This window comes from Mercenaria mercenaria, chromosome 19, assembly GCF_021730395.1.
Source record: "Mercenaria mercenaria strain notata chromosome 19, MADL_Memer_1, whole genome shotgun sequence".
Lineage (NCBI taxonomy): Eukaryota > Metazoa > Mollusca > Bivalvia > Venerida > Veneridae > Mercenaria > Mercenaria mercenaria.
In genome coordinates this window covers 20,664,959-20,778,920 of record NC_069379.1, presented here as the reverse complement: position 1 = coordinate 20,778,920, position 113,962 = coordinate 20,664,959, and the positions used below count along the sequence as shown (strand labels likewise).

General features: G+C 34.8%; 4 protein-coding genes across 5 annotated transcripts in view; 1 reads left to right on the top strand and 3 right to left on the bottom strand.

Moving 5' to 3' along the window:
- Positions 1-21,000: 21,000 nt before the first annotated feature.
- Positions 21,001-44,755, bottom strand: LOC128550988 (uncharacterized). The gene is made up of 16 exons (XM_053531214.1): positions 44,683-44,755; positions 43,908-44,012; positions 43,327-43,401; positions 42,976-43,086; positions 42,101-42,202; positions 40,176-40,271; positions 39,300-39,404; positions 36,057-36,282; positions 34,306-34,394; positions 32,536-32,640; positions 32,224-32,298; positions 31,868-31,978; positions 29,271-29,369; positions 26,941-27,172; positions 24,939-25,716; positions 21,001-24,498 (listed from the first exon to the last, which is right to left on the bottom strand). The coding sequence occupies exons 1-16, from the start codon at positions 44,753-44,755 to the stop codon at positions 23,875-23,877; spliced, it is 3,006 nt and encodes a 1,001-aa protein (XP_053387189.1). The 3' UTR covers positions 21,001-23,874.
- Positions 44,756-46,344: 1,589 nt separating this feature from the next.
- LOC128551176 (carotenoid isomerooxygenase-like) lies at positions 46,345-61,408 on the bottom strand. Its single transcript, XM_053531704.1, is given in 9 exon segments — positions 46,345-46,571; positions 46,990-47,132; positions 47,497-47,702; positions 47,853-48,045; positions 51,045-51,056; positions 51,059-51,167; positions 51,565-51,658; positions 60,492-60,639; positions 61,101-61,408. Coding segments are annotated over 9 exon segments (1,248 nt in total). The 5' UTR covers positions 61,300-61,408; the 3' UTR covers positions 46,345-46,427.
- A 5,426-nt stretch (positions 61,409-66,834) lies between these two features.
- On the bottom strand, positions 66,835-76,316 carry LOC123542875 (uncharacterized). Of its 2 annotated transcripts, XM_053531088.1 has the most exons (3): positions 76,028-76,316; positions 73,657-74,160; positions 66,835-70,681 (listed from the first exon to the last, which is right to left on the bottom strand). In XM_053531088.1, the coding sequence occupies exons 1-3, from the start codon at positions 76,268-76,270 to the stop codon at positions 70,640-70,642; spliced, it is 789 nt and encodes a 262-aa protein (XP_053387063.1). In that variant the 5' UTR covers positions 76,271-76,316; the 3' UTR covers positions 66,835-70,639. The 2 variants fall into 2 exon arrangements, with proteins under 2 accessions (XP_053387063.1, XP_053387062.1); XM_053531087.1 differs by having other exon boundaries at positions 66,835-74,160.
- A 28,013-nt stretch (positions 76,317-104,329) lies between these two features.
- The window catches only part of LOC128550937 (SPRY domain-containing protein 3-like), a 22,499-nt gene continuing 12,866 nt past the window's right edge, over positions 104,330-113,962 (top strand). Inside the window, exons 1-2 of the mRNA XM_053531044.1 lie at positions 104,330-104,515; positions 109,985-110,089. Coding sequence (XP_053387019.1) covers positions 104,376-104,515; positions 109,985-110,089 — 245 coding nt within the window. The 5' untranslated portion in view covers positions 104,330-104,375. The remainder of the gene's footprint in view (positions 104,516-109,984; positions 110,090-113,962) is intronic.

Here is a 113,962-nt window from a genome sequence, read left to right as displayed (position 1 = left end):
GAAACTTGCTTGATTCATGACTTGCGACAGACGCAGTTGCCGCAATCCTCATGACACTCAATCGACGTACTTCGACTGTCAAGAGGCAGCAGACCTGATTGAAAAATTCATAAGATGTACATACCAGGATCAGTCTGCTTTCACTGCTTTTAACATGGCCGCATAATGGCAAACACTTATTTTAACAAGGGAACTAATTAGCACTAATTATAAAAAATAATACCCAGTATGCAAAATAATTTTGCTTTTGCCAAGATTATCAAAAATTAACAAGTACATGTCACAATCAGCATGATCTCGATGCCGCGACTATACTCGTCAATCGCCGTCCTGGGGAGTTCTGCTAACGCGCGTATATTCGGATATCGACGCTACGGGGGTAGAAAATATAACGCCTATAGTCGCATTTCTGCCCCAGGGAGTTAATCTAGTATGGGAGATAGGAAAAACAAAAAAAGGAAAAATAGAAATAGTAGTGGCAATGACAACGGTGATATCAACAATAGAAAGGTATTCAAACAGAGAGGCCCGTCAGGTGATCTGGATCTGGATTCAAACACTTCTAACATTTCAGTAAGTGATGTTTTGAACCAAACTAACGCTGTTTTATATAGTGATTCAAATGAAAGCTGTGTTTTCGACTTGAAAGTGGACTCAGACATTGTGCAATCTGCTGATGATTCTGTTGCTGCTGAGACAATGGCCTCAAATAATGATAAAGAACCTTCAAATAAGGATCTTATGAACTGCTTACAAAGTATAAGTGCAAGACTAGGTGCAGTGGAGAAAAAGCTCATTGCTTTAGAGCAACTTGAAAAGCAAATGTCCGGATTTGAAAAAGAACTGAAAAGCATTTGGTTCGCGATTGATGACAGAGCCAAAAAAAAATTGAAGAACGAGTGTCCAAGCTGGAGGATAAAGTTGAAGGTGCTGACATAAGCTCAGCCTTGATAGCCGGTAAGGTGGACAAGCTGGAGAAGGCCCGGGATAATTTACGCGAGGAAGTGTCCTACCTTAAATCGCAATCTATGCGTAATAATTTAATATTTACTAACATTCCAGAGGACAACTCTAGTGGCAATGAACCCCCGGAAGTCACGGAATTAAAATTACGTCAGCATCTACAGGAAACCCTGAAAATAGCGAAGGAGACCGCGGACAGTATTCGTTTTGAGCGAGTACACAGGTCACCAGGTCAGCCTGTATCCGGTAAAGTGCGCACAATTGTGGCAAAGTTTACATACTTTAAGGATCGCGAAGTAGTGCGTAGGCAGTGGAAAAACTTAAGTGGTACGCATTTTAATATGTATGAACAATTTCCACAGGAAGTGATCGCTAAACGTAAGAAGCTAGTACCCAAGATGAAGGCAGCTAGGAGTGAAGGAAAAAGGGCATGGATAGCGTATGACACGCTATACATAGATGGCAAGCCTGTCAAGGAGTAGGGATGCGCCGGAGATGAGCTATCCATTTTATCTTGGAACGTGCATGGACTTACTTCAGATAAGAAAAGCAGTAACGAGTTTGTAAATATTATAGCTAGTCACGATATTTGTTTTTTATATGAATCATGGACCAATAGTTCAAGTAATGTTTCTCTTAATGGTTTCGTAGCGCATAATTTCTATAGAAAATTCCAAAATAAAAATGCACGCAGATGTAGTGGCGGTATCGTTTTATACTATAAAGAGCATTTAAAGGAAGGCATTTAGATAATAAAAAATCACCACGATACAATAATTTGGTTAAAATTAGATCATACATTTTTTAACATTGACGAAGATATCTGTTTATGTGGTGCATATATTTGGGGTGAAGATTCACCTACGTATAATATACTGAACATCGATTTGTTTGATACTTTAGAAAACGATGTTTTTACATATGATAACTTGGGTGTTGTTTATCTTTTAGGGGATTTTAATAGCAGAGTAGGGAATAAAAATGATTTTATTACCCATGATAAATTTAATACTGCCATTGATGACTCAGATTATGAACCAGATATTACCCCTGTCAGGGCCACTTTTGACTGTTAACATAATAGCCACGGTATTAAATTGTTAGACCTTTGTAAGTCATCATGTTTACGTATTGTTAACGGCCGTATATAGGGGATACTAATCAATATATAGAGACCGTACCATAGCTCTTCGCATACTTCGATTTTTCAAACTAAAGTGATTTTTACAAATGCACCGGTTACGATAAAAAAATGTAAACAAAAGACTCCATCCATAATCTTTGAAATGTATGAATGACACTCGATATTAGTTATAATACTGATTGACAGTGAATGCTAATGACTCCATGTGTTGCAGAAAGGTATTTAGTTTGTAACTGTAATTTCCCATTAATTGAAATTCTCTCAAAACTGGTAAAATAATTACTTATGTTTGGACAAAGCTCACGGTCTTTTCCGTTCTACAGCTGCTAAAAGGGCAGATATAAAAGATTCAGTGTAAGTTATATTTCACTGGTACTACCAGTCAATAAGTTCATACTCTGAACAAAACGTCAGAGAAATTCGGGGAGATTTGGCCGATTATGACGTTTGCAGCATTAGATTTCATTTTTTTTTTACACGAAAATTGCCGTTAGGTAACACAGCGAATACGCCAATAATCCGGAGTCACCGATTATTGTTCAGTTCACGCAATGTAATCCAGGCAATTATAGATATACGTTGTGCATTCGGGCTAAAATGTACTTTTAACATTGAATTAATCCAAGTAAAGGGGTGCTATAGTTTACTGAATACATATTTTATATATAAAAGGCACCAACCAATCGGACGAACTAAACTTGTCACGTTGGCGCAATAGGTTAGAGTGAACATCGCATGTAATTTATTAGGTGTAGGTGTGGGTTCGAATCCCGGAAAAGTAAGATTTTTTTTTATATCTATGTCCAACTTTATTCACGAAAGAGGTTTTTAACGTTGATGATTCAACGAACGATTCAGAAACAGACACTGCCAGCGAATCTGAGGATTAACCTTGTTTATTTGTGAATTTAATCTTTTCTTTTTGATATGAAATAAATTTTTAGAGAAAAAAGTTACGCCGTTTTAACAGTATTTAACAGTGGGCAGTTCACCTAGCCAGTGTTCCCGGATTCTGTACCAGTAAAAACCTGTTCTCTGCAAATAACTTCCAACTCCCCCACATGAATTATCAGAGGTGGAGGACAAATGATTTTAGACACAATGTCTTTTATTAAATCGTCACGGAGAACATACGCCCCGCCCGAGGATGGAGCTTGCGACCCCACGATCCTTAGACCAACGCTCTCCCTACTGAGCCAAGAGGGTGGGCAAAAATGGAGAAAATGAAGAAAAATAATTCAAAACAGTAAATATTGAAGTCCAGGCAATAAAATATGATAGTACTTTTTGAATTATGAATCATAATACAATAAAAAGAAATTATGTTGGGGTTTGAACCCACAGATTGCGTGCACTCCATGCATCAGGGGCAATCGCACTTACCAATACGCTGTGCAGTCTTTGATCGCAACTCGGTTAATTTCTTACATTACATACCCATTTCTTACGTAAATCATCAGTCGAGATTATCCGAAACCAGATCCACCTTAGTTATTGAACTCGCCCAAAGGTCATTTTTGAAGGTCAAAGTATATCTATAAACTGCTTAGTTATTAGCTGCTGTTGTGATAGGGAAGTGGTAGAGTGTCTGCCTTAAGTGTGAGAGGTCCTTGGTTCGAGTCCCAGTTAGAGCTTCACTATTTGCATTCTGCTAAAGCATAGTTTTGTTGTTAATAGACTGTTCCAGATGTTCTAATTTTTTAGCACACAGTATCATGGATTAGTATTGAGCAATCGAGATCAAAGTTGAATGTTAAATCAAATGTACCCGTTTAGTAAATATTCACTATATTATGTCCCTTTGATGTTTATGCTCTCCATGTTCGAGAAGAGTTACATTTCCTTGATCACAAAATTTTCTTTAACAATAAAATATTAAATGCTCATAATTCCACACTTCTGGTTAAAATAGTGTCTATATTTCTGTTTTTGAGAAATATATGGACATTTGTCTTCATTTCAAAGCTTTATAACTTCAAACCTATGATTTGAAAAACTTAGGTACTATCTCTACAATATACGTATATTTCACATAACGGTACGTCCGTCATTGACTATTTATTATGTAGTGAACGCAATTTTTCATCGATCAATGATTTTAGTATCAGATCATTCAATGAATGGAGCGATCATGCCCCGTTACACCTGTCGTTTTTGTGCAATAATAAACAAGATAAAAATGTTAGCTATTATGAGGTTAAGTACAAGTGGAATGATGCCTTTATGCAACAATTTCGTTCAGGGATTATTGCTAATCTGCCTTTATTGAATAATATTGTTAATACATTAGATTGTAGAAGTAGACAGTCTGTCAATAATGGACTCAATAGTTTTGCAGATGTGTTACGCAGTGTCGCTGATCCCTTATTTTCGAAAAAAAGTGTAAATTTAAGAATGTTCATTAGTTTGAAGCAGAAACATCGATAAATCATGCCGATTGGTTTGATAAGGATTGTGTTGAAGCAAGAAATGTATATTTAGAGTCACTGAGATTGTTTAGTTGCAATAGAACTGATGAAAATAGAATACAATTGTGTGATCATAAATCTTATTATAAAAATGTCTTACGTAAAAAGAAAAATATTCATTACAGAAAGAAAATGTCTGAAATAGAAAATTTAAAGAAAAGTAAACCAAGAGATTTTTGGAAATTGTTTAAAAAGGGTTCGGTCAAGCTCGGAAATAAAATACCATTAGAACAATTCAGAGAATATTTTTCTAACATAAGCAATGAACTGTTTGATTGTTACAATGATGAGGCTGAAGATTTTTGTGAGAATAATGATTTTAGTAATCCAAATGTATCATTCCCTGAATTAGACTAGCCAATTACTGTTGGCGAGATTTTATCAGCTGTGAAGTTATTGAAGCGTAGTAAAGCTTATGGTAGTGACTGTCTTTTAAATGAATATTTCATTGAAAGTGTAGATATTTTATCCTCTCATTTAAGTGATTTATTTAATTGTATTTCGAATTCGGGATATTTTCCCGATAAGTGGACTGAAAGCATTATAATTCCTCTGCATAAGAAAGGTAGTTAGTCAGATGTTAATAATTATAGAGGCATGGAGGTATAACACTTGTTAGCTGTTTGTCAAAATTGTTTACTACTATTATCAATACACGGATTGAGAAATTTTGCAATGAACATAACACAATTTCGGATGCCCAGTTCGGATTTCGTAAAGGAAGGTCTACTGTAGACGCTATATTTATACTTACATCACTTGTTCAAAAATATTTAAATGAAAATAAAAGACTATATGTTATATTTGTTGATATGATGAAATGTTTTGATACTATCTATAGAAATGGATTATGGTTGAAAATGTATAAATGTGGAATACAAGGTAGATTACTTAGAATAATACGTGATATGTACGAAAAAGTTAAGTCTTGTGTTAAATCATGTTCTAACTATTCTGATTATTTTCAATATGCTGTCGGCTTCCGTCAAGAGGAGGTAATGTTTCCTCTATTATTTTCTCTTTTTGTAGAGGATCTTGAGTTATATCTACAAAATAATGCTGAGTCCGGTCTGCTTTTAGATGATATAGTCCTAATACTTCTTTTGTTTGCAGATGATATGGCCATTATTGGTAAAACACCAGAAGAAACACAAGAACTTTTAGATCTTCTTTATTTATACTGTAATAACTGGGGTCTTAAAGTAAACACGTCGAAAACGAAAATTATGGTACTTCGTAAAAGAGGTGGACTATAGCCACTGAGCATTGGACCTATAATGGCCAAGTAATCGAAGTAGTTAATGATTTTAATTATCTTGGTACTATATTTAATTACACGGGTAAATTTATATTAAATCAAGAACATTTGATCGGTAAAGCTTTAAAGGCCATGAATGTGCTTTTGTATAAATGTAAGGAATTTGATCTCAGTCCCAAAACATTATGTCAGCTATTTGATGCTTTTGTATCATCTATATTGAATTATTCATGTGAAATTTGGGGCTATTCTAGTCCAAAGAAATTGAAAGAATACATCTAAAATTTTGCAAAAAGTTACTGAAAGTGAGACCAAATACATGTAATGCCAGTGTCTATGGTAAACTGGGAAGATATCCTTTATATGTACATAGATATGTAAGAATGAATGATAAAGTATTGGTTGAAAATTGTTGATACTGATAATATAATATTAAAAACAGTGTATAATTTAACATTGGATGATAGCAATAATGGTCTTAAAAACTGGGTTTCAAACGTGAAAAAGCTTTTGAACGATTATGGATTTTCATATATGTTTGGTAATTCTAGCGGTATAAATAAGAATATGTTTTTGCGCGAATTTAAATGTCGCATTATTGACTCTGTTAAACAAGAATGGTATGCTAATTTGGAAAACAGCTCTGTTTTGTATATGTATAAAAATGTTAAATGTTCTTTTGAATATGAACGTTATTTAGATATTCTGCCAAGATGTTTTAGATTTTATTTCTGTAGACTTAGGATGAGTGGTCTGCCCCTCAGAATACAGACTGGCAGATATAATAGAAATCGAATTCCTCGTGAGGAAAGACACTGCTTATGTTGTAATACTTTGGATATTAAGGATGAATACCACTTTGTTTGTATATGTAGATGTTACGCTGATATTAGAAAGAAATATTTAAACGCTTTTTATTATAGACATCCATCAGTATATATATATTTATACAACTTTTAAATACAACTAATAAAGCAGAACTTATTCACCTACCCAGATATGTTAAGTTAAAGAAGCTCTTACTATTAGAAATGCACTTTTAAATGTTGAAGTCTAAATTTTCATGTTCATTCTCCATCAGATTATCATTATATTTGTTTAATTATATTTATTTTGTATCTTTTGTTTGTAACTGGTCCTTTATTTCATGTTTATTTACACGTTGACAGTATATATGTGAACTATGTGAATTAGACGATGTACTACGTACAAGTCTGAATAAAATATCTGTTCTGTTCTGTTCATAAAAATCAATAAAACCAATAATCCTATATCAGCGCTACCGGACGCATTCGTCAATTTCCGTACTAATTGTTGTTGTTGTAGTAACACGGGGGAAAATCGATAATTAGCAGCTTTGGTCATAATCTGATGCATCAACTGGCGGGCGGTTTGCTAAACGATATATACTTGAATAAAGATTTAATAATTATTATATTAAAGTGAAAAGCGGAACAAGTCGATAATTTATATAATACTTTATGAATTGTCAAATAAAAGTAATATTTAAAAATATGAATATGTTATTTAATATATTTAGAAATCGTTACATTTTATACATCTAACACATACATTTACTTTCTTATTAATACATGAAACGTCATACTAAACTAATAAACATATACTTATGTTCTGCCTTTGCGATCAGTGTAGATCATGATCAGCCTGCACATCCGTGCAGACTCATCATGATCTGCACTGTTCGCCATTCAGTCAGTATCTTTTTGGTATGCACCCCTTTTCATAATTAATAGTACTGTCCATATTGAAAGATAGACAAGTTCATTATAAAAATTTAGCATGGTTTGGATTAAGTTTCTTATATCGTGCTGAAATTTCATTTTTGCGTGACTTGAATAAGCACTGCTCACAAATACTACTACCATAGTTTACTTTAACTATAAATACATTGTTACAGGAAAAGTCACGATTAAATTTTTACGGTTTTTTTTTTAAATTTTGTTTCCCTTTTTCAGAAAATATATGAAAGAGCATGTTATTTATCAAGATTGTGGACCCTTAATGGCACTCGACAATTTCCTTGTGATTACAAACTTTCATTTATACTATTTAGCAAAATGTCAATGCGCGTTGCTTTCCGTAAAACCCAAAGAATGCAGAAATGACATACGGAGTAAACGAGGATTGACCATTTTCATTACTTGTACACGACCTTAACTCGAAATTTTGACTTACATTTTCGAAATATCAACTCAATAACTCTAAATTTGGACTTGATGTATTGCTCCCTTATCCGCAAAAAAATAATGTCTTACCGGCTGTTATAGGTCAAAAAGGTTTATAAATAAGTTTGTAGCTACATGCTACACGGATCACGATCCGGGCAGACAGCCTGGTGAAAATATAGTTCTAAGCTCGAACAATGCCAGCGTATCTTCTATGAGCATTTATAGCTAACCAAGGTTTACCCAAGATACCTGATCTTGACCAATTTGAGTTAGTAAGTTTACAGTTCGAGTTCGAGTTAAATAAGTAAAGTAATTTGAGTAAGTCTAAATTTCGATTTAATATGTCGGCTTACGTTAGTCGAAATTTTGAATTACGAAAGTCGAAATTAAATTTGGGATTAATAAATAACACCACCTCAAACTAATGCTCCGCTGTTTTAAGAAGTAAATGAATGTAAAATTAAATGTACCTTCACTTATTTTCTAACATAAAGATGCTGAAGAAATGAATGTAATTATTTTCAGTTTTTGATTTATGAAAGAGAAATTCTGTCTGCTCAATGCAATACTGTAATATAGATTAAAAATGCAGTACATGCCTGATAGTTGTCCAAAACATGAATAGTTATTACTAGCAACACGGACCTATTTGGGGGATTTCCTTTTCTACGTATTATATCAATGAGCAAGTTTGACAAGGAATAAAAAGATATTGATTATGTCAAGATACATCTACAGATACTTACCCAAACACCGTACAAACACTTACACTTTTAAAAGTGGTCTTGTAAATCAAGACCTTCGCGGGTTATAACTTCAAAAGGAGAATTTGTCGATTTAAACAGATACATTAGACACTATTTATGTGATTCAGTTGTTTTCTATGTCAAACAGGTTATTTCTTGAGAGAGAAAAAATAAAATATTGGTAAAAATTACAACACACGGAATAGGTCTGCATAGTATTTACTGACCTGGGTAGAATTTAAATGTACCCAAATTAAAGATGTCCCAAGAGCATCTTTCACTATATTTTATTATTAGATATTTTCTTTAAAGGCGTACGCTAGAGTCTCTGTATATGAGAAGGCGAAATTTTCCCTGTAATAGAATTTCTTTAAACTTTGCATATTGACGGACAATCATCTAAGAAACAAACATATGCAATAAAAGTCATAGGTCACCACTACTGAAAGAGTTATCTGCTTTTGAAAACGGCATTTTCCCCCAAAACGCGATCACATTTCCACATCTTTTATAATTTCGCCTGAACAATACAAAGTGCAGGGGCAGGGGGAAGCAAGTGTGCAAAATCCACAAATTTGCGTTGATATCAGTGCGGAAAAAAATCGTACAATTTTGAGAAATGTTAAAAACGTGTAGAGTGCATGTACTTAGCACTTCATCATGGGATATTTTCATCTTGCTGATTCCTTATACTTTTTTTATACTGGCCTAAAACATATGTATAGTTTTAAAGCTTGTGAACAGACGAAAATAATGGTGGTAAGAAAACATTGTCTCATGGCCGTTTATGTTTTCCGCAAATTTGATCTGAATCTAGATGGATGGATGACAGTTTCCTTTTCCTCTGACTTATGTAGCCTTAGGTAAGATTTTTGACCCGACCGTCTACAAGGTGGCAGAAAAATCTATTCAAGCATTCATCATTTATTTAACGCAACAATTACTCGTCCGCAGGAATCCTGGGTTCTATAAACATAGTAAATAACCGCCTCTCAAATACATTTACCTACTTAAACGTACCCAGGTCCCCTGGTCACATACGAAACTACCTGATATGATATTTAAAAACTTGCGGCGTTTCCTGAGTCTATATCAAAAGCCTTTAAAATGATTATTTCTTGAACTAACGTGCACATCGCATTTTGGCATATAATCACTGTGAAGAATCACATGATCAAAATAATCTCTAAACCAAAATAAATATATGAATACTATGGGATAATTTTGAAACAGCTTCTGCTGTAAATCTAAAATACAGTCTATCATATGGCAACACATACGTATCATAAAACTACATATATTTCAAACACACTCACCTTCTGATTATTTGGAACCCTTCAAGAAACTGATACTTCTTATTTTCCTTAGTGTTTGTAATTACAGGATATCTGTCATTATTGTCAACTACATGATAATTTAACAATTTTCATTAGTCATATGATAGGCTATGTTTAAATTTCATATCTTATCATAATAGGAAATTTATTCATGTTCTTCAAAATATAACTTTGGTTTAGAGATTATTTTGATCATGTGATTCCCCACAGTGATAATAAAGAAAGAATTTTTCATAATGATCAAACTTTTTTTTAAGGCGTACTCTATACGACATTGCTTCTATGATATTTAAATCAACTTAAGTGAAGTATTGAAATATTAGAGTGAAATATATCGTCCCCTTAATGCAAAAAGGTACAATGAGCATATGAATAAAGAAGGCACTTGGTACCTTTCTGCATTAAGGGGGCGATATATGACATTTTCTGACAGAAAAAAAAATTACTTCACACGGAACTACACTTCGCACTTTCACACACGACTTATGCAACCCGTAAATACATAGCATTCAGTAATCACTCGATTAAAGGTATTTCGATCTTACACCGAAACAAATAAATATCCTCTATTCATTTAGTTTTCAATAATTACAATATACGGTTCATTTTGTAACTGACTTCTGCTGTGTTGAGTTGCCGTGTTGGCGGGGAGAACGACAAGACGGCATAAAGAGAACGATAAATACAGAAAGTCTTTCGCGATGTTATCGTGTCTACGGGGCTAACCTACAACAATATGATAGACCGACAAATAAGGGTGGCAAAACAGTATAATCATACCCAACGACAAGAGATCTTGAAAAAATATATCTGTGAAATTACCAACATTAATCGTTTATTTTTCGTTTTTTATCGTGCAAAAATTTGTTGAGCTGCCGTATTATCGTGCACTCGTCCCACCAACACTGCAGTACAAGAACACGACAAATAAGGAATAATTCGTTCTGTCGAGTTGGCAGGACGATAACATGGTAATGCGACAACTGGACAAAATACGAATCCAAAACGGAACTATTTTACCCATCCTCAAAATGAGGAATAGACAGAAATTATCTATCAAGCTTACTACCTTCAATTGTTGCTATTTCATACATTTATATTTTTTTTTTGTCGAACTGTCTTTTTGTCTTGTTCACCCTCCCGCTCTTGCTACAACACGACTGATTTCGTGTTTTGTCAAGTTGCACTTTGTCATGAATTTTAAGAATATTTGCCATGGCAATACTTTGCCTTGGACTTGCCATGGCAGATTTTTGCCATGGATTTGCCATGGCAGTTCTTTACCATGGCAAAATTTAAAAAGATGAGGTAATCATTCCTTACAGATTAACAAAACACGAGTGCTGAAATGAAATAAATTCGTACTTTTAAGCAGGTTAGTAAATACAACAGTTTAAATCAGTTTTCATTCTTTTTGTTAAGCGTGTATAAATATAGGCTGAATTTGCCAAATACCGGCGAGGCAAAAAGAAACCGGTGAGTATTTATTGTTGATTATATATTTTAAAGGCTAGAATTATTTGCAAGGGGAACTATATAGAATCCTTTTTACTTGAATTATGTTTTAGAAAATAGTAATTATCAAATAAAAATTTTAGTGTTATATTTCGTTTTAAATGTCGTTCAGGTATATCGAGAATCACACTATAATTTTCATAATGTTCATATTCAAAATTGTTAGTGCGATATCTACCCAATACTCATGTAAATTACTTGAACAAAAGTTGGGAACGGACACCGGATATAGCGGACGCCAGATATAGCTCAGAAAGTGATAAATCAACAAACGTTTGATTTTGACACACGGTACGTTTTTTACCAATATTTGTATTTTATGGTGATATATTTATCAAAATCGAACAGTTTCCAGTAGCTTGATCATATGCAGTATACAACGTTGATGGAAATATGTCTCCTCTCTTGTATAATGGCATCGCTGAAAGTTGCATGCTCGCTCATAAATGTCTAGTCAGGTGGTAGGATTTCAAACATAAAACAACAAATAGAAAATAGGAATAAAAACGGAATTGGGCGATTTTATTACATTTACATCGTCAAGTATTATGTAACTTAAGACCTCAATACGATCTGTTTTGTTGTTACAGAGAGATTCATACTTTTTAAATATCTGAATGTGTAATGGAAATAGACGAGGCAAATAAATAACTGCACATGGGATAGCTATTAAGTGGACCAAGGATAGGAGAGATCGCCGTGACGTCACGCATTGACACCTGTTTATCTGTATGGGATCGGAATTTTTAACTTTTAATAAATTTTTCGTTTATTGAAAATTCAAAAAGTTTAAAAATGCTTACAATTTTCATATTTTCCTATGCAATTATCTTTTTAAAATGAATTACCATTTTAAATGATATATGATTTTAATAGCGGCGTAGCGATGTTCAAACTTAATAGAACAACACTGTAAGTTAAGCGTTCATAATTAATCCATTTTACTTCGAAATAATAATTAAATGTTATTAATAAATTGCGTGTTTTATAACCTTTCCATTGATCAAAAAATTATTGATATAATTTGTGTTTTAAAGAAGTTTAAGCCGTTAGAAAAACATCACTGTTTACCAAAAATCATGTACGTTCGGCGTCTGCCCACCCGATCTCTGTCTTTTCAGTACTAAAAATAGAAAATGCAACGGATTTGTATACAAACATAATCTCTCCTATAGTATTTTGAATAATGACACAGTAATAATGATTACGGCTTTTACCTCTACGCAAAGTCGTGGAGATATGGTTTCATTTTTATGTTGTCCATACCGAGGGATGAGGGCAAAAGTGTTTTTTTTTATCTGTATGTACTTGAAACAGTTTCACTCTGACCTCTCGGTATGCTCGTCTGTCTTTTTTATTTGATCCACTTGTCTGACTGTCTGACTTCTAACTTCCGCACTTCTGACTTCCAACTTCCTGACTTCTTACTTCGGACTTCCAACTTCCACACTTCTTACTTCCGACTTCCAAAGAGGGAAAGTTGGAAGTCAGAAGTGCGGAAGTTGGAAGTCAGGAAGTTAGAAGTCAGAAGTGCGGAAGTTAGAAGAGAGAAGTAAGAAGTCAAGAAGTCAGAAGTAAGAAGTGTGGAAATTGAAAATCAGAAGTCGAAAGTCAGGAAGTTAGAAGTCAGAAGTGCGGAAGTTAGAAGAGGGAAGTAAAAAGTCAAAAAGTCGGAAGTAAGAAGTATGGAAGTTGGAAATCAGAAGTCGAAAGTCAAGAAGTTGGAAGTTAGAAGTGCGGAAGTTAGAAGTCAGAAGTGCGGAAGTTAGAAGTAAGAAGTCAAGAAGTCGGAAGTAAGAAGTGTGGAAGTTGGAAATCAGAAGTCGAAATTCAGGAAATTGGAAGTCAGAAGTGTGGAAGTTAGAAGTCAGAAAGGCGGAAGTTAGAAGTAGGATGTGTAGGAAGTCAAGAAGTTGGAAATGAGAAGTGTGGAAGTTAGAAGTCAGAAGTGCGGAAGTTAGAAGAGGGAAGTAAGAAGTCAAGAAGTCGAAAGTAAGAAGTGTGGAAGTTGGAAATCAGAAGTCGAAAGTCAGGAAGTTAGAAGTCAGACGTGCGGAAGTTAGAAGAGGGAAGTAAGAAGTCAAGAAGTCGGAAGTAAGAAGTGTGGAAGTTGGAAATCAGAAGTCGAAAGTCAGGAAGTTGGAAGTTAGATGTGCGGAAGTTAGAAGTCAGAAGTGCGGAAGTTAGAAGAAGGAAGTAAGAAGTCAAGAAGTCGGAAGTAAGAAGTGTGGAAGTTGGAAATCAGAAGTCGAAATTCAGGAAGTTGGAAGTCAGAAGTGTGGAAGTTAGAAGTCAGAAGTGCGGAAGTTAGAACTAGGAAGTAGGAAGTCAAGAAGTTGGAAGTGAGAAGTGCAAAAGTTAGAAGTCAGAAGTGGGAAGTACGGAAATCAATTGTCCCTCCAGGGCTTCCATACCTTTTCCGTATCGATTTATTTATACGCTTGAGATAATGTATAATTTCAAATAACAGCGAGAACGTTATTGGTGAAGTTTAAGGATATCTACGCATAAAAGTAACGTTTCCGTTTTTGTTGTAGATATCGAATTTCTTTTTTTTCCAAACTTGTGATTTTGCCTGATATTTACACAATGAAAAAAACATTTTTGCCATTTAAATTAACATAATTAAAGTTACAGTATATCTGTAAGATATGAAAGATCATACTACTACCCTCAGAGATATTTAAGATAACGTGTAGTTGATATCTGGATCCGAAATTTATGGATAAAACATGGTACATATAACACATATCAAACTTTTGTTACAGTACTCGGCAATATCCTGGATCGTGTTATAGATTTATGTTTTATTTGTCATTTCACTGTAGTAAGACGTATCGAATATGACATTAAAGGTTGTTGTTCTGGCCCTATCTGCCTTTGATAAAATGTTAATTGTCTTGCTACAACTTGCACACCATTTGAATACTAGTATTAGACGTACATAAGGTAAATATTTCTAAAGACTGGAGTAAACGAAAAAGTTCGAATTAAACATATATTGAACATTAACAGTGTTTCTATCAATTAGAGTACAGGGGTTTTGTCCTATTTTACATGCTATCCTCAATACACATTTGTCAATGGCTATCACAAATACAGTATTGTAAATATTTCTAATGGCATATCTTTAACAGTCAAAAAGTTACATTGCCAGTTCTTACAAAATAAAATAGTTATGCTCGTAAAATCGAACGGTTCAGAATTTCCATTTATTCGACATATTTCTTAAAAATAACAATATTTGTCGAAATTCTGTGTATTTTGAGGGGATCATCTCAGGTTTGAAGTAACTATATCCAAGCTCTGCTTAATCTTAAGCATTATACAATACACCATAGTCCAAAGTCAGCTATTAGTTCAAACACTGGTTTCATTTGTGGATACGGTAGATAAGAGTTAATACAGCAAGATCTTACCTCTGGTAAAGAAAAACAACTGCACATTTGTTTGTTTACTTATCACTTCCTGAGCTATATCCGATGTCCGTTTCCCCACAGTATATAACATATGTTTTTTCTATGTATTTCAATACTGGGACATATAATTGTATATCTTATATTCCATAATTTGCAATAACTATTAAGGTAATGTTTCTTGTTACCGAAAGTCCCCGCCTGGAATGGATGGAACATCTTTTTTCCAACCGAAGCCACGGCAGATGTCATATTTATGTCTCCAAACTAGGCTGATACTGCTCAGCTGGTATTAATACCAAATTAATACAATCTGAGAAATAGACCCCTCGGAAGCACCGAGAACAAAGCAAACAGTGAAAATTGCAGACTCGGCTTGATTGAATCTGTTCATAAGCAGTAATGGAAAATGCAACACTGCCCACGCCCCCTAGTACCGGCTTAAGCAGTATTCAATCTTCAAAACGAAATGTGTTGAAATCAATGTTTCCGAAGGACCAGAAAGTATAACAACACTGAGATGAAGTCGGGACGACTTTTTACGGCCGCCACACAACACTTAACACCCGTTGTTGTGATGTAAATAAAATCTGAGAAGTAGATCCTTTGGAAGCACCGAGAACAAAGCAAACAGTGAAAATTGCAGACTCGATCAATCAATTAAGTCAATCAATATGGTATATTTTAGGTCTCTTAATGGCAGTCTTTTTGACGCGTCTTGAATTTTTAAGACATTTTTCTGCGCCTTTGACTGTACATTTTTCTTTCTGTGCTATTTGTATGCACCACAAGTACCGTAAGTACCACAATTCTACATTCATGCCATTCCAGGGAATGCATAGGTTACAACAATAGAGATCATAATCAAAGTGAATGTTTAAAGGGAAGGAATGTTACGCTCGTATTCTCATGTTAGATCCGTCGGCTAGGATTTCTTAAATAATTGAAAGAAGTAAAGGAATTTTCAAAAAGGTATAAGAATGAGAAAGGTAAAAGCAAATGCTGGCCATTTTGTTTCTATGACAAAAAAATGGCTCTTAATACATACTTGGACTGTATTTACTTATTTCTGCACATCATTATTTTTTACCTATTTTTTTCCGGCTACAATGAAAGAAATTACCATGTTTTTCATCATGCACTCAGGAAACCTATGAAATCAATCTATTTAAAATGTTATTTGCTCAAGAACTCAGCAGTGTGTAAATGGCGTCATAAATACACTAAAATGACTGCCTCCATGATCAGCCAATTTCAAACTGCCATATTTTTTTTTCAATAATAGTCCAATTTTGAAATAATTAATTCATATAAAATAATCTTATTGTCAGGTATTCCTTGCTTCGATTCTATTTTCCATTTGTTGCTTTAAACTTACCCAGTGACAACGGTTACATAGGTTACAGTAATGTAGATCATAATCAAACTGAATTTTAAATCCTATTTTCCATGTGTTGCTTTAAATCCAGAAAGGACACTCAGACCCTACAACAGTATACCAAATGGTCACATGAATTAAAGTTACATTTTGCCCACTTTACAAATATTAGAGTGAATATTTTTCCTTAACGTTTACTGCAGTAAATCAAAAAGAAAATTTTACCCGAGGTTCCAGTAAAATGAAAAGTGAACCAAGATACCAATAATTATTAATGGCTGTAGGGTTTTGAAATGGCCTGTATATATATATATATATATATATATATATATATATATATATATATATATATAATATATATAGGGTAGCATTCTACGGTCTACAACTTTTGAAGTATTTTAAGCAGAAAAAAGACACAATTTAAGATGGAATTGAAAAGGAACTTAAGGAATGTATAGCTTACACCATTATGCACATGAAAGAACAAACATTTTCCCCTTTTGGGCGCATTTTCACCAACTAAAGCAGTTTGACAGATGCCAGAATTTCTGTGCGTATATTCACTCGAAACGATGAGGTCATACAAACTTGCGGTCTCACGCAGGGGGAGAAATAAAAAACGATCACGAAAATCGGACACGCACGAAAACTGAACAGTCAGCGAAACCTGGTTACAGTGGTTACGTAGGTTACAGCAATATAGTTCGTAACTAAACCTGTTCAATGTTTAATCCTATTTTCCATGGGTTGCTTTAAAGTTATATGATTACAGTGGTTACATAAAATTTGCAATAAAATGTTTTTCTAAGAGCTAAAATGTAATTGCTTTCTTTTCCACCGTTTTCATTTAAATTTCGAACTACTTAATTATGCAATTAACGTTTGGTAAATTGTGGGAGGGGGCATTTTGTTTATCAAAATTATGTAAGGTGAAAGTGCCTTGTAATAAGAACTGGATAATATAAAAAGAAATTAGGAATTACACCTGTCTTGCGTAGTGCATCATTTTGCAATTATAAAGCCCAAAAACGTAAGTATCGGTACATACGTAACCGTGGAAGCATGCTGAAATAAAAAAGGCATCCCATTTCCATAACAATGCTTAAGACATCTTTGTTTTATGTATTTACGAAATATGCCGATAAAGAGAATATACAATTGTAAAAGTTCATTTGTAGTATTGTACATTAGATCTACAAATAAACTGATAGTAACTTAATTGTCAAGGAGCTGAGGTAGAATATTTGATGTGTGCTTAAATATGTATATGATACAGTAATCATTAATCTTTGTTTTTTATTGAATGTGACCTGCTAAGATGTTCTCTATATAACGGAACAATCCCTTTATCAAGAAGGTTACAGAGACCTTTTGACAAAGGTTTTATCATTTGATGCAAGTTACGTAAGTACTATTTAGACGACTAAATAGGAAGTACTGTAATGCCACAATCAAATGCTTTAAGTAGTATGTCAGTTTCCATGATAGTCTCTCTCTACCTTTATCTAAATGGAATAAATATTAAACGTGTAAACATTTAACAACCATCTGTTTCCCATTAGCAACATTTAGTGTTTAACGTTATGACTCAGACAACTAAATTCTATAAAGGGAGATAATTTGAAAAACGAGCACGATAGACGCGTGAAACATTTATGTGCTGCAGTTCCTTTTAATGGCCTTTATCATTGTGTAAAATTTCTACAAAATTGATTGATTTCATAAAGGAAGATAATTTAAAGAAAGAAGGCTGAATAGATTTATTGTCCTTGTACAAAGCAATTTTACTTAATGTCCTCAATCTGTGTATGAAGTTTGAATAAATTCCATTCATAACTTTAAGGTTACGTATCAATAATATCTATTGAGTGACATTGTCTCAACGTGAATAGATAACGTGCATGATCTTTGACCTTAATTTCAAACATTCTTCGGAACAAAAAAGAAAAGAAAAAAAATTCTGAAGAAAAAACATTGTCGGTCATTTGTGTTCTTTTCATTCGGCTACACAACGCTTAGGCTTATTGAACGGAACTTGTTCATTCACAAAATCAGTTTATGTATACCTTAGTTTATTTGAAATTCAGTGATTGTATGTTTCAACAATGTTTACGTATTACATATATTTTGTAACTACCCGCACTAATTTATTTTTGCCTTCACCAAATAGCGGTTACTTAGAGAACAAAGTTGACTTTAATTAAATGGCATAAATATATTGAATATGGTGTCATTTCTTTTTAGTTTGATGAAAGTTTTAATGTCTCGAGTTTATCAACTTCGGACGACATAAGTTCTAATTAATGTAAAAAAAAAACAAAAGACTGCATTTCTCCCGAAACTTCTTACCGTTGAGGGAAAGAAATAAATTGCACTGCTCCAACTTCACTTCAACAGTTTAACAATAAAGTAAGTACAAAGTTTTAACTAGATGGAGACAGATGCTTGTTTGTCTGCTATTTGTCGAAGGAAAATGGCAGCGATATAGTGGTACAAACGTATGTCAATAATTGATATCTTACTGGATGAGAGATCAGTTTGATTTGACAGACAGCGTCTGGTCAATGTTCTATAACTATGGAAAAAATCTTTCAACCATAAATTTTACAGCTTATATCCTTTCAGCTGCGTCATGTGTATGTTTGACATTACAGACAAGCATTTTTAAAAGTGTTAGTTAGCATGTTAACTTTCTCTATTCAAATTCTTTTCAACAACGAAATTGTATTTGTTTCTAATGTTGTATGTCTATCATTTTCAGGTATCAAATCGCGACGTATAAATTTATTTTAATTTAAACACGCTTAATTATACAATAATACGGAATATCAATGCAGTCGCGTATCAAAAGAGTGAACATTTATTGATATTAAAGTAAACAATATCACTTTTAATGAAAAGGCAGATAAAAGGATTTCCTAAGTTCCGGATCTTTCGACTTTGTCGTCGTTTGTACACCTTTTTCCCTCTTTGGTCATGCCCCGAATCCGCAAAGACAACGGTTTTATGCAAGAATGTTGATCTGTTTATTAAATATTGTGTTAACAAAGTCATCATCATGGCGTGCTAGCACCCTTAAGCTGAACCGCCAAAACTTCTGAGACACCAATACGAACGGTTCTTCATGCCATCCAGCTGGCTTACGGAAGGTCGGTGGTTTTACCCAGGTACCCGCTCGTGATGGAATAATGCACGAAGGGGCACCTTGGGTCTTCCTTCACCATCAAAGTTGGAAAGTCGTCATATGACCTAAATTGTGTCAATGATACCTACGTACATATAAATCTGTTACAAAAACTGCCAGATCGAAAAAGGGGAATAACTTTTTAAAACCGCGTACTAGAATGATGGAATATTTGCGTTATATGCCAGACAAGTGAACAAATGTGTTTCGTTTCAATATAAAAGTATTTTCATATCGGGATCCTGAAGCCGACAAATGGATGTGTGCAGTAGCCCTGCGTATTCTCACACTCCTTTTCGAATGGGAAAACTAATTTGTTCAGGGTGTGTGCTATTAAGTCGGTGGTGGAAACGGCACCAAGCGTTTTTAATGGGGGGGGGGGGGGGGGGGGGGGGGGGCTAGTTAAAGGTAAAGGTAAAGTTTAATATTTAACGTGGGTAGTCGACAAAAGTCACCACCTAGAATGGATGGAACAACGTATTTCCATCCGAGCCCAGCATCCAGTCTAAGCAGATACTGCTGGAAACAGTACCAATTTAAGCATATCACCCAGCACTGAACACTAGTCGGGATATCAGTCACGACCGGGAATCGAACCCGTACCGCTGGCGTTGTAGTCCAACCTGCTAACCACTGCGCCACTGACTCCCTACAGTTTCTGTTCATTTACTGATTACTGTCCCTAGAAAGACAAATGAAGCGAACAAAAGAACTTCAAAAGAATTTTAGATCAAAAATCTGAACAAGTTAATCACTCAAACTTATTACATCCCATGTTTGAAAAGTCTTTTTGACCTTTTTATCAGGATAATAATTTCTTCATTTTATAAATGCCGCCCGAAAACTATCGGTAAGTACACGCCACACATTCTCACTTGTCAGTAACAATAATAATGTGCTACAATTTTAATTCTTGAATTGTTTAAACACAGTATGCCCTTTTACCTTAGATACAAATGTATTTAGTTTACGATCTTTAGTGTACTTCTTTCCCTAGATGTTGTTATTGGTGATATATGACCTTTTGTGTGGATTCGCCTTAATATCAAATTAGCCAGATTTTATGCAATCCATATGCAAAGCCACTCTGATATCCTAGAAAAAGGTGAATGAGATAATTGTGGTTGTATCTAGTTTTATCAACCTCGATAGTTAAGCAGTATATATGCTGTGTATGTGCAAGTATTTTCTACATCACAATGGGCACATCCGAAAATAATGAAAGGCATTTCACAATACATAACCATATATTTTGAAGACAGCTGATGTATATAAATTGTGTTTATCATTCAAACATTTTAAAGCCTATCATTGCTGCATTTCATACAAACGAAGCAGTTATCAAGCGCATTGTCATAATAAACATGAAAGATTATGAAAAAACACTTATGTTTGTGTTCTGTTTAGCATTGTAGGTAGTAACGTTATACGGACAATATAACTGTTACTGTTTCCGAACTCTCTATCGGTATTAACTTGCTCAACATTTGTTACTGACGACATCTCAACAAGTAACAGAAGCGGGTACGTCCATTTGCCCAATGTTCAAATCTGACTGGTTGAATCTTTCTGTACATCTGAGTTTGTTTAGATGCAGTAGTTTCAAAAGATTAATTATATCAAAAACAAGTATTTTGCGAATATGTTGCAACTTCGAAGCTGCATATTATTCCTGCTAGGTTCAGACGGTCAAGCGGACGAGCGAGCGAGGGCAACGCTAATGGTCCCATCCAAACATAACATGCATGTGGGGAGGGTGTTACATAAAAAGTACATTATTTCATATTCATTTATAACATTCCCTATGCAAAAGAAATCATTTACCGCCAGTTGCACCTTAGATTATACTTAATAACACATCTTCTTGAAATATGTTCTAACATTTTATTCGAAAAAAATACGGCTTTCTGTTTACCGCGGAATACAAATGAAAATTCAGATTATTTTCGACTGATGTTTGTTTATGTTCATATATATGCAACGGCTTGTTTGTACTTTGTCACGCAATTATACAATCTTCTATGTAGGTAACTTGAAAATTACTACATACATTTACGTGATAAAGACAACTATGAAATGTAATGTTTTGTAAATACAAGAATGAAATTATGTTTCAGAAAGTATTAGATTTTTAAAACGGAATGGCTAAATGTCTATTTGCAAACAGCATACGCCGTTTTAGTAAATAGAGGATATTACATGAGTGTCTTTTCATACAGAATTTATTTAACGAGTTGAATAAGTTGAATTAGGTGGGCCGGTGGTCTAGTGGTAACACGCTTGACTGTCAATCCAGAGGTCCGGGGTTCGAATCCCGGTCCAGGCACTGGAAATTTCTGAGATGCTCTTGAGTGTCTCCCACCTAACTAAGAGGCCTGTACTGGTTCTTCCCAGGAAAGACGGCTTCGCGTGTATCGGTGCTATACACCAGGCACGGTAAAGAACCAGACTGTCTACCCGCAAAGAGCTAGGCTAAGTGAGGTGGACAGGCCTGTGTCTAAAATGATTGCTCTCTATCTGTTCTGGAGGCTTTATCTCACTCTGTCCCTCTGGTCAGATCGCTCTGTGTCTGTACTAGTAGAGCTGCGTTTGCTATATGTAAAACGCCTTAGAACGTGTTTATCTTGAAAAGTGTAGTTCAGAGGTTAAGCGTAGGAATAATATTCAACAGATCTTACTTTTCTGGCGAGTTTGAACCTCAGAGACGGCAATTAATTTTCCTTTTATTTTTGCATCAAAGATATTTATTCCTTTATACATTGTATGTTCATTATCTTCTCTATGACACAACGGCAGAGAAATTTCCGAAGCCGAATTGGCAGAGAAATGTTTAGTGTAATATGAAAGATGATATTAGTTAAATGCATATGCATGTACAAAAGCATATAAATAGGAATATTATAGTGAAAATATGTTATAAAACATACGTATAAATACAGATCACCAAAGAAAGAAACGAAAAACATGTTAATAAAAAGTAAAAACGGATAATAAAAACAAACAAAACTGACCTGAAAATAAATCATGAGGATCCGAACCCTTCGTGCAAAACGATCTGTTATATGCATCTTACCCCACTGAATTATGTTGCTATTTACTTAACGCGTAGCTAATATGAAAGGAATACTGATATTTACTTTTCCATAATACATGTATATAATTTGATATTTTGATTATCATGAAACGGGCGCGTCCTCGCGAGAATCAAGTTATCATTTGGTATTAGTACTGTTACTAATATTGCTGTAGATACTGATATTGGAAATAAGTATTTTGTATGGTATATACTCTTAATATGCCACCTTGTTAAAATGAAATTATTATCATTAGATTATTATTATTATTAAAAAGTTTAATCATACTTAATTTCTTGCAAGGCCTCTCTCTCTCTCTCTCTGGACGACTTAAAAATAATTGTTAACTTAAGTCATGAGAAAAGTGTCTATGTTCTATACTGACGACAAAAATACACACACACAATTTGCATGTGCATATGTACCACCGGAAGCGGAAAGCGACAATTTACGATAACTTTTACGACAAACTAAATGTGTTTGCATTTTCATTCGTCTTGACAATCATATAACCCTCTCTTTGATTTGATGTTAAATGGCTAATTAATGCCGAAATTATAAATAGCTAACCGCAGAAACGCAACAAAACATTGTTCCGTACCGTAAAATTGACGACATAAACGAAACGAAGTTAGTGTCAGTAACTACGCGAAACGAATAGCTCTCATCACGAAAATACGTAAAGAAGCTATATTTTGCGAAAATATTTTTCAAGAGTCATCCGTTTTGATTTATGATCAGTACTGTGCGGCTTTTATGTATTGTATTGTAAAGTTTAGTTCCTAAATTTTGACAAAAATGTGTATATGCACTAAGTATGAGATGTTTGTTGACATAAAGGAGAAGTTTCTAACAAATAAAGTTTTTAGATCATTCAAAGTTCACTCTATACGTATACACCACTAAAAGTATACAGCCAATGTGCTCAGTATTTAATTTGTGGAATAGACGGTACCAAAATATCCTCTACTTGTAAAATTGTTACGACATTTGCATGATGTCTGCTTCAATGTTGTTGTATCAAGTTGACCGACAAATTAACGATATACTGACGTTGTTTCTAATTTGTACTGGTTTGACCTCTATGAAACCTAGCCTCAAATACGAGTATATTTCTAAAACAAATCATTGGCGAATTTTATAGAATGCACTTCAACTATTTGAAATTTGGGATGAAGTGTCACACTACTGCTATTCATATTCTATTGTTCCACCGAGTCTTGATCAACAAATGAACTGAGTATATCGGGTATTGTATCTGGTTTGTCTATTGTAAAGGACTCTTCACCTGTCTGAAAAAATGAATCACAGATCTCTTTCAATTCATCGTCCACTTCAATTTTAAGCGCAAGAGGGTCTCTGTCGTCAAGTACTGTCTCACATTTCTTGTTCATATCCGTGCTCTTCAGGATTTTCATTTCATTTCCAATCTCCACATTCTTGCTAACGAATTCTTTTGTCTGACCTGTAACTTCAGAAGTGACTCCCTTAATTCTAGTTAGACTGTGAGTATAATCCTTGTTAGTAGTTCCATGTTCTTTACGCTGGAAATCATTTACGTGTTTTTCATTTATGTGGGTAGCAGCTTCTGCTGACTGGTTGCTGTGTACGGGGCCATCGGCAGGCTGTTCAATACTTTGCGGCCAATCAGAACTTGTACATGTTGCTTGTTTTTTGTGTTTACGAGTGTACTGGATTTCTGTTATTTCTTTATTTTCATTTTTATCAAAACCATTTGTTTCTTTACTACTTGCTGTAGAAACCAGTTCTTGTAGAGAATGCAACTGCGTGATTGTTGGTTTCTCTGCTATCTTTTCACGTTTTCTCTAAAATTTTATTCATGAAACAAATAAGTTATTATACTTCATTTTATCTTTTGACATTGCAACATTTAATACTATTCCGAGTATAGTGATTTTACGACAATATCAACAAACATACAAGTTCTTTTCAGTAACTAAAACAAATAAGAGTAAATAAAGTAGTGGTGATAAGTCTATCCTAAATGTTTTAAAGGTGAATGTGTACTCATTAGTTTTCGCACGTATATTCAGGGGATAGAGTAAGAGTCTGTCTGATAACATATTTGTCTGACATTTACCAAATTTATAATACTGATCGGTTGATATTTATTTATTATAGAAATAAGGTATACAATGTTAAAATTGTATGCCCATGATCTTGTGTTCTATATTATGCTTTTATGCTTCAACAAAACCTTAAATTGACAGAAGCGTATATAAATACCATAAAATACCATACATACGTGAACATCCAGCTGTCCGAAAGCTGCATTGCCGTTAAACGATAAAAATAAAAATGTATTTGCATCTGACGTATCATATTCAATTTTCTGCGCGTCAAGGTATGCAAGGAGTTTTGGTCGCACAATATTCCCGTAGATATCAAAATCATTGTAAACTTCTTTTTTCAGAATAAGTTTTGGGCTGCCACAATATACGATGTACAGCTTTTCATTTCGTTTTGTTGTAACTTCTTCAACTTCGCAAAAAGTCTTATATGTGATTGACAAAACAATTTTTCTGTTCACATTACATTCTTTCATAACAAGATCCACTACATGTTCCATGTAAATATCATAGTCACACTGGCGGATTGGTATGAGATTGGAAAGTAAATTTTGTTTTGCATTATCTCTTGCATAACTTTCAAGCTTACTTAATTTCATTTTATCTTGAAATTGTGATGTTTTTCGCTTTTTGCCTTTACCTTGTTCCTTGTGAAGCGTTTGAGACTCGTCATTACAATTTGGTTCAAAGTTCATTTCGGTGTACTGAAATGAGGCTTGCATGGCCTGACCATTAGGGAGGGATTGTAATGTTGCAGAGCATGGCAAAAACCTTGAACAGGTACCGTAACGAGATGACTGAATACTTTGTACTTGTCTTGAGCTGTAGTGAATGCTACACGATGCACTTGGTGTCTCAATATCGTGCAATGCATAGCATGGTTGAACATATGAAACTGGATGTTTTGGAGTTTGCTCAATTTCTCTTGCAACACATGGCAATTTTGGAGGGTCCCTGCGATAAAAGTAAGAAAAACTAGATTGATGTTTTTATTCAAAATGAATGATCTCGCCTGTACTATGTCTCCTGTTCCAGTCAATTATAAAAAATAAACGAATTGATCAGTTTGGCATCCTTTTCTCCCTTATTTTCTCATTTACTTAGCATATAACCGAACATAAAAAATATTATCGAGAAACATAAGTCATAATTATGATATTATATATTGATACTAACATGTTTGATATAACGCTAAATAATCTGATGAATTTACTTTTTACTCGGATCCAACGATATTCACAAGTCGACATATAAGAAATTAAATATCCTAAGTGAAAAAGAGTACTTCTGACTGAAAAGACTGTGTATTGTGTTTTACAGATTTCTCACGGAATCGTTCCTTATTGAAGCCCCGGAGCTTAAGTGTTTAGATACTGATAGTACCGAATCTTACATATTTATTAAGGAGGGTTTATTAAACAACTTGTATATCCTCTGTTCTGAAATGTTGTTTCTGTTACTTTCGGTCAATATACAAGATATCTTTTTCACATAATATGCAGTCTGAAAGGTTGTAATTGGCAGAAACGACAGTTTTCTTCAGTAGATATTTCGAAAACTGACCAAATTCGGCTTTATGTAACGGATACGACCTTTTATTATTAAATCTATATTTTGCATTGGTCTAGATGTAGTCACACGATCTATGATAAAAAATCATATTGACTCATAGGCGGAGCAAAAATACGTATTGGCCTACAGCTGTGATGTCATCACGGTTTGACGTCAAAACAATGCGTCGTCGTACAATATGTACTACGAAAAATGTCCAAAGGCTGAAGATATTTTATAGTTATTTTATAATTGTAAGTATGCTGGATTTGATAATAAAACAATTGTTGCCTTTTAGGTTTGGTCGATATTGCTTTTATCAGGTGGATAAATCCACATATCGATCTCACCAAAAGGCAATAATTGTATAATATTATTAACGAAACGGGCAATCTTTTGTTCTTCAACAAGTGTACAGAATTATGTTACATGTATTATATTAAGATTATGGCGCTTATCAATGCAGTTATTGAAAATGCGTAGGTAGCAGCAACGACAAATGTCGAAGGATATATATGTTTCAGAATTTCATATGATGCATAACTCAAAGTAGATGACAGCCATCAATATGATAAAAGCGCATTTTGATACATTTTACTTTGTTACATGTCGTTTATCAAAACAAACCTTATTATCAATAGGACACTATCCTTCACTTCCTTTGATTCTATACACTCATAGACGGCTTGTTTTATTTGCTCGAGGTTTTCCGCCGTGTCACCCACGATTTCAAGCCACTTCTTGAACACCTTTATGTACGCGTGACAAATCCACCCAGTGGTATGCTCATTACGAGCCTCAAGTTTAATTTCTTCAATTGTATCATGTACATTGATGTGTCTGACCCGTGGACAATTGCCTGCAAAAAAAACAACGTTTATATTCATTTATATATAAAACAAGTTTATCAATGTTCATTTACTGTAATGATCTGAAATCCTAGAAATGCTCATAGATGCAATTGGGAAATCGTAAATTTCAAGTCTTCTACGACAATGGCTGCCATAGCAGCAATGTTATAAGAGGATGCCGACGTTCTAGGGCGTCCTTAGGTACCCTTTACAATCTATAAATAGTCGCTTTGGATGGCGAAGAATTACGGTAAACACGTTTAAATTCTTGCAGTATCTGCTTTTGCTAGTATATTTAGATACAACGCATCTTTATGTAGGACCTTATTTGCTTCCTACCTTACGATATTACAATGCAAAAATGCGATTTTGACACCACACGGTCGTACTTCTTTCGTAATATCACCCTCATGTCCAGCATATAGAAGAAGCATATTCTTTTGCATTCATTATTGTAGCAACGAAATGAAAATTATAAATTAAAAGTTTTATTTACGTAACACATTTTTATTATGTCTATGCACAAGTATATGCATTTAACTTAGATATAATGGCAAGCAAACGTTTTTCTTGTTTAGCACTGGATACAATTGTTACTTATTTCATTTGTTTATGTATACAACATAAAATAGTTTATACCTTCTTGAAAGAGGAGTTTAATATTATGTTATTGTATCTATATCTCAAATAGGAAAAGATGAACATTTATAGAATAAAATGCTACAAAGTATTACAGCTCTTTCGGCTATCGAATCAATACCAACTAAATACTCATATGTATCTATACGCATAGATACACGTTTATTTATCTATGCGTGTTTGTCATGGGCTGTGCCCCAAAGTAATGTTTTTTCTTGCTTGTCTGTTTGTTTATCTGCGTATGTTAATTGTATGTGTGTTTGTCTGTCGTTTGCGTGCGTGCGTGCGTGTGTGTCTTTTGTATGTGTGTGTCTGTGATTTTGTAGGAATACTACGTTTAAGGAACCGTGGCTTTCCCTGTTTAATATTCATCCTTGCTCCATCTTCCCCTAACCACCCACCACCAATTTTCTGTAATTTGCATATATCAATAATGTACATGTTGTTGGATTTTTTGAAGCAACCCGTCTACAGTATTTTTCCGTTACAGGTTCTTTTGTTGGGGTCATCTTTGCGATACATGGCTCTATGGCTGTGTTTTTGGTGATCTTTGCTTCCGGGAAATACATCCTTATCTTTTATCTTCCAGATCACGGATATTAAAGTGTGTTAAAAGTTATCATTTTACCATATAAGCTGTATTAAATTATACTAATTTGTAAACATTACCTAAATAATGTTGCATTATCAATCTAAATCTTATCCCCAAGGATGCAATTAATAATATTTTAAGACATATGCGTTTATAACTTGAACACGAGATGTTTTTTATAAAGATTTGACTTAAAGTACATGTAAGCGCGCAGTTATATTTCGATTTATTAGGAATATTTTTTTATTCCGGTGTTCATGCATATTTAATCTCTTTCTGATTATCTTCCGTAAAATATCTATGGAAAACAATTTAATAACAATAAGGCATGTAACTCTCGTGAAAAGCAGTGTAGATCTGGCAGTCTTGTGTGCAAAATATACGTTTTAGACTTAAGAAAAAAAATCAAATGCTGCTTCATTAGTAAATGAACATACATGTTACGTCTTCATTTTAAGATATCCAGATCGTTAACTGCTTTGAAAATCTTCCGTTCAACACTGGTTTTCAAACGATGACCGATGGTATATGCCTGCCAAACATCCAGTGATGTCACATTTATAATTCAACGTTATTAGAGTAAGGGATACATTTCACGTTAATATTATACCGATTTAAGAAAGGAAGCTTGGAAAAAGGTATATGACAAGTAATGTTTTAGCGTATACGATATAGAAAAAGACATAAAATTGGGCCAGATGACGTCACATTACTTTGCCATAGAGACTAGCATTTACATATTAATTTTCCGAAGAAAATATTATTTTAACATATCAATTTAGTATTCCCTAATCTACATTAAGTAACGGTTCTGTTTTTTTGATGATACATGAAGAAAGGAAAGAATATTTAGATATATCTTTAAACAAACTTACTAAGTAAATGTAGCGCAAACATCTCCCATTGTGTTGGCGGGAAGGACCTAGCCAGCTGTAAGAAAACCTGTATCCAATTTATTTTCTGTGAATGTGTACCTAAAATATTTCAAGTAAAAGAATGATATGTTTATTCCGCCTATATCATTGATAAAGACATTTTAATAAAAAGTTAAAGTTCTAAAGTCTTTAAACGATTTCTAGGTATAGAGTAAAACCGACACGATTATAGACCGTTTGGTCACTTTTCAGTTTTTCATGGTGACCATGTTTTAACGAGTATTTAAATTATGTATATGTAACAGAATTGTGCTAACAGAACATGCCCAGTGTGCATGGTCATATCGCATTGCTGTCCGGTCAAAAGCCTGATGCCTACACGATCACCTAAATTTCTTTGTCAAACTAAATAACTATACTATATTATACATAATATCTGTTACTACAAGCTGTATATGTGCGTGTTTTCTTTATAAACAGAAGCTGTCTAGTATTGACCAGACGTCCTTCACATCTCGAGGGCTGAGCGCGAAATTGTTGTATCTGTATATGAATAAAGCACAAGATACAATAGTTTCACGCCTAACCCTCGATCTATCCGACTTAAAATCGATTATCAAAAGCATCTACTTGATAAACAAATTTATCTTGCCTCCTACAAGTTTCTTGCATTTTTATTGGTCAATAGACGTCACGTGGAGACAGGATATATTCCATATCCTGCTAGTACATTTCAGATATGAATTTTGATTTAAAAAAAAATGGCTGCCGCTGTGTTAATTTACAAAATATTAGATAATAGCGTGTAAGTAAAGGGTAGTCGGCAAGATAAAATCGTTACACAGCTTGTTGGTGACAGGATACGGGATATTCGCTGTCTCGAAAATCCATATCAGGCTCGAGCTTTGCTCTCGCCTGATATGGATTTCCTCGACAGCGTATATCCCGTATCCTGTCGCCAACAAGCAGTGTAACTAATAATATCGGCCGAATACTGCCTGGATATGGGTTTGCTTGTTAGATACAATAATAACAATCGTCCGTACAATTTTGGTCCAAACAGACCTCATAGATATAATTCAATCACACATTTCTTTTTTTCCTGCACAATTGTAAAGCGCGTTTTAGATATGGTTAGCCGATCTATAATGATTATTATAATATTTGTTTAATATAGTTAAGTTTTAAAGCTGCAAAAATAGTTTTTGTAGGGAGTTTATACCCCCGTTTTTTTGTTTGTGTGTGCGGTGAGGGAGGTGGAGGGAGTAAAGACCATTAAAGAAGCAACCCCAATGGCGGCAAAACCCACGTTTGCAATATAATAGTATAGAATTTCCATTTTAGATGGAATTATTAGTCATTAACTAACTTTACATTATTTACATGCATAGATACAGATAATGCTTATATGTTTAAAAACAGAATATGTTTACTTTTACAAACTTTAGACACAAAAAGTTCGGACATTTCGTTTAACGTTTGAACGAAGCTAAAACTTGTCAACAGACAAAACGTTACTGCTATAAATGGCAAAAGTAGGGCAAAAAGCCTTTTAACTGAATAACAGCTAATTTTGCAACACGGAGTTATCGCCAAACTTTGCGCCAAAACAAAGTCAGAGTTGTTTATCAATTTTTGAATAAAATTAAATTTATGTTAATTAATAGGTTTTTCATTATGGGATCAAACTGAAGACTACTATTCTAACCGAAATATAAAGTGAAAACTCTTAAATCATTTTCAGAATGCAATTGTTTGAATAAATAAACATAAAAATGATAAAATATTGAACATTGATACTAATTACTAACATTATTGCCATTTTTTTGCAAAGAAGGATTCAATAAACACCTAGTTATGAATGAAGCTGTATGGGAAACAGTACTAAATCAAAGTTCTGAAAGTACTGATAGTACAGTAGTAAATGCATGCTGTAATTTGTAGCAAATTACTGTGCCATTGGTATATATTCATAGTATGTTGAGCTATTTTTGTACTGGGCATGAGTTCTTTAAGTTTGTGGTCAAGTCCTCGGCTGCCTCAAAGGTGGTGATAGAGTGGGCCAAATTTTCCGTTCTGTAACGATAATGAAGTCAGACGTGGTAAATTATTCCGTATTGAATTATATTGTACAGCGGATAGTTACGAAAATGTTGTAAGACAGTCTATTCCTGACTAAATTCTGCGCGGTAACACAGAGACGGTGATTTCACCTTCCAAAATCAAAGCATATCATGTTTACATTATCAAAAGTTCTCTGCCCTCGGTGGCGATGGTAGAGTGATGTCATCTAACACTTATGGGTTAAAGTCCAAACAAGTTCGTAAGATCAGCGCTTGCCTAAAAATAATCCACGAGTTTACCACTGTATGTACTACCTAACTGCATAATTATTGTAGTTGTAAATCGCAAAATAACAGAATATGTACATGTATGTCTTTAAAACAAACAAAAAGACAATATTATGTATCCTAAATAACATTGCTGACATTTCTGACAATTGTCGTGAAGGATATCGATCAAAGTAATAATGATTTCAAGGCACAAGCAACTTTTAATTAGAGCAGCTATACATGTTTATTTCAAACAATAACTACCGTTTTCCTCATACTTGGCTAGTTCCTTCACATCGATATTTTGATTCTCAGCAATTGATAGCGGTGCTCCATTTTTAGTTTGTCCTTTGTTATTTGTATTCTCTGTATTCTCTGGATGAACATAAACATTATTGTTCAGTTTGCATGGTTTTGTAGGCAACGCTCATGCGATAAGTACTTTGTAATTCCCCAGTTTTAAAACAGTGGATAAGATAGTACTTAGCATATTGCACTATACACTGCAAATACGTTTAGATTCATTGACTATGTTCTAGATAATAAGCCACATATATTGCATGAGACATGATCTGAGCTTCACATTTAAATTTATTTAATTTGCAAACAGTATATTGTACCTTTTGGTGTATTTTCACTGTCTCCGCTAAACTGTACACGCTCTCTTGTAAGTTGCAGTCCTTCACAAATACTGCCTTTAACAGAATGCCATTATAAAGTTAAACTGGATAATATGAAATGCAAAAATTATCAATAATTTACAGTAGTTGTTCGTGCAGATATTTCCAAACAATCTCAATAAGTAAATGAATTCATGCTCAAATAAACGTAAATCAACGTATACTAGTTAACACGTATTGAGGTAATATGTACAGGAGAAAGCGAAATACCACAATTCTCGAAATCTTAACTACACAGACAATTTGACTTACTTTTACTGTTTACGCCCGGACCTTGGATCGGTGATATAACGGCCATAAGTTTACCTTCTTTGCCTTCGTTTGACACATCTTCAGTTTTATTGACTTTATTATCATCTGAAATTACGAGGTGCTGAATATTGAAGTATTTTAGTCAATCCTTCCTCTTACATGTACCCTGAATTTTATGGTAAGGACTGTTATCTGACGATAACTGATGTATGTTTGTACGCTTGGTGATTGACCAGTTTTGACATACGTTTGAATAGCCTGCAGTTATCCAGTTGAGCACGTCAACGAAAGTGTCCGGTACTTACTGGTTCATGAATACATTACACGCACATGTAACAAAAGATTCTTAATATTGGTAGGCCAAATATTGAAAGTTCTTTAGAAGACATAGTAGGTTATCTTTTGAAAAAATAAAGTCTCGCAAAATATGACGGAAAATATCGGACAAGAAAATTTTTTCTCATATCAGCCATTCTTCGGATGAAGCACTCAGCTGGCCCAACACGCGGCACCGGTCAATAACATTAAAAGCAATTCAAAAGAAACCAAGTTATCAATATCGGCTGTATTTCCTCAAGGAGTCATGATGATAAAAACAATCTACCCGCCCACCGTGAGATAGCGAACGAACTAGATGTATCATAATCACTATATACAGGAGTTTTAGGCAACTAATGCAACAAAACTTCGTTAAATGAACATTAGCAACCAAAACAGAAAATGAACGTCAATATTTATGACAATTGCATAAACGTTTGAACTGTGGAGAATGGGAAATAATGTTTCACCTGTCTTAAAGCTATGGTCGTTGTCGAATCTACTACATTCGCAAGTAACATAGAAAATAACAGGTTACTGTCTTTTGAGAAAGGGTTTCTCAGAGGAGGCTGGATATGGTCCTGGAATTATTCATTCTTTTATAGCAAAACAGAGATGTCGGGTACGAAACAGAAGGTTAGCCTTTGTTTTTCCGTTTTTATTTTATAATATGTTGGATTTTAAAGACCTATATTAGTGCAATATGAGTGCGTATTTACTTTTAATTGCAAGGCAGACACAATCTGATTTCCCTGGACGTTATCATAGGTTTACACAGTATAAAGTGTTCTCAAGTCACTAACCGGGGAAAGGCTTTATAAGGTTTTCAAGTTTTAAGTTTATTCATATATATTCCACTGGACTTTAAGTCCATGGTGGCAACATTTACATAATATATGACGAACAGTGAATACATATAAGTGGAGAAGGTATGACATATTACATTTTGACATAATAATACAATTACAATTCATATTATATATCAATTTTTACAAATGATGTATATCTAAATTGTTAGACAATATTTCTCACTGCTGAGAATATGGCTAATTATACCGATACTAACGTAGAGTGAGCAAAATAACTGAAACGTAACATTTATTTGCTAATAAGCTAAGTGTCACATTTAATGAACTTCATTTGTGTCAAAAAGTAGATACTATGATTTGTATAGATCCAGGACTCTAGACTCAAAAACTGCCGCACTTACCTTACCGAAACGAAATGTAAGGTAATAACGGTCTAATGAATTAGACTTTGTAAATATAAACTAAGCCGCGTAGGACCAATCTTACAAACTCGAAATATTAATGTAAGATTGGTTTCACGGTTTATAATACTGCGCGTAAAGATGCAGTCACGTTAAATGTTGTTTGTACCATACACTGCTTCATTTCGAATCACAAAAGCATGATAAACATATTTACCTAGGTTTTTGTAATGTATTATTACAGCTAAACAGTTCTATCAATTTAAACATGCTTGGATATTTCCAACATTTTTCAGCTAATGTAGTTTTTGCAGCACTAAAGGAACCACCACTAGAAAAAACAATTCTTAAGTAGGTAAATCTGTTGACAATTTCGATTTCACATTCATTATAATAGAATTTAAGGTTTTGTTGTAGCCTGCCACCTCTTCTAAAAATCATAATCTTCGTTGTTTTTTTTTTTGTGTGTTTACTTTAAGTTTCCATGTACTACAATAACCTTGTAAAATCAATAGACTATGTTGTAATTCTTCAGCAGAATTTGCAAATACAATTATATCGTCTGCATATTACAGAAGAAACATCTTAAACATATTGATATCTAGGCCGCTATTTATAAAAGTATCTTCTAGATCATATTACTCACCAGAATTATTGTTTAAGTGAGGTTATAGTTTGTAATCTTTATTAGAAAAATATCAATTTTTACAAAATTAAGATCATTACGCTGGTTTTGTATGATAAACATTGGCCGTCATATACATTCTATGTTGCCTAAGAAACCAGGTCTCTAATATATTAACTATGTGCAACATTGCGATTTGAATTATCCAAGAATTATAACGATGGCTTTATCAAAGTAACGATGCACTTGCATATTGTAGTTATACATACATTTTATGCAAGGTTCATATGTTATCAATATGAAATGTGACATTTTAAGTCATTCAAATTCTATTTCTTGGATTTATCTATATCAAGCATGCCCGTTATCGAACTGTGGTATTTTGCCCGAAAGGAGTTTATGTTGGTTTTATGATGACTTCTGACGAAGTACAACAATGTAAACTAGGTCATTCTCGACGAATTCAAGGGCTATAATTCCAGTTTTACTACGGCAACGTTAGCGTAGTAATCTTGCTATCATATTAATGCTCCGTAGACGTACGATTGCAGACATCAAGAAGGTCAATGAAACATTGACGAACACTGTCATGGGTTGCTTATAACCTTTCACTTTTAACCATTTTTGAATCATTTTGAACCTACTACTGACATATAATGAATTGGACATGTTTAGACCAACAAAGTTATCGTAAATAGCAAACATGGTTTTCTTATCTCAATTATTTTTGCATTCTGAACATATTTCAAATAATGTATGTCATTTAAAGAAATATGACAATAACAAGATATCTAGTAACCTCAACTCTTTTATCTAGAAATAACAAGTCTAAAGTAAATGAAACATCCCATATATTGAATGTTATTTCGGACTATTAGAATAGGGAATCGCAAAATATTCTGAAAAAAAGAAATCAAAGTCATAAATATTCGATGAAAATGTCGAATCAAGAATCACAATAGCCGCCGACCGCTTCCGCGGCTTTTTGTCATGCTCTGTTCTAATATGAAGAGGAATTGCAAAAAAAAAAAGACAAAAAATTACATGAAGATGATATTCAAAAATTGCTTCGTAAAAGGCTACCTGTCATACACCTGTCTTTCAAGTCAACGCAAAACATGAATGTTTGCATCGTTCTAATGTTCGTATATTACCATATAAGTTGCGTTATATACAGAGGGAATAGAAATTGGTATGATTTAATTACGTTATATTTGATCTGATGAAACAAAAATAAACAAAATAAACGAACGCTAGTAAAATTCTTATTCGAATTAATAAACAGAATAACAACTCCATCATATATATTTGCCTATTCTATTTTACCTTTATGTTAAGAGTACAACGCCTTTTAAAGACTTTACTTACTTTTTTATTTTTTCAAACTCTTCCATTATAATGTTGTTGTCGAATGCTTGTAACGCCTGTTTGATCTGGTCGAAATCAGCATCTTTGGCCATAATATTCTTCCAGGTATTCAAAACTTCATGGTAGGCTAAAAACACTCCTTTACGCTTTCTGTTCGTGATGTTATCAATTTCCTTTATTTTATTGTCGATATCTTGTGGTTTGCCACATTTTTGCTGGCAAAAATCTGAAAGTACAAACTAATTAACTATCTAATGCAATGTTCTTGGAAGAGCAGTCTGACAATTCAGAAACTACTGTGCAGATTTCAACAACTCTCTACACTGGTTAAGGGCTATGTGAATGCTGCAGAGATTAAATAGAACTATTCACATTTTAAGAATGCAGTCTCCGAAAAACAAAACTCTACAGCAAGGTATTCAAGTATATTCAGACATATTCATCTTTTCTAAAATACATTGACGAAGTTCAACGATATCGTCAACAAAGTACTTAATTTATCACAATGAGGCACCGTACTGGCGATATTTGGGGATATTAAACTGGCAATATATAAGCATGTACAATCTGCAAAAATGCTTAGTAAAAAAAGATAAACACCATTAAGGGCCCACCGAAACAGGCCAGAAGACAAATTGTTAAGAGGCTTAGTCCAATTGGACTATCAGTTTCAAGTTCAAGTTCCCAATCTTGCCATTTATATTATTAAATGAAAACTAGAGGGCTGCATCAATTTCCGTGTCGAATTTCAGCATTACATGAACAACCATATTTAACTCTTTCCACATGCAAATCATGTTTTTTGTACAATATCTACTAGTGTACTAGTATCCGAGTGAAACAATAGTGTGATAAAGTTAACGAAATATTTGACAAACACCCTTGTTTGGTCAGTAAGAATTCTTGCAAAATTCAGAAAAATTAAGTATTAATAATTGCTATGTGTCTTCAGTCCGTCTGAACATATGATATCTCTACTTATTACTTTACCACATATTCCATAAATGACAAATCTGCATAAAATAAAAAAAAAAGCTTTTGCTTAACAATGTAACAATTTTGCATGTAAAAGTTTTACTATCAACATTTAAAATTATATTGTCACGGCAGGGCGTTTATCTCGATGATCAGCTATACGAAAATTAAAATTAGAAACTTCAGTATGTGATTAGTCACTAATACCTGTGCAACAAAATGACTTATTTCTAGTGCTATTAATTCAATTGCTTAAAACGTAAAGAATAGATTATCTAATTATTGGCCGCAATGTCGGAACAAAGAAAAACATTCAATGAAATTCTTTTTGATTTCTTTTCTTAGACGTCTAAAAGTAGGAGTTCACTGAATTTATGGAAATAAGACGAATACTAACGACATCAAATATTATACGTTTCAAGACTGTAAATGCATCAGAATCCATACCATTTAAAAGAAATATTTTAAATGTGTTTTGCAATGTGACCCAGCAAGTAACAACATCAATTTATGTAGGAATTCTGTAGACTGTGTACTTCAAAGATAAAACTAGATATACAGGAACTTGGTATTTTAAAGGTAACAAGGGCTGCAGGACTCGTGCATATTTCTCGATTCAAATTTATAACCTGATAGAATAGCAGAACAGCGTCTCTTTTTCAAATAAGTTTGTCTTCTAACTCTTGCTGGGTATAAAGTTGGTCGCAAAATTGTATTCTGGCACTACTTGCCGTATAACGATTAGCACCAAGTTTGATCATTCCGTGACATTTTATGTTACGATTACCTAATTGTTGTCAATGCTTGATAAATGTACGCCCTATTGCTACCTCTGCTATGTTTTACTAAATTAAAACACTCACTGAATAGAGGGTCCAATTTTCATTGATATATTGATACATGTGAAAGAGACATGGACAAGACACCAAGTGTACACTTAGATATGTTGTTACGGGTAACACAATTTCAAGGCAAAGACACTTTGTTGAATTTGAACGTCCACTTGCATTTTGGAAACTCGCCAGTATACTGGAAACATCCATAGTATGACCCATATAATAGTTTTTTAAAGACTTATTATTGATTTATTGTACTGGTACTGATGATAAACCCGGACAGATGATAAAGTCGAACACCTTGAAAATATTCGATTGCAATCAGTTATTTATAAAATTAATCTAATAGTTTCCACTTACAACACCAACAAAAACAAAATTGGTAAATATTCTGTATAAATAAATGACTTACATTTATCTGTATAAAAAATATTTATCCAAAATTACTGGGGACGAGGGTGTTTTTTTGCGCATGCTCACTGTCGACACATGAAGGCCTGACATTGGGTCACTTTTCATTACTTGATCAGGAATGACTGTTGCAGATTTTCGGGGAAAGTTTCAATATAATACTACGAAGAAAATTTTGTAAATGACAAAGTGGTAAAATTTATCACCAGTCAACATTCATACAGTCCCCATTTTACAAACCTCTATCAGGGCCTCTTTTCGTGCGAGTTTGCTTACTAAATATAACTTTGAATTATGTAAAGTTTTCAGCAAATGTTAAGCTTTATTTTGATACCGACCACTGATTACAATTTGCTGAAATAAAAAAGTTACAGGTAGAAAACCTCATTTTCTGTTCGGGTTTATCATCAGTACCAGTATAAAAGTGAAAAATGTACATTTGAAACTGATTTCTTGCTTTTCAAAGTGAGTTTACCTCTGAAACAGAAAGGGGCAGAGTTAGACATATTTATATGTATTGAGTAACATGCAATAAAAGTTCTCTACTTTGCTTTTAACTCCTTAGATTATATATTGTGGAAGTAATGTAGGTAGGTTTTACTTCTACCCAAAGGTAATTTTTAAATAAAGTAAGCAACATTTAAAACAGTCCCACAAGGACTCGACCTTAATTTTTCAATGTTCGGGTTAGAATTATGTCTCTTATTTATTTTATTGTGTTATTATGTTTTGTAATTGTTTACCAATGTTTACGTTTCTTTTATGATGTATTCCCTGCAAACGTTTTTGACAGTGACCATCACTTTGAAATTTGTCTCTACATGAGCTTCAGGAAATATCATGATTTATACAAAATTTAGAAGAAAAAAAAACGACACGGCATGTCTTAGCACTGGTCAATTCTTGATGTTTTAGTTAACTGTTGATCACCTATACATTTTAATGAAATTATGACAAGTGCGAAGTTAATTTCCAAGAGAATGTCAGATAATAAACGGCATAATCTAGAATTCAGGCTTACGTAAGAGTTCCATGGCGAAAAACTTCCATGTATCATCAGCTGGTAGATTCGGAACTAACTCTTTAAATACTTTAATCCAGTCTATCTCAACATAGTCTTCCAAATCTAAAATCAAAATCACTGATCATGATATACATAAAATGACAATGTAGTACTAAGCCTTAATTAACAAAACTGATGGTAATACTAAAAACCCTAAAAACAGCATTACTCTCTGTTATCTCAGACTTGACACTATTTTTCAAAGACCGCCTGTTCTATATGTTACTTGTTACCTAAAACTTAAAGGCCGTATTTTGTTGTTCATACATAAAACTGTTAAAAATGCATAATATTTATAGGTTATTAGCTTTGTTTCGGGAAATATGCACGAGTTTTTCAGCGGAAATATTGCGTGTCTTTAGGAGCGCAATATTCTTCCGCTGAAGAACGAGTGCATATTTCCCGATGCAAAGATAATAACATTTTTATTACATACGCATCTACACGTATAAATATTACGTAAATATCATAAATATATTCAATAGCATGAATAAGATTGACTATACTGAACTAAATAGAAAAAAAAGTAGTGCAACAACACACACTGAATTACGTCACGCACCCAATATGAAATTCAGGCGTCAGTATATGGAAAAATATTGACGTTTCCGGTACCAGTGTAACTTAACGGGGAATAGAAAATAGTATGTAATAATTCCATTTATTTAAATAAAAACAGAATTAATTGATATGATACCATTTGTATTTAGTCAAAAATCATAACGAAAAAAGAAATTCTTCTTTTAAACAAATCAGATAGTACTGAACCATTATTTAACATTTTTCCGTACAGCATTAGTGACCAAAAAATGTCCCCGAATGTTAACACGCTACCTTTTACTTCATTTCTAGTTTCGTCTCCAGCACAAGTTAAGATTTCTGTCTGACGGTTGATTTTGTGAACTATAGCTTCATATTTCTTTAAACATTCTGTAAAATTAATATTGGCTTAAATATGTAACATGGACTTAGAGAAAAAAAAATATGTCCAGCATTTTACAAGCACTCAAATGATCGCCAAATATTAATTCATTGTAATATGCTCATTCATCACGTGTTATAGCAATATACGAGTAATTCATATTATTGGGTTATATTTTCTGGTTTCTGTGCGCTTTCTAACACAGACAATCACAACCATATATTCAGAAAATAAATACTCAACAACATTTTTTACTCTAAACCTGTTTGTCTTAAATCTCTGTCATTCTTTGACATATCTGAATGAAAATAATACACGTTTCTAATGAAAAGATGAAGAAGTAAATAAAACAAACCAACGAAAACAATCGTACGTAAATTAATTGAATCATAACAGTTGCAGTAAAGTTACCTAAAAGTACAGTGTCACAAAATGAGTGTAACTTGGTGATTGTCGCTATGCAACAAGTAGTGACATCTGCGGGATTAAACAATTCTACCATCTTAATTTTTACAACGTTCAAATAGAATACGCTTTTACCCCGACATAACATACTATTCTACAAATTCTTATGAGTAGATTATCAGTTTATATCGAAAAGAAATGCATGAAATTTTGTGCGATAAGCGGCGCAATATTATTCTGCGAAAAACACGAGGGCATATTTCTAAATGCGTTGCATTTATATAAGATATTACATTAGTGTATTTTCATACTGAAATTATAAAACCAGGCTCTGTCGATTTTATTCTACACGTTTGATAAATTCAATGTAAAAAGTGACATATGGAATATTCTTCTTCTCACTTTTAGCTAGTTCCTGCTGAAACGTCAAAACTCAACTTTCTTGAACTACTTCATAAACGCGTCAAATTCACCCGCGTCTCTTATACTTTAAACGACGTCGACGTCAAAGTTTTACTGAACTGGTATATTTAAAATCTAATATATTGAAAACCGTGTTCTAACGTTTTTAATAAATGGAAACAGGTTATAAGTCAGCGGAATTATTTGAATTATTCTTGTAACGTATAACCGATTTTGAGTGTATTAATTTAGGTAAAACATGATTTCGCTACATAATATCTAAAAATTTGATTTTAATATGCCCTTAATCTAAAAACAGAACATAAAATAAAGCAGCGATCTTTCTTGCCCACAACAAAAAAAACATTAACGTCATCGCACGTTAACGTGATGTCATTTTAGCGTTAGGGTCTTTTAACAGAAACATGCATAATTAGAATATCAATTTTATGTAATAGCTTCACTCCCGTGGCCTGAAAGTTTACACATTGATATTGAAAATATTGACGAAAGTTCCTTTTCAAGTAAACGGAGTCTGAAAAAAATGAATTACATAAGTTCGAAGTGTCTGTATGTGTGTGTGTGGGGGGGGGGGTGCGTGCGTGTGTGCGTGCGTGTGCGTGCGTGCGTATTTCTAGTTCTTGCACCCCTTTATTTAACCTGCTTTTTGTGCGTTTCGTATTACATTTTATTATATTGTCTCGAATAGCAAGGCAAATTCAAACAACGTTATGGGTCTGCGTGCAATTTTGCAACATTTTCCTATCGGCCACTTTTGACTTGAAATGTCGTTTTGTTTATAAAAACAATATCATTAATTTTATACCCAAGGTAGAGAGTTGTTTTTGACGTCGTGTAAGAATAATCCCTTAGCGAGCTACTGTGGTGTAAATGCATAATTACGACAGTAAATATCAATATGACATAATTTGTGCGAGTATGACGTTAAAACAAATAAAAGAACAAATACTATTGTTTAAGCAATGATGAATATATTAACGATATGTAGTTATGTAAAACAATTAATTACCTTTTGCTTCAGACTCAGCTGGTTCCCTTAAATGAACAGTCTGATTCTCAGCATGTGACGATGGTGTCCAGTTGTTGGTCGGTCCTTTTTTATTGGTATTCTCTGGATGAACATAAAAAGTATTCTTTGAGTGTGTGCTGTCTTGCTGCTATCTCTTATGTAATTTTTTTTTATTCACTAGTTTAAAAAAATAGCATAGTAATTCTTATAATGCAAATACTATCGATGAATTCCCAGACTTAATTCTAGGTTATAAGCCACTTTCTTAGAATAGAACGTGACTGAGTTTTACATTTATATATGTATTTGAGTTTACTATCAATAATTAGTCCCTTTTGGCTTATTTTCACTGTCTCCAGAAAACTGAAAACGTTCTCGTGTCAGTTGCAGTCCTCCATAACGACTGCTTTTAACAGAATGACACTATGAAGTTAAACATCTAAACACAATGGAATGTACTTCTTATTGACAATATTTCCAAAACAGTTCACCAAATAAATGAAATCACTTTCATATAGACGTAAAAACAGTTACAAATGCTTACATTATCAAAAGTTCTCCGTCCTCGGCGGCGAGGGTAGAGTGACGTCGTCTAACATTGTGGGTTAAAGTCCCATTAAGTTCGATTTCGTAAGATCAGCGCCTGCCTAATAGTAATCCACGAGTTTGCCACTGTATGTACTACCTAACTGCATTATAGTTGTAAACCGCAAAATAACATACTTTGTACATGTATGACTTTAAAACAAACAAGAAAACCAATATTATGTTTGACAATGTCGTGAGGGAAATCGATCAAACTTTTAATAATTTCAAGGCACGAGCAGTGTTAATTAGTGTAGCTACTAGTATGTATGTTCATTTCAAAAACTTACCGTTTTCCCCATACTTGGCTAGTTCCTTCACATCGATATTCTGATTCTCAGCAATTGATAGTGGTGTTCCCGTTTTAGTCGTTACTTTGTTATTTGTATTCTCTGTATTCTCTGGATGAACATAAACATTATTATTCAGTTTGCATGGTTTTGAGGCCAACGCTTATGCAATAAGTACTTTGTAATTCCTCAGTTTTAAAACAGTGAATAAGATAGCAGCATATTGCACTTATACTGCAAATACGTTTAGACTCATTGATTATGTTCTAGATAATAAGCCACTTACTTTGCATAAGATATGATTTAAGCTTCACATTTGGAATTATTAAATCTGCGAACAGTACATTGTACCTGTTGGTGTATTTTTACTGTCTCCATTAAACTGTAGACGTTCTCTTGTCAGTTGCAGCCCTCCATATATATTGCCTTGAACAGAATACCATTATAAAGTTAAACATCTGGATAATATGGAAAGTAAAAATTATAATTGTTTTATAGTTGTTATTCGTGAACAATCTCACTAAATAAACGGATTCATGCTCAAATAAGCAAATAAACAACGCCCCAGAATAAGAAGGGTGTAAGTGTAAGTTACGCCTTATGAATTATACTTTTTTGAAACTACATACCAATTGGCATAATCCTATAAAAAATTTTATTGGTGACAAAATGCTGTGTTGACCAAATTCACCAATTATACGGCCTAAGTAAAATGCACTAAAATGTTGTACTAGAAGGGTTCACATATACCCTTCTATTATCTTTATAGAATTAGAAAGTCGTATCTGTCATAGACAGCTTTATTTTCGTTTTGCCAAAAACTATGATTTTCTACTTACGCCTTTCTAATTCTGAGGCGTCGATGTACGGGGGTAAGCAAAATACTACAATACTCTAAATCTTTATTAAACTTCACAGACAATTTGACTTACTTTTACTGTTAACGCCCGGACCCTGGATCGGTGATATAATGGCCATAAGTTTACCGTCTTTGCCTTCTTTTGGCACATCTTCAATTTTATTGACTTTACTTTCATCTGAAATTATGAAGACCTGAATATTGAAGTACTTCAACTTAATCCTTCTCTCAGCTAAGAGTTTTGTATAGTGGACGCAACTTGACCCCGATGGTTGACCTTTGCATTATAATACATAATAAGGCACAACCTATTATTGAAAAGGAGTGTACGTAACACGAGCTGCACGAGAAAAAAGAAATATAAATTTGTGTAAATAAAAATTAGTCTATTGGAAAGTTTTAACTGATCAAATTTAAGTATGGGGGCCCGCGTGGCCGAGTGGTTAGAGTCGTTGACTTCAAACCATTTGCCCCTCATCGATGTGGGTTCGAAACCTCATTTGGGGCGTAGAATTCCTCACGTGAGGAAGCCATCCAGCTGGCTTACGGAAGGTCGGTGGTTCTACCCAGGTGCCCGCTCGTGATGAAATAGTGCACGGGGCACCTGGGGTCTTCCTCCACCATTAAAGCTGGAAAGTCGCCATATGACCTAAAATTGTGTCGGTGCGACGTTAAACCCAACAAAATAAATAAATAAATTTAAGTATATATACTTTGATACTGTAATGTATACAAACTCATTCCATATAAATATACACGGCTACCCTAAGCACCCTTGATTTCTACAATGAAATAATCGATATGAATAATTAGCCTAAGGTCAAACATCGCGATCAAGTTGCGACTACTATATGTGTGTATAAACTTAGATGTAGCCTGAAGTTTATGGTAAGGACTGTTGTCTGACGATAACTGATTCATGTTTGTACGCTTGATGATTGACCAGTTTTGACAAACGTTTGAATAGCCTACTGTTATCTAGTTAAACATGTCAACGAAAGTTTCCGGTACTTACTGATACATGAATGAATTACACGCACATGTAACAAAAGATTCTTAACATTGGCAGACCAAAAATTAAGAGTATTTTAGAAGACATAATAGCATAGACATAACATAGGTTATCTATCTTTTGAAGAAAACAAAGTTTCGTAAAATACGACGGGAAATATTGGGCAAGAAAAAGACGTTTTCATGTCAACCATTCTTCGGATGAAACACTCAGCTGGCACCGGTCAATAACATCAAAAGCAAGGTCAATTCAAAAGAAACCAAGTAATCAACTTGATTTCATTGCACACTAAATAAGCAATTTATTTGCAATGAGCATGCCACTGTTCATTATTTATCGTACATTGAAATTAATTCGAACAACGCTTGCAATTCATGTTGCAATATCTCGTGATACATTACCACTTTTATTAATATACATTATTAAATCTAGATCCAAAGGATAGAACGCAGCCCCCCCCCCCCCCCCCCCCCCCAAAAAAAGTATGAATATCCAGCCAGGAAATCCATATTCTAAAAACGTAGCCTCCCCAAACGTTAGCCCAGCACGCGGACGCGAACATAACCAACACACGCACGCACGCACGCACGCACACACACACGGATAAAACGAAAAAATAAAGGAACACAATGGGGCTCCGATTTGGAACCGTCAGTGGCAAATCCACCACTGGGGAGCTTAAACTGGTTTAAAGTGCCCATAACCTCACTCTTACCATCACCATGTTCCAAGGCCACAGGACTATCCAAATAAAAGTAATCCCCGTCAGGTGAAACCCTATACTTACGTAAAGGCAACACAAGGCATGTAATAAAAAAAACAACACTAAACTGCTCTTGTATATTTATATAAAAGCAATCCTTAAGAATCTAAAATGCATGTATTTGATGCCTTTGCAGAAGACAGGGCAACAAGGAAAACATCTTTAAGGGTCCGTATCGGTGGGATTAAAAAACTACCTGTCATAAAGTCCTCCACCTGTTCCGTCAGACACAATCAAAGAGGGAAGCATAGTGTCCAACTGAAAAAGGGCTATATGTCCAAACAAGTGTTTCAAAATAGTTGGGTCATAACCTCAGTTAATAAAACGTTTAACAACTTTACTAAATATAATTGGAAAATTGTCAAGACCCAAAATTTTAGGAAGTTGTAAAACACATTCCTATAAAAACGGGGTTGATATACATTCTCGCAGAACTGTTTTAAATTGATATGCATTTTATCACCAAATCTAAATTATGATAGTAAAATTTAGCGAAGTATTTACGTAATTTATAGTAACGGTAGCCCTGATGGAGAAGCGTATTTGTATTATACTGATTACGTTCACTGATATCCTCAACATGACTGCATGCCCTTGCAAACCGAATTAACTGAGAAATATAGCCTGTCGTAAATATCGGGGTCATTGTATCTTACAGATATTAAAAATGCAACTGTTTACCTCACTCAGCAGATTGTCTACGAACATATGCCTGTCGTAAATATCGGGGTCATTGTATCTTACAGATATTAAAAATGCAACTGTTTACCTCACTCAGCAGATTGTCTACGAACATATGCCTGTCGTAAATACCGGGGTCATTGTATCTTACAGATATTAAAAATGCAACTGTTTACCTCACTCAGCAGATTGTCTACGAACATATGCCTGTCGTAAATACTAGAGTCATTGTATGTCAACATGTCCATGTGTATTAGGTTACCGTCTTCATACGCACCAAGCTGCAAGTATATAGACTTGTACATGTATAACTTGTACTTACAAGGATATTGTCAATAGTGACAGTGTTACGATTGGAAAATGTTTATTTCAAACACTTTCGTTTTTGTTAATCTACATGTGAAGAGATAATACAATTTAAACAATCAGGTAGAGATAATGAATACAGTGCTACACCAACAATTACATTTTAACAAGATTTAATGGAAGTAAAAATGGAACATCCGATCAAACACAGAGTGTTCGTAGCTTATTTTTTATTGAAGATAGCGTCGGAAATTGCTACTTAGACACTAGAAATGTTGTTTGTAAAGCCCCTTGACACTGTTTCATATTTTAAAGATAAATATCATATCCTACAGGATTATATCAAATTATATGATTCTATAAATTATTGATGACTTAAGAAGTTAAGAGCACCTGGTGTGTAGCAAAGAATGGAGGCATGGTGATGTTGGCAATAAATACTCCGTCTGACTTTCTCATGACCAGAAGTCGAGAGTACCCGTTTGATTCATATCGAAACCCTTGTGGAAAGAATGGTTTGTACTGGTCGTACCGGGCTGAAAACAAAACAAATATCAAACGAGTTAATCTATTCATGTAGGAACCATATTTTTATGAATAATTGGTGTCAATTTCAGAGGTCTCACTGAGAACTATAAATTTGATTTTATGCAAGAAAGCTTAAATTTTGACTATTTATATGGATTTAATACCTTTCTCTAGTGTAAAGAAAATCAAGCAACTCCATGTAACGTTAGCCATTGCAAAAACGGATGCTCATGATGAAATAAGTGTGGTGTTCATAACAACCAGATTATATTACTTACAAACTTTGTATTTCATACTAACAAAAATATACTTTTAAAGCAGCGAAATTAACTGAACATGTATATGTAATTAATTTCTTTGAGTAAAACTTACTAAATACACATGGATCATCCATAAATGCTGTTTCGGGTAAAACGATGTAGTTCTCTGTCATTGAAAAAGAATGAAGGTATCCGAATCTAGCCCCAAAATCTGGGTAGGAGTTATCGCCCTTGCATCTCGTGATGTCCGAGTCCTCGTAGTGGTATGTACCGACGACGTGACGCACTGTGTCGGCACCGACTTTGTAAACTATTCGCCTGAAACATAACACGTTATTCTTTTATTTCTAGTCGCTATAAATGTGCGAAATTGTGTTCTCGAAAACTTTTTACTGCTAAATAGACACTTGTTTTCTATTACAGAAAGTTAATTTTCCACTTTTTATGTAATACAGAGACCTAAATTACCGGATTTTGAGGTGAGACGGGGTCTCAAACTTCACCACACTGACTGTACTCCAGAGTGTACCGTCCGGCTCTGTTTGTTCGTGGGCTGGATTGTTGCTGAACAAGTACTGCTGTGTGTCCGGGACTCCAAGGTTGTCATCATCGTATTGCATATACCCTTTCTGCACGACGTTATGCGGATCAATTACTACACCTTCGTATAAATAATTCATGTTCATGACAAGAATGAGAGCTTCGCAACCCTATATGAACAATTACAGTTATTTATGTTACATATTGTTTTGCAACATTATATAATTTTCTGAGTTTAAATGTATTGGATAAAAAGTATTTAAGGTTAAGAAGCAGTGTATCTCTTAAGCAAAGAAATATTTAGTGAACGAACAGTTTTACCAAAACAAAAGTTTAACCGCATTGTTGCCAACGACTTGATATTTACGATATTCTCAAAAAGTTGTTACATTTAAAATGAGTTTCATTTGTAAGGAAATAAATTTAACAAGAGGGTCATGATGACCCTGAATCGCTCACCTGAGTAATATGAGCTGCATGTTTAAAATGGCAAACTGATGCTAAAATATTAGGAAGTAGGTCAGTAGGTCACATTATTGTTCACTGTAAGTTAGTTTTAAGATCGTTGTGCATAACTCATGATACATGTTATCCAAATTTCAAGGATGTATCTTAAGAAAGTAGGTCAGTAGGTCAATGTCACAGTCAAATGAACCCTAATCGTTTGGGGTCATCAGGTAATCATAATTAAACAGTCTAGGATATATGATCTGATAATTAAACTATTTTCCTATATAGCTCCCATAACAAGTGAACCCCAGGGCTGGGACTCTTTTCAGCCCAGTGTCATAATTTGAACAATCTTGTTAGAGATCCACTAGGCGATAATACATACCAAATATCAAAGGCCTAGGCCTTTAACTTTCAGTCATGAAGATTTTTATGTTTTTCTATATAAGCCTATGTTAAATTTTGGACCCCCAGGGCAGGGTCTCTTTTCACCCCAGGGGTATAATTTGAACAATTTAAGTAGAGGACCACAAGGCAATGCAACGTACCAAATATCAAAAGCCTAGCCTTTGCAGTTTCAAGAAGATTTTTAAACTTTGTTTTCCTAGTCTATTATAAAACTTGAGACCCCGGGACAGGGCCTCTTTTCACCCCACAAGACAATGCTATACACCAAATATCAAAGTCTTAGGTCTTGTCGTTTTAGATAAGAATTTTTTTTTTATTTCCTATATAAGTCTTTGTAAAACTTACGACCACCGGGGCGAGGCCTCTTTTAACCCCATGGGCATAATTTGAACATTCTTCATAGAAGACCACTAGATGATGTCACAAGCCAAATATCAAGGCTCTACGGCTTGTTGGTTTAGACAAGAAGATTTGAAGTTTTTCATTCCGGTTGAAACCAGAGTTCTGCATGGAATTCAATTCTTTGAATAACTTTGAAAGGAGACCACCCAAGGATCATTCCTTGGTGTAATTTTGCCTAGTTGTTTTCAAGATATATTTTAGAAAATGTTGATGGACGGACGACGCACCACGGACGACGCACGACTGACGACGGACGACGGACATTGAGTGGTCACAAAAGGTCACCATGAGCCTTTGGCTCAGGCGAGCTAAAACAATTGCGAAAAATAAAACCATGTTAAATCTAATTATGTCCCGTTTTAGCACTGGGGCGTTACTGCGTCAAAACAAAAATGTGTAATAGTTCCTTGAAAATGGTGAGTTTTAAAGACGTTGAACTGTCAAAAGTATGGTGCGTTTTGTACGAAAGACCCGTGGTGACATTTCAACTTCATTATTTCACGATTTCTGTTTCATGAATTCACGGTTTCGCGATTTCTGCTTCCTGATTTTACGATTTTCATTTCACGAATTCACGATTTCACGAAAAAACTTCACGATTTCACGATTTCTTGATTTCACGATTCCACTTCATGAATTCACGATTTCACGATTTCCACTTCACGAATTCACGATTTCACCATTAAACTTCACGATTTCATTGTTTCTTGATTTCACTGTTTCCATTTGGTCAATCTATTCCGTTACTCTCAATTCAATGACGTGGAAACGTAATGAATGGACTGGGTTTCCGAGGATGAGTTTATACTCCTGTATACGTCTGTGTGGAGGTTGGGGAGGGATATGGTGCCTGTACCAGTTGGACCAAGTACAGTATTGGGTACTTTCAACACTAAAAGATGTATGAACAAAAAAAGATTCCCAAGTAGCTTTACTGTTTTGGACAATTCCAAAATATATGTTACGGAAGCACCCGCCAGGTATAGGGTCGCTGTGGTCATGTTCACTGTTGAACAATCGGCGTTATTCCATTTTATTCATGGCATGAAATATATTCAAGCTATTTTAATCAAATCATATGTCATGCACATTAATAAAATATTATATTTCTCAGTTTATAGTCTCGAATAATGTATAACTTGTTATTTAGTTCTTTTTTTAATGTAAAAAAGATTTATTTGTAAGTAAAACAAGTATGCAATGGTTACTTTATATCTACTACTAGCATTCCTTTGATTGGCTGGTTTTGTCTAAATGCTTTCGATTGAGGCGTTACATTAAGACATCCGGATAGTCCACCATTTTCAACAACTGTTCTAGGCTATTCCAATGGATATATTCATTGTAGAGTATGGGTTTATATGTATCTTACATTCGTTGTATGTAAACACGTTCCGCTGTTCATACATATTGAAGGAAAAAAACTAAAGTATATGTAACCTCACTAAGTCAAAGTATGTGAAGAAAATGTCACGCCCGCCAAACAGCACATTTAAAAAGTCTGTGAAAAGATCCCATTGGAGGCAAATTGCACAACCAAGCTACATAGTAACAGAATCGGTTTGATTAAAGAACTATGTAACAACTCTCACTTCTCCATGAACGCACACAACTTTGTTTTTGACATTTTGTTTGTTTGAAACTCCATCCCTCTACCTCCACATCCCATTAAACTGTCGGCTATGCATCTTTTATGTTGTTAAACAAGATGTTTATATACTGTTCAACAAGATGTTTTACATGCATATACCTAGAGATTTTGCAATAAACTGTTCATAATGCATACTTTTATCTTTTTCAACGAGATGTTTATAATGTATACCTTTTTATGTTGTTCAATAACATGCTTGTCATGCATACCTATAGGTGTTCCGTCATGGCAATGGCCTAGTTATCGACCAGCCACCAACTAACGTTCGGTATCTCACTCACTTTGCTATGCGACGACATGTTGCCATTCCACTTGTCAATCTGTTTTGCATTCTGAAAATAGATCATGTTATTAAATGTTAAAGTCAAAAATATCATAACTATTCGTGGGGGATTACTTTTCGTGCGTTTCATGGTTAAGCTTCGTCAGATCACGTGATTAAATCCAAAACGGAGAAATAAAACTTGTGTTAATTTGAACTTCAGATGTTGAAATCCCCATGGAACAGCCGTTTTGGTCAAAACCATGAAATTTGATGCTCACAAATTTAGATGATTTAACAGTATGTAAGATTGAGAAAATCGAGCGATACATCGTAGTTCGAGGGCCTCTATTCTACCAGAGTAAACCCATTCCCGGAATAAAATGTAAATTTGTCCTACTTTGTTTGCTTATAAGATTTATTCCAGTAAATTTGGTAGAGATGGCGTTATGATGTTAAATACTTACTACGTTCGAGAACACAGAGTGAACAAACATAGAAGACGCATTCATCTCACGACCATAAGAATTGTAAATGTCCTCAACAGTTGTATCATACCATCTGAAATATAAATATTCTACAATATTTACAACCATTAAAATATCAAGTATAAATAAGTATGACACAAAGACCTTGTAGGCCAACCATACCATTCGAAATACTAATATTCTACGTCATTTACAAAAAAAAATACATCATCTCCTGAAATTGGCATGGTGCACAAACCATGTAGTTTTTTTTTCAATATTTAAATAAAGAACGTGTGAACATTTAGATAACTTAAGAGCTGTTTTATGACCTGTTAAGGCATAATATGTGGTATCCAAAGATGTTCAATATGTTTTAACTACTCGTGACAGAATTTGTATGAGACTAACTGCAATGGTAGCAATACCTATATTGTTGTCTATTCAGTAACATATTATACATTTATAATCTCGTGCATACCAGTCACGCGATACATCGGACTAAACAATCACGTTACCTATGGGAAAACATTTATTCACTTGTTTGTTGCTAAATGGCACCTGGTCATTGTCTGTAGAAACAATTTAACTGCCATACATTTAACTAGGTGAGTCCATACATTTAGAATGTTACTGCTGGTGCACCTGTTTGTACATGTGTCTTCTATAGCAGTACAATTGGGGTCTCTTTGGGGCCAGGTATGCGCATGCGTGAGAATGGCCATTTTGAATTCTAGTTTTAGAATGACATCACCTTTCTATGTTAAGAATGACCACACTTTGCTATCTATATATCCCTGAAGTATATAGAGCCGCCTTATATATCTATCTAGGGCGTGTTCGCGCACATTGAGGGTCGGCCCTACACGGGGAGATAACACGAAAATAAAAGCTATACCCGTGCGTGAAAAAAGAATCCTCGTATAAAAAACCATTCGAAAGAAAATTTATAATAATGTCTACAACTTGACCAATCATTAAAATCTATACGAGAATAACTATCTATAAATTGAAATTATAAGACAAAATATTACCTACTCAACGGATGTAAACCCGTCGATATCCCACGCTAAAATGAACCAACGCTCTTTATCCGTTAAGAATACAGATTAATACCGTCGTTTCTAAACATAAAATAGCCAATCAGAGGGCAGGAAAAACGAACCAATGAAACATCTCCAATAAAGTCATTTTGGCCAATGAAAACGTCGAAATTTTAACAAATCAACGCTCAATATTATTAACGAATGACATCGCACAGCCGTCATCCATTAGAATTCATACGGGTGACATGCAAAACTTTACCGTTAACACTTTCACCGGCGCAGACGAATTTTGCGGGGATACAGGCGTTCTCTTCTGCAAATGACAACGGTAAGTCTGAATACTGATCAGAGAATAAACTATTTTGACAGGCTTAAACCCGTTCTATAACGTACAAATATGATGATTTTACATAGCGCGATTTATGAGCGCATTAATATAATGATTACAATTTCTTTAATAAACCCGATACGAAATACAATAGAAATAATTCACTAAATTATTCATACAACTTACCGGATAAATTCGCCTAATGAATCAATGGTTGAATAGAAATAGCGTTTCACTACCAACAGCCGATCGGAATGCAATATTTTGACAAGCGGTAACGTTTTTCCAATACACCTGACAGGTTGAGACTCGTATCGCTTTACGTCTACTCCGCGCTACACATATATTGATTTTAAACAGCGCCGTTAACGCTTTATATATAATTATAGAAATGATTATAGCAAAATGTCTTTAATAAACCCGATACGAAAAATGAAACAGAAATACCTAATTTAATCGTTCATACAACTTACCTGTCCGGATAAATTCGCCTAATGAATCAAATCTTTAGATGGTTGAACAGAAATATCGTTTCACTACCAACAGCCAACCAGAATGCAGTATTTTGACAAGCGGTAACGTTTTTCCAATACACCTGACAGGTTAAGACCCGTATTGCTTTGCGTCTACTCCACGCTATAGTGTACATATTTATTGATTTTAAACAGTGCGTTAACGCTTCATACATAATTATAGAAGTGATTATAGCAAAATGTCTTTAATAAACCCGATACGAAAAATGAAATAGAAATACCTAATTTAATCGTCCATACAGCATAAACCGTGATGTGCGCTTTACTGGATCCTCTATTCGAATGATATTTACCTGTAGAACTCCAGTATATAACACATCACTACCATCAGCCAATCGCAATGCAGTATTTTGACAAGCGGTAACACGTTTCCAATACACCTGGCAGGTTAAGACCCGTATCGCTTTACGTCTACTCTACGCTATAGTGTACATATATATTGATTTTAAACAGCGCGTTAACGCTTTATGCATAAGCATAGAAATGATTATAGCAAAATGTCATTAATTTAACCGATTCTAAAATGAAATAGAAATACCTAATTAATCGTTCATACAGCATAAACCGTTGTGTGCATTGTACCTGAGATCCTTTAATCGAATGATATTTACCTGTAGAACTCCAGTATATAACACTTCGTTAACTACAACCAATCAGGAAGCAGAATTTTGACAAGCGATAACACGGATCGACTTTGTTTTCCAATACTGAGATAAAACCGCAGGGAAAGTTTAATATTTGTCCTTTAAATGAGAATTATTGAAAATGAGTGCCTCTTGTCTGGTTTTTATCGGTTTAATCCAGTATTACTATTTTAATTGACCAATCAGAATTGAGATAAATGCCGTTCTTACTTCAAATACAAGCCTCCTTTTGAAATCGAGGCTTTGTGGCGAGTATGTAATAGCGCTTTCATCAGACAAAATCATTCAGAAGTCAAATCATGGAAAATAGCTCGGATGTATTCCAGAATATGATGAATTCCTTCGCTGCTGACCTAAGGGAAGTGTGTCCAGTATATCACAAAGTATGGCTTTACGAAGCGCATTACAGTAAAGTACATTTTGGGTTTTCGGAAGACATTTGGGTAGAATTATTGACAAGCTATATAAGAAACAGGACGAATTTGAATGAAGACTTCTCCATCATCCACACTGGTGATCCGTATACGGACCTGGAGATTAATTTGCCTGACGGACATTATTTGGTAGACATAGAGTGTGCTTTACGCGACTTTCTGGAAGCGAAGGGGTGTCTCTATGTTAAGTACAAGGACATAACAAAAACGAGAATAGAGTTCGATATGAATTACTCTACATGGGTATATATGCTCCGACAATACATAAGCAAATATCATTCGAAAATAGAACTCAAGTGGTGCGAACATAGCTTGCAACAAAATTCCTATTGCCCCTGTAACATCAGTACGGAACCCGAAGGACCCGGAAATATCTACATAGATGTACTAACTATGCTCTGTGATCATCATGCAAACAGAAATTGGTAGAAAAGAGCATTTTAAAGCGTGTCAGACTTGAATTCGTTGCTGATTTGTGTTGATCAAAATTTGTATGAAAGACAGGCTAAAGAGGCAGTTTTAAATAGTGTAAATGATGGATGTGTTACCATCGGATCTCTGTAGAAAACTATTTTCTGGCTGTGTAGAAAGACGGTATATATCGTTATGTTACATGTTGGACTATGAGCCGTATAGAATGGCTCTTAGTAAAATAACGACACAACATTTTTCCAACCTATGCATTAAACAGTGGTTAAAGCAAAAGAGCATATCTTTTAAAGACACTTTGATCGACATGATTCGTTTTCATCAGATGAATTTCAATACTGGGGCGAAAGTGACTGGATGACTTATATTCCTGAGAACGAGGAAATAGCGCTTCATGTCAACGATGTGATACGAGGGGGTGGCCAAGAATTTCAATGCGATTGGTTTCCAGTCCGAGAGAAGAATTATAAACATGATTTTATTTTTTACTGTAGATATCATTGATGCAGTTCTTTATTTAGAATTGCGAGAGACGCTTATTAAAAAAGCATAATATCGATTTGTGAAACGAAATAAAATACTATAAACAAATACATGTATGTCGTTTTATTTGTGTACACCTACCGACGCTTAATCTTTTCCGTCAACTCAAATTCGAATGTATAGGTTATGAATAACAAAAACATATTGTTCTTTCAATCTTTTATTGCAAAAGCTTGTAACACATATACAGACTACATGTATCAACTAAAAGAAGACACAATACATTCATCATTCGACTTCTTGCGATACGCATCAAACGGTTTTAAAATGTCCTTCATTTTTCGTCCGGAACATCGGTTCATAATGTAATATACGCAATACAGCCCGCATATGTTTGAATCCGTATCCTGTATTTGACTGAAGTTCATCCAATAACGCTTCTTTAACGCTTGCTCAAAATGAACTTTGTAGTGCTCCGGTCTATTACCTAGTGAATCGAAAAATTCGTCGGGCCCTCTTTTTGGAAAATAAAAGACCACCCAATGTTTTCCTGATCCTTGGCTCGTGTCTGTATTCGAAACGATGTATTGTCCTCTACGTATTTGAAGTTGGTCCGCGGCGCATATTGTCACAGGGTACTCTTTTAACATTTCCTCGAGTTCGTAGTTATTCATTTTAAAATGTATAGGTGTTCCAATCTATAGTATCTTGGGTCATGCTTTCGCGATATTTCTTACGTCTTGGGCTGTCTAAATCACGACTCAAAGGTGTGTCCATTTTATCCCTATGTCGCTTCAGATCACTATGCTTTCGTGACTGTCTTATTTCCGACCTAGCAATATCAACCGCTTGGGCTACGGGTGTCACAAGTTTTACTACGGGAGATCTTCCGCTTTTTGTTCTTATTTCATTGCTTCTCTTTCTCGTTCCTCTTTTAATTCGGCCATTTTTCTTCGATATGCACCGCTTCCTACAAAGTAACGGCCCATATGATCAGGCCGTACGTATCCGTCCCTCACGTCTTTGAAATGTTGTATCCATTTTTCAGGGTCCGGTTTATCCGGGACCCATTTTTCTTGTTTATAATCGTACACTTCTATGGAACCCATTTTGACACGGTGAAAGTTAAAGCACGCCAATCCTTCTTACAACGTTCATTCATCATCATCCGATTCTTGATCGTCATCAGCTTCTTTATTATCATCCATTGAATATTCTTCTTTGCTTTCATGATCGGGCCACAACTCAACAAAAAGGTCTTTTCTAAGCGCAATGGCTTGTCGAATAGATTCTTTGACAGTCATGTCGTGCTGACTTCTTAGTTTCTTAGCCGACTGTAGAATCTGCTGCTGAGTAGGATCGTTTTGTAGCTCATAAAAGTCGATTAGAAGTCGGGCATAATTTTGTCTCAGTCTCTTTCTTAGTTCAGGCAGCACGTCATTAGCGGTGTGACGGTAAGCTTCTTCAAAAGAGAGCCCTTGTTCCGTATAGTTGTTAACTTTAGCTTTGAATTGTTCTTTAATAGATTGTCTGAGAGGATCCTGAAAACGCTTATGCCATATCTCACGGCGTGATCGCTCTTCTATAATCTCAACTTTTCTACGTTTACCGGGAGGTCCCTTGATCAAAGATCGTTTCTTTTTCAAAGCTTGTGTCATTATTTCTATTTTCTGTTTCATCATCACTATCATCATCATGGTCATCATAATCCTCCTCCTCATCTTCATCCTTGTCATCATTTTTGTCCGATAAGAATCCTTCTCCATTGAAATAGTCTTCTTGTTTATATTCATCATCCGTTCGTTTTCTCTTTTCTGGATTGTTCGCCTCGAAAATCTTATCGCGTAAACGGTGTTGTTCTGGGGTGCTCGATTTTAAGTCTATTACCAAATAACCGTGCGGTCTTGATGTCGCTCGTTCAAACCGTTTCATAAAGATGTTACTAGACGAAGGGTAAATTCTTCTCGCCAATGTAGCAATTTGTTGTCTGTCAATAGGATTATTAAACAGCACTAGATACTGCGTGTTCAAAGCGATATCTCTACAAGCTTTACCTTGAGGGAACAAATTTTGGGTGAGATATACGACAGATATGTTCCTGTGGTGACTGCCCTTGGTAAAGAGATCAGCAATTCTTTGATCGCATTTAGCTTCAGTCATCAAGTCGTCAAAGACCAGCAGGTTCCTTTGATTGACATTTATATATTGGGAATCGTTTAGGTAGTCTGGAATACCGTGTACAAATTCGATCCCGGGAACCTCGCGCCGAAGTTCATCATACAATGGTTGCCATTGTCCAAAACACCATATGATACGCTGAGGCTGAGGTCTTACAAGACTTGATGATAACAGTTTTCTTGTCCATTCAGTTTTTCCGCTACCACTAGGTCCTGAAACCACCATAGAAAATGGATGTTGAAATGTCATCTCTCTTGAAGTGTTCAGTATTTGTAATGATGGTGAATAATTCCCAGTGTGGTCATCACTCCAATGCTTATTACGTTGATGTCTCAGCATGGCGTCGCGCCTAGAGAATGACTGGTGACATAGAGGACACTTATTCATTTGTGAAGCGGATGTAAAAATATTTTTCATACAACAAGACACTGCTTTGTGTTCTTACAAATTTTAAATGTCATTCTTACGCTTTTAAGACATATTTTGCTGTCAGAATTATTGTCAGTAATGGTGGTGGTGTGGTACTAGTTGTGGTGGTGAAGGTGGTGGTGGTGGTGGTGGAGGTGTGGTGGTGGTGGTGGTGGTGGAGGTTGAGGTGGTGGTTGTGGTGGTGAAGGTGCTGGTGGTGGTGGTGGTGGAGGTGGTTGTGGTGGTGGTGATGGTGGTGGTGTGGTGGTGGTGGAGGTGGTAGAAGTGGTGGAAGTGGTAGTGGTGGTGTAAGTGGTAGTGGTGGTGGTGTGGTACTGGTGGTGGTGGTGAAGGTGGTGGTTTTGGAGGTGCAGGTATGGTGGTGGTGTGGTACTGGTGGTGGTTGTGTGGTGGTTGCGTGGTGGTGGTGGTGGTGGTGGTGGAGGAAGTGGTAGTGGTGGTGTGGTGGTGGTGGTAGTGGTGGTGGTGTGGAGGTGGTAGAAGTGGTGGAAGTGGTAGTGGTGGTAGAAGTGATGGAAGTGGTAGTGGTGGAGGTGGAGGTGGAGGTGGAGGTGGAGGTGGGTGGTGGTGGTGATGGTGATGGTGGTAGTGGAGGTTGAGGTGGTGGTGGTGGAGGTGGAGGTGGTGGTGGTGGTGGTGGTGGTGGATGTGGTGGTGGTGGTGGTGGTGGTGGTGGTGGTGGAGGAAGTGATGGTGGAGGAAGTGATGGTGGTGGTGGTGGTGGTGGTGGAGGAGGTGGAGGTGGAGGTAGTGGTGGTTGTGGTGCAATGATTGTTGTTATTTTTATAGTATTTCTAGTGTTTATGTCAATATTCTGAATGTTTCGTGCTTCAATTATGACTGCGTCGATTTTAGGAAGACGTTGTATGATCGATTTCCGCTGCTTAAGGTAAAGTTGTATTCCGATGATACTTGAAGTGTGCTCTATGAAACGTCTCAATATGCGCCAGGATTTCACTATCTCTGTTGCAGACAGTAATTTAAACGTTTTGCTGTATCTCGAACTGTTTCATATAGTGGCAGGCAGTCTGGTTTTAATTCACTTTAATTTCATAATCTACGTATGTAGCTGAATTCGTAGTCGCAAAGGCTAAAGCGAAAGGCAAGGAGAATATAACGATAAGTATATTCGTGCATATGATGATTGCTTTTTGTCGTTTGATGATGACATTTGACTGGCGAGAGTTTTCCATACTGTAAGCTTTGACTAACTAAAGCGTGTTCTAATATACACGTTTCGAAGGGCCTTTTCAAAGCAAGGCTTATGTAAAAAGGGAGTGATTTCATTGTGGTATGAATTCTAAAGTAAGAATGATTTATCTGACTCGAGCGCGTTCTGAATTCGAAAAGTCATTCGTAAATAATACTGAGCCTTGATCGGTTAAAATTTCGACGTTTTCATTGGCCAAAACGACTTTATTGGAGATGTTTCATTGGTTCGTTTTTCCTGCCTTCTGATTGGCTATTTTATGTTTAGAAACGAAGGTATTAATCTGTATTCTAAAAGTGTTGGTTCATTTTAGCGTGGGATATCGACGAGTTTACATCCGTTGAGTAGGTAATATTTTGTCTTATAATTTCATTTTATAAATAGTTATTCTCATATAGATTTTAATGATTGGTCAAGTTGTAGACATTATTATACATTTCCTTTCGAATGTTTTTTTTTTATACGAGGATTCTTTTTTTACGCACGGGTATAGCTTTCGTTTTCGTGTTATCTCCCCGTGTAGGGCCGACCCTCAATGTGCGCGAACACACCCTAGATAGGTATATAAGTCGGCTCTATATACTTCAGGGATATATATAGATATCAGAGTGAGGTCATTCTTAACATAGAAAGGTGATGTCATTCTAAAACTGGAATTCAAAATTCCAGCCGCATTCTCGAGCATGCGTACTCCTGGCCCTAAAGAGACCCCAGTACTACTTATAGCTCATGTAAAAGGTAGTGCACTGGGTTTACAAGCGGAAAGCCGTGGTATCTAAACCTCTTTACTGCACTTATTTCTTATTGTCTATCAGTAAATGTCACCTGGCATTTTTTTAACTGTATTTACTTCCAATATGCGGCCACCTACCTGTCTGTTAATGCCACCTGACCAAATTTGTACTGTACTTATTTTAGGTGTAGACCTACCGGTTTGTAAATGTCACCTGGCCACTTTTGTACTACACTTACCTGTTTGTAACTGTCACCTGACCACTTTTGTACTGTACTATACTTCAATTGTCGACCTACCTGTTTGTAAATGTCACCTGGCCAAAGTCTGTACTAAACTATACTTCAATTATCGACCTACCTGTTTGTAAATGTCACCTGACCACTTTTGTACTGTACTGTACTTCAGTTGTCGACCTACCTGTTTGTAAATATCACCTGACCACTTTTGTACTGTACTGTACTTCAGTTGTCGACCTACCTGTTTGTAAATGTCACCTGACCATTGTCTATACTGTACTTGCTTCCCATTTCGAAACAATCAAACAAATGTTCAATGTAGTTCGGTAAATCTTTGTTTCTATGACTTGTCTCACCAAACACACCACATGCGTGTCTAATAAAGTTTCCTGAAATCATTTTATGTATAAGTTTGTTTTAGTCCTGAACAACATTTAAGCTTTGTTATCTAACATTCTTGGAAATACACACTCTAGAACAATAAGGCTTCATTACATGATTTTCAGTGAATTATCGAAATATTATAGAGAGAAATAGCTTGTTCATTGTGTTAGATAAAAATATCTTTCACTCATGAACACCATATCTTACATTTTCACTCGTGGCTATATCACTCGTAAAATATTGCATATTGTGTTCAATCGTAAAAGATATTTCAATCTTATACTGTATATAAAAGTTGCGATATGTTTATATTATTATAGAATATCGTAAATGATGTATAAGACTCAAACGCTGAGCGTATTATTTGACACCAACCATAGTTTCAGTAACTATTACGAGAATCAACATTTTCTAAATAATTGAGTTAAAATTCTAAACGATTAAAATATTTTGAATATGTAAAAACCTGAGAGCCATACTGGAATGGATCCTTTTTCTAACGTTACAACACCGTTAATTGTCTCCTTAACGACGTTACCCAGTCCATCCTTCAGCATCTCAGTCAATTCATTGCCGCTAAACGCATGCGCAGTGGATAGTATCGCGATACCAAGAAATACCAGCAAAATGTCCATCATACTGGCTGCAACTAACCAAAAATTCATAGCATTATTTTTTGCATGAGGTGAGAGACGATCAAGTATCTTTAACCTACTGCTACTTACCACCTATAACGCCATTAACATCCCATTCTTCCTTGCTCAAAAATGTATGCTGTTAAAATGCTAACAATAATTTATAATGATAGATATATAAATAAAATATTAACAAAAAAAACTAACTGGTGCGAAAATGTTTTCTTTAAGTCTGACCTGGTTTATTCCAAATGATCCTGGATGTCACAGGGTCTTGAAATTCCGTCAACTATTTAAACCACAGTGCACAGATAAAGAGATACCGACCATTTCACTTTTTCTGTACACTCTAACGTGTATGTAACGACCACTGAATGGACTGTCTGAGAGTGAGCTACATAGACAGGTGACCAGTATATATCCAGGTTCTCGTTGCATGGCATCAAATATGTTTAAAACTTTTCAATTTTATGTACATTAGACTTTTTGTTTCCAATGGTGTACGCATTTTTATAGTGTTGCAAATAAAAACCTTAATAAACAGGAAAAATCAACAACAATACGTGCCTTTGTTCATAGGTAATTATCAACTTCCAACGTTTCGGAACTGAAAGATTCTTTTTTAATTATTCAGTTTACAATTTCTGAAATAATTATTGTTCATGGATATGTGTTGTCTCGTACAATTTCATGCTTGTAGTCAACTATCGTTTAAAGGTCCAATACTAAGGAAAGTGAACATTTTAATTTCTTTTAAAAAGCACAGAAATTATTTCATTTTATTGGAAAATGAAAGTTGGTATGTAGAAATTCGAAATAAACGCAGTATATGTACAATTATTTTTCTATGAAGTATGAAGAAAGTTAAAAAGACCTGGGGGGTCATTCTGTCGATTCATTGAAATTTCAACATAATACACATACATTTCTTTGAGTTCCAAAGACCTTCTGTAAATTTTGACCTGCCAATCTTCATTATTTAGTGTCTTGCAGAAGTCTATGCACTGGCTATGAAAAAAATTGCCAACTCACTTTCCCTTAGTAATGGACCTTTAATTTTGAACGATGGTTCTAATGCCGTCTATAGAGGGGAAAATATTTCGATTTTTTTTTCTCTTTATGGGTAAATCAAACCTTAACATATATATTAGATAATCACATTACACATTTTTAGTCTTTTAGACTACTTCTATCACTTGGGGGTCGTTACATTGGTACAGCAGGGAAATGCAGTCTGTGGATTTTACCACATAAAGTTTATAGTAACCGTTATTGCGCATTTTGATGAATTTTTGGCTGGCCGCTGACCGCTTTAGACAGAGTCACACTATATAAAGGTTAGAATGGAAATATATTTCTGTTTTCATGTGCTTTGTTGGCAAACAAAATCGTTTTATCGTGTAGATTCGTTGTAGTTAATCACTCAGGCCTTCGGTTTTCCTGATTAGATTACTACGCATCTGAACTCAAAACAGTGCCTTTTTCCCCAACAAAGTACGTAAAACTAAAATTCATTGCCAACAAAGTATGCAAAACTACAATCTATTTCCCAACCAAACATTAGCTTTAAATGGGGATAAGCTTATCGGTCATTTATTGCTACGAAAAAGGGGTACCTAGATATTTCATCATCAAACTTAAAAAAAAGACGTAAAAATGACAAATAATATTTACTACGAAAACTTGCTTCAGCCAGACAGTGTAATGAAAACTGGCAGAAGCAATCCTCATCAAATTTAGAGCAATATTGTCGAAGAATGTCATCTGCATAGTATTCCATATTTCATTCTCGAACTTATTACTGTTACATTGTTTCGATAAATGGCATTTGCACCAAGATAAAAAAAAAACAACAAGAGGGCCATGAAGGGCCTGTATCGCTCAACTGACCTATTTACCTAAAGATCATCAAGATCAACATTCTGACCAAGTTTCATTAAGATATGGCCATAAATGTGGCATCTACAGTGTTAACTAGCTTTTCCTTTGATTTGACCCGGCGACCTAGTTTTTGATCCCATACGACCCAAATTCCAACTTGACCTACAGGTCATCAAGATTAACATTCAGACTAAGTTTTATGAAGACACAGTCATAAATGTGGCCTCTACAGTGTTAACAAGCTTTTCCTTTGGTTTGACATAGTGATCTAGTTTTTGACCCCACCTAACAGATTTGTATTTGACCTATCAAGAACATCAAGATTAACATTCTGACAAAGTTTCATTAAGATTTGGCCTTAAATGTGGCCTCTACAGTGTTAACTAGCTTTTCCTTTGATTTGACCTGGTGACCTAGTTTTTAATTCTACATGACCTAGATTCAAACTGAACCTTGAGACCATAAAGATTAACATTTTGACCAAGATTCATGAAGATAAGTCATAAATGTGGCCTCTGCAGTGTTAACAAGCTTTTCCATTGATTTGACTTCGTGACCTAGATAATCCAATATCAAATTTGTCCAAGATTTTATTGAGGGTAACATTCAAGTTTGAAGACCAAGTTTCATTAAGATCGGGCCAAAATTGAGACCTCTAGAGTGTTAACAAGCTTTTCTTTTTATTTGACCTGGTAACCTAGTTTATGAACCTAGATGATCCACTATCAATGTCGTCCAAGATTTTATTAAGAGTAACATTCTGACCAAGTTTCATTAAGATTGGATCAAGATGACACAATATCAAACGCGTACAAGATTTTATTAAGGGTAACATTCTAACCAAGCTTCATTAAGATTGGGCCAAAATTGTGACCTCTAGAGTGTTAACAGTCAAACTGTTGACGACGGGCGACGGACGGACGACTGATGGACGACGGAGGACGACGGACACAGGGCAATCACAAAAGCTCACCTTTGAGCACTTTGTGCTCAGGTGAGCTAAAAAACACACACACATGTTATATATTTTAGTTTCGAACTTAATTGTATTTTTTGTATTTAAATGGCACTTGTATATTTAAGTCCTGAACTGGTTAACGTACCACTGCTACATGTGTATTTGCGCTTGGAGGAAAATTTACACATTCTGGCCTCGGACTGAATAAAGCAATATCGTAAGTAATGGTATATACAAATTAGACTGTTTAGTGAAGACAATTTGGTGATATAAACAGGATTCCGAATGTTCTATTTTATCTTTACCTTCTGAAGTTCCTTCTAGGACTTCGGTGCACCTTTGAGATAAGATAGAAATAGATCAGTGATTCACGGGGACTTGTATTCAGAATTTATCTTTATTAAATGGGGGTTATTTCGTTCACAGGAAGGAGGGCCCTAGAAAGTGTTGGAAAAGATTTTGTTCCAACCTCTTTTCATATATTTTTGAATGCTTATAAAAGTTGATGTACGCATAAGTGTATAAATACAATAAAATATTATTAAACTAAACTAAACAAAATATGGGAAATGTAAGTTTGACAAAAGTAGTTCTTGTGATAACATATTTTACAGTCAATCCAGATGTTCGGGGCTTGCAGGCACTGGAAATTTCTGATATGCTCTTGAATGTCTCCCACTCGGCTTAGAACCAAAGCAACAGTACTGTGCAAGATGAATGAAAAAAGGTTAAAAAAACAAGAGGACCCTGAAGATCCTGAATCACTCACCTGATCAAAGAAAACCTACTACTAGTATCTAATTTAGCCTATATTCCATAGACAGTTTGAGCACTGCCCAGCAATGCCTAGCTATGATCTGACCTAAAATATTCTCTTTTATAAAGAGCAAGTAGAAAATGTGGCCTCTATGAGTGTTAACAAGGTATTTCCATGATCTGACCTAGTGACCTAGTTTCTAACGACATGTATCCCCATTTTGAATTTAATCTAAACTTGACAAACAATCTGGGAAAGTTAAAATGTGGCCTCTATAGTATTAACAAGGTTTTACTATCACCTAACCTAGTGACCTACTTTATGACTCCAGTTAATCCAGTTTTGATCTTGGCCTAGATTTAATAGAGACAAACATCCTGACAAAGCTTTACCACATCAAATGGAAACTGTTGCCACAGGAGGGTTAGCAAGGTTTTCCGGTTGACCCAGTGACCTGTTACTTAGATTTGAACTTATTAGAGATCTCACAGAGACAAATGTTCTAACAAAGTTTCATGAAGATTAAGCAGAGTGCTAATTATGTTTTCTATGACTTGGCCTAGTGACCTAATTTTCTACCATAGGTAAGCAAGATTTGAACTCATCCTAGATTTCACAGAGGCAAATGTTATGACAAAGTTTCCTATAATTAGATACTAAATGTGGCATCTATGGTGTTTTACAAGGTTTTCCTATTAAGTGACCTAGTTTTGATCCCAATAACCCAGTAATGAACTTGTCTGAGATTTTATTCAGGGTAAAACTCAATAAGGCTCGAGCTAAAATTGTTACATCAAGATTGTTAAAAGTGAAATTGTTGATGACACACCATGACACTTAACACACACAGGCTGATCACAATACCTTAACTTGAGAAACCATATTAGTGTGTTTGCGACAAGCGTGGATCCAGACCAACCTGTGCATCCGCAGAGTCTGGTCAGGATCCATGATGTTCACTTTCAAAGCCCACGGCAAATAGAACAAGAGCACCGCCTTGCGGGTGCTGACGCTCATCTGATTTTTTTGTATAATAGAAATATTGTCCTATCCATGGTTTTCTAAGTCAAAAAAGAGCCATCATTCTTGCAAAAAGCAGAATAGAGTTATGTTTCTTGATGTACAGTGTCCGCTTATGATGGTGAAAAACTGTTGAAAGTTTTAAAGCAATAGCTTTGATAGTTTATGAGAAAAGTTGACTTAAACATAATACTCAATCAAGAAAATGATTTTCTTAGTCCAAAAGGGGCAATAATTATTGGAAAAAGCAAGATGGAGTTATGTTGCTTGCTGTACAAGGTCAGCTTATGATGGTAAACAAGTGTTGCAAGTTTCAAATAGCTTTGATAGTTAAGAGAAAAAGTTGACCTAAACATAAAACTTAACGAAGAAAACTGATTTTCTAAGACCAGAAGGGGCAATAATTCTTGAAAAAAGCAGGATGGAGTTATGTGTCTTGATGTACAGGTACTGCCTATGATGGTGAAAAAGTATTCCAAGTTTCAAAGCAATAGCTTTGATAGTTTAGGAGAAAAATTGACCTAAACATAAAACTTAACCAAGAAATTTGATATTTTCTAAGTACAAAAGGGGCCATAAATCTTGCAAAAAGTAGGATGGAGTTATGTTTCTTGCTATACAGGGTAAGCTTATGATGGTGAACAAGTATTCCAAATTTCAAAGCAATAGCTTTAACAGTTTATGAGAAAAGCTGACCTAAACATAAAACTTAACCAGGCAACACCGACGCAGACGCCGACGCCAACACCGACACTGCTCAAGTGATGACAATAACTCATTATTTTTTTCAAAAATCAGATGAGCTAAAAACTGTTAGCGAACAGCATGGATCCTGACCAGACTGCACGGATGCGCAAGCTGGTCTGGATCATGCTGGTGGTAAACGCACTACGTTGGTTTTCTCATGGTGCGACTCAAATTAACAATTTAAAGAAAAACAAGACAAGTACACATTTAAACACAATTTTATTCATATGAACTACACATTACTGTTTTATTGCTATTGGAATTTTTTTAACAATACAAGAAAACATATTTTGATTTTAATCACAGGACAGAAAGTCCCAAATGACTGATTCACATAATTTTGTTCAATATCACTAACATCAATACTGTTTGGTCCACCTAGTCTTTAACAAGTTTTTCTTCCTTTGTTTCTCTTGAAATGCAAGTCCATACTATTCATATTATACATCATCTTTATAAACTCTGAGGTGGTCACAGGAAATATTTTTACAATGCAAAGACACTTAAACTTTTCTTAAAATTTAATTTTGACTATTTTGTATTAATTTGTTTAATGGATGGCTATAAAACTTTCTAAATACTGGATAAAAGTCACATTTTAAGGTGAAAATTTAAAAGAAATAATATTTCAAGTTTTGCCATTGGCCAGAATTTTACACAGGGAACAACACATCTTTTGTTCTTACAAAATATTTAAACAAGAGCTGTCTCCGTAGGATGACACATGCCCCCGATAGCACTTTGAATGAATAGTTATGGCCGATGTTAGAGTTTAGGACCTTTGACCAACGGAGCTGGGTCTTGCGCGCGACACATCGTCTTACTGTGTCACACATTCATGCATAGTTATTTTAAAATCCATGCATGAATGACAAAGATATGGACCGGACATGCCCATCAATGCACTATCATGAAAAATGATCTTTAACGTCTAAGTGTGACCTTGACCTTTGAGCTACGGACCTGGGTGTTGCGTGTGACACGTCGTCTTACTGTGGTACACATTCATGCCAAGTTATTTGAAAATCCATCCATCGATGACAAAGATATGGACCGGACACGCCCATCAATGCACTATCCTTTAACGTCTAAGTGTGACCTTGACCTTTGAGCTACGGACCTGGGTCTTGCGCACTGCACGTCGTCTTACTGTGGTACACATTCATGCCAAGTTATTTGAAAATCCATCCATCGATGACAAAGATATGGACCGGACACGAAAATTGCGGACAGACCGACAGACTGACAGACCGACAGACAGACAGACGGTTCAAAAACTATATGCCTCCCTTCGGGGGCATAAAAATTCAACATCACACTACCACACTACAACACTTCTGGCCATGAAATTTATTTCTATAAGGATATCTCCAGAGGTCTGAGGTATGATGTTTATAATATATCTTGATCTTTCAAAGCCTCAAGCCACCAAAAGAAAACCTGTTATGGATTTGGCAGAACACACAATAAGTTCAATATTTCACTACCTAATTCAACAAATAATAGACTTTACATGTCCAAAAAAAGTTTTCAATACGGTCTACTTTAATCACTTACCACAGATCTTTTTGAAAACCTAAATTTCTGTAAAGTTTTAAAAGAGCTGAAATTAAAGCATTTTGAATCATATGCCCGATATTTTGTTTTGGCGATGTTATTTTCGTTTTTGTTGTGACTAACGACACTGAAAAATTAAAGATCAAACAGCAATTTTCCAGTTTTTGGTGGTGAAGAAAGACCCTCCTGGCATTACCTTTGGGTGGTCTGAACAATTACACAAAAACTGTATATAGCATTCCATTGCACTTTTCAGATAACATCCTAACCTGGCATACAAAGGAAGTTAGCAAAATTCAGAAAGCACATGTTCTTAGTAAGAAATATCTCCTTTGTGTCTTATTTATACAAAGCAGAAAAAAAAACATTCTATAATAATTAAAAGGCTTTGTCTCCCTTATAACGCACTGTAAGGTTGGTGGTCCATATGTAACAAATATCAGCCAATTGTTAATTTACACACAAATGAAATTTATTTTAGTCACACAATAATATCTAAGTTCATCTAATCTCAAATGTTTAGAGCGTGAAATAGGCTCAAAAAGTGTGTGAATTATGCTGAAAAAGTGTGAAAAATATGCTGTAAAAATGTGAAATATGCCGTCAATTTGAAATATGTTGTGAAAGAGTGTGAATATCCTGTAAAAAACGAAGTCTACATAAATCTATATGTAAACTACATTTTTTTCTTCAACAATCACTAAAGCAGACGCTTTTCTTTGGTTTCAATTTGAAATGCTTACATTTCATTGCACTTTACAAGCAATAATAAATATCTACACGGTGATTATGTTAATGAGCCGTGCCATGGGAAAACCAACATAGTGGCTTTGCGACCAGCATGAATCCATGCTGTCCGCCAACGGTTTCTCTAATTGCTATAGGCTTTGAAAGCAAACAACATGGATCCTGACCAGACTTCGCCGATGCGCAGGCTGGTCTGGATCCATGCTGGTTGCAAAGCCACTATGCTGGTTTTCCCATAGCACGGCTCAAATTTCAGTGTAAGCACAAAGACAGACCACCCTATAGGAACAGATGATTACAATAATGGCCCATTACCACTCTTTGCGAGGTGTCACAAATGTACCACTGAAATACTGTGATCTTTGTTTTATGTAATACTTCAGTCTAAATCCAAAGCTGACTAGAACTCGGAGATTCTCATTTTTTTCTCAAATTTCAAAAAAAATAAAAGAACTTATCTATAGATAAAGCTGCTCCATTACTTTATAGAACAATGTCAATAAAAATGTGTAAACAATACTAAATTTAGAAACAAAACACTTTAAACCATTATGTACAGTATCAAAACTTTTAAAACACACAAACAGTTTAAGTTTCCATATTAACTAAACTGTATGTAATAAATCTAAATCTTTTGGTGAAAATCAAAGTCCAATCATTGTCAATTTCTCTCAGGAGCAAAAATTCTAAGGCTAATGCTGAAGCTGTCGTTTTCTGGCTCAAGCTGAGAAAGTTTAAAGCTAAAGTTTTTGCTTTAAAGCTAAAGATGAATGTTTAAACCTACAGTTGAAGTTGAAGATTAAAGGTATCACGGTAAAGTCAAAGTCCAACGTTTAATTTGAAGCAAGCTAAAGCAAGCTGCAGACTGAAGTTATCTGTTGAAAGCTTAAGTTACAGATTGAAAGCCAAGATAGCCAGTTTACAGCGAAAGTTGGAAGCTGTAGGCCAAAGTTGGATACTTAATCTTAAGCTACCATCTTAAAGATTTCCTAGCTTAAACTCTATGTAGATGGTTTAAAGCTAAAGTAATCAGGATGTAGAAAAAAACATGTCCTCTGCATAAAAATACACACATTAAAGCAACAAAATGGTGATTATGTCATACCACAGTAAGACGACGTGTCACACGCAACACCCAGGTCCGTAGCTCAAAGGTCAAGGTCACACTTAGAATGTGTACCACAGTAAGACGACGTGCAGTGCGCAAGACCCAGGTCCGTAGCTCAAAGGTCAAGGTCACACTTAGACGTTAAATGATAGTGCATTGATTGGTGTGTCCGGTCCATATCTTTGTCATCGATGGATGGATTTTCAAATAACTTGGCATGAATGTGTACCACAGTAAGACGACGTGTCCTGCGCAAGACCCAGGTTCGTAGCTCAAAGGTCAAGGTCACACTTAGATGTTAAAGGATAGTGCATTGATGGGCGTGTCCGGTCCATATCTTTGTCATCGATGGATGGATTTTCAAATAACTTGGCATGAATGTGACAGTCTGGTCAGATGTGCAGGCTGGTCAGGATCCATACTGTTCTCTAACGGTTTCTCTAATTGCAATAGGGTTTGGAAGTGAACAGTATGGATCCTAACCAGACTGCGTGGATGCACAGGCTGGTCTGGATCCATGCAGGTCACAATTGCACAATGTTAGTTTTCCATGGCGTGGCTCATTTTTTATCTATACCTATGCTGAATGTAAGCTTTAGCGATCTTCAAGGCAGATCTTGCACATTTTATAAACAAGCTGAAACATATAGAAAAATAAATATTAAAACACTTACACAGTCTTAAAACAAATACACAATATATTTTGGAATGTTAATGGCATAATCAAATATTCTGTTGTTAACTTTCAGTCAATATTACAAACAACAATCTACAAGACACAAAATACATAAAGTTTGTACATCAGCAGATGACCTAAAAATAAAATAATAAGCAAAGTCAACAATATAGCTGTTTGTCATATAACATTTACATTTTAGATGAATAAAAAATTGATTCTAAAACGATTCCTCACACTACAGACTTGTATGTAAAAGCATTGCTGTATCTATTTTCACTTTCTGTGTTCAAAGTATAATAATAACAATACAAGAGTAAAGTGTTCATCTTGTTTATAATACTATGATCAACTCGAGTTCCATTCAAACTTGACTGTAAGTTGAAGAGAATTTAAACATACATATTTAACTTTTATTGGGGAGGAAGTTCTTACAATTCATGTGATCATGTATTTCAAGTATTACCTGAAGGTAAAAAATGTCGACTGCTGAATGAAAATTTACAAAATATGCACTAATTCACAACATTTCGATACTACAGTTCTATTTAAAGCTCTAACCATTGTACATGAATAAACATGTAATATTTATTTGTGTTAAATCGATTTCTTTTCATTACCGCGCATGATTAAAAATCAGAGTTAAAATAAAAACTGTAGGTCTAGTAGCGGTAATTATTTTGAAAGACATTTTCATAAAGCGTAACACTGCTGGTAGAAAAAAATACGATTTATTTACAAATATATACAAATGCAAAATCTAGTACTGTCCATAAGTATTGGCCTGACACTCATTTATCTTCGCCAATATTTTCGGGTGTTTTCGTTTTTTTACGCGATATTTGTGTCCTGGAAATATCTAGATTTATCAAAATAATTAATTAAGATAACCAATGGCACTGCGGTGTAGTGGTAAGCTCTCCGACTTGAGAAAAATGTTACCATGGGTTCGAATTCATTTGTACTCATTTTTTGAAATATAACTCCGTGTGTTTGTATTTTTATCTATATTATATTATTTTTTTAAACATTTCATTTTGTGTCGTCAACAATGAACGAATACTTGTCCGGTCCTGAAGATTTTAAACAACATTTTGTAGGACGGTTTTGTAATAGAAAGAGCATTGAAACTCGAGGGTAAACGATTTGTACGAGGGGGCGTAGCCCCCGAGTATAAATCGTTTACCCGAGAGTTTTAATGTTCTTTCTGTTTTGTATCATAGCCATCCATATATGGTAGTTGTAGGCGTTCCACATTGCCATATACAGCAGTTCAGTGAGTACTTAAAATCCTTGCTTTACAAATGTGTAAAGCCCAGGTAAAATAAACCAATGCTAGAGCAGAAAATCAATAAAATACACGTCGCTGTCTACTGTTCCACACATGCTGGCATACTTTCCTATCCAACAGTGCGGTAACTAGAGTGCGGGTATTAAATACCTGCACACTTTTAGTTACCGCACCCTGTAGTCAGAGTATACGAATTACCTGCACCAAATTTGTTAAGAAAAAACACCAAGCTATGATACAAATATAAGTAAAAGAATGTTGATGGATAGTAGAGTATTTCGTTTATAAATCATGATAAGTATGACAAGTTTTCCGCTTGTTAAAACAGAAAACAAAAACAATTTGGCCAGACAAAGGACTCGAACACACAGCCCTGAGATTGGTGGCAAAACGATCTGTCCGCATAGCTATATCTGTCCATGATACATGACGGTATATAATTAGCTTTTCAATAGTTTTACCGTTGTTTAAGTTCGGACACCGAAAATAAATTTACGGAAACATACGGAATATTCATGAGTGCCAGGTCAATACTTACGGACTTACAGTCCATTCAGTAACAACTTTTAACAACAGCTTAACTTTTCATCAACCTAGAGTGTTTTGTGAATAAACGCCCGAAACGATAACCATTCATTCGTGGACAATAGATTTATACTATAGCAAAAGCAATTAACCACAATCGATACATTGTGAATAACTTGACAGCAGACGAAAAACTCGTGAGATAAAGATAACGGGTCATTATATTAAGCGAAATATCAAAGTTTATTTCTGCGTCAAAAAATTCTGCTGATATTTTAAATGTGTGGAATTTATTTCTGCGTGACAGTCTTGACCAGCAGATTTAGCAGAAATAAAGAAAACTCGCAGAATTAACCCGCTATACGGTAGTCGTAATATGCAACTTAATACCCAAAACTGAAGCATCTTAATACTCAAATTATTACTAATATCGAATCTGGAAAATGAGCTATTGAAAATTTGACATTAAAATTTTACAAAAGAGTGCTAATTTTGCAAGTATAAAACTTATCTTTACTCTTCATGAGGTTATCAAGTTGATAAATATTAAAACGAGTAGTAAAATTATTTGGAATAAACTCCATTCTAATGGATTTGAGGTAACTGCATTCCAAAAGATAGTTGTCAAAATGTCCGCAAAACAGAAGGCACTACTTGGAACACGAGGCCAATAACACAATATACTCATTTTGTGCTTTAGAAATAATATATTGTTAACGCATTATTTCTGTCTCAGTTCAATGGTTGTTTAATGAAAAAGTTCAAAATCCGATCGTGATTGTTGTAACTCTTTATCAAAATTGAAAAACCTCATGCCTTAAATAATGCGCTGAGATGTGCAGCTTTGGTATTCATCTAATATGAAAAGCTGGACAGACACAGTATTACCTATACTTGTGCCAGTATGATGTTAAACCTGATAAACTAAAGAGAAAATTAATGTTTGTCCAATATGATGAAAGCTTGACGAGTAACAGTTTCTACTTATAGAGCGGAATATTTTTGTGGATGTCTTGTGCTCGTCGTTTGCATCTTTCATTTCATCGCAAACAGCCTGAAAGTGTTACACATATTGCGAATCTTCAAGTTCTTTTTCAATTTTATCTATTAGATCGTCTACCTGTTTATCAGCAGATGTCGTCCCGACTCTCTCATTCTGAACGCTGGCATAAGTTCCTGCTACGTCCATTTTTTGTTCAATTAATTCGTTCGAATTCTCCGGTACATCCATTCGTTTTATTTTGCTGTCAGTTGAATCGCACAGACCTTTCAAAGAGTCTTCGATATCAACAGGGGTATCGTCTTCCTCCTCGATTATCCTTAAAGTTTCAGGTGCTTCTAAAATGTTTTGTGGCATTAACCCACTCTGTGGTATCGATGTTGAAATACCATTTACAATGCTCTCTGATTCAGTAGCCATTCTGCTGTTAAAAGTCCTTTCACCAAAACAAATTGCTCTTTGAGTTGTACTTAAAGATGTTTCAAGGTTTTGGACATAATCACTTTCAAATTCATCATCGCTAATCTGAGAGTCTGATTGTGACATGATATCACTTTCGTCAGTTATACTGGTATCTGAAGACGACGTTGAAGCGTGAAGTGTCTTCAAAGTAGGTTTTCTTCGCTGAAAGATAAATAAAATCAATAGCAACCTAATAAGCTCAGTACTCGCTAAAACGCAAGTTCAACTGATGGCACCTGTCACATAATGGTCATTCAAAGACGGGAATGAAGATAGTTTTGAAGGCATTCTGTTGAAATGTTTCGAAGTATTCCGCTTAAATGCACTATCTTTATCATAATTTCTAAGTATAAAAGAAACACAGATGGGAAAAAAATCAGCCATATTTATAAAACATGCACCGAGATGTCATCTCATAATGCCAAAGACTTCTCCAGATCTTAAAGTATTTTTAAGTTAGTAGTTTCCGAGAAACCTGCTTATATGCAAACATTTCATATACTTCTTAAATTAAGAAGAAGCATCATTTGACCAGATGTGAACTTACATTTTTAATTAAACCTGACATGTGGCATCACATGCATTCAGTTTTTCTGTACAGGAGGAAAAATCTTTCACTAATTTCCAAATTAAAAGGAGTCAGTGTTTTACAAATTGTAAGCTAGTGTTGTTTAACTGTCCTTCGGGTTACCTTATAATGCCAAGTACAAGCTCTATGATAATGGTGTCGTTTTCAGTTTGACAGGTACATAGCAAATTGGAACCCCTGTGAAAGACTGGTTGAGCCCGACGGCTTTGAATCACTTCCCATTCATCGATGTGGAAACCATGTTTTCGGTGTAAAATTATTTCAAAAGCTGGAAAAGTCGGCATATGACCTACAGTGTATCTAAACCCACCACAAAACAAACAAGAGCTGTCACTATTAGTGCAAATGCCCCCAAGTCACTAAATCCCTTCTTCCATGACAGAGTTATAGACCGGACAAGAAACAGACAATGTTAACCTTAAAACTCTAAGTGTGACCTTGACCTTAGAGCTAGTGGTCTTGATGTTGCGCATGACACGTGTTCTTATTATGGGGAACATTTATGACAAGTCATTTTAAAATTCCTTGATGAATGGCAGAGGTATGAACCGGACACAAAACAGACCTTGTTAACCTATGACTTCTACGTCTGACCTTGACCTTGGAGATAGAGGGAATGGGGTTCTGCGTCTTGCGTATGGCACATTGTTATATTGAGGCAAACATTTATGCCAAGCTATTTCAATATTCCTTCATGGATGGAAGAGATATGGGCCAGACTGGACACAAAACAGACCTTGTTAACCTATGACTTCTACGTCTGTCCTTGACCTTGGAGATAGAGGGAATGGGGTTCTGCGTCTTGCGTATGGCATATTGTTATATTGAGGTAAACATTTATGTCGAGCTATTTCAATATTCCTTCATGGATGGAAGAGATATGGGCCAGACTGGACACAAACCAGACCTTGTTAATCTTGTGTGAATTGACCTTAAATCTAGAGCTCTTGGTGTCGTTTTATTATGTTAAACACTTATGCAAAGTTATTTCAAAATCCCATCATAGATGGCATTGTCATATACCGGACAAAAAAGACCCTGTTTTAACCTATAACCTCTAAGTGTGACATTTACCTTGGAGCTAGGGATCTGGGATTTGCGTATGATACTTCGTCTCATTATGGTTAGCATTGTGCCAAGTCATTTCAAAATCCGTTAATGGAGGGCAGAGGTACAGCCCGGACTAGAATTTAAGCAGATGCAAGCACGGACGGACAGTGCGATTTTAATATGCCCACCTCCGGGGAATAAAAGTATACCAAATGTTCGCATAGGATCTAGTATTCGGGAAATTTTCAGGACCTATTACATGTATTTATCTTATTCTTAAGTATACCTTCCAAGCAAATCGACAAGTATAAATGCGAGAAAGCAAAACTTATACAGTTACTAATAAAAACTGTTCTTACAAAAGTATTCTAAAAATATATACACACGCACCTGAAAATCGTTTGGAAGTGATTTTCCGTCGTACGTAATAAATAGATAAGTGGAATCAGCATGCTCATTAACTTCATTTAAGGCCTTGATCACTCTTCTACGTGCCTTTTTAACATAAAATTTTAAACATTGAAATTGTTTCTTATCCAGCATCAGTTTGGGTCTTCCGCTGTACAAGACGTATCTTTCGTGATTCTGGTTTTGGGACATTTCGCAGAAGGATTCGAATGTCAAAGCTGACATTATTTCTGTGTGAACATTCGTGTGCTTCGATATCACATCTATTGTGTGTTTAGTAATAGAAAGAGCATTGAAACTCGAGGGTAAACGATTTGTACGAGGGGGCGTAGCCCCCGAGTAAAATCGTTTACCCGAGAGTTTTAATGTTCTTTCTGTTTTGTATCATAGCCTGCCATATATGGTAGTTGTAGGCGTTCCACATTGCCATATACAGCAGTTCAGTGTGTACTAAAATCCTTGCTTTACAAATGTGTAAAGCCCAGGTAAAATAAACCAATGCTAGAGCAGAAAATCAATAAAATACACTTCGCAGTCTACTGTTTCAGACACGCAGGCATACTTTTCTTTCCAACAGTGCGGTAACTAGCGTGCGGGTATTAAATACCTGCACACTTTTAGTTACCGCACTCTGTACTCAGAGTATACGAATTACCTGCACCAAATTTGTTAAGAAAAAACACCGAGCTATGATACAAAGTATTTTATCATATTCCTGTCGAACTAATGGAATCTCTTCATAAGCTAACATCTTTTTTATCAGGTTAATGTTTTCGCGTTTCAGCTTCCGCAACTGTCTGCCTGCCTTTGACTTCCTTTCAAGTTTGGATTTTTTCCAATGGAGTCGATTCTTAATCTCTTTTCTGCTACGATGTCGTGTCTGGTTTGAGTATAAACTGTTATATGTTCTCGTACTGTCAGCATGTCTTGACGGTCCAGGTAAACACTGTTCGATGGCCAATGGTGACGTGCCGGCCCCTGCACTTGAAACTTGTAAGTACTGTTGCTGTGAATGTGATTCACCTATATATGCATTTGATGACTCCAGTGTACTTTCATATAATGCACATGTGACCATTTTTGATGGCTGTGTCATGAGTTCAGTTGGTTTCCAATTTACTACTGTTGTATCGTTTTTGGTCATGCAGTGTTTTCTTGAGAGTGGATCTCTAAAATAATTAACAAAATAAGACACATCGATATTTTCGTAATTTACATTATTAAACACACCAACAGTTATTAGCTCGACTTTTTGATGAAAAAGTAGAGCTATTGCACTCGTCCCGGTGTCGGCGTCGGCGTCGGCGTCGCCGTTGGTTAATTTTTTTTATAAAGTCAAATATCTCTGTTACTATCAAAGCTATTGACTTGAAACTTAAAATATTTATTAACTATCAAAGTCTACACCAGGAGAAATAATCCCCATAAATCTGATTTGAATTTTGACAGAATTATGCCCCTTTTTAACTAAGAATTTTTGGTTAAAGTTTTTTTATAAAATCAAATATCTCTGTTACTATCAAAGCTTTTGACTTGAAACTTAAAATACTTATTTACCATCAAAGTCTTCATCAGGAGAACAATCCCCAAAACCCTGATTTGAATTTTGACAGAATTTTGCCCCTTTTTAACTTTTTAGTAAAATTTTTTGATAAAGTCAAATATCTCCGATACTATTAAAGTTTTTGACTTGAAACTCAAAATAATTATTTACTATCAAAATCTACACCATGATACACAATTCCCATAATCCTAGTTTGAATTTTGACAGAGTAATGTCCCTTTTTAACTTGGATTTTTTTACTGGCTTAGCTCTAATTCAGAGTCAAGCACTGAAAAATAGTCGAGCGCGCTGTCTTACGGACAGCTCTTGTTATTAAGGTAGTTCTGATTGGTGGATAAACCAAAAGTCAAGGCGTGACGTCATTTATCAACTAACAAAGAATAATATTTTGACTTTGAATACGGAAAGAAAAACCAACCTTCGTATACATGCTATCCCATGTGTACTTTATTGAAAAGACAAAAATATTTTTGTACGTGAGTATCTAATCATGATCAATTAAATGTTGACACGTGGAACATTAAAGAAAATAATTTCCAATCCGCTTGAAATTTCCGAATATTTTATTCACGGCAAATATTTATCAAATATGTCATATTCGACCATATTTGACAACTGAAGCCATAAAAACCCTTATAAACTCGCTTGTGACCTCACGATTAGATTACTGTAATGCTCTTATGTACGGCGTGCCAAATTCAACAACGAGCAAACTGCAAAATGTCCAAAACACAGCTTCACGTCTTATTACGAAAACAACCCGTTTTGAACATATAACACCAATCCTTAAAGATCTTCATTGGCTTCAAATACAAGATAGAATCAAATACAAAATTCTCGTTCAAACATTCAAGGCCTTGCATGGACAGTCGCCGGTGTATATGAGAGACTTACTGGAGGTGTACGTGCCAACTAGAAATCTGAGGTCAGCAAGTGCAGTAACAACCCTTGTGCCACAAAAAAGTCGACTGGTTACCTACGGGGATAGAAGTTTCAGGGTTGCCGCCGCAAAACTATGGAACTCTCTCCCTGACAATCTCAGAAAAGATTCATCACATAATTCATTCAAAAGAGCTCTCAAAACACACCTTTTCAAAATTTTCTACAACACATTGATACCAACTGTGACTGTTTCTACCCATAATAAATATGCCATTGTTATTTTTGTAATACAGAACTACGGCAAGTCATTCGTAGCTGACGAAGATCTCTTAACTGTACAATTCATCATGTAATTAACTAAATTGACAATTCATCTTTTATTTCAGCAAGTCACATTTATAAGCGTTATGACGTTCTATGTGTGTGTTTTTTGCAAGACTTGAGTTTCACTTGTGGTATTTCTATCTAATACAGTATATGATGGCACCGTTTACCGGGAGGTTGAACCACTATATGCAGCCCGTCTGGGCGTACCAGTTGTTTAAAGCACTGGTATTGGCAATAGGGGTAAAACGACCTCAAGGGGAGGGGTGCGGTCATGGCTGTTTGTTACAATAAGGCGGTAAATATTATCATTGTTCATTTATGATGTTGTTGTAATGACTATTATTTTTTATTATTATGTACAACGCCATTTATAAAAAAGGCGTTTAATCAAATTGTTCAGTTTCAGTTTTGTTATTTTCCTACATATTTGCGATGTGTCACATGTTTAATTGTAAAGCGCCCTTGAACGTATATTCCATATGAAAAAGGTGCGCAACAAATCTGGTATAATGATAAATAATAATAATAAATAAGCTTACGGAGCTATTCATTTTATTTGACCATACAGCAGATAATAAGTTAATTTTATTTACATCTTCGCGATAACTTCATAACATGGTGTTTTTCCCGCAAATGGGAAGCTATGGGAAAACTACGAATATAAAAACTTGAGCGGTACAGTTTCTTTTTTCAAATCAGTTTGGCAGAAATAACACTCACTATCCTATCCTTTTTATTTGCCGAAAGTATATATTCTGAAGTTTTGAAAACTCAAAGTTTAATCAAATAATACATTGCAGGAAGTATTTTGATCCGACCGTGCATGCAGAAGTCATTATATGCGTGACATTTTTTCAAAATATTATATCATGAATACCAAAACACCAAACGGAATCATTCGCACTACTACCAAGTCTTTGTTATTGAGACTATACAACAGTATATAAACATGTCAGGTGTTCATTTATCATTTTAAGAATACGAAATATAAGGGCATCGAGGAATATTAACTTAAAAATATTCAAATGAAGAAACTTTAAATAAATAAGAACTTTGATTTAGTAATATGATATATTTGTTCTTATGAAACACTAAATGTATGACAGAGCACAAGCTTGTCAAAGAATACTTCTTCACTGGGTACACATAAAATGAGAGGGTGCAATGTTGAAATGGTATCAATATCAGGTGTATGGAATATTTATCCTGCAAGTTTGTAATAATGATGATATCCTCCATATGTGTACATATTAGCTAACAGCTTACTCGCAATATATTCGCTGTAATACTATTAGGTTATTTAACACTGTTCTGTACAAAACGGAGATATATTTGGACGGGTTCCCAGCTGAGAAAAGCATACTGCACGAGCCGCTAGGCGATTCCAATATGTTTTTTCCCATCTGGGTACTAGTCCAAATACATCGTATGTTTGACATGGGACTTTTTGAACCGTTCAAATAAGCAAAAAATACTGGTCTTTTGTACGCACGTGCGCCCAATAAGGTAATATATTGTAGGGTCACGTGTTGCAAAAGAAAAAACGTTCATGATTGGATAGATAAAATAGATATAGAATAATAAGAGTTATCTAAAATAAAACAAAACAAAAATGTCAAAAACACAGACTTTTAACAGATTTGTTTTTTATCAAAAATATTCTTATTATTCCAGTATGGAATTGGTTTGATATTCTATGAGAAAATAAATAAAATTTAGATGAGGGGTAAAAAGACAGAAGTAATTAGTTTGATATTCGATATTCGTCTTTCGATATTTTGTTATGTAACAAAATGGTATTCGATCGAAATGTACATAAAATATAAGTCATTTTTATTCTTATATTTAATAGTTTCTTTGGCATATGTTTGCATACAGTTGTGTTGTGTTCAGTTCAGTCATTGTTGTGCGCATGTCTAACGGAAGATGCCAAAACGAAAACACGAAAACTCGACAATTGAGATATTTGTCGTGTTTTTCGTGTCGATGGGGCGAAAACATGAAAACTTGATAAATAATGTATTTGTCCTGTTTTCGTGTTGGTGGGGCGAAAACACGAAAACCCGACAAATAAGGTATTGTCATGTATTCGTGTCGACTTGGCGAAGTCACGACAGCACGACAAATAAAAGGCGCCAACACGATATTTTTTTCATACCTGCCAAAACGAAAACTCGACAAATAAACATAACGTGTCGGTGCCATCAAAATGTGTGGGGTTTTTTCGTGTAAATTGTGTCGAGTTTTCGTGCTTTCGGGTTTCCGTGTTGTCGTGTTTTTGCCTTGTCAACATGTCACCATAACCTGGCAGAAATAAACTACCATACTTTGCAGATCTTCATTTTACATTTTTTTACTGAACTGGTAATGTTGAAACATTTTTATATCTATATCTGAAATTAAAGTTATAACAAATGTATTTCTCAAACACTATTGATAGTATTTATTGAATGGGATTTAAAATAGGTAACATAAGGTTTATATAAAAATTGCATATAAATGTCACACATTTTTGTTTATGTACGGTAATCATACATTCTTCATATTTCTTCGCATAAAGAGATGAAGGGGGGTTCCAAAAAGGACAGTGCAAAGGTGCATTAGGAAAAGAAATAGTTAAGAAATCATTCAGCCTGTAGGGAAGTTTTAACAGGAAAACTTCGTAATGTATTTTGGGAGTTAATTTGTTAACACAACAGACCGTCCACGGATGTAATTACTTTGACTGGCAGCTGCGAGTTTTGCTTATTATCGAAACTGAACTGAAAATATAAATCATTACAATTGTAGGCAAAATGAAAGCGATTACTGTAAAATCATTTAATTTCGTGGACATGAAATTTCGTAATTTTGGCCAAAACGGCAATTTCGTGGGGATATAAATTCGTGGATTTCAATTTCTGAACATAAAATGAATGGTATATTCACATTTGCCACATTTTTCAGATATATAATTATTATTTTATATATATGTGTGTGTGTGTGCGTGTACGTGCGTGTGTGTATGTGTGTGTGTGACTGCATACTCTTGTGTCCCTTTGTGATTTGAGTTTAATAAAGGTAATGTTGTTGCTATTATTGTTTGTAATTGTACTTGTTCGTTGGGATTAAAATTCGTGGATTAACTCAACCATGAAATCCACGAAAATTAGTCAACCATGAATATTAATGATTTTACAGTATATTGACAAAAGTATAATATGCACGGGTCGAATGTCAGCATAACCAAGTCTTAATTTTTAAGTATTTCATTATTCAACTCTTTTAAAGTCGATGTAACCGGTTGAAAACTTGGAATCTTTAACCTTTTTTGTTCATATTGTTTGATTTAGTGGTGTCTGACCTTATTGAGTCAAAGTTCCTTCCCTTTTATCAAATATTTCAGCTTTTATCCATTAGAGTTACTTGACTTGGAATAATTCCCACCGTATGTTGCCTTTTCAGTCCTTTTTGCTGTGTGGTTGCAAAGTTTTGTGCCCTGTGTTTTGATTTAAGTTTTAAAGCGACTAACCGACACATCGTGGTGTCAGATTACAAAAAAAGTCAAACGTTTGCCATATTCACGTGTATTCTGCATATTTGATGTTTTTAAAATGTAATTTTGATCAAATTCTGTTGAAAATTGTTGTTTTCCTGATAAATTTAATTTAAAAACATTCGTCTACAATTTCTGATAAGGGTTTCCCTGGTTTATAACAAAAAATCGAAAGTCAGAAAGTATCGCAATTTTATCAAAAGAGCGCACACGTATAGGTATCGTACACTACTGTGGCGTTTCGGACAGAAACAAACAAAACAGTTACATAAAAGGTAGTCAGTACACTTAGTACGTTTACGAAGCAGTCAGTGATTTCTCGTTGGCCTAGAGCGGTTACGGTATTCGTATTATGTATTTTCGTCGTGAGTTCGATTCCCAGACCCTTTAAATTTTGTCTTTATTTTTTCTTCACAACAATTCAATGAAGACAAAACGAGTTAATTAATCTAGTTCTAACATGTCCACTTAAATTATATGTCAAAATTGACACGTAATTAATTAGGTACACTCCGCCTTTAATTTGATGTATTGCTTTTTAGGCTTTCCTGTGATATTTTTAAACCTGTACGGATTAGTTTTGTAAGTAATATAACAATCTTACACTTCGTTTTATTATTGCATTGCCCGGCCATAATTTTAAAATTGATTGATTTATACCAATTTTATACGAAAATAAGAAACATAACAATAAATTAATCAAAGTACAGAAAGGCTGGCTACCACAAAACTCTGGATGAAATCTGTGCGGGAAAGATGTTTGCAAAATTTTAGATATTATGGGTTTTCCTTATCAAACTAAGGCGAGCATAGGATATTGATGTGATGAACCATCTTGATTAACTTGTGAAGGTAATGTTAGGATATTACAGACTACAGATGTTGAAAAAATACATTGTGTTTGCATCATTGGGGATAACATAATTAGTGAGACATAAGGCTCACTTGGGAATCTGAAACCACAAAAATTAATATCTTACAAAAAAGTCAGGTTCCGAGAACGTAATCCAATCAAACCACATAGGATAATGAACGAAATTGATAGTTTATTCGAAAAACGTAGTTTATCAAATGTAAACCACAGTTTAACGTTCAATTTATTAGGATTAAAAATCAGCCATGAATTTCGGGTATGAACCTGCGTTTACGAATCTTGAACCCCTGTATACGAACGTGAGTCTAGGTCTATAATCTTAAACCATAGTTTATAGACGTGACATGTATGGAAATCGTGCAGTAATTACATGAACCCAGGTTCACAGTCGAAAAACTAGGATTAACGATGGATAAACTAGGTTTTTCAAACTTATAAGCATGTAAACCTATTCTTTCAAACGAAAACAAAAGATAACGTCGTAAACCATAGTTCACACTCGTAAACATAGGTCCACGTTTGTAAACCCAAGTTAGTATGGTTTATGCCTGTTGTCCTATGTTTTCGCTCGAAAATATATGTTAGTATTCGATAATCTTCGATAATTTTTTCGACCAAGAATGTAATTATTGGATTATTGGATTGCCGCGACCCATTGTTTACTGGCGTTAACCTATCTTTACCACCATGAACTTGGGTTTACAGTTCGATAACTAGGTCATAAGTGTTTACACGTTTACAAACCAAAATTTCTCTACATACAAAATGATCTTTCTAATTTTTGTTTATGTTTTTAAGGTTACAAAACGCAGTCTTTAATGTTTAAAAACATGATGTTTACAAAAACGAACTGTACGAGATGAAACACAGTTTACGAACGTGAACCTAGGTTTACGTTCAGTAAAATTTGTTTCTCGAACAAAACCTATGATTTTTGGTCGTAATCCTATGTTCACGAGCGTGAACCTATATTAACGGTCGTAAACCCATTTTCTCGGTCGTAAACTGAAGTTCTCGATCGTTAACATATGTTCACGTTCGTAAACTATGGTTTACACTCGTGAATCCTAGATTACACCTGTAAACATAGGTTCACACTCGTGAACTTAGATTAACGACCGAAATTCATAATTGAATTTCATAAAAAAACTAGTTTAAACCTGGGTTCACGGGCGTAAACTATGGTCAACGCCCGTTATCTTATGTTTCGCTCGAAAATAAATTATGGTTAAGTATTCGAAAAACTTGGTTTTACGTTCGAAAAAACCTTGTTAATTCTAGTTTTTCGATCATGAACCTGGGTTCACGTTATTATTGGGCAATTGGCGTGCCATAAAACTTTATATATGTTTATAAAGAAGCAATAATGAACATTGAGGGACATAATATCAGATAAAGTATAAAGGTAACAAGGACAACATCTATACACATCTATACTTCGATATGCAAAGCCCCCCCCCCCCCCCCCCCCCACCACACACACACACAAACACATCATGTATGAATGTATGAACAATGATCAGATGGGGTGATTTTCTTGTCGATATGAGGGGAAACCGCTACAAACCGGACTGTTAATGATTATGGTCTAGTCCTGTTCCTTCCCTAATACGATGATCAAGAAAATTGACGGACCCGTAATAGTGTACCTCCTTCTTATGAAGAGTATTCCATTCTTATCATAAGACAACTTTTATTAATTTTTCAGGAAGGCATAGGTTCAAGCCCCACTAGGACACACATGTTCGTTTTGATGCATTTGCAATAGCGTGCGAGTGGTGAAATTTCACATAACAGGGTGGAACATAGTTTTCAGCAATTGTTTATCTTTATTTCTTTACAAATGGCATTCATTTTTAAAGGGAGACAACTTTTTTCTCGACGATTACTTAAAATAATCGGGGAAAGTTGTCTCTCTTTGAAAATGAATGCCATTTGTACTTAAAATAATCGGAAAAAGTTGCCTCCCTTTGAAAATGAATACCATTTGTAAAGAAATAAAGATAAACAATTGTTGAAAACTGTATTCCACCTTGTTATGCGAAATTTCACCACTCGCACGCTATTGCAAATGCATCAAAACGAACATGTGTAACTGTTCTTTGAAAATGGTGAGTTTTTAAAGGCGTTTAACTGTCCGGAAGTGGAGCTCCTTTAGGCAGTCCTTTTACGGAATTCAATGTTTATATCAGTATACTGACAGACACTTGTTTCGTAAATTAATATACATGTTTTACATGCTGTTCAATTTTCATGTCAAACAACTCTTTCTTTCTATGATTTGGTGTTGTTTGATTTTTGTTTCTCAATGCCTACTTCGAAACCTTAAATATTTGTCTTGTTTTTTGAGAAAATCAAGAGCGAGCGAAAAGCGAAGAAATATATCTGTCTTCATTTGGCTTTCGACTGATTAATAAAAAGCTTAAATAGAATGTATAGCACTTTTACATTAAAAAAAATTCCCCAGGGATTGAGAAAATCTGACCTGCACACGCACAACTAAGCGAACTCATGAAAAAAGGTAATAACATTGGCATACGGTAAAGTGTAATCAAATAATGTAATACTACAGGGCACTCGTTTGGCCATTTTTGGGGCCGAATATGGGTACCATTGCCCTCCTAAAATAATATGTTTTTCCCCTTTCTCAGAAGAAATTCCCCTGATGATAACTTGTTTGACACAAATAGATATTAACTCTTTCTTTTAATATTATATAGTGCCTCTAAAGAAGATTACTGTTGCAATATAGTCACATCAGTTAGAAATGACTGAAAACAGTATTAATAAGTGTGAAAAGTAGTTACATATACATGGCTTAAACTTCCCCTTTTCGCCTTAAAATATCGAAAAATTCCCCTTCCTGAGGGTATGGGTGCCTGTCCCCAAAAGTTGTCTAGTGCCCTCTACTATGCTTTTGAAAATGCTGTTAGAAAATATGTAATAAACAACAATGCATAACCTTAAACCATACTTACACACACATTATGTGACTTGAATATTTACTGCTAAGAAAATGTAGCATTTTTAGCTGACTTTACAAAGTTTTTGATACATCAAATATCTCTGTAAGTGTTACTAGATCTAGTAAAGCTTTTGATTTGAAACTTAGAATAGTTATTTACTGTCAAAGTCTACACCAGGAGAAACAATACTCTTAACTCTGAATTTAGACAGAGTTATGTCCCTTTTTAACATAGAATATTTTGTTTAAGTTTTATATAATGACCAGTAGTTCTGTTACTTTCAAAGCTTCGGACTTTTATGCCCCTTTAACTGGCCAAGGTCTGATTCAGGAAAGTCGAGCATGATGTCTTACGAACAGCTCTTTTTCTAACTTTAAACTTTCATAACATATTAAATTTGTTGAAACAAAGTCTCAATTAAGGACTGAAATGGAGATTAATATGCATATTACCATTAGTCTACTAAATGATTGGAAAATTTGAAAATCGAAACTGGTCTGAAAACAACTCATAATGTAAATTCCTTACCCCACCAACTTTTGTATGCAAATGCTGATTATTTGGACAGGAAAAACAGAAAACAAATAAGTGACATACATCATTTAATATTTACCCTTACCAGAATAATGTAGATTGGTGTCATCAAATAAATTAGTATGTTTTTCTTCATCCAGTTTTCAATGAAATAAATCGATTTTTATAGCATGTAATGGTAAACATTTGAAGAAAATGGCATAACTGCATAAAGGGGTATAATTTTAACGCAACTAAATATAAGTGTTATGATATATTATAGACGATGTGTGCGTAGTATGTATTTATTTTGATTTAAATCCATTTGAGAACAATTTGGGACTGGAATTTATAAGCATTTATACACTTTTACGTCCGTAAAAAATGGCTGGAGCGAGCGCAAGCCAAAAACGAAAAATGAATTTATTTTTTTGGTGTTTCTGAAAATATACGAGCAACAAATCCAATGAACAACTTTTTAATTTGTTGAGGCCTTAATGCATTTGTTAAACAGTACCGTAATGGGTTCACTATCTTGATATAACCTGAATTACAGTTGAAAACGTGTGTTCAAACAAAAATCGCTTACATCTACGCCCCACCCTTTAAACAAAATGGTGACAAAGCACTTTTTACAATATATCTTTCAGCATTCGCCATAATGTTCCTAAAATATTATTAGTATAGAAATAGCCTAAAAAATATTTATATATAGCATGTACGCTCTTTAGGTACACAACTCGTAGAAAGGAAAGTGGTCGTTTGTTTCTTTTCACGTTACTGTGGCAATTCCACGCAATGATTACGTCCCGAATGATCTGAAAGAATAGATTCTTATAACTTTAGCCCTAAATATAAGACCTGACATAACTCATATCACTATAAGTTCATTTTAATTGATATTTCATATTTCTTATTTTCGATGTTATGTCAGGTCGTCGAATAATGCGCAGTATGTCTCATATCAACACTTGTTTCTCGGTACAAGCGTTTGTTTAATTAGCTATTTACAGACCAGGGTCATAATCTATAACAAAACGGTCTCCAGTGTTGAGTTACGAACAAGTTCCATTCATACAGACAAATCATTCATAGGGGCGAATTAATTTACCATCATTATGTAATATTTTCTAATATTATCTTTCAAGTATTTACCATTAGAAAAATAAATCATTATTATAACATGTTAAAGCAAATAGATTTATTGAAACAGGTATGTTTAAGACTCTTTATACAACTCTATGGCAAAACTGATAAACGTGGCGAACTATTTGAATTGCGCATGAAATTATATTTTGTGTTGTTAGTCTCAGTACCTCTGAACATTTGTTGAACTTTGTGGAATCTCGATTTATGGTTATAATAGTCTGGCGAATAAATTGCCAGCCTAAAATCCAGAGAAAAACAAACTTACACAAAGAATGTAACGCAAACTGAAACAAAATGGGGATCGAACACCCGACGTTAAGGTATAATACAAATACCGTAACCGTTTGGCCAACGAGGAATCACTGAATAAATTGCAAACATAGTGTACTGAGTTGATTTTATGTTACTGTTTTGTTTTCACTTCTAAACGCCATAAAACTGTGCGCTACCTATATATCGGTTTTGCGGCGAGCGATGTTTATTATTCAGTACGATTGTGGTTCTTACATGTACTTAAATAAAGCAAAATAAGTCATGCTGACTCCCCTAATCTGTAGATGAGTACTACTCGCATGCGGTATTCGTAACAATTACATGTTATGTTATTATTGAGGAAACGGGAATCGGGTTGCGAAACCATTATCCGTGACAAAATAGTTCTACTACTTTTGAATCGTATTAACTATAAAGAAAAACCCTGAATTACCAATAGAGACATAATCGACTTTTCCGTAATGTTTTCGTTATCGTTTTCTATTTAAATCAAATGTAAATTGACCCATCAAACTGTTCATAAACTTTGAAAATTTGGTAGTTGATCTCAATGCAATCAACACTGTTTATTTTCCAATACAGGTAAATCCAATATTTGTTTTACAATAGATCTTTGACGGATTATCTTTCAACACCCCTGGACTAATTGGACTCAACTGTCAGAATATCAAAGTTTATAAGTACATGCACAAATAGTAATTGGGATTGTTGTGGGAGTTCCAAGTCCTTAACTAATAAAATACCAAAGTTATGTCCAGCAAAAATAAGTTTGTCACAAAACAATTTAAGTATGAAAGAGTCATAATTTGTTCAAAAATATAAATCAGAGTTATGGGGATTGTTACTACACATGCAGATGATGATGAAAAAGATACATTTAAAAGTTTCAAGTCTATGTCTTTTATTGTACTAAAGTTATATCCAGAAACCGATGATTGCTAAAAAATTTAAGTATGAAAGGCGCATAATTCTGTCAAAATACAGTTGCAGTTATGGGAATTGTAACCACAAATGCAGATGATTATTATAAAGAAATGTTTTTAATTTCAGGTCATTATCTTTAAAAAAAACAAAGATATGTCTATAAACAAAGCTTTCAAAAGAATTTAACATGACAATACTTCCAAGTATAATACCTTGGTGACCTTAACCTTTGGTATAATGACCCTAGCCCCTGCAGATATTTTGTTTGTATGCTTGACAATATTTGTGTGAAATTACAGTAAGATATGAGCAACAGTAACAAAGATATGACAGATAACAACGATTGCCGAAAAACTTTAATCTTCAATATAACCATGAAGTATAACACCACATGTGGTGACCCTCTTAGGTATAATGGACCACGACCCTGCACATACTTTGTTTGTATGCTGGACAATGTTTATGTGAACTTGCAGTAAGAATTAATTATCTAAAAATTACAATTCACAATGTGTGGGTTAGTTGCTACATTTTTTATTGGAATGAATTATGGTTAGTATTATTATGCACCCCTACCCTTCTAAGAAAGAGGGGTATATTGTTTTATAGATGTCGGTCGGTCTGTCGGTTAGTCGGTCAGTCTGCCGGTCGGTCGGTATGTAGACCAATCCGTTTCCGGATGATAACTCAAGAAGGCTTCGGTCTAGGATCATGAAAGTTGATCTGGAGGTTATTCATCATCAGCAGATGACCCCTATTGATTTTGAGATCTGTATATCAAAGGTCAATGTCACAGTGACCCTGAACAGTTAAACGGTTTCTGGACGATAACTCAAGAACGCTTAGGCCTAGGATCATGAAAGCTGATAGAGAGGTTGCTCATTACCAGCAAATGACCCCTAATTATTAATATGAGTTCGAGGTCAGTATGTCAAAGATCAAGTTCACAGTGACCATGAACAGGTAAACGGTTTCCGGGTGATAACTCAAGACCGCTTTGGCCTAGGATCATGAAAGGAAATAGGGGGGTTGGTTATTACAAGCAAATGACCCCTATTGATTTCAAGATCAATAGGTCAAAGGTCAAGGTCACAGTGAACAGGAACAGTAATGTTTCCGGGCAATAACTCAAGAACGCTTGGGCCTAGGATCAGCAAAATCGATAGGAAGATTGGTCATGCCCAGCAAATGATCACTATTGATTTTGAGGTCGTTAGTTCAAAATTTAGGGTCACACTGGCCAGGAATATAGTTTATATGGTATATATAGATGAGACTATAATAAATAAATCTATTTTCTTTAGTATTACAACTTACTGGTAGTAGTAAAAGAATTAAGCGAGACGTTGATAATATAGATGATAAATGCACATGTTTTGAACTATATGATAAATATCTTAAAAAACTCTAAACTCACTATGCAACTGTGTTCAATGCCTTTATCTGACTCTTTATCTAAGATGCGAAGATTTGTTGTGTTTCTTTTCCAACACTTATATAACCTATAAGAAGATTGTTTGGAAGTATAGAAAGGAACCAATAATTGAAATATAATATCAGACTGGGATCATGAGAGGTAATAATAATAGGTCTCACTCCTCTTAGAATAGGCTACATGAAGAGGAATTCTAACATACAGAAACATGAATGAAACTGCAGGTATATTCAGTCTCTGTTATGATCTTTAGGTCAATGTAGGTCCCTAAGCAGAATATGTTAAGCCCGTTTCCTCAGTTGTACGAAGTTACAAAATAAGGATATTTTTTTTAGCTCACATGTCACAAAGTGACAGTGTGAGCTTTTGAGATCGCGCAGCGTCCGTCGTCCGTCGTCCGTGCGTGCGTCCGTGCGTAAACTTTTGCTTGTGACCACTCTAGAGGTCACATTTTTCATGAGATCTTTATGAAAGTTAGTCTGAATGTTCATCTAGGTCAAGCTCGAAACTGGGTCAAGTGCGGTCAAAAACAAGGTCAGTAGGTCTAAAAATAGAAAAACATTGTGACCTCTCTAGATGCCATAATTTTCAATGGATCTTCATGAAAGTTAGTCAGAATATTTACCTTGATGATATCTAGGTCAAGTTCGAAACTGGGTCACGTGCCATCAAAAACTAGGTCAGTAGGTCAAATAATAGAAAAACCTTGTGACCTCTCTAGAAGCCATATTTTTCATGGGATCTGTATGAAAATTAGTCTGAATGTTCATCTTGATGATATCTAGATCAAGTTCGAAACTGGGTCACGTGCTATCCAAAACTAGGTCAATAGGTCTAAAAATAGAAAAACCTTGTGACCTATCTAGAGGCCATATTTTTCAATGGATCTTCATGAAAATTGGTCAGAATGTTCATCTTGATGATATCTAGATTAAGTTCGAAACTGGGTCACGTGCGGTCAAAAAATAGGTCATTAGGTCTAAAAATAGAACAACCTTGTGACCTCTCTAGAGGCCATATTTTTCAATGGATCTTCATGAAAATTGGTCAGAATGTTTATCTTGATGATTCGAAAGTGGGTCACGTGCGGTCAAAAACTAGGTCAGTAGGTCTAAAAATAGAAAAACCTTGTGACCTCTCTAGAGGCCATATTTTTCAATGGATCTTCATGAAAATTGGTCAGAATGTTCATCTTGATGATATCTAGGCCGTTATCGAAAGTGGGTCACATGCGATCAAAAACTAGGTCAGTAGGTCTAAAAACAGAAAAACCTTGTAACCTCTCTAGAGGCCATATTTTAAATGGATATTCATGAAAATTAGTCAGAATGTACATTTTGATGATATCTAGGTCAAGTTCGAAACTGGGTCACGTGCTTTCAAAAACTAGGTCAGTAGGTCTAAAAATAGAAAAACTTTCTGACCTCTCGAGAGGCCATATTTTTCAATGGATCTTCATGAAAATTAGTCAGAATGTTCACCTTGATGATATCTAGGTCAAGTTTGAAACTGGATCATGTGCGGTCCAAAACTAGGTCATTAGGTCTAAAAATAGAAAAACCTTGTGACCTCTCTAGAGGCCATATTTTTCCATGGATCTTCATGAAAGTTGGTCTAAATGTTCACTTTTATGATATCTAGGTCAAGTTCGAAAGTGGGTCACATGCGGTCAAAAACTAGGTTATTAGGTCTAGAAATAGAAAAAGCTTGTGACCTCTCTAGAGGCCTTATTTTTCAGTGGATCTTCATGAAAATTAGCCAGAATGTTCACCTTGATGATAACTTGGTCAAGTTCGAAACTGGGTCATATGCCTTTAAAAACTAGGTCCTTAGGTCAATTAATAGAAAAACCTTGTGACCTCTCTAGAGGCCGTACTTTTCATTAGATCTTCATGAAAATTGGTGAGAATGTTTACCTTGATGGTATCTAGGTCAAGTTCGAAACTGGGTTAAGTGCCTTCAAAAAATAGGTCATTAGGTCAGATAATAGGAAAACCTTGTGACCTCTCTAGAGGCCATATTTTTCAATGCATCATGATGAAACTTGGTCAGAATTTTTATCTCGATATATAGGTCAAGTTCAAAACTGAGTCACTATGTCAAATAATAGGAAAAAACGACGTCATACTCAGTTCAAAATTGGGTCATGTGGGGACAGGTGAGCGATTCAGGACCATCATGGTCCTCTTGTTTAGTATTTCTGGTACAAACATTCTCTCGTATATCTACATATGTGTTCTTACTTCTTTCTTACTGTATCAGATAACGAAAGACATGCTGCCGATATCAGACTGAATATGGGTCACTTCGTTGATCATATGAAGGTATAATAATATAGTAGAGTAACTCAGCACGGGTTATGCTTGTGCTTTATTTTTTCTGTTGTACAGGGATATTGTGTTCGAAGACCTTGCTTGGGATGCATGAAATGCCATTTTACTTAAAATATATTCTATATTACGCACGCCTATCGATATCGTTACGGAATTATTTCTGACAAGCCTTGGTAATGGATTTCTGAGCAAAGTGCCACGAATTTCGAACGAAATCAGTATTATACTTGCCATCACAAAAAACTTCTCTGCTCAAAAATTGAGCCGCACCATGAGCAAACTAACATTGTGCATTTTCGACCAGCATGAATCCAGACCAGTCTGCACAACCGCGCAGTCTGGTCAGGATCCATGTTGTTTGCTGTCAAAGCCTATTGCAATTAGAGAATCCATTAGCAAAAAACATGGATCCTGACCAGACTGCGCGGATGCGCAGGCTGGTCTGGATCCATGCTGGTAGTAAATGCACTATACTTGTTTTCTCGTGGTACGGCTAATTTAACTTTTTATTAACAAGTTTGTGTTTTATTGCATCAAATAAATGAAGGCCGTTCGCGTTTTCCAGTTAACTTTGGTGACAATTACAAGTCATACCTGAACAATTTTTTTTCACTGATAATTTTACAAAACCCTGTTGAATTTTTTACAAGCATCCATACACAACTTTTATGATTTCATTTCTATCGGCTGTCTCTTTCAAATTAACTCTATTAGAAAACTTCCGTGTTTACCTCGAGCAAATCGCCAGACGCTTATTAAGAATCAAAACAAAGCGTCTAGTGAACGATTACCTGAGAGAAAACCACGCTGTGCAAATCAGTTTCCTTTTTGCGGTTACATGGTCGAGCAGTGCCACCGTTTCTTTTTCAATTTCTCTAAACTCTTTCCTTTGCTTTAATTGATTTTCTTTCATTTAGTTTTGGTTGTATTAATTAATTTTATACTGGGTATGTGTTCTATTCCTTTTTGGCCCAGATATGTCGTTTTCAGGTGAAAACGTGGACTTAATAAATGTTTCACGTGTTACTTCCGGTTCAGCTTCGGCGACTGTTATGTACAATCCTGAAGCAGATGCGCGGATCTTTCATCGTCTGTGGATATGATTATGCAGAGATTGGACAGCCGTAAACAGCCTAACCAGTATATCGAGTCTAGTGTTCAGTAACCGGGTGCCTCTCAGGGCTCGTCGAAAGCTGTTCACAGGGGTAGGGATAAGTTTCTCTAGGGAGGTACAGACTCGTAATTCCTCTTAATAATGGCATAGGTCCTGAAGATGTGGCTTTGGATGCCGTTTCTCTCCATCCCAAGGACTCTGATATGAGAGTCTTTATGGCTTGAATGAAGATGATGTAAATGATTATCATACAACTTGGGCAGTGTCTGATCCCAAGCGTCATTCTGAATCTGCTGATTCTGTGTCTGCCGACTCGGAGGGGTCTACCCGGCATAGGTCCCATCAGTTTTCTGATCCTCAGACACCTTATGTTCTTGATGAGTAGTGCGGTGATGGTAATGGCTTACACGCTGGTTCTGCAGACGGTTCTGCAGACGGTCTAGTCTTGGACAATCATCAGAATAATGTTTTGAGTAGATATTTATTGTCAATTTCCTGACAAGATGTCTTCCTACAAAGATTAAACTAGAAGAGAACTCCCTTTTCCTTATGTTGAGGTATCGATATTAGATGGCGTCCTGGAGACCATGATGCAGAAGAAATTTCGTAGCAGCTTCAAATCTTGGACTGTCAAGTCTCGTCACTTACATATCCAACCTTTAAAGTCGATTCAGAATCTTGCTATCATTGGACAGCAACCCTCTAAAATGATAATCGTATTTGCAGCAGTGTCTGGCGTCTTTGTTAAAAACCTTACAAGATAAAAAATTGCAATATTGATAGAGCTATACGGTTTCCTGATCTGTTTGCTATCCCCGATAAGGCTTTAGATCAGGCGGGGCGGTCAGGGACCTTCAGCGACATGATCAGAGGTATAACAGCCACACTCTCAAGGACATTTATTCCAAAGTAGTGTTGTTGCCTTTGATTTGGGATGCCGTGTTTGGTGAAGGTCTGACTGATAAGCTCAGGAAAAAGTAAGAGCAGAATTATCAATTGTATGAATTCATTCCCGAGTTTTTTTATAAAAAGGCTCCTGAAAGGAAAACTTCTGATTCTTCCTCTAGGTTCTATGGTTCAAAGGAAAATAAAATACGTAAGTTTGACAAACCGTACATTAATTCGTACAGTGCTAGGCAAAGACAGCAGAGTGTCCAGAGAGACACTGTTCAAAGTTAAGGTTGAAAAGTACATGGTGTCGAGTGGTAAAAACAAGGAGATACCTAAGCAGCCGTTGCCGCTCTTTTGGACCCAGAAGAAACAATGAATCTGTAAGCAAAACATTGTTTCATTATTTTTTCTGCCGGCTTGGCAAGAAATAACCTAGGATCAATGGGTACTGCCCATTGTAAAGGAGGGTTCAATCAAAATCCTCCATCTATAGGGATCATAAATACAAAAAAAAATCAAATTAAAAAAGACAAAGAAACAAAAATCTATTTATGGAACAGATAAATTCTCTTTCTCCAAAGGAGGCTATCGAAAAGTTTCCATCAAATCAAATAAATTAAGGTTTTACCTTACTTCATGTTGGTGTCCAAGAAAAATGGAAAGATGAGAGCAACAATATATTCAAATCCATATCTTTTGCAAAAAATACTTCAAAATGGACATAATGTCAACGGTTTAAAGCTTGGTAATGCCACATGACTCGGTTGTGTCATTGCCCTGAGTGTTGCGTATATGCACATTCCAATATTTCACAATCACAGAAAATATATGAGATTTTGTTTCAAAGGCTCTTGCTATCAGTGAAAAAAATGTGTTTTAATCCTACAGTTACCCTAAGAGTAAATTTACAAAGTTAGTCAATTTAGTAGCCGCATACCTAAGGTCTCTTGATATTCGTCTAGCAGTTTATCTGGACAATTAGTTGAGCTTGAACCAGATTAATCAGAAACTTTTGGAGATTTAGATCAATGCCAGAATTTTCTAATCTCTTTAGGCTTCATGATAAATCTGGAAAAAAGGCTATGTTCCTCAACAACATTTTGTGTATATATATGAGCACGGTTGAAAGTAAATCGAGCAATAGTTTGTTCTACAGTAAAGACACTAGAAAAAGATACAAATGGCTATTCAACTATTCTGTAACGTGAGATTTTCTGAACCTTTTAAGTAGTTCTGGTCTTGTGCATAGATCTAATCCCAAATGCTCGTCTGTACATGTGGTAAAAACACTAGCATCTGTTGAGCTGCAAAACATCCTTTAACTATTGTAATATTACTGACTGCACATCTCAGATCTTATCTGGTTTGTTGATCAAACCCAGCAAACATTATGACGGGTCGATCTCTTCTTCAATTTCAGGAGGAGAAAACTCTCACAACAGATGCTTCGAAAACCATGTATGGGGTGAGTTTGGGACAGAACTATTTTATTTCAAGGTTCATGGTCGAAGATTCAAACCCCCAAGCGCATAACTTTTCTGGAAATGAAAGCAGTCTGGGGACGTCTGTCCGAGTGAAGATAGACGACACTTAGGTGGTACAGTATATAAACAAAGAAGGGGCACAGAATCAAGCAAAGTTTGTATAGAGACCTGGGATCTTTGGTATTTTGCTATTCAGAACTGTCCTGCAGAAGACGGTGCACATCCCTGGGGTTCAGAACAGTCAAGCAGGTCAGTTTTTGAGACAGGGGAACAAAGCAATAGAATGGGCTCTAGATCATTCTATTGCTCAGATAATTTTTCAAATTTCAAAGACGGATCTTTTTACGTTTCATCTGAATCATCAAATTCCAACGTGTTGCACATGGTTTCCGAACAATCGAGCTTTCGCAACAGATGCTCTCAATATTTCCTGGAAGAACATGGTTGCATATGCCAATCTTCGAATAAATCTGATTCCCAATATGTCGAAAATTATACCGTAGTACCACTATCAAGTTATTCTGATAGCTCCACTTTGTCAACGGAGACATTGGGAAGCGGATCTGCCGAAATTAGCAGTAGCGAACAAAATCAGATTCCCCAAGATCCCCACTCTGTTGAAACAGCCCGGGACGCAAATTCTGCATCCTGAACCAGAAATGTTCAAATTAAACACTTTGCTCCTGTCATTAAACACCTCAAAGAAAGTGTCTTATTTTGAAAACTGTATGTATGAATACAATTACTTCTTTCAGAAGGTGCAGTGATTTATAGTCGTTCCGCCGAGGAAAAGGCAGCGTAAATATACAGTGTAAAGGCATTATCTCCTTACGTCATGGCTTGGCGAAACAGGACAGACAGTCTCATCGTAAGCTACAGCCTTTCCAGACAACAAGGAGTTAGATCAAAAGAGGTGTATGTACCATCTGAAGGCAACTGGATCTATTAGAAAATCACCAGATGGTAATGACGAAACCAAGGTATTCTTAGGTTTGAACCACACAAACCGGATTGCGTACGCACAATTTCTAACTGGATAGTGAAATGTTTAAGGCAGACCTTGGTTGACAAACATCTGAAAGTGAAAGCTCACAGCATAGTAATAGCTCTACTAGTGCTCTAGGTTCTTCTATGGCTCTCTTTAGAGGATCATCAGTGGAATCTATCATAAAGGCCGCAGGCTGGTTATCTGACACAATGTTCACTCGGTATTACTTGAAATACTTGAATTGCAATTTGCAATGTTTTTAGATTTATTACCCTTTTTGCGATTTCTGGGCAACATTATTTTTATGTTTATTCACAATAAGTGTTTCATAAATATATCTTTTAATACATAATTTATGTACCTCAGAAAGAAAGGACAGTTGTTTTGAATTATATATACTATATGGACAGTTCTGTGGATCATCTTACTATGTGTAGGATCTTCTTTTCGGTGAAAACCTTTCAACACATTTTATGTAAGCCCAGTAAATGTTTCGTTTGCGGAAATTTCATATATGGACATATTTGTCACATGTGTAGTATTATCTGAACATAACAGCACTAGCTTCAGTTAGCTAGTATAACTAATCACTGCTCACATTTCCTAGTATTGCAGTTTTCTAACAAACATCTTAAGACTTGAAGTTTTAACAACTTCACATTAAGTCTGAAGTTGATGTTCTTTTCTTTTGTTGTCCAGATTCAAGAGACCACCATTTTGGGTGAGTATTGCTTAGAAATCAATAGGTTTTATAAAAGTAGAGTTTTTTTGATAAGACTGCTGATAGAAATGAAATTTCTAAAATTTACATAAAATCATAAGTTTCAAGAAAGGAGCTGTCTTAATTAATAGTTTAAACAAACCGGCATCCCTTTCAAAAAAATGAAACTAATTTTCACAGAGTTGTTTCTAAAACTTGATCGTTCACTTGACGTTGTGTTTTGATTTTTAAATGAGCGTAAGGCGATTTGCTCGACGTTAACCCGGACGTTTTCTAATTAGTAGAGTTAATTTGATATGATAGATTTTCTCCAAAAATTATAATTTTATGGCAAAATTTAGAAATTTCAGAATCAGAAGTGGTAACGGCAACCTACACATATACTGATGCATGAAATGTCAGCCTCACGTAATACAGAATTTTCAAGGCAAAATTCAAAGGTTCACGCCCTCTAGCCACGGGTCGAGCAGAACTTGATATTTGCACGTGTAAAACAATTTAAAGACATCCACAGATATGTTCGTACGGCAGGGCACGTGGAACTAGAGTGCAATTTTATGAACAACGACGAATGAACCTCCTTTAAAATAATTCATTATACTTATCTTGATTAAGCTAGAAACATAACAAGAAGCAGAATTAAACAAACTAGAACAAAGAAGGGTGTCCGAGTCTATGAAGCCTATATATATATATATATGAGAAACTGTCCAAAGACAAAGTTAAAAAACAGACAAGTGTGATTAAACTATATCCAACACAAAGCGAGAGACTTGGAACCACTTTTTTCTAGCAATAGTTCAACCTGAACATCAATAGCTTCATCAGGACGCTAAGGTCTATGAATGATTAACACTACAAACTCACCCTGCACCTAGACTGTAATATATTAACATAAAGCTTTCTATTTCATCTTTGCTATTTATTTTTTCAAAACATCAGTCTAACGTACATATACAACTGCTTCACATGTTATCCCACAATACCCCCAGGTGTATCGACGGTCGTCCTACCAACCTTCATGGGGAAGAACCTGAAAATTTACAGAATGTTATACGCACAGAGTGACATTATATATATGAATGATCTAGCCATGTAAAATTCATATTTCGTCGTTTTGGTGATATTCTGTGCTGAATTTATCGCTTTTCCAGACACTATTTGCATAGCTATGTTTCCGTTCAGTGCTCACGATTTACCTTTCAAAGCAAGCGCACATACCTATTTCAAAGGGCGTGTTTACTTTGAAAATTCTAGCTTTAATCTGAATGTATTTAAATGAGACTTTTGCACCAATTTATACCTCACTATTACTTGACAACCGTTTCTTCTACTCCTATTCGTGATCTTCTGAACCATTGCAGTCGAAAGTATAATAAACATGACAATACAGTTACCTATTGTGTAAACCAAAAAGTGCTATATCTGGGGCTGTCACGTGACCAATCAACATCATTGTCCTTGCATCGACAATGACCATAAATGCTGTGAACATAATTACAACATGAGCTACTCTCGGCTTTTCAAAAGCGTTGTCACTTAAAAAGTAAAAATAATGAAAACATAATAATTACATAATAACATAAGTAATACCAACACTGTTGCTTAGTTGTTAAAGTGGCATAACTGTGTGAAAAGCAAAATGTGTTATGGGACATGTGCATTGCATGCCAGATCATTACAGTGAACAAGTATGTGTAGTTTCAATCCATTCCCTTAATACCAGCTTACATACGAAACTTATCCAAAAAGGAGCATAACTTTGTAAAATGCAACATAGAGTTATGGAACCTGTGCAGTGCATGTCAGACACGCTGGCGTATGGGAGATTGCATTAGCTCTACATATTATTCTTCGTAGAATCGATCTAACAATCAACTTCTGATTGACATTGTGCATGATACCACCATTCCAAATGAAGGAAACATATGTTAGTGAAAATAAAAAAAAATGGATCTTAAGAATATAAATCAAAGACTGAACTTTACTTTTGAATTGATGTTTCGGTATTTTCTATACATAAGTAAAACCTACTGTAGTGGGCATGTAATTCTAACTCTGTAAAGTTTCCTGCTTCAGTGTGAATTTACTAGAGGAAAAATGTTCATTTAGTACAATTTAACCAAATCAAATGTAGATACTATGAAAGCTAGGAATGCAGCAAAGCAAAATAATAGCAGATATAGATTTATTTGCAACACCCATTCTGTTTGAAAGTAGCCAAACTAAAATGCTTAAAATTATGTCCAGATTTCCGCGAGTGTGGAATTAAAGGGTGACCTTTATGCTTCCGGCCATCCACACCTTGAGCCAATATGACACCATCGTCTTCAAACACTGCACCTGGTCTCGCTACAAACTGCGGCTCCTGTACAAACATACCCTCAGGCAGCACAAACTCTATCTCCACACCCGTGTCTACGTTCAACTGAATTTATACCGTACGTAAAAGTAGTTTAATATACACATGTAATTACAATATATTTATATTATTGTTTTGCCCATTTTTATCACTTTGAAAATGAAGGATTTAGAATCAATATATACAGTTTTCTAGATTTTCCGGCAGTACCTGACAGGTGGTTTCAGAGTATCAACCTGTATAATATGTTTACTTACAGGCTGGTGTGCCTAAAGGCAATATTGGCGTACTAGAGAGGGTTAATACCGGTCTTTATGCCAATATCGCCTAAAGGTACACCAGCCCTATTCAGTAACTTTTTTAACTCCACAGTTAAGTGAAATGTAAACGAGATCAAAATGATTTAATGTTAGACAGCGTCATTGATTTTTTCATGTAATGCGTGGGAACGTCAACGTTGTCTGATGACGCTGACGTCATTTCCTTTTAACCGTTTGTTTAAGAAATAATAAATCTGTTCCTATATTTTATCAGTTAATAAAATATGGGCAGGAGTTTGGATGCGTAATAATTAAATCACGAGTGCGTAGCACGAGTGGTTTAATTATTCGCATCCGAACGACTGCTCATATTTTATTAACTGATAAAATTATTGGAACATATTTATTATTTCGATTCTAACAACGCAAATAATTCGCATTTTACAGTACTACATTTTCAGCTAATACGTCATTCGGATCATACGCAGTTACAATTTACTCCCATGGTTAGAAAGTGTTGCATAGCCAATGGAACGTATAGATATTTGTTCCTTTTTATTAGATTTTTGAGAAGTATTTATAAACTAGCTATCTAACAGCTCGCAAATTATTTATGAACAGAACTATCAAATTAGGTTAGTTGAGCCCGTGTTACGAGTTACAAGCTTAACTTTAATATGACGTCACATCATTATGACGTCATACTTTATGTCATATATTTATGACGTCACCGCTGAATCATAATTGAGCTAACTGAATTCGTTCGTAGAGATCAAAACGTGTTTTACGGTCCTACACATAAGTCAGTATGGCAGCTATGGCTTTCTATCACAACTATGTTTTTGATATGTTGTTTTCAACCGTTTAACCCTGAAATAATTCGTATGTAATGCAACAGAAGTAGAATCTTTTATGTCACAATGGTAGGGGGTGAAATGTAACAGCCAACAATATTTTATCGTAGATTCATGTATAGGCGATTTCGCCATATGTTTATATAGCAATTGCTGCGGATCGTGTTAGAATATAAAGTAATGCATTCTATGACCGTAGTTTTTTGTGTCAAACTTATCCAACTGCGCTAGAAGAGGAAGCTAGTGAAATAAAATGTTAATGTTAATATATTACACATTCTTTTGAAAAATATTAATTTGTATGTAGTTTACATTACATCAGTTAAGTTAAAATAAATCTGGATGTTTTGCGCAGCCGGAAGTGTGCCTGATATCGCTGGAAGTGTGCCTGATATCGATATAAGCAGGTTTATAAGCTGCATATTTCCATGCAAAACATCTCTTTCTTTCTACGATCTGGTGTTTTGTTAAAGTTTTTTGTAGTTGTGTAAGTTATTTCAGTTTGGAAGCATAAATACTGCAGATATATCTCCCATAGAAGTCGATTGCATTTCTAATCAAGGCAATAACTTGATAATCAAGTTGCAATTTTATTTCTTCTCGAACATTTTTGCTTAAATTGTTACCATTCGCTCCAGTACCATTTGCATGATACTGTAAGATTTATTTGAAAATTGGGGTTCTCATTCTGTTTTTAAAATTATTGTTAAATATTTGACATTTCATTATCAATGAATGCTGACAAGTACTTCAGTGAAACAAAATGTTCAACAAATATAAAATACCCAAATGCATCAGTAGTTCTAATAAACTAAAAATGTTTTGCGCAGCCGGAAGTGTGCCTGATATCGCTGGAAGTGTGCCTGATATCGATATCGAACACTAATAGCGTCCTCACACTACATATTTATACGTTTAACTTCAGTGAAAATGTATTTCTATATTTATTAACATAATTATGTAATACCTCTCTTTGAATGCCAATGCCGTCTTACGACACACCCTCTAATTATTATTTCATAACATGAATATAATGTATTTTACTGCATTAAAATATTATGCACTCTACATTGACTTATGAATGAAATGACATTAAAATAATATGTACTTACTTTTGTAATGGCATTTTGATCTCTTCTGTCAAAGTTCTTTGCCAAGTATGCATATGTGTACTTCTTTCCGTAGTAGTCGTAGTTAATATTCGGCATTTCAAAAGCGGTCGATGGTTTTCCGTTTGCACGCAGACTACGCATGCGCGCTGACATGCCAGACAAGCTAATTGTAATGCGTGAGATATCTGTTGTGTAAGGATTCTAAGAAGAAATAAGAAAGTTCGCGTATCTATATACTATAAAGTTATTTTTTCATTCCATATGAGAAACATAATGACATTCATCAAAAAAGAAAACCTTTAGCAATATTGACGTTAACAAAATACGAAAAATGATCATTTATTCAAAAGAATATTACTAATATACTAGTACAGTTTTCATAATTTATTCAATGGTATCACAGTTAAGTAAGTACGCTCGAATAAATCATAATTAGGACTGGAAGTTAGGTCTTGACAAAATGTTTAAAATATATTAATGTCTGGATAAAACGTTATAAGTATTTTTGGATAAAATACATATTTGTCTGATTAAAATATAATTAGAAATAAGACAAGGACTAAATTCTTCATCTGACTGCTCTTTTGAGGAATCTTACAGATATTAAAATTGCAACTGTATTACCTCACTCAGCAGATTGTCTAAGAACAAATTACTGTCGTAAATACCAGGGTCATTGTATCTCACAGATATTAAAAATGCGACTGTTTAACCCATTCAGCAGATTGTCTACGTATAAATGTCTGTCGTACAGACCTGGGGTCAATTACTTTAAAATGTAATTAATTAAATTACAATTACATTGAGAAATGTCCAATTAAATTACAATTACCATTACATGGAATTTAGCAATGTAATTAATTAAATTACAATTACATTGCAAATTGTAATTAATAACATTCAATTACAATACCAAATGTGGTGCTTCTTATATGAACACTCTGTAGCAAAGTTTTTTACTTTGTACTACACATACATGATAATTCACCTGTAAACTGATTTCAATTATTTAAAAATTGAATTTAAGCTCATAGTAAAATCTGTGTTTGCGAGAGAACATCACTTAGTCTTTAATATTATTGTAAAAGTAGCTAAAAGTCAGCCCTAATTAACAGTTTATACATTGTCAAGCAGAATTCGGTTAGAGAAGATGCATGTAAAGTCAGGTATTTCTCTGAGGTCTGAATTTCTCTGAAGTTTATAGGACCATGGTTCTGCAATATGTTTCAAATTTAACTAATGTAGTTCAGTATCTAATCATTTACATTTTAAACATATATTTAAAGTTTTTATCCTTAACACTACATGTTATCCAAAGGACCACATTGAAAATAAGTTGTAAAACATTCATGAACCATCCTAGAATAACTATGTCACTAAAACTGTAGAATACTCATAATGCCTACAATAATAATTATATTTTTATCTTTTTAGATCTGTGGTGTCAAATGCTATATTGTTTGTATCATTTAATACAACGAATTTTATCACAGATAAAAAATGAAAGTAGAGTTTTACACATGAAATAAAAAGAAAATTTGTTTGTGTCAGTAAAATATCAATTTTATTTCACTTGTAAGCACCAAAAAAAAATATGTCATTTTCACTCGTGGCTATGCCACTCGTGAAAATATCAGTTTTTGATGCTCACTTGTGAAATAAAATTGATATTTCACTGAAACAAACAAATATCCTCTATTTATTTATATTTGCTTACAATTTTGAAATAGGTTTAAAATAGCAGATATTTACCAGGAAGTTAAGTGAAAATGTTCTATGAAATATCGTTCAAAACACTATATTATGTCTTTATTATTTTAGCTATCGGTATCGTACCAGAGGCTTATCCAGAGAATCTTCGGCTAGGATATGGGAAAAGGTCCATAGGATATCATGCTGACGGTGGCGTGTAAGACATTCATTAAAATTATTGCAAACAATAATAAGTGATACGTACTATTATTTTATGCTACTTCAACTATTATTATTAGTAAATTAATGTAAAGGAAGGAACGCTTTTACTATTTTCTAATTGCTCAGTTATATCTAAAGTAAAAGAGCATTAACATCACAGTTTCAAATGTAATTTAAGGTCAACAAAATACCTATCTGCAAGCGACCAGAATTGTGCTAGGTTGCTTAACTTAAAAACATAAATTATTATGTAATAAATGCTATGACCAATAAAATGTCATTTCATGCATGTTACATCCTTAACAACTACTTTCACCAGGTCCTTTAAAATTTATGTCTTAATTAATTTGTTCCGGTATAAAGAATAGCTATGTTTGCTTTAATATAAGGATTACGGGTCTGTCACATGCTAGTTGCATTGGATACTGTTAAAATATTATATATAGGATCGCACACATTACTTTTGGATTTTACTTTGATGAAAAAATTGAACTGACAAGACCTTCTTACGAATTGACTTAAGTCGTTATTTAAGAAAAAGACGCATGCCATGTAAAGTATACAGATTATATCTAACAAGTAATTAAGCCATCCAGACGATCTCAATTATACTAATTAATTCTGACCGTAGTTTAATGTTTCCAGGAAAGTTAATTGGTTTGTAGGTGCGTGCTGAGGTATCTATATACAGTCAAACGTGACGTAGAAAATGAAAATGGTGTTTTTTGTTGACAGGTGTTCTCACAACTAGCTAAAATTAGCTACTTTTATTTGTTGAACGGGAAGAGAAAATAGTGACCACTGTAAGAAGGATTCATAACAGTGGACTTTATTCGGAGGTGGTAATATGAGGCAATGTAGGTTGGGAGGGAATGTTCGTAAGCGATCTGTCCTCTACGAATTTCAGTATGTGCAAGGCAATATGAAAGTTATTTTGTACTTTTTATCGTTTTGGTACTGACTAATAGATACAGGGACAGGCGGAGGAGAAGACATACAGTTTAAAAAGTAAACAATAGCAAAGATTTTCCTCAAGAGTTCCATCATGAACATGTCAGACGGACAAACTGGTAGAAGCTTAGACAACATAAAACTATGCACCTGGTTTCAATAATGCTTTCTGTCTATGTACAACCTTTCATGAACAGAAAATATGTAAAATTTACTAGTTACCAAAGAATCATTTTGCCATTTTTTTAATATACATATTACAAAAACAGCAAGAAAGTTTTGACGTTGCAACAACATATAAGAACGTGTATAACCCCCTTATAGTTCTTTTCACCGTCTAAGTTTAATGAAGCCACCTACAGATTGTTCAGTTTAACACAGGATGTACACGTTTCGGATGAACATTACACGGATGGACAGATAAAAAATCTATAGTCTCTAAGCTTTCAACCGGAAAATGTTTAAGTGACACTTATTACGTCATGCATATCAGATATGTTTAAACAAGTGTACCATCGTCGTTGTATTCATATTTGTCTCATTGTATATATTATTATTATTATTATTATTACTAAATCAAGTATGTTTCTAAACAGTTTATTTTTCATATATTGTTTTATAGAGATACATTTTAACATTGTTGTTTAACCTGCAAACGGGTATATATTATTATTATTATTATTATTACTAAATCAAGTATGTTTCTAAACAGTTTATTTTTCATATATTGTTTTATAAAGATACATTTTAACATTGTTGTTTAACCTGCAAACGGGAAACCAAGGTATAAATTACGTATGACTGGTACTGATTAGACGCCGAACTATGTTACATAACTTCTTTTATCATTTTGTTTTAGTTAATGTGTTTATGTGTGTATGTATGTGTGTGTTTGAGGGGGGGGGGGGGGGGGGGGGGGCTGCAACTGACTATTTTAGGGAAATTTTAGCTCCTTATAACAATATTTGATCACTCTTGTTTTTGTTAGATTTAATGCTTGTGCTGCGGCTTATGGCGTAATGAAGTACCCGTATTGAAGCTTCACTATTGCACTGCCAACAATTAAGGTTGTGTTCTTATCTTAAAATAATAAAACTGATAATATCCAGAATGCATATTTTGTCCTTAAGAAATACATTTCATAACTGAACATTTTATGTAGAGATGGTACCTAAAAATCAAATTCACCTTTACAGATGTTTGTCAGAGTGAAATGATAGCTAAGTGCACCAATTTATTAAATATATTGATGGTTTTCCTCCTCTCTGTGTAAAAATAGAAATATTTGATATTTAAAAAGTGGCTTTCTCAAAATATCTGAAGCAAAATCGACAATTCTTTTAATGACCGTTTTTCAATAATTTTAGGATTTCCCTAATTATAGTCTATATCAAACGTCTCCACAGCTATATAAAGTCAATAGAGTATAGTGTAAAATAGCGAAAACTGGAAACTTCACAGGTCGCTCAACACGACAAAAACGAAAATGTTGCAGGCTCGGTTTGTTTGAGCCTGTTCATGGACGGTAGTGGAAATGCATGCTACCGTTCACGCCCTCTAGCCCCGGATTGAGCAGAACTCAACATTTACACATGCTAAAAGTACAAAAAGCAATTTAGAGACATCAAGTTTAGTCTACTTTCAACACTTCGAAAAGCCTATACTGAACTTCCTTTTGTCTTTTAATAAGTCAAAATCCAAGACTAGTCAGGAGTCTAAAACTCAAAAAAAATCTGAGTGAAAGAGAATGACATGCTGTTTATCATAAGCTTACCAAAACCATAACAAAATTTTACCAGAAAGAAGTTATTAAAGATTTTATAATATAAACAAACCGCTACACCATTTTACCATCACTATTTTACGCTTATGAGTGCACTCAATTCAGTTGTTAATTGTTGATATAATTGTTAATGAGAGGCCCTAACAAAAAAACTTTTCAACAGATTAAATTTTAAATCAATGTTGATATCTGAAGTTACCCGCTTACTTTGTTTACAACAATAAATAAAGCACCTTATAGTTTGTTTAAGTTAGTTGACCTGTAACGAAAACCATCAAATAAAGTAATCTCTATATGTTTTTTTCAGCATTTATTCGTTTTTCATGGAAAGCAATGATCGTGACAGTTCTATCCAGAGAATGTTGAATTGCTAAAAATACATTGCAGAAAGTCATTACCTATCAGCTACCTTAAAATGTTTTAATTACAATCACTACTTTAAAATGTTATAATTTCATTTGATGACAATGGCTTTGTTTTACATTATTTCAGCATAGTACTCTTGAACAGTAAGAGAAATGCTTCGAAATGGCTAAAGCATAAGAAACACTTTCAAAATGTTTAATTGAAATAATAAATACAACCAGACTAGCTACGTTGTTACATAAACGTGATACCAATTTAACTCTTTTTTTTTAATTTCTCATTGTTGGAAATATGCATTTTACATTTTAATATATAAATTTTGTGTAAATCAATATATTATCATTGAGAACGTTAAATAACTTTGGCTAAAAGATCAAAACTTAATAACGTTTCTTATTAATGTCGTAAAATTTCTTTAAAGGAATTTATACATTATTTTACTTTATTTTCATGCACAACTAAACTTTCTATCAGGGCCTCACTACAACTTGTAAAATAACTGTCAGTGTAGCCATGAGAAAAATGTGCATGCTGTTTATTGAATACAAAGAGATTAAAATAAATGTAGGTCATAATTTGTCTGCCTGATCAGTTGTTGGTAAAATGACCTATTTGATTTTTCTTTCACTTCTGACCAATGTTTTATGTTGGGTTTAGTTTATTGGTCAATTCAGAGTTGTTCCCCTTACATTTTTTGGGTAGGTACCATCCCTATTTTATGAAAAAAATGATAGTAATCTATAGTAATATGCATACGTCTCTAATGGAAAATATATCTATCATAAGATCATATAACAAAACTATGATTACGTATGCCCCACATATTGCGACATCCTCTAAATAGCTAAATTTGTATTAAGAAGGGACCATAATTCTAGAAATTATCTCCACAGAAAAAAGTCCATTATTCATTGTCATCCTCACATGAAGTTCCTTCATCTGCAAAACTTACTTGTAAGTTTGTACTTTCAATAGTGTTTAAGGAGTTGGATACACACAATTTGTATTTATGCACCGGTGAATATAGTCTCAGAAACAACTCCTTTCTTTATGGTCATTTGCACATTAAGCTTGTTCAACTGTGAAAGTTTGAAGCAAATCGGGCTAATAATGTTAGAGGAGGAGGACACATAATGATTTTCTCTATATTCTATATAGTCAAACTATCAATGAGCCATAACTGCGGTAAAGATAGTCACAGCAAAAAGTCCTTCCTTTATGGTCATCTGCGTATCAAGGTTGTTTATCTGTAAAAATTTGAAACAAATCAGTATAATATTGTTGAAGGAGTTGGACATACAATATTTCTAGACGTACTACGGACGTACGTACGGACAACATCAACGCTATATGCCCCCCCCCCCCCCCCCCCACATAAATGTGTGGGCATAACAATAGCAAACACGCTTTGATTAAGATTGCTTAAAAGCGATAATGTAGAGGACAATTCCCATCATGCCCAAAGTACTTGAGCTACCCGCTGAAGTCCATTCTTTGTTCTCATAGCTCCACTTTCGTAACTCCTTTAGGGCTAGATCCCTAGCAAAATAACTGAAATACGTTATGCACTTGTAAAACAACGACAGGACATTTGGACTTGTGTCCAGTCGCTGCATTTTCACATTGGATTCCTTACTTTAAATGTAAAATGTTCAAAGAAATAGTAATGAAAAAGCGACGCCAGACTAAAAATGTCTTCTTACCTTTCTTCATACGTGCTCGCATTCTATTCTATGATTATGAAAGAGGTATGCAATTTCATTACAATAATGTGATAAATCTAATTAATCAATTAAGTATTATATTTTATTATAACGCTTGTGAACTTTAGAGATAGGCTGACTTTTACTTAAAAAAATTGTTACAGCCCGAAATTAATTAATTTAAACTTGTCCCAATGAGACGTGGCGAATACAGTTTGATTTCTTACGTCGTTTTTCATCGGTATACCAGTTCTAAGAATGTGATATGTGCACTTGAAAAATGTACTTGTCCCTAAATATGTCAAAGAAAGATCAGTGCGATCAAAACCTGTCAATCTATTAATTGAAATTGTTGACAATGAATATATATGTGTATGGGTAAGCAGAGAGGCGTACAAATTTAAAATTAGACAGGACAAACAGCCGCCAAAATTAAAATGACCGTATGTCTAATCAGAATATAATTATACGTATTGTTCGTATTTATATGACGTCGTTTTCACATTTCACGATGTATACTTTTACTCTCGATATCTTGATCAATACTGTCTAACCAAAAAATCACCACTATTTTATCCCGCCCATGTCGAGTTCGAACAGCCATCTTCAGAACTGAAAGCGGGGCGGTATTCTTTATAAGAGGTATTGATTCTCTTTTCAGGTTGTATCATGGAAATAAATCTGGGGAGAAGGTTGGACCTAAATGCAATGTAGGTGACCGGATAGGTTGCGGAATCTCATTCCAGAGGGCTGGGGGGATGTGGGGGTATGTACAGTTATAATTTGGACATTCATAAGATAATTTGATTATCCATTTGTTTGGTAGGAAAATGTCGTTTAATTAGGAAATATATATTAAGTACTTAAACAAGAATAGTTTACATGACTGGTGTTACATAACTAATAACATTCGAAAAATAGATCCCTCGGAAGCACCGAGAACAACGCAAACAGTGAAAATTGCAGACTCGGCTTGATTGAGTCTGTTCATGAGCAGTAATGGAAAATGCAGCACTGCCCACGCCCCCTAGCATCGGCTTAAGCAGTATTCAATTTTCAAATCTGAATGAGTTGAAATCAATGATCCCGAAGGACCAGAAAATATTACAACACTAACAAGAAGTCGGGGCGACTTCATACGGCCGTCACACAGCACTTAACACCCGCTGTTGTGAAGTAAATAAAATCTGAAAAATAGATCATTCGGAAGCACCGAGAACAAGGTAAACAGTGAAAATTGCAGACTCTTTTTGATTGGGTCTGTTCATAAGCAGTAATGGAAAATGCAACATTGCCCACGCCCCCTAGCACCGGCTTAACTGAGATGAGGTTCACAGCTGTTTGTAAAAATATGCAAAATGACATTAATTTTCTTCAAAAATTGTGCAAAAAGATAAAACAGCAGTTGAAAATCTTACAGATATATATACTGTACTTACACACTAGTCTGTCTTGTATGCATATTTAAGTTTAAAACACAAAAACACTTTCAACAGTTGTCAACTATATGTTTCAGTTATACATGAGCATAATAACAAACTAAGCACGTTTACGCTACCTCAGTATGCTCTCAATAACAAACTAAGCACGTTTACGCTACCTCGGAAACAACAACCGTATAGTATCACCCTGGAAAAATATGTCGTCATCGTGTCAACAGGGCATGACCAAGTATTTGTCCTCGAACAGTATCATTGCCACGAATATATATCGGAACTATATGTGTTTAAAAGGCAAAGCATTTAAACGGAAATCGTCCAAGTTTCAAATGAAGCATTAATTTTGCTATTTATTATTTTTCTAGATTAAGGAATTATTTCTGATTATATATTGAATAAATTATCTTGTTGTATGTGTATGTATCAGGTTATTCTACGGTGATTTTCAAACCCCTAACACATACACATTTAATGCAAAATGAAATTGAATGGCAAGTGCGTTGAATCTCATAAGAGTAACTGCTGTATACTTGCGCGTACATTTCTCACTTTAGTTTTAGGTAGACAAAGAAGGCAGGGGAGGTAATAAAAAGACAATTATCATCCTGATTCACACCACACTCGTTCCAAACCTAGTATTTTCGTAAACATGTGTCTTTAGGATATATATTAAAACCTTTAAACTTTTCACTTTTAAAGTATACACCGATCAAATTTTTGAATTAAATAACAAGAAAAATTTAGCATAAATCAAATGAATTATTTTACTTCATGACAAACCTATTTTACACAGCTTTTGGTTAATTAATTCACTATAGGATAAACCCGCTTAAAGTCCTAAGCAGCTATGACTTTGACCTTTACACTACTGATTGCAAATATACGAGTCATCTACTTACCTGGGACAACCATCCTATAAAGATGGACATTAATATGCTGACGTGTTCTCCAGTTCTCGATGGGCACGATGTTTAATCTAGATACTTCGTCTTTTGACCCAATGCCCCAAAAGCAATAACGTTCCTGTTAGTCTTATTCTAACAACACGCAAACATCCTTTGCCGTTTTATCGCTGACGGCCGAAACATTCTCTTGATATTGATCGGACAGCAAATTATCTACCTATAAACCTACCGTTTTTAGTTTCAATGTTACACTGTTACATTGACCTGCTACTGACGCACAACTGTCTACGTGCTGTTATGACTTTTGACGGCCGTAGGCCAATGCATATCCCAGTTATAAGTAGAAAACTAATTTCTGTTTTGTGGTGAATGTGACTCTAATGTTTGACCTACTGATACCAAAAAAGCAATTGCGATCGTCTATTGACCTTAGACAATCATCCTATGTAGTTAGACAATCATAGGTAGAAGTAATTTTCCAAATTTTGACTTGAAACAACTTTTAGTCTGCAGATAACTGTGACATTAATGTTAATCTATTAGCCTTCAGAAAAATAGGGATTATCTACTGACCATATGTTACCATCAACTATTGTTTGCATGCTGTAGGCTCAAGCGTCCTCATGTTAGTGAATAGAAACAATTTTCAGTTTCAGGATCACTGTGACTTGTCCACTAAAATAGGGTCATCCACTGATCATATACAATCAACAGATGATATACCGAGACCAACGCTTTCTCGAAATATTAATTTGAAATCGTTTTCTGTATTTCTGTCATTTTGACACAGACCTCTGACCTTCTCACCCTAAAGCAATAGGAGTCTTCTAATGGCCTATGACAATCATACCTTGCCTTCTCCAACTGACCTTGAAACTGTTTGCAGTATAGAGGTCACTCTGACCTTGCTCTTTGATCTACTGACCCTTAAAATTACAGAAGTTAGCTTCCGTCCACAAACAAACATCTTATGGAGTTTGATTACAGTAGGCCTAACCAGTTTTGAGTAATTGATCAGAAAGCAAATGATCTACCAATGAACCATCCAACTGACAAACTGAGCGCCCGTCATAATTTAGGAGAAGCAAATAAGTAAAACAGGCAGTGGCTTTGACATTTACCTATCTTTTTATACCACTGAATATTCTATGATCAAATAAAATTCATGTTAAATCATTATTATTGTAGTAAGGATTAACGAATACATACAACGAACTGCCATTCCGGTAACCTCTGTAACTAGAGTCGATGCGTATGTTGTCCATGATAAGTCCATGAAAAGACAGTGTGTCTACATTCATCCATCCTCAAGTTCTGAATCATGTGTATAAGCTATCACTCGCGCAGAAAAAAAAGCAAATCCTTGTGTAGAATTCAGGAAATCTTGTTAGAATTACTGGCAGACGTTATTTAATCGGAACACGTCGTTAAAGATAATCAGATTATCAGGATCAAAAGCTTAGGTCAGTTATTGTGAATAAAGATCAATGAATTTCCTATTATAAAGACGTTAAAACGCTGTTTGGAGTGGACAGCTTGCAAATTGTCTGCCTTCACAAGTAGGTAGAATTATCTTGATGAATAGTTGAGGCCACAGGCGCTTATATAAAAACGTAGCATTGTTCATAAATGAAAAAGCAGATGTTTTTGAAGAAGTTTGCAACCTAAATGGTTATAGGAGAAAGAAATATTTATTTAAAACGGTGGTCTTAATAGAGAGGCTGTTTGAATGCATGTTTCTACTATAAAAGGTATGCCGATCAAAACGCGTATTGTTGACGCAAGAGATACTTTGTCTAGCAGTCGTCGAAAATGTTTACGTTTCATCCGTGCTGGGTGTAAAGTTATTATTTAAGCAGTATTGCTGTAATCTATAGCCCCTTTATCGAACAATTTCTATTATCACAATTACGTTGAGTTAATGGTCTGTGGGCCGAGGCCAAAAAGTTTGAAAGTCGTAACTCAGAAATTAGGCAAAGGTTGAGTTATACCATTACGTTATACCATTATTCAGGAAACTTTTAAGAGTGGATATATATATTTATATATTTCTTATAATAAATCCTATCTTTAATGCCTGAAATAATCAGTAACTTACTTTGGTTGTCAAAATAATGCTACGCTATGTATTATATACCGAATAAAATGTAAAATGTAGGGGTTGATGTACCCCGACCACCACATTAGTACATATACTTACGCGGGAAATCTCCTTTATAAAGGAACAGAACCCTCATGTTTACAATAAAGAAAACAAAATGAATGAATAATTAACTAAATTATCAAATACCTTTT

Coding starts and splice junctions, on each gene's coding strand:
- LOC123542875 (XM_053531087.1), bottom strand. CDS start 76,270: ATGTCAGCTTTGACATTCGAATCCTTCTGCGAAATGTCCCAAAACCAG. Junction 74,161..76,027: donor CACTTCCAAACGATTTTCAG/GTGCGTGTGTAT, acceptor TTTATCTTTCAG/CGAAGAAAACCTACTTTGAA.
- LOC128550988 (XM_053531214.1), bottom strand. CDS start 44,755: ATGAATCAGTTATCGTCAGACAACAGTCCTTACCATAAACTTCAGGCT. Junction 40,272..42,100: donor AGCTGAGTCTGAAGCAAAAG/GTAATTAATTGT, acceptor TTAATTTTACAG/AATGTTTAAAGAAATATGAA. Junction 32,299..32,535: donor TCCGGGCGTAAACAGTAAAA/GTAAGTCAAATT, acceptor ATTCTGTTAAAG/GCAGTATTTGTGAAGGACTG.